Genomic DNA, 123,015 nt, shown 5'->3' on the forward strand with positions numbered 1-123,015 from the left:
TTGGGGATTGAGGGTGATTTAGCGATTTGGATCAGAAATTGACTAGCTGTAAGAAGACAGAGGGTTGATGGGAAATGTTCATCCTGGAGTTCAGTTACTAGTGGTGTACCGCAAGGATCTGTTTTGGGGCCACTGCTGTTTGTCATTTTTATTAATGACCTGGATGAGGGCGTAGAAGGATGGGTTAGTAAATTTGCGGATGACACTAAAGCTGGTGGAGTTGTGGACAGTGCAGAAGGATGTTGCAGGTTACAGAGGGACATAGATAAGCTGCGGAGCTGGGCTGAGAGGTGGCAAATGGAGTTTAACGTGGAAAAGTGTGAGGTGATTCACTTTGGAAGGAGTAACAGGAATACAGAGTACTGGACTAATGGTAAGATACTTGGTAGTGTGGATGAGCAGAGAGATCTCGGTGTCCATGTGCATAGATCCCTGAAAGTTGGCACCCAGGTTGATAGGGTTGTTAAGAAGGCGTACGGTGTGTTACCTTTCATTGGTCGAGGGATTGAGTTTCGGAGCCATGAGGTCATGTTGCAGCTGTACAAAACTCTGGTGTGGCCGCACTTGGAGTATTGCGTACAGTTCTGGTCGCTGTATTATAGGAAGGATGTGGAAGCATTGGAAAGGGTGCAGAGGAAATTTACCAGGATGTTGCCTGGTATGGTGGGAAGATCTTATGATGAAAGGCTGAGGGACTTGAGGCTGTTTTTGTTAGAGAGAAGAAAGTTAAGAGGTGACTTAATAGAGGCATATAAGATGATCAGAGGATTAGATAGAGTGGACAGTGAGAGCCTTTTTCCTCGGCTGGTGATAGCGAGCACAAGGGGGCATAGCTTTAAATTGAGGGGTGATAGATATAGGACAGATGTCAGAGGTAGGTTCTTTACTCAGAGAGTAGTAAGGACATGGAATGCCCTGCCTGCAACAGTAGTGGACTCGCCAACATTAAGGGCATTTAAATGGTCATTGGATAAACATATGGATGATATTGGAATAGTGTACGTTAGATGGGCTTTAGATTGCTTTCACAGGTCGGCGCAACATCGCGGGCCGAAGGGCCTGTACTGCGCTGTAATGTTCTATGTTCTATGTTCTAAGTGAACCCTCTCAACTCCGGAATCAACCTAGTGAATCTCCTCTGCAGCCCCTCCAGTCCCAGTATATCCTTTCTCAAGCAAGGAGACCAAAACTGTACACAGCAATCCAGGTGTGGCCTCACCAGCACCTTATACAGCTGCAACATAATCTCGCTGTTTTTAAACTCCATCCCTCTAGCAATGAAGGACAAAATTCCATTTGCCTTCTTAATTACCTGCTGCACCTGCAAACCAACTCCTTGAGGTTCCTGCACAAGGACACCCAGGTCCCTCTACACAGCAGCATGCTGCAATTTTTTACCATTTAACTAATAGTCCATTTTGCTGTTATTCCTACCAAAATGGATGACCTCACATTTACCAACATTGTACACTATCTACCAGACCCTCACCCACTCACTTAGATTATCTATATCCCTTTGCAGACTTTCAGCGTCCTCTGCACACTTTGCTCTTCCACCCATCTTAGTGTCATCTGCGAATTTTGACATACTACACTTGGTCTCCAACTCCAAATCATCTATGTAAATTGGAAACAATTGCGGTCCCAACACTGATCCCTGAGGCACACCACTAGTCACTGATCGCCAACCAGAAAAACACCCATTTACCCCCACTCTTTGTTTTCTGTTAGTTAACCAATCCTCTATCCATGCTGATACATTACCCATAACATTGTGCACCTTTACCTTATGTCGCAGTCTTTGGTGCCGCACCTTGTCAAATGCCTTCTGGAAATCCAGATACACCACATCCACAGGTTCCCCATTGTCCACTGCATATGTAATGTTCTCAAAGAATTCCACCAAATTAGTCAAACATGACCTGCCCTTCATGAACCCATGCTGCGTCTTACCAATGGGACAATTTATATCCAGATGTCTCGCTATTTCTTCCTTGATGATAGATTCAAGCATTTTCCCTACTACAGAAGTTACTACAGAAGAATCTACAGATAATGCTGGAAAGTCTTAAACAATTGGCTGAATTGTCTGACAAAGATTTATATTGATGTATTGACATTAAATGAAATTACTTTTATACTAATGTAAGGCGGAGAATTAGATTAAGAAAATGTATAACTGTTTTGATTTTTACTGATAACTTCAGAGCTTATTCGAGCGGTCCAGGTACTGTGTGTCTGAGACCATTGTTAATAATTTCTCCCATTAGTTTTTAGGAAAGTTTTATCTTTATACTGTGACATTGGTTTCCTGAGAATATCTGCCACCTCGTTGGATGACCCCTCTAACAGCAGGGCAAAGACTTTTGTTGAAACAGTGAAAATTATTGGGGTCTGCTGGATACATAGAACATAGAACATAGAACATTACAGCGCAGAACAGGCCCTTCGGCCCACGATGTTGCACCGACCAGTTAAAAAAAAAACTGTGACCCTCCAACCTAAACCAATTTCTTTTCGTCCATGAACCTATCTACGGATCTCTTAAACGCCCCCAAACTAGGCGCATTTACTACTGATGCTGGCAGGGCATTCCAATCCCTCACCACCCTCTGGGTAAAGAACCTACCCCTGACATCGGTTCTATAACTACCCCCCCTCAATTTAAAGCCATGCCCCCTCGTGCTGGATTTCTCCATCAGAGGAAAAAGGCTATCACTATCCACCCTATCTAAACCTCTAATCATCTTATATGTTTCAATAAGATCCCCTCTTAGCCGCCGCCTTTCCAGCGAAAACAATCCCAAATCCCTCAGCCTCTCCTCATAGGATCTCCCCTCCATACCAGGCAACATCCTGGTAAACCTCCTCTGCACCCTCTCCAAAGCCTCCACATCCTTCCTGTAATGTGGGGACCAGAACTGCACACAGTACTCCAAGTGCGGCCGCACCAGAGTTGTGTACAGTTGCAACATAACGCTACGACTCCTAAATTCAATCCCCCTACCAATAAACGCCAAGACACCATATGCCTTCTTAACAACCTTATCTACTTGATTCCCAACTTTCAGGGATCTATGCACACATACACCTAGATCCCTCTGCTCCTCCACACTATTCAAAGTCCTCCCGTTAGCCCTATACTCAACACATCTGTTATTCCTACCAAAGTGAATTACCTCACACTTCTCCGCATTAAACTCCATCCGCCACCTCTCGGCCCAACTTTGCAACCTGTCTAAGTCTTCCTGCAAACTACGACACCCTTCCTCACTGTCTACCACACCACCGACTTTGGTGTCATCAGCAAATTTGCTAATCCACCCAACTATACCCTCATCCAGATCATTAATAAATATTACAAACAGCAGTGGCCCCAAAACAGATCCCTGAGGTACACCACTTGTAACCGCACTCCATGATGAATATTTACTATCAACCACCACCCTCTGTTTCCTATCCGCTAGCCAATTCCTGATCCAATATCCTAGATCACCCCCAATCCCATACATCTGCATTTTCTGCAGAAGCCTACCATGGTGAACCTTATCAAACGCCTTACTAAAATCCATATATACCACGTCCACTGCCTTGCCCCCATCCACCTCCTTGGTCACTTTCTCAAAAAACTCAATTAGGTTAGTAAGGCACGACCTACCTGCCACAAAACCATGCTGACTATCACCTATCAATTCATTACTCTCCAAATAACTATAAATCCTATCCCTTATAATTTTTTCCAACATCTTGCCGACAACAGAAGTGAGACTCACCGGTCTATAATTCCCGGGGAAGTCTCTGTTCCCCTTCTTAAACAATGGGACAACATTCGCTAACCTCCAATCTTCTGGTACTGCGTTGGACCGTACCTCTCATGGCTGTGTTGTCGTTTTTGTGAGTTTGTGGCAACTCCCCTCTCCTGAGGATGTTTAGCACCATTAATTGGGCACTGAGTATGCCCAAAGTCCAACTAGGGCATTTCCATTTTAAAAGAGCACTGCAACTGGCACAGTTATGGCGCGGGGATCTGGGGCCAGAAGTTGTCTGGATATTCGGGTCCTGATCCTGCTTTGAAAATCTGGTCTGGTGTTTTAAATAAAAGGTTTACTTAAATAAAAGGTTTACTACACCGGTCAGGCAGGGAGGAAATGGCCGAGTGAGGGAACCGTGGTTCACAAAAGAGGTGGAATGTCTTGTGAAAAGGAAGAGGGAAGCTTATGTAGGGATGAGGAAACAAGGTTCAGATGGCTCGACTGAGGGTTACAAGTTAGCAAGGAACGAGCTGAAAAAGGGGCTGAGGAGAGCTAGGAGGGGACATGAGAAGTCCTTGGCGGGTCGGATCAAGGAAAACCCCAAGGCTTTTTACTCTTATGTGAGGAATAAAAGAATGACCAGGGTGAGGTTAGGGCCGGTCAAGGACAGTGGTGGGAACTTGTGTATGGAATCAGTAGAGATAGGCGAGGTGATGAATGAATACTTTTCTTCAGTGTTCACCAAGGAGAGGGGCCATGTTTTTCAGGAAGAGAAGGTGTTACAGGCTAATAGGCTGGAGGAAATAGATGTTCGGAGGGAGGATGTATTGGCAGTTTTGAATAAACTGAAGGTCGATAAGTCCCCTGGGCCTGATGAAATGTATCCTAGGATTCTTTGGGAGGCGAGGGATGAGATTGCAGAGCCTTTGGCTTTGATCTTTGGGTCCTCGCTGTCCACGGGGATGGTGCCAGAGGACTGGAGAGTGGCAAATGTTGTTCCTCTGTTTAAGAAAGGGAATAGAAATGACCCTGGTAATTATAGACCGGTTAGTCTGACTTCGGTGGTTGGTAAATTGATGGAAAAGGTCCTTAGGGATGGGATTTACGACCATTTAGAAAGATGCGGATTAATCCGGGATAGTCAGCACGGATTTGTGAAGGGCAAATCGTGCCTCACAAATTTGATAGAATTTTTTGAGGAGGTAACTAGGTGTGTTGATGAAGGTAGGGCGGTTGATGTCATATACATGGATTTTAGTAAGGCGTTTGATAAGGTCCCCCATGGTCGGCTTATGATGAAAGTAAGGAGGTGTGGGATAGAGGGAAAGTTGGCCGATTGGATAGGTAACTGGCTGTCTGATCGAAGACAGAGGGTGGTGGTAGATGGAAAATTTTCGGACTGGAGGCAGGTTGCTAGCGGAGTGCCGCAGGGATCGGTGCTTGGTCCTCTGCTCTTTGTGATTTTTATTAATGACTTAGAGGAGGGGGCTGAAGGGTGGATCAGTAAATTTGCTGATGACACCAAGATTGGTGGAGTAGTGGATGAGGTGGAGGGCTGTTGTAGGCTGCAAAGAGACATAGATAGGATGCAAAGCTGGGCTGAAAAATGGCAAATGGAGTTTAACCCTGATAAATGTGAGGTGATTCATTTTGGTAGGACTAATTTAAATGTGGATTACAGGGTCAAAGGTAGGGTTCTGGAGACTGTGGAGGAACAGAGAGATCTTGGGGTCCATATCCACAGATCTCTAAAGGTTGCCACTCAAGTGGATAGAGCTGTGAAGAAGGCATATAGTGTGTTAGCTTTTATTAACAGGGGGTTGGAGTTTAAGAGCCGTGGGGTTATGCTGCAACTGTACAGGACCTTGGTGAGACCGCATTTGGAATATTGCGTGCAGTTCTGGTCACCTCACTATAAGAAGGATGTGGAAGCGCTGGAAAGAGTGCAGAGGAGATTTACCAGGATGCTGCCTGCTTTGGAGTGTCGGTCTTATGAGGAAAGGTTGAGGGAGCTGGGGCTGTTCTCTCTGGAGCGGAGGAGATTGAGGGGAGACTTATAAAATGATGAAGGGGATAGATCGAGTGAACGTTCAAAGACTATTTCCTCGGGTGGATGGAGCTATTACGAGGGGGCATAACTATAGGGTTCATGGTGGGAGATATAGGAAGGATATCAGAGGTAGGTTCTTCACGCAGAGAGTGGTTGGGGTGTGGAATGGACTGCCTGCAGTGATAGTGGAGTCAGACACTTTAGGAACATTTAAGCGGTTATTGGATAGGCACATGGAGCACACCAGGATGGTAGGGAGTGGGATAGCTTGATCTTGGTTTCAGATGAAGGTCGGCACAACATCGTGGGCCGAAGGGCCTGTTCTGTGCTGTACTGTTCTATGTTCTATGTTCTAAATCCCCCACTGTCTCTGAGATTTTCCTCTTTCCCACGCTCTCTCTTTTGAAACCATTTGTCTTCTCTCAACCGTGGTTAAAAGGGGCATTTTTGGGAGTGTTCTCCACAAAATGGGCCAAATGGCCTCGTTCTGTGCTGCATGGTTCTATGGTATTCTATGGTAACTTTTCTGAACATACGAATCAGGAGCATGTCAGCCCAGCGGTAAGATCATGACTGACCCGATTGTAAACTCAACCTCACCTTCCTGCTGACCCCTGATAACCTTTCATCCCCTCGTTAATCAAGAATCTATCCAGTTCTGCCTTGAAAGTACTAAAAGGCTCTGCTTCCACTCCCTTTGAGGAAGAGAGTTCCAGAGACTCACCCCCTTCTGAGAGAACCAATTTCTCTTAATTTCCTTCTTAAATGGGCGACCCCTTATCTTTAAACTGTGACCCTAGTCCTAGATTCTCTGACAAGAGGAAACACTCTCTCCACATCCACCCCATCAATACTCATCAGGATCATAAAGTTTTCGATCAAGTTGCCTCTTACTCTTTTAAACTCTGGTGGATATAAATCTAAGCTCTCCAACCTTTCCTCATTAAAGGAGGTGTACGAGGCCCATCGAGTCAGCACTGACAACAATCCCACCCAGGCCCTATCCCCATAACCACACATATTTACCCTGCTAATCCCTATAACCTATGCATCCTGGGACACTAAGGGGCAAGTTAGCATGGCCAATGCACATGACCCACACATCTTTGGACTATGGGAGGAAACTGAAGCAAACCCACGCAGACACAGGGAGAACGTATAAATTCTACACAGACAGTGACCCAAGCCAGGAATCGAACCCGGGTCCATGGAGCCTTGAGGCAGCAGTGCTAACCACTGTGCCACCGTGCCTCCCCGGTGGAAGGCACGGTGGAAGGCAAATGCAATGTTAGCATTCATCTTGAGAGGACTAGAATACAAAAGCAGGGATGTACTGCTGAGGCTTTCAGACCACATTTGGAGTATTGTGAGCGATTCGGGCCCCGTATCTAAGGAAGAATGTGCTGGCCTTGCAGAGGGTCCACAGGAGGCTCCACAAGAATGATCCCTGGAATGAAGAGCTTGACATACGAGGAACATTTGAAGACCCTGGATCTGTACTCGATGGAATTTAAAAGAATGAAGGGGTATCTCATTGAAACTTACAGAATACTGAAAGGCCGGGATAGAGTCGATGTCGGGAAGATCTTTCCATTAGTAGGTGAGACTAGGGTCTGAGGGCACAGCCTCAGAGTGATAGGACGACCCTTTAGAACCGAGATGGGGAGGAATTTCTTCAGCCAGAGGCTGGTGAATCTGTGGAATTCATTGCCACGGAGGGCTGTGGAGGCCAGGTCATGGAGTCATAGAGTCACAGATGTTTTCAGCATGGAAACAGGCCCTTCGGCCCAACTTGTCCATGCCGTTCCTTTTTTTAACCCCTAAACTAATCCCAATTGCCCATGTTTGGCCCATATCCCTCTATACCCATCTTACCCATATAACTGTCTAAATGTTTTTTAAAAGACAAAATCGTACCCACCTCTACTACTACCTCTGGCAGCTTGTTCCAGACACTCACCACCCTCTGTGTGAAAAAAGTGTATTTAAGACAGATTCTTGATAGGTTCTTGATCGGTAAGGGGAATCAATGGTTACGGGGAAAAGGTGGGAGGATGGGGTTGAGAAACTTATCAGCCATGATTGAATGGTGAAGCAGACTCGATGGGCTGAATGGCCTAATTCTGCTCCTATATCTTAATGTCTTATGACCAAAAGCTTGGACAAAGAGGTAAGTTTTAAGGAGGGACTTGAAGGGAGAGAGCGAGGTGGAAAAGCTGAAAGATTTAGTGAGGGAATTCTGGCGCTAAGGGCCTAGGCATTTGAAGGTGTGGCTGCCAATGATGGAGCGATTTAAATTGGCAATGTGCAAAGGGGCGTCATCAGATAGGCACAGAGATCTTGGAGGGTTGTAATCTGTGTTGAATCTATTTCAACAAATGATATACTTGAAAAAATATCCATCTGTAATTTTAAGGGTCTGGAATCGAAGATAAAGTGAAGACAGCTACTTGTTAATTGACCGGAATTATTAACCTTCAGGCTGGCACAGTAGCACAGTGGTTAGCACTGCTGCCTCACAACCCCAGGGACCCGAGTTTGATTCCTGGCTTGGATTACTGTCTGTGTGGAGTCTGCATGTTCTCCCCATGTCTGCGTGTGTTTCCTCCGGGTTCTCCAGTTTCCTCCCACAATCCAAAGATGTGCAGGTTAGGGGGGATTGGCCATGCAAAATTGCCCCTCAGTGTCCTAAGATGTCCAGGTTGCCTGCTGCCATCAGACTTTTGAACAGACCTACCTTGCAATAAGTTGATCTTTCTCTACACCCTAGCTATGACTGTAACACTACATTCTGCGCTCTCCCCTTTCCTTCCCTATGAACTGTATGCTTTGTCTGTATATGCGCAAGAAACAATACTTTTCACTGTATGTTAATACATGTGACAATAATAAATCAAATCAAATCAGATCAAATCAAAAAGGTTAGATGGATCAGCCATGTCAATGTGTGGGGTTACAGGGTTAAGGTAGGGTAGAGGGCCTGAGTCAGTGCATACTCGATGGGCTGAATGGCCTCTTCTGTACAGTAGGGATTCTATGATTCGATGTGTGTTTATTCAGATTAGTTGAGCAATGTCACAGCTCAGTTTGCTCCTGTCCTCACGCAGCAACGGGGTCTCTGAATAGTGATCAGGAGCAACATCTCCAACTGCTTTGCTCCCTCTCAAACCTGGAAGTATTGACCTCACTTGCCAACTGTCCCCAACCTGGCTCACTGTACCTCAACACAAAACAAGCTGAGGATTGTTAGGTTTGTGCAATGCATTCCAAAGCTTACCCAGTACTTGTAGTACGATGGGAAAAGAGAGAGAGAGCGACAGAATAAATGAAATACAGATAGAAAGAAACATAGAGAGAGAGAGAGAGAGAAATGTAGAGAGAAAGAGACAGAGAAGGATACAGAGAAAAAGAGAGAACACGTGATAGACAGAGAAACATACAAATAAAGACAAAGCGGCTGGTAAAACTCAGCAGGACTGGCAGCATCTGTGGAGAGAGTAACAGAGACAAGCTAAATATGACTCTTCTTTGAAGATCTTCGGAATTCCAGCTGCAATTCTCCCAACCTGCTCTGCTAAATGTTTAGTGCAACGGGCCGAGAGATTGTCTCATCGGCCGATTCGCGGGATTTGCGCGAACGTTCGCACCCTACTTGCATCACCCAGCGCCGGATTTCCAGCGGCACCTGCTTCACGCCGGAAATCAGCAGGGAGGGGCAAATACCATTTACATGGTCATTGTAAAATAATTTAAATACCATTATCGGGCCCAGGACTGATGTCTCCGGGCCCGCTAGTCTCTCTCACCCCGCCAGAGTGTTTCACTCCAGCGGGGTTTACAGTAGCTCCCCACTTTCGGGGAGCTAGCGGCCCCACCCCGCTGGAGTGAAGGGGGAGACATTGGCACCCTGGCAATGCCAGCCTGTGCCCCCAGCACTGCCCAAGGGCCAAAGTGCCAATGCCCTGGGGGCACATTGACACTGCCCATTGGGCATGAGGCAGTGCCAAGGGGGTGGGGTATATGGGTGTAGGGACTAAAGGTGGGGCATGATAGGGACGGGGCCAGATGGGAGCAGGGCCTAGGGGGCTATCGGTGGGTGTGGGGGGTCCTGTTGCCACTCTGCATAGGGGTCGGTGGGGGAAGCAGGGAGGCCAGTGATTGGGTGGACTGTGGGGCGGTCAGCCGGGAGGGGGGCGAGGTAAGCCTGCGTGTGGGGTCGTTACTGTTGGGGGGCTGATCGGAGGGGGGGTTGTTGGAGATCGCGGCAGGCCAGAGTCGGGGCAGAGTCTGGGAATGGACGAGGGGGGCCAGCGATTGGGCGGAGAGCCAGCATTGTGGGGGTTGTGGGGCTGATCAGCAATCAGGAGGCCATCAGTGCAGGGACACTGTGCATGCGCCGATCTCGGCACTGATAGATCGGTGTGTGCGCAATGGCCCGCTCAGTGTGCTGATTTCAGCCTCTCCAGTGGGGATAGGCCCCGCCCCCTGAAATTTGATGATATTCACACTGGGGCCTCTGCAGTGCACAGACCGTGAGAGATTTTTCTCTGAACTCCCACTGAAAAAACCAGCGTGAATTACTCCAGTTCTTGCACGGATTTGACACTTAGAATTTTTTGGGAGAATTCTGTAGTACTTTGCTTTCATGTCAGGGAAACAGACAAGCAGGCACTGAAAAAGACAGAGTGATAGGCAAAGAAAGCGAGGCAGAGATAGAGAAAGTGAGAGAGATGGACAGAGAGAGACAGAGTGAGAGACAGACAGAGAAACCCAGAGAAAAAGAGACAGATAAACAATAGAAAGGGAAAGGCACACAGAGCGGGATGCAGAAAGAGCGCAAGAGAGAATGCATTGAAAGTGTTCACAATTTGCTTTTATTGGTAAATAACTGCAAGCAAAGGTCACAAAGCACATCACAACTGGGAGTTTTACACTGACATTAATTGATCATTCCCATTGCCACAACATGAATGAAATAGCACCAAAGTGTGGTGTTCCCCAGCACAATCAACGGAAAACTATCGGTGTGTTTATAACAAGGTCTGGGCCACGTGGCACCAAAAAGAAACTTCCCATCAGACTGAGAAACCATCAGGAAGAATGTACAGCACATTCTGCATTGCTGTGGTTACAGGAAATGTTACTGAAGTAGAGATGCATACGATAAAAGTATAGATGTGAACATATGCATACACACACATTGGTGTACATATGTTCACGTGTGCAGATATTTTTGTTATGTGTGTATTAAAGGAGTGTGCGTGTGTGTAGGTGTGTGTGTGTGTGTGTCTGTGCACGTGTGTGCACATGAGTGTGTGTGTGCATATGAGTGAGTGAGTGAGTATGTGTGTGTGTGTGTGCATTTGAGTGTGTGTATGCACCTGAGTATGTGCGCATAAGTGTATGTGTGTGTGTATGCACATCTGAGTGAGTGTGTGAGAGTATGCACATGTGAGTGAGTGAGTGTGTGTGTGCATGTGTGTGCGCGTGTGTGTGTGCACATGAGTATATGTGTGTGTGAATGTATGCACACATGAGTGTGTGTGTGTGTGTGCATGTCCGTGCATGTGCATCTGCATATGTGTGTGTGCATCTAAAACAACCTAAGAGAAAGGTATAAACTGGGAATTGTGCACTGACTCTAGTTAATGCTCAGTAAGGTCTTTGAGGGCTACACCCAGGACTTATCCTAAACAAAGTTACTCTCCTAGTCAGCCTCAGCAGGCCCCACTAACTATAGCGGGATCCTCACCAACGATAGTGGGGTCCTCACCACTCAGATATATTTCTAAACTGGCCATGGGGTCACAAAAGGGGCACATTTTCAAATAGAAATTCATTCTGTCCCTGGCCTCCAGCTCATCCCTAGAATCTTCCTGCCTGGTTTCTGGAGTTGGCAGTGAAAGTTAATCCAAAGTTTTGCTGTAAAGAATAAAAGTTGGGTAACGAAGGCAGAGATTGAAAAGAAACTTGATGAGGTTGTGACCTATCTTGTGTTGGTTCCTCTCCCTCGTTCAATGACCAAGTGAACCCTCACGTTTCTTAGGCTAGAGCAGTGGGGTAAAGGGTATCAGGGCTGGGCAGTAGGGGGGGGGGGGGTGGTGGGGGGGATGTTGTATGAGACCCGTATCCCATTCCAATACCTCTGGCAAATCAGATCTCTTGGTCTCAACTGTAAGGCAGCTAAGCTTTAGAATGCAGAACGGGGAACTTGGAGAATAATGAAAACCAGGACTGACATACAGGCTGGTATCTAATGGAGGAACGTGAATATGGGGAATAACAGCTACTGGGGAGTGAGTTCGGGGGTAGGTCCAATTGAGATGTTTATGAGTGGAATCTGAATGATCGTTTCAGATGGTCGTAAGGACACGGGTTCAGGTGGTTTAAAGCTGGACTCATGACAAGAGATCGATAGATAGATAAGCCACAGATTGGAAATTTGTTTTTAGACTGTAATATTGGCCATGAGCCAATTATTGCTGCTGCTTTTATTCCCACTGTGACAGGGATGATAGTCATCACTGATAACGTGGGTGCAGATGTGCCGATACAGGATTCAGTGTAAGCTGTGTCTGATTACTTGATGAAATGAGGGTTCCTGTATCCTGTACACAATAAGCAGGTGAAGGGAGTATTGTGATGAACCAACTCCCCCAGAGTTTTGGAGGGTCTGCTGAACTGACTAAGGTATGGCTCTCAGACCCTGCAGGACTTAGAGGGTGCCCTTGACTGATGAGGAAGAATCTGATTGGTTTCCGGTGGCCCCAGTATCAGAATTGCAGTGACTTTACTCTTTAGCTTCGGCTAGTTTGTTGTTCATCTCCTGCTGACTCTTTGCTCCTTCCTCTGGCTTGGGGGCAGGAGCATTGTCCACCATCTTTTTCTTCACGGCCCGTCCAGATGTGATTTGCTTCTCTTTGACCTTTTTGGGCGCTTTATGGCTTGATGGTTTTTTTGGTTTGGTGCTCTGGACGCTTGTCTTCTCTGGCTGGAGGGAAGAAGAAGAAGATTGATTTACTCATCCATGCCACACGCAACTGAAGTGGCAGTAATACAGCACAGAAGGAGACCATTCTGCCCATCCTGCACCTACTGGCCCTTTGAAGGGTATATCCAACGAGACCCACTTCACTCTCACTTCCCCCAAAACCCAGCATATATTTCCTTTTAGTTACAGAAAAACATAGAAACTAGAAGCAGGCTGATCATCAAATTCAATATCCTGATCCCCCTTCCCCCATATCCCTTGATCCCTTTAGCCCCAAGAGCTATATCTAATTTATTCTTGAAATCAGACAATGTTTTGACCTCAACTACAGTCTGTGGTAGTGAATTCCATACATTCACCACCCTCTGGGTGAAGAAATTTCTCCTCACCTCAGTTCTAAAACATTTACCCCTTATCCTTAAACTACGACCCCTAGTTCTGGACTCCCCCACCATTGGGAATATTCTTTCTGAATCGACCCTGTCTAACACTGTTAGAATTTTATAAGTTTCTATGAGATCCCCCTTTCACTCTTCTAAACTCCAGTGAATACAATCCTAATCAACTTAGTCTCTCCTCATATGACAGACCTGCCATCCCAGGAATCAGCCTGGTAAACCTTTGCTGTACTCCCTCTATAGCAAGGACATCCTTCCTCAGATAAGGACACCAAAGCTGCACACAATACTCCAGGTATGGCCTCACCAACGCCCTATACAATTGCAGCAAAACATCCATATCCCTATACTCAAATCCTCTCGCTATGAAGGCCAACATACAATTTGCCTTCTTTACTGCCTGCTGTACCGTGCGCTTACTTTCAGTGGCTGATGCACGAGGACTTCAAAGTCTCGCTGAGTATCTACTTCTCTCAATTTACACCCATTCAAGTAATAATCTGTCTTCCTATTATTGCTACCAAAGTGGGTAACCTCACATTTATCCACATTATGCTGCATCTGCCATGCAGATACCCACACACTCAGCCTGTCCAAATCACACTGAAGCATCACTGCATCCTCCTCACAGCTCACCCTCCCACCCAACTTTGTATCATCTACAGAATTGGAGATAATACATTCAGTTCCCTCTTCCAAATCATTATATATAATGTGAACAGTTGGGGTGCTAGCACAGATCCCTGCGGAACCCCACTAGTCACTGACTGCCAATCATAAAAAGACCATTTATGCCAACTCTTTGCTTCCTATCTGCTAACCAGCTTTCTATCCATCTCAAGACATTACCTGCAATCCCAGGTGCTTTAACTTTACATAGTAGTCTGTTATGTGAGACCTTGTTGAAAGTCTTCTGAAAGTCTCAATAAACCACATCCACTGGTTCTCCTCGGTCAACTCTACCAGTTACATCCTTAAAGAATTCTAATAGATTCGTCAAGCATGATTTCCCTTTTGTAAATCCATGCTATTTATCCTTCTATGTTTTTGAAACTTTTAAAGCAATTATGTTAACAATATAATTTCTTTTTCAAACCTTTTGAAGTCACTGGGTTGGAATCTATGGAAACCTCCCCCTCCTTCCCCACTCTCCCACCTTCACTGTTTTTGGTGGGGGGTTCCATGAAAATATGTTGGTTGGCTAACACAAGCTGTCCCCTGTAATATTCCAGGTGCATGAGGGTAGCAATTGGCAGCATGCCCACCATGTTTAAATGAATAAAAATCAATTAGGCTCCTTGGTAAGTCTATTGACCAGGATAATACCCTGCCCAAACCATAATCGAGTTGGCATAGGTAAGTGGGTGAGAGTGGGCCAGTGGGTGAGAGTGGGCCAGTGGGTGAGAGTGGGTAAGTGAGTGAGAGTGGGTAAGTGAGTGAGAGTGGGCCAGTGGGTGAGAGTGGGCCAGTGGGTGAGAGTGGGTAAGTGGGTGAGAGTGGATAGGTGGGTGGGAGAGTGTAAGTGGGTGAGAGTGGATAGGTGGGTGGGAGTGGGCTGATGGGTGGCAGAGGCTTAGTGGGTGGAAGTGGGCAGGTGGGTAGGAGAGGGTGGGTGGGTAGGAGTGGGTGGGTGGGTCCTGAATGAAAAACTGCGAGAAAGAAGATGGGGCAGGGTGGGGTGGGGGAGTGGTTGTGGAAAGGTCATTTGTGGATGCTCTGTGTGCATCAGGGGCTCATCTCACTCAAGGGAAAACTAGAACCAGGCTAAAGGGACGATCCTTTCAAACAGAGATGAGGAGGAATTTCTTCAGCCAGAGAGTGGTGAATGTGTGGAACTCTTTGCCGCAGAAGGCTGTGAAGGCCAGGTCATTGAGTGTCTTTAAGACAGAGATGGATAGGTTCTTGATTAATAAGGGGATCAGGGGTTATGGGGAAAAGGCAGGAGACTGGGGATGAGAAAAATATCAGCCATGATTGAATGGCCGAGCAGACTCAATGGGCCGAGCAGTCCAATTCTGCTCCTATGTCTTATGGTCTAAGATTCCAATCCACTTCCTTTTAACCACCTGTCCTCCAAAACCACTACAAACCCTCCTCCAATCTGAAAAACAATCATTTATCACTGCTCCGTTCCCTGACACTCCGCCAATTTCTTGTTCAAGTGCTAACTTTGTCTTTTATTCCATGAACTAGAATTTCATTCACAAGTCTGTTGTGGGCCACTATAACAAAAGCCTTTAAAAAAATCTAGATACACCACATCAACATTGCCTTTATCAACCTTCTCTGTTACCACCTCAAAAATCTCCAGCAAATTAGCTCAACATAATTTTCCCTCAATGAATCCATGCTGGCTTTCCTTAGTAATTCTGCACTTGTCTTAAGTGACTATTGATTTTGTCCTGAACTGTAGTATTTAGAAGTCCCTTGCACCACTTTCTGAACCAGAGTTTGACATTCACAATTCTCCAGTCCCCTGTGTCTAAGGAAGACTAGAAGATTATCACCCATGCCTCTGAAATTTCCATTCTCACCTCCCTCAGTATCTTTGGATGCATCTCATCTGATCCTGGTATCTCAGCAATTTTAAGCAAAATAATTTGTTTCCATCTCATTACTGGTTCCTTCGCTAATTATCTTGTATCTGTGAGCTGCAGTTATCAACCCTTCAGCCATTGCAGCAGTCTGTCCCGATCAAAACCCTTCATCATTTCAAACACATTTCTGAAACCTCCCTTTAACATTTTCTTCTCTAAGGAGAAGAATTCTCTCATTTCTTTAAAGAGTTAGGTTTATAATTTAACTTCTGGAATTTAGAAGAATGAGGGGGGATCTAATTGAAACGTATGAAATTCTAACAGGGCTGGAGAGGCAGGGATGTTGTTTCCTCTGGCTGGGGGGAACGGGAGGAGGGTCTGGAACAAGGGTTCACAGTCTCAGGGTATGGGGGAGGCCACTTAGGACTGAGATGAGGAGAAATCTCTTCACTCAGAGGGTGGTGAACCTATGGAATTCCTTTCCACTCTAAGCTGTGGAGGCCGAGTCACTGAATATACTTAAAAAGGAAATAGATAGGTTTCTAGACTCTATAGGTGTCAATGGGTATGGGGAGGGAGCAGGGGTATGATGTTGAGATAGAGGATCAGCCATAATCACATTGGCAGAGCAAGCTTAAAGGGCTGGATGGCTTACTCATGCTCCTATTTTCAATGTTTCTGTGTCTGAGTTTCTGTGTGTGAGAGAAATCCCTGCATGAATGAGAATGTGTGTGTGTATATATGTGTGTGTGTGCGTGTGTGTGTGCATGTCTGAGAGAATGTGTCTGTGTGACAGCATGAGTGTGTGTGAGAGAATGTGCCTGTGTTCCTGCACGCTTGACAATGTGGTGTGTTTGTGTGAGTATGTGCATGTGTGTACCTGTGAGTGAGTATGTGTGTATGATTGTGTGTGAAAGAATAGCTATGTGTATGTGAGAGAGCATAAGTGTGTGTGACTGACTTTGTGTGAGTGTGTGTCCATATGTGGCAGTGAGTGTATATGTGTCGATATGTGCGAGCGAGTGTGTATGTTGATATGTTTTCATGTGTGCGTTTGTGTGTCTGTGTGTATGTGAACATATGTGTCTACATATGCATGAGTGTGTGTGTCGATATATATGTATGTGTGTGTGTCTATGTGTGTGTGTGTGTCTATGTGTGTGTGTGTGTCTATGTGTGTGTGTGTGTCTATGTGTGTGCGTGTGTGTGTGTGTGTGTTGATAAGTGTGTGTCTATGTGTGTGTGTTGCATTACAATAACTTACATCTAATTGGCACCTTTTCAAAGTGGAGGAAACATGCCAAGGTGCTCTGAAGAGGCAAAAGGAAACAGCTGATTAGAGGGAATGGGAGGGCTGAGTAAAAGCTTAAAGAAGCTGATTTCAGGACTTTAAAGAGTATTACTGAAAAAGACACGCCCTGTCAAAGTTTTCCATCTTACACTCATCAGGGCAGATGCAAGAATGTTAAATATCAAAGGGAGCAAACAATTTATACGGCATGAGAAAAAGGTGTTGATTGGTTGGCAAGTTGACCCTGATTGGTTGAGGTATTGCCATGGAGAATGCACCAGGGAACTATTGTTCCCCACGTTATTGTTTAATTCAAATAAGGCACAATGCCTGGACATGTTCCTTTTGCCTGCAGAGGACTGCTCCATGCAGAAGAATATGGCGAGAATTCTCCGACCTCACCTGCAGCTGGAATTCTCCGGTCTGGCTGCAGTGATTGGAGCTTTGGCCAAACACCAAATTTTCCATTCTTGCTGGCAGCGGTAACAAGATGACCGAAATTGGAGAATTAGAACATAGAACAGTACAGCACAGAACAGGCCCTTCGGCCCACGATGTTGTGCCGAGCTTTATCTGAAACCAAGATCAAGCTATCCCACTCCCTATCATCCTGGTGTGCTCCTTGTGCCTATCCAATAACCGCTTAAATGTTCCTAAAGTGTCTGACTCCACTATCACTGCAGGCAGTCCATTCCACACCCCAACCACTCTCTGCGTAAAGAACCTACCTCTGATATCCTTCCTATATCTCCCACCATGAACCCTATAGTTATGCCCCCTTGTAATAGCTCCATCCACCCGAGGAAATAGTCTTTGAACGTTCACTCTATCTATCTCCTTCATCATTTTATAAACCTCTATTAAATCTCCCCTCAGCCTCCTCCGCTCCAGAGAGAACAGCCCTAGCTCCCTCAACCTTTCCTCATAAGACCTACCCTCCAAACCAGGCAGCATCCTGGTAAATCTCCTCTGCACTCTTTCCAGCGCTTCCACATCCTTCTTATAGTGAGGTGACCAGAACTCCACACAATATTCCAAATGTGGTCTCACCAAGGTCCTTTACAGTTGCAGCATAACCCCACGGCTCTTAATTCCAGCCTTTATGTAGCTTCTCCCACCACGGTAGACAACCTGTGGCCCGGGGACACATACGGTCATCCTGGTTCTGAGTGAGGCCCATGAGGTATTGTGTTGATCATTGTCCGCATGCAGTGTTTGCCACATGCGGCTGATTTCCGTCCGCTTAGTGTTTTTTTCCTTCCGGTGTGACTGAAGTGATTCACATGTAAAGCATGGGCAAGTGAAGTGAGGTGTGTGCTGATTGCTCACAACATCGGAGGTGATGGCCCAGTGGTATTATTGCTAGACTATTAATCCAGAAACTCAGCTAATGCCTGGGGGGGGGACCCGGGTTCGAATCCCGCCACGGCAGCTGGTGGAATTTGAATTCAATTTTAAAAATTCTGAAATTAAGAATCTACTGTTGACCATGAAACCATTGCCAATTGTTGGAAAAACCCATCTGGTTCAGTAATGTCCCTTTCGGGAAGGAAATCTGCCGTCCTTACTTGGTTTGGTCTACATGTGACTCCAGAGCCACAGCAATGTGGTTGACTCTCAACTGCCCTCAGGCAGCCAGGGATGGGCAATAAATGCTGACCAGCCAGCAACGCCCATGTCCCACAAATGAATGAAGAAAGAGGGAGAGCACGGCTCGCACAGTTAATGTGCCAATATTCCTTTTGTTTTTACTTTTTGAAGTCGATGACAGTTCTATTAATACATAAATGAGCATTTTCTATAACTGGTTATAAAATATTCGGCGTGTATAAAAAGTATTTGATGTATGTGGGCGGCACGGTAGCACAGTGGTTAGCACTGCTGCTTCACAGCTCCAGGGACCTGGGTTCGATTCCCGGCTCGGGTCACTGTCTGTGTGGAGTTTGCACGTTCTCCTCGTATCTGCGTGGGTTTCCTCCGGGTGCTCCGGTTTCCTCCCACAGTCCAACGATGTGCGGGTCAGGTTGATTGGCCATGCTAAAATTGCCCCTTAGTGTCCGAGATGCGTAGTTAGAGGGATTAGCGGGTAAAATACGTAAGGATATGGGGATAGGGCCTGGGTGGGATTGTGGTCGGTGCAGACTCGATGGGCCGAATGGCCTCTTTCTGCACTGTATGGTTTCTATGGTTCTATTTAATCTTATTCATGGGGGTCATGGTTAGTGAACAAGCCCAATTTCAATCTTGTGGCCCACTGAGCTGGAGGAGGGCCACTCATGCAGCCCACTCACTCGCCTAGGTTGCTCATCACTGTCTTAGCAAGTGTAAGTGAAATAGTGCATGAGTAATAATTACACTAACAACAAATTGAAGATAATCAGTTAGATGCACAATGTTTAAGTTTAAGTATTATTGTCACAAGTAGGCTTACATTAACACTGCAATGAAGTTACTGTGAAAATTCCGTAGTTGCCACACTCCGGCGCCTGTTCGGGTACACTGAGGGAGAATTTAGCACAGCCAATGCACCCTAACCGGCACGTCTTTCGGAATGTGGGAGGAAACTGGAGCATCCGGAGAAAACCCACGCAGACACGAGGAGAATGTCAGACTCCGCACAGTGACCCAAGCCGGGAATCGAACCTGGGTCCCTGGCGCTGTGAGGCAGCAGTGCTAACCACTGTGCTACCGTGCCGCCCATATGTGAATGCTGAATGACCCGGTTTGAATTGCCAGATTGAGCTGCCTGGTTTTGCACTCCCCTCATCCCACCAGGTTGCAGGAACCGCCTATTTCACAGCTGCATCTCTGTGGAGTCTTTGCATTCACCAAACCCCTGATTGGATTCAGGCACAGAGCTGCAATAAGCATCTGCTACGTTGCAACATGTCCCCACTCGGAACTGTTATCAGCGTTAAATTTTTTTTTGAATTAAATCTGTCCTCCAGTCTCAGTGAGAAGAGCAGGCGTAGGTCATTCAGCCTGTTCAGCTAGTCATTTCCACTTGACCAAATCCCCACCTTTAGCAGATTTTTGAGGGAGAGATTTCTGGATCTCCGCTATCCTTTGTGTGAAGTAAGCAGGCTCCCTGACTCACCCAGCTCCTAACTTAAAGTTATACTTGCTTTTCAAAGAACAAAGAACAAAGAACAATACAGCACAAGAAACAGGCCCTTCGGCCCTCCAAGCCTGTGCCGCTCCTTGGTCCAACTAGACCAATCGTTTGTATCCCTCCATTCCCAGGCTGCTCATGTGACTATCCAGGTAAGTCTTAAACGATGTCAGCGTGCCTGCCTCCACCACCCTACTTGGCAGCGCATTCCAGGCCCCCACCACCCCCTGTGTAAAAAACATCCCTCTAATATCTGAGTTATACTTCGCCCCTCTCACCTTGAGCCTGTGACCCCTCGTGAACGTCACTTCTGATCTGGGAAAAAGCTTCCCACCGTTCACCCTATCTATACCCTTCATAATCTTGTACACCTCTATTAGATCTCCCCTCATTCTCCGTCTTTCCAGGGTGAACAACCCCAGTTTACCCAATCTCTCCTCATAGCTAAGACCCTCCATACCAGGCAACATCCTGGTAAACCTTCTCTGCACTCTCTCTAACACCTCCACGTCCTTCTGGTAGTGCGGCGACCAGAACTGGACGCAGTACTCCAAATGTGGCCTAACCAGCGTTTTATACAGCTGCATCATCAGACTCCAGCTTTTATACTCTATACCCCGTCCTATAAAGGCAAGCATACCATATGCCTTCTTCAACACCTTCTCCACCTGTGTTGCCACCTTGAAGGATTTGTGGACTTGCACACCTAGGTCCCTCTGTGTTTCTATACTCCTGATGACTCTGCCATTTATTGTATAACTCCTCCCTACATTATTTCTTCCAAAATGCATCACTTCGCATTTATCCGGATTAAACTCCATCTGCCACCTCTCCGCCCAATTTTCCAGCCTATCTATATCCTGCTGTATTGCCCGACAATGCTCTTCGCTATCCGCAAGTCCTGGACTATTCCCAAGTCCTGGACTATTCCCATCAAATACTTTAATCAAAAACAGAAAATGCTGGAAAATCTCAGTCTGACAGCATCTGTGGGGGGAGAGAATCGAGCCAACATTTCGAGTCTAGATGACCCTTCGTCAGATTAAATACTTTAATCATCTTTTTTCATTTATTCTTCCGTGGGGCATGGGTGCCACTGCCAAGCCACATGTTGCCCATCCCTAGTTGCTCGGTGGCTTGCTCAGCCATTACAGAGGACAAGTTAAGAGTCAACCATATTGCTGTGGGTCTGGAGTCACATGTAGGCCAGACCGGGTAAGAATAACAGATTTTTTTACCTCAAGAAGACTGGTGCACCAGAAGAGTTTTTACAACAATCAGTGATAGTTCCATGGTCACCATTACTGAGACATAGAGCAGGATTTTATGGCCTCGCTCATCCCGAATCCCTAAAATCCTGCCCAAGGACAATGGACCTTCCCATTGTCCGCTCCTCACCTGCCCCGATTCCCGTGGTGGTAAAATTCCAGCCTAGCTTTCAATTCCAGATTTTATTAATTGAATTTAGATTTCATCAGCTGCTTTGGTGGGATTTGAACCCGTATCCCCAGAGCATTAGCCTGGACCTCTGGATTACTAGGATAGCAACATTACCACGAGAGCACCATCTCCCCCTATGCTGGTAATAATCTTGGAAGAGTGTGGAGAGGCGATGGGATCTCGGTCTTACCTTGGCAGGTTCCTTATAGGCTTCACTGTAGAGGCTGCGCATTTTCCTGCGCTCAGGGATCTTGGTGTCTGCTGTCCCTGGTCTGATAATTTCTGCCCGCTTGCTGAACTGCCCCCTAAAGGTGGTGTTGTAACTGGTTTCATGAGCGACTTTAGTCTCTGGTGGGTGGTACAGCTGCTTTGCTTTAACAATCTTAATCGGTTTGACATCGGCTGTCCAGGGCCTGAACTCGTTCCTGTGGCAACAGACAATTAAAGTTAAAGCTTATTTATTAGTCACAAGTGGGCTTACATTCACTCTGTAATGAAGTTACTGTGAAAATCAAAAGAGAAAATACTGGAAAATCTCAGCAGGTCTGGCAGCATCTGTAAGGAGAGAAAAGAGCTGACGTTTCGAGTCCAGATGACCCTTTGTCAAAGCTTATTTACTGTGAAAATCCCCCAGTCACCACACTCCGGTACCTGTTCGGGTACGCTGAGGGAGAATTTAGCATGGCCAATGCACCTAACCTGCACGTCTTTCGGACTGTGAGAGGAAACTGGAGCACCCGGAGGAAACCCACGCAGACACTGGTAGAACGTGCAGATTCCGCACGGACAGTGATCCAAGCCGGGAATTGAATCCAGGTCCCTAGCGCTGTGAGGCAGCAGTGCTAACCATTGTGCCACTGTGCCGCAGTCATCTGAATTGAAGGTATTCAGTTCAAAGTGAGGGACTAATATATGAGCATTGAGAAATAGGAGCTGGAGGAAGCCCATTCAGCCTATCCGATCCTGCACCGTCCTTCAACAAGATCATGGCTCATTCTTCATCTCAGCTCTACCTTCCTGTGCCAACCCAATGTCCCTTAATCACTTAGTGCCCAAAAATCTATTGATCTTTTCTTGAATATATTCAATGCCTGAGCATTCACGGCTCTCATGGATAAAGAACTCCACTAACTCACGACCCTTTGAGTGAAGAAACTTCTTATCATCTCCTAAGTGGCCGATTGTGACTCCATATTCGAGATTACCCAGCCAGGGGAAGCATTTTCTCATCACCAGCCTGATCAAGCTCCTAAAACATACATAGAAACTAAAAACCAGAAGCAAGAGAAGGCCATTCGGCCCTTTGAGCCTGCTCCGTCATTCATTATGATCATGGCTGATCACCAAAATCAATATCCTGATTCCCCCCTCCTTTTCCCCATATCACTTGATTCCTATAGCCCCAAGAGCTAAATCTAATTTCTTCTTGAAATCGGAACATGTTTTGGCCTCAACTACTTTCTGTGGTAGTGAATTCCATATATTCACCACCCTCTGGGTGAAGAAATTTCTCCTCACCTCAGTCCTAAAAGATTTACCCCTTATCCTCAAACTATGACCCCTAGTTCTGGACACAACTCAGCTATGATACAACCAGAAAGAATGCTTTCTATGGTGAATCTGTAAAAGTTAGTGAGAGTCATAGCTGACACGCCAAATTTCCTTAGTCTTCTGAGAAAGTAGGGACGTTGGTGAGCTTTCTTAACTATAGTCTCGGCATGGGAGACCAGGACAGGTTGTTGGTGATCTGGACACCTTAAATCTTGTTAGTCCCCCTACCACCAGCACATGTTCCTTCCTGGAAACAGCTACCATTGAACATAGAAATACAGAACTTAGGAGCACCTTTAGAAAGCGTATATTTTGGACATGACCTTATACCAAGGCTCTGTCTGTCCTTTAAGATGGATGCAAAACATCACATGACCACTATTTCAAATCTAGATACATTCTAAAAAACTTTCACAGATTTGATGCTTTCCCTTTTGTAAACCATGTTGACTTTGAAATACTGTGTGTGTTTTTGGTCACCATCGGGAACATTCTTTCTGAACCTAGCCTGTCTAATCCTGTTAGAATTTTATACTTTTCTATGAGATCCCCCCCTGTTACTCTTCCAAACTCCAGTGAATATAATCCTAACTGAATTAATCTCTCCTTATGTTACAGACCTGCCATCCCAGGAATCAGCCTGGTAACCCTTCGCTGTACTTCCTCTATAGAAAGGACATCCTTCCTCAGATAAGGATTCCTCCTAAAGATTCCTCCTTATGAATTTTATATTAGATCACATTCTTCAAAATTCTAAAGAAATATATGCCTAGTTTACTCAACATTCCCTCAGAGGACATAGCAAGGCAGAACATAAAGCCTGCGCTGCCATTCAATATAATCATTGGCCATCATGGAGTGACTCCACTTACTCCATTCTTGTTCTTCATATACCTGGATTTACCTCAGAGACAAAGAGTCTGTCTGCACCAGTCTTCAACGATGGAGCAACACAACCAGCCGGAGGAGAGGATTTCAAAGATTCACAAGCCTTTGAGTGAAGAAATTTCTCATCTCAGTCCTAAATCGGCCCCTTATCCTGAGACTATGCCCCTGTATTTCAGATTCTCCAACCAGTGGAAACAATCTCTCGGTATCTACCCACTGAACCTCCTTCAGAATTTTTTATGTTTGATTGAGATTGCTTCTCATCCTTCTAAACTCCCTAGTTATGAACCCAATTTACTCATAGAATCCCTATAGTGCGGAAGGAGACCATTTGGCCCATCAAGTCTGCACCAACCACAATCCCACCCCGGCCCCATCCCCGTAACTCCACATATTTAACCCGCTAATTCCTCTAACCTATGCATCCAGGGACACTAAGGGGCAATTTAGCTTGGCCAATCAACCTAACGGAGGAAACCCACGCAAATGCGGGGAGAATGTGCAAACTCCACAAGACCGTGACCCAAGCTAGGAATTGAACCCAGGGATCCCTGGTGTTGTGAGGCAGCAGTGCTAACCCTCAATCTCCCATTATAGGACAACCACCTCATGCAAGGGACCAACTTAGTGAACCTTCACTGCCCTGCCTCCAGTGTAAGTATATCCTTGCTTTAATATGGTGACCAAAAACACACACAGTATTTCAAAGTCAACATGGTTTACAAAAGGGAAAGCATCAAATCTGTGAAAGTTTTTTAGAATGTATCTAGTTTTGAAATAGTGGTCATGTGATGTTTTGCATCCATCTTAAAGGACAGACAGAGCCTTGGTATAAGGTCATGTCCAAAATATACGCTTTCTAAAGGTGCTCCTAAGTTCTGTATTTCTATGTTCAATGGTAGCTGTTTCCAGGAAGGAACATATGCTGGTGGTAGGGGGACTAACAAGTTTTTAGGTGTCCAGATCACCAACAACCTGTCCTGGTCTCCCATGCCGAGACTATAGTTAAGAAAGCTCACCAACGTCCCTACTTTCTCAGAAGACTAAGGAAATTTGGCATGTCAGCTATGACTCTCACTAACTTTTACAGATTCACCATAGAAAGCATTCTTTCTGGTTGTATCATAGCTTGGTCTGGCTCCTGCTCTGCCTAAGGCCGCAAGAAACTACAAAGGGTCGTGAATGAAGCCTAGTCCATCACGCAAACCAGCCTTCCACCCATTGACTCTGTCTACACTTCCTGCTGCCTTGGAAAGGCAGCCAGCAGAATTAAGGGCTCCACATAATTAAGGGCTTCCTGGACATTCTCTCATCCACCTTCTTCCGTCGGGAAAAAGATATAAAAGTCTGAGGTCACGTACCAACCGACTCAAGAACAGCTTCTTCCCTGCTGCTATCAGACTTTTGAATGGACCTACCTCACACTGAGTTGATCTTTCTCTACACCCCTAGCTATGACTATAACACTACATTCTGCACTCTCTCCTTTCCTTCTCTATGAATGGTATGCTTTGTCTGTACAGCACGCAAGAAACAATACTTTTCACTGTATACTAAAACATGTGATAAATCAAATCAAAGTTTCCTTTTTCAAACACCATTTGAGGAAGTCATTATTGTTAACAACACTCGAGAGAGGATATGGGTTTGGGAGGGGAAAGAGAAAGTCAGAGGCCACCCCAAATCTGACCATCCTTTTCCACAACAATAACTTGCATTTATATAGACAGAGCAAGAGAGATAGGCAGGTAGTGCAGGAATCTCCTGCGACCATTCCCCTGCAAAACAGATATACCGCTTTGGATACTGTTGAGGGGAATTACCTCTCCAGGGAAAGCAGCAGCAGCCAAACTCGTTGCACCACTGTTGGTTCTGCTGCAGAGTGGAGAGGTAAAAAGTGTGCCAGTGCGATAGTTATAAGGGATTCAATTGTAAGGGGAATAGACAAGCGTTTCTGTGGCCATAAACGAGACTCCAGGATGGTATGTTGCCTCCCTGGTGCTTGGGTCAAGGATGTCTTGGAGCGGCTGTAGGACATTCTGAAGGGGGAGGGCGAACAGCCAGTGGTCGTAGTACACATTGGTACAAACGACATAGGTAAAAAAAGGGATGAGGTCCTAAAAGCAGAATACAGGGAGCTAGGAAGAAAGTTAAGGAATCGGACCTCAAAGGTAGTGATCTCAGGATTACTACCAGTGCCACGTGCTAGTCAGAGTAGAAATGACAGGATATATCGGATAAATACGTGGCTGAAGAAATGGTGTCAGGGAGAGGGTTTCAGATTCCTGGGGCATTGGGACCGGTTCTGGGGGAGTGGGACCTGACAAATTGGACGGGTTACATCTGGGCAGGACTGGGACTGATGTCTGAGAGGGAGTGTTTGCTAGAGCGGTTGGGGAAGGTTTAAACTAATATGCCAAGGGATAGGAACCTATTTAAGGAGTCAGAGAAGGAGGGAGCAAGGACAAAATGTGGGGAGAAGGTTCCAATTACATCAAAAATCAGGAAAAAGTGAAAAGGAAGAAGAACTCAGGAGATGTTATGAGTGGAAGTGTTAGAATTCAAAAAGAAGGTACAAAAGCTAGCATAAGGGCACTTTATCTGGATGCTCGTAGCATTCGAAACAAGGTAAATGAGTTGACGGCACAAATCATTGCGAATGAGTCTGATTTGGTGGCCATTACAGAGACATGGTTGCAGGATGGTCACGACTGGGAGTTAAATATCCAGGGGAATCAGACTGTTCGGAGGGACCGACAGGAAGGTAAGGGAGGTGGTGTAGCTCTGATATTTAAGGACAACATCAGGGCGGTAGTGAGAGATGATATAGGTTCTAAGGAAAAAAAGATTGATTCCATTTGGGTAGAAATTAAAAATAGTAAGGAGAAAAAGTCACTGATAGGCATAGTCTATCGGCCAACAAAGAAATAACTGATGCATGTAAAACTGGTACAGCAATTATTATGGGGGATTTTAATCTACATATCAATTGGTCAAACCAGGTCGGTCAAGGCAGCCTTGAGGAGGATAGAATGTAACCGCAATAGCTTCCTTGAACAGTATGTAATGGCACCTACAAGGGAACAAGCTATCCTAGATCTGGTCCTGTGTAATGAGACGGGAATAATTAACAATTTTGCAGCTAGGGATCCTCTCAGAAGAAGCGATCACAGTATGGTTGAATTTAAATACAGATGGGGCGTGAGAAGGTAAAATCCAATACCAGTGTCTTGTGCTTAAACAAAGGAGACTATAATGGGATGAAGGAGGAGTTGGTTAAGGTAGACAGGGAGCAAAAACTTTATAGTGGGACAATTGAGGAACAGTGGAGGATGTTCAAAGCGATCTTTCACAGTGCTCAGCAAAAGTATATACTAGTGATAAGGAAGGTCTGTAGAAAAAGAGATAATCAGCCATGGATATCTAGGGAAATAAAGGAGGATATCAAATTGAAAGAAAATGCATATAAAAGTGGCAAAGATTATTGGGAAACTAGAGGATTGGGAAATCTTTAAAGGTCAACAGAAAGCCACGAAAAAAGCTATAAAGAAAAGTAACATTGATTATAAGAATAAACTAGCTCAGAATATAAAAAAGATAGCAAAAGTTTCGACAAATATATAAAATGAAAAAGAGTGGCTAAAGTAAACATTGGTCCTTTAGAGGATGAGAATGGGGATGTAATAACTGGAAATCGGAAAATGGCTGAGGCATTGAACAGGTATTTTGTGTCGATCTGCACAGTGGAAGACTCAAATAACATGCCAAAGATTGATGACAAGAAGGCTATGGCAGGTGAGGACCTAGAAACTATCATTATCACTAAAGAGGTAGTGTTGGGTAAGCTAGTGGGTCTAAAGATCGATAAGTCTCCTGGCCCTGATGGAATGCATCCCAGGGTGCTAAAAGAGGTGGCGGGGGAAATAGCAAATGCACTCGTGGTAATTTACCAAAATTCACTGGACTCTGGGGTGGTTCCCACAGATTGGAAAACAGCAAATGTGACGCCACTGTTTAAAAAAGGAGGTAGACAAAAGGCGGGAACCATAGGCCGGTTAACTTAACTTCTGTTGTAGGGAAAATGCTTAAATCTATCATCAAGGGAGAAATAGCGAGACATCTGGATATAAATTGTCTCATTGGAAAGACACAGCATGGGTTCATGAAGGGCAGGTCATGTTTGATAATTTGGTGGAATTCTTTGAGAACACTACATGCGCAGTGGACAATGGGGAACCTGTGGATGTGGTGCATCTGGATTTCCAGAAGGCATTTGACAAGGTGCCGCACCAAAGGCTGCTGCATGAGATAAAGGTGCACGGTGTTACAGGTAATGTATTAGCATGGATAGAGGATTGGTTAACTAACAGAAAACAAAGAGTGGGGGTAAATGGGTGTTTTTCTGCTTGGCGATCAGTGACTAGTGGTGTGCCTCAGGGATCAGTGTTGGGACCACACTTGTTTACAATTTACAGAGATGATTTGGAGTTGGGGACCAAGTGTAGTGTGTTAAAATTCGCAGATGACACCAAGATGAGCGGCAGAGCAAAGTGTGTAGAGGACGCTGCAAGTCTGTAAAGGGATATCGATAATCTAAGTGAGTGGGCGAGAGTCTGGCAGATGGAGTACAATGTTGGTAAATGTGAAGTCATCCATTTTAGTAGGAATAACAGAAAAATGTTCTATTATTTAAATGGTAAAAAATTGCAGCATGCTGCTGTGCAGAGGGACCTGGGTGTCCTTGTGCAAGAATCACAAGGAGTTGGTTTGCAGGTGCAGCAGGTAATTAAGAAGACAAATGGAATTTTGTCCTTCATTGCTAGAGGGATGGAGTTTAAAAACAGCGAGGTTATGTTGCAGCTGTGTAAGGTGCTGGTGAGGCCACACCTGGAGTACTGTGTACAGTTTTGGTCTCCTTACTTGAGAAAGGATATACTGGCACTGGAGGGGGTGCAGAGGAGATTCACTAGGTTGATTCCAGAGTTGAGAGGGTTGGCTTATGAGGAGAGACTGAGTAGACTGGGGCTATACACACTGGAATTCAGAAGAATGAGGGGAGGTCTGATAAAAATATATAAGATTATGAAGTGAATAGATAAGATAGAAGCAGGAGGGTGAAACTAGAACTAGGGGGCATGGCCTCAAAATAAGGGGAAGCAGATTTAGGACTCAGTTGAGGAGGAACGTCTTCACATAAAGGGTTGTGAATCTGTGGAATTCCCCGCCCAGTGAAGCAGTTGAGGCTACCTCATTGAATGTTTTTAAGACAAGCATAGATAGATTTTTGAACAGTAAAGGAACTAAGGGTTATGGAGAGCGGGCGGGTAAATGGAGTTGAGTCCACGAAAAGATCAGCCATGATCTTATTGAACGGCGGAGCAGGCTCGAGGGGCCAGATGGCCTACTCCTGCTCTTAGTTCTTATGTTCTTATAGATCCTCTCATGCAGTAAAAGGCCCCAGGCGCTTCACAGGAGCATTATTAAACAAAATTTGACACTGGGTCACATAAGGAAATATGAATGTGAGTAATCGAATGCTTCAACAAGAGGTTCCATCAAAGATGTAGGTGGCGATCTTACTGACTCATCGCGCCAGTCCATCAGCATGGCGAGCTGGTAAGATCACGAGCGAGGTGAATAACCAGGTTCACATCCGGTTTCTAGTCTTTCACGGTCTTACCAGCCCTGGATTGCCAGCGTGATTAGCCTTGTACCCGGGGAAGGGCGCGAGGCTGATTTCAATATTTAAATATTCATTTTAATGTGATTAGTGAGCTCAGGGTGGAATCATCCAGGTTCACTTGCCTTAACGGCCACACCAGTGGAGGTTCTCACCAGCGAGGATCTTGTATGGTCCCCATCAATGGTGGCAAGATGTGATGTGCTTGCCGGTGGGACCAGAGGCCATTGAGGCCCCCTGGGTGGTCTGGGGCAAGTGGCAGTGCTCCTTAGGCAGTGCCAACCTGACACTGCCAGCCTGGGACCCTGGCAGTGCCAACCAGGCATCCTGGCACTTAGGTCTGACCAGGCAGTGCTAAGGGATGGGGCCTAAGGGGAGGGGTGGAGCCTGAAGGGGTAAGGGCCAAAGGCATGGTGTGGGAGTGCTGCACATTCTGCAATCAGGGATCGGGTGCGGTGATTGGCCAGGGCACGAGAGGGCAATCAGCCGGGGAGAGGGGGGTATCAGGACGACAATTAGCTGGGCTGGGGACATGGGGGGGGTCAATTGCCTGTGGGGGAGGGGTTATCGGGGCAGTGATTGGACAGGGGTATCAGGATGATATCCGCAGGGGATTGGGGGGGGAGGGCGCGATATCCATCTGTGTGGGGGAGTGACAGATCTTTAGTGTTCTGTGTACACTTGTACACAGAATACTGAGAGATCTGCGCATGCGCAATAGCACCCTCTAGCTGTGAGCAGCCAGGTGTCTGGCGAGAATAGACTCTGTCCACTCCCCCAACTGGCGTGAATCACACTTTGCCACTTTTCTTGCACTAATTGATGTAAGATCACATTTGAAACCTTGCTGAAAAAAACCGGGCGCGATTCTCTCCCATTTTCATGCTCATTCGGCATTTAGAATTTGTTGGCAAGATCGCCCTGTAGTTTTTAAAGAGCATCTTAAAGAAGGACAGGAAGTTGGGGATGAAGAGAGGAGACTGGAGGTGTGGGAAGCGTTTGTTTTGCAATGTTGAATGGGTTTGGTGGCCCAGCTGGTCGTTTGTTGCCCACCTAATTTGTATGTTTGTATAGCCCAACATGACGATGAAGTGCAGGTGACTGCAAAGTCTAAGGTCTCTGGCAATGCCTGATGGCAGTTCCTGGTGATGGTGTCACAAAGAACAACAAAGAACAAAGAACAGTACAGCACAGGAAACAGGCCCTTCGGCCCTCCAAGCCTGTGCCGCTCCTTGGTCCAACTAGACCAATCGTTTGTATCCCTCCATTCCCAGGCTGCTCATGTGACTATCCAGGTAAGTCTTAAACGATGTCAGCGTGCCTGCCTCCACCACCCTACTTGGCAGCGCATTCCAGGCCCCCACCACCCTCTGTGTAAAAAACGTCCCTCTGATGTCTGAGTTATACTTCGCCCCTCTCAGCTTGAGCCCGTGACCCCTCGTGATCGTCACCTCCGACCTGGGAAAAAGCTTCCCACTGTTCACCCTATCTATACCCTTCATAATCTTGTATACCTCTATTAGATTTCCCCTCATTCTCCGTCTTTCCAAGGAGAACAACCCCAGTCTACCCAATCTCTCCTCATAGCTAAGACCGTCCATACCAGGCAACATCCTGGTAAACCTTCTCTGCACTCTCTCCAATGCCTCCACGTCCTTCTGGTAGTGCGGCGACCAGAACTGGACGCAGTACTCCAAATGTGGCCTAACCAGCGTTCTATACAGCTGCATCATCAGACTCCAGCTTTTATACTCTATACCCCGTCCTATAAAGGCAAGCATACCATATGCCTTCTTCACCACCTTCTCCACCTGTGTTGCCACCTTCAAGGATTTGTGGACTTGCACACCTAGGTCCCTCTGTGTTTCTATACTCCTGATGACTCTGCCATTTATTGTACAACTCCTCCCTACATTATTTCTTCCAAAATGCATCACTTCGCATTTATCCGGATTAAACTCCATCTGCCACCTCTCCGCCCAATTTTCCAGCCTATCTATATCCTGCTGTATTGCCCGACAATGCTCTTCGCTATCCGCAATTCCAGCCATCTTCGTGTCATCCGCAAACTTGCTGATTACACCAGTTACACCTTCTTCCAAATCATTTATATATATCACAAATAGCAGAGGTCCCAGTACAGAGCCCTGCGGAACACCACTGGTCACAGACCTCCAGCCGGAAAAAGACCCTTCGACCACTACCCTCTGTCTCCTATGGCCAAGCCAGTTCTCCACCCATCTAGCCACTTCTCCTTGTATCCCATGAGCCTTAACCTTCTTAACCAACCTGCCATGTGGGACTTTGTCAAATGCCTTACTGAAATCCATATAGACGACATCCACGGCCCTTCCTTCATCAACCGTTTTTGTCACTTCCTCGAAAAACTCCACCAAATTTGTAAGGCACGACCTCCCTCTTACAAAACCATGCTGTCTGTCACTAATGAGATTGTTTCGTTCTAAATGCACATACATCCTGTCTCTAAGAATCCTCTCCAACAACTTCCCTACCACGGACGTCAAGCTCACCGGCCTATAATTTCCTGGGTTATCCCTGCTACCCTTCTTAAACAACGGGACCACATTCGCTATCCTCCAATCCTCAGGGACCTCACCCGTGTCCAAAGAAGCGACAAAGATTTCCGTCAGAGGCCCAGCAATTTCATCTCTCGTCTCCCTGAGCAGTCGAGGATAGATGCCATCAGGCCCTGGGGCTTTGTCAGTTTTAATGTTCCCTAAAAAACCTAACACTTCCTCTCTTGTAATGGAGATTTTCTCTAACGGGTCAAAACCTCCCTCCGAGACACTCCCGGTTAACACGCACACTGCTCGAGTACAGCTACGGCACGGACACTTACCCGACAATGTGCAAAACCCGTCTAGATGTGCCCTCCCACAAAATAATAAGGATAAAGCCAACCCGGCAATTACTTCCTAATCAACCTCCTCCGGAATCATCACCTGCAGTGTCATTACACAGCATTGACTCAGCAAGCAGCTGCCCATCCAATCTCAGCTCAGAATATACCAGGACCACTCCAGAGACAAACCACAGTCTTGGTCCAGACACGGACACAACAGCTGGGAGTAGCCAAAAACATAGAAACATGGAAACACAGAAACTAGAAGCAGGAGTAGGACATTCGGCCCTTCGAGCCTGCTCCGTCATTCATTTTGATTATGGCTGAACATCGAATTCAATATCCTGATCCCCCCCTTCCCCCCATACCCCTTGATCCCTTTAGCCCTAAGAGCTATATCTAATTTCTTCTTGAAATCACACAATATTTTGGCCTCAATTTCACTATCACATTCTGTGATAGTGAATTCCACACATTCAATGCCCTCTGGGTGAAGAAATTTCTCCTCACCTCAGTTCTAAAAGGTTTACCCCTTATCCTCAAACTCTGATCCCTAGTTCTGGACTCCCCACCATCGGGAACGAATCTACCCTGTATAAGTTGTTATGAGACAGCTGAGAACAGCTGGATTAGAAGCAGGAGTAGGCCACTCAGCCCCTTGAACCTGTTCTGCCATTCAATAAGATCATGGCTGATCTGATTGTGACCTCAACTCCACATTCCCACCGACCCCGCAATAACCTTTCACCCCCTCGTTAATCAGGAATCGTCTAGCTCTGCCTCTGCTGCCTTTTGAGTAAGAGAGTTCCAAAACTCATGACCCCCAGAGAGAAAACAAATTCTCCTCACCTCTGTTTCAAATGAGTGCTCCCTTATTTCCAAACAGTGATCCCGGTTCGAGAATCTCACACAAGAGGAAAAATCCACCCTGTTAAGATCCCTCAGAATCTTATAGGTGGGATTCTCCCGAAACAATTCTCAGTGTCAAATTTGCATAAGAACTGGAGTCTTAAATACACTTTTTTCACACAGAGGGTGGGGAGTGTCTGGAACGAGCTGTCAGAGGTAGTAGTAGAGGCGGGTACAATTTTGTCTTTTAAAAAGCATTTAGACAGTTACATAGGTAGGATGAGTATAGAGGGATATGGGCCAAACGGGGGCAATTGGGACTAGCATATTGGTTAAAAAAAAGGGCGGCATGGACCAGTTGGGCCGAAGGGCCTGTTGCCATGCTGTATATCTCTATGGCTCTATGACATTACACTGCAATGAAGTTACTGTGAGACTTCCCTAGTCGCCACACTCCAGCGCCTGTTCGGGTACACTGAGGAAGAATTTAACATGGCCAATGCACCTAACTTGGCCACATCACGTAAGGATGACAGGTTTCCTTTTCAAGAGGACTTTCATGAACGAGTTGCGTCTTTGTAACAAACAGCTGCCACATCACTAAGGTGAGAAAGAACTGAAATATATTCCTCAAGCTGCTCTGTTCTCCAGTTTTTGCAAAGATATGGAAACGTTGCAGTTACGTCCAATTCACTGAAATGAACAGGATTGCCAAGCTGTAATAATCCAGGAAAATTCGATGTACTAAAAATAGACTTTCACCAATCAGCCATCAGAGAATCCCTACAATGTAGAAGGAGATCATTTGGTCTTTCGAGTTTGCACTCACCCTCCGAAGTGCATCGTAACCAGGCCATCTCCTCCAGCCTTTCCCCGTACCTCCACTCATTCACCATGGCCAGTCCACCTAACCTGCACACCTTTGCAGTGTGGGAGGAAACTGGAGGAAACCCACGCAGACACGGGGAGAACATGCAGACTCCACACAGACAGTCACCCAAGGCCGGAACTGAACCCAAATTCTTGGCACTGTGAGGCAGCAGTGCTGACCACTGTGCCACTCTGCTGCCGCGTTTGAGTCACCAACTTGCATTAGTGACTCCTTGCTTGTGAATAAACCAGAGGGTCAGTCGAATCTGCTCAACCAGGCCAGATCCTGAAGGTCATTTTGTGATTGGGACCAGATGCAGCCATCAGAATTTGATTTCTTTGTGCAGTTCTGACCTACTGCTACATCAATCCATTTGTTGCAGAGCTGTGTAGTCAAGTAATTTTAACCAGAATATTTGAAGGGCTGTTATTTAAAGAACCAGGAGGAAAGAATGTGGTATGGGATTAATTGGATAGCTTTGCCAAAGATTGGCACTAGTCTAATGGCCTCCTTCTGTAATAAGAACAAAGAACAAAGAACAGTACAGCACAAGAAACAGGCCCTTCGGCCCTCCAGGCCTGTGCCGTTCCTTGGTCCAACTAGACCAATCGTTTGTATCCCTCCATTCCCAGGCTGCTCATGTGACTATCCAGGTAAGTCTTAAACGATGTCAGCGTGCCTGCCTCCACCACCCTACTTGGCAGCACATTCCAGGCCCCCACCACCCTCTGTGTAAAAAACGTCCCTCTGATATCTGAGTTATACTTCGCCCCTCTCACCTTGAGCCCGTGACCCCTCGTGATCGTCACCTCCGACCTGGGAAAAAGCTTCCCATTGTTCACCCTATCTATACCCTTCATAATCTTATACACCTCTTTAGATCTCCCCTCATTCTCCGTCTTTCCAAGGAGAACAACCCCAGTCTACCCAATCTCTCCTCATAGCTAAGACCCTCCATACCAGGCAACATCCTGGTAAACCTTCTCTGCACTCTCTCTAACGCCTCCACGTCCTTCTGGTAGTGCGGCGACCAGAACTGGACGCAGTACTCCAAATGTGGCCGAACCAGCGTTCTATACAGCTGCATCATCAGACTCCAGCTTTTATACTCTATACCCCGTCCTATAAAGGCAAGCATACCATATGCCTTCTTCACCACCTTCTCCACCTGTGTTGCCACCTTCAAGGATTTGTGGACTTGCACACCTAGGTCCCTCTGTGTTTCTATACTCCTGATGACTCTGCCATTTATTGTATAACTCCTCCCTACATTATTTCTTCCAAAATGCATCACTTCGCATTTATCCGGATTAAACTCCATCTGCCACCTCTCCGCCCAATTTTCCAGCCTATCTACATCCTGCTGTATTGCCCGACAATGCTCTTCGCTATCCGCAAGTCCAGCCATCTTCGTGTCATCCGCAAACTTGCTGATTACACCAGTTACATCTTCTTCCAAATCATTTATATATATCACAAATACCAGAGGCCCCAGTACAGAGCCCTGCGGAACACCACTGGTCACAGACCTCCAGCTGGAAAAAGACCCTTCGACCACTACCCTCTGTCTCCTATGGCCAAGCCAGTTCTCCACCCATCTAGCCACTTCTCCTTGTATCCCATGAGCCTTGACCTTCTTAACCAACCTGCCATGTGGGACTTTGTCAAATGCCTTACTGAAATCCATATAGACGACATCCACGGCCCTTCCTTCATCAACCGTTTTTGTCACTTCCTCGAAAAACTCCACCAAATTTGTAAGGCATGACCTCCCTCTTACAAAACCATGCTGTCTGTCACTAATGAGATTGTTTCGTTCTAAATGCACATACATCCTGTCTCTAAGAATCCTCTCCAACAACTTCCCTACCACGGACGTCAAGCTCACCGGCCTATAATTTCCTGGGTTATCCCTGCTACCCTTCTTAAACAACGGGACCGATTTTCTCCCTGACAACTCTTTTGTTCCTAACGTATGAATAGAATGCCTTAGGATTCTCCTTAATCCTGCCTGCCAAGAACATCTCGTGACCTCTTTTTGCCCTTCTAACTCCCCGTTTGAGTTCTTTCCTACTCTCTCTGTATTCCTCCAGAGCGCCATCTGTTTTCAGTTGCCTGGACTTCACGTACGCCTCCCTTTTCATTTTAATCAGATCCTCAACTTCACTGGTTATCCACGGCTCTCGAATCCTACCTTTCCTATCTTTCCTTTTTACAGGCACATGCCTATCCTGCAGCCTTATCAATAGTTCCTTAAAAGACTCCCACATGCCAGACGCGGACTTACCCTCGAACATCCTCTCCCAATCAACATCCACCAATTCCTGCCTAATCCGGCTATAGTCAGCCTTCCCCACTCAATGTCTCACTCAAATATTCTACGTGGTTACACAGTTCGCATATTGCTGTGTATCAAGCCCATCATAGACAGAGATCACTGTAGGAGCTCCACAAGGTTGTCCAACCTCAACTACCTTCAATTGCTTCATCAATGACATCCCACCATCAGAAGTGGGGATCATTAATGATCACATAATGTTCAGCAAATTCACCACTCCTCAGATACTGAAGCAGTTCATATTCAAATACAGCAAGACTCAGACAATATGGCATGTGGCAATTAACACAAGTACCAGGCAAGACCATCTCCAACAAGAGAGAATCTAACCATTGCCCCTTGACAGTCAATGGCATTACCATGACTGAATCCCCCACTATCAACATTCTGGGTGGCTACCATTGACTAGAAACTGAGATAAAAGCAAAATACTGCAGATGCTGGAATCTGAAGCAAAAACAGAAAATGCTGGAAAGTCTCAGCCAGTCTGACAGCATCTGTGGGGAGAGAATAGAGCCAACGTTGCGAGTCTGAATGACCCTTCGTCTGAGCTATGATGGAATATTCTCCACTTGCCTGGATGGTGCAGCTCCAACAACACTCAAGAAGCTCAACACCATCCAGGACAAAGCAGCCCGATTGATTGGTTCACCAAGCACCACCGTAAACATTCACTCCCTTCTCTACCACTGACACACAGCAGTGTGTACCATCTAAAGAAACAGCAACTCACCAAGGCTCTTTAACAGCACCTTCCAAACCCAAAGCCACTACTATCTAGAAGGATAAGGGCAGCAGATGCATGCGAAAAACGTCACTTGCAGGGTCCACTCAAACCACACACCATTCTGACTTGGAAATATATCACCATTCCTTCACTAAGACTGGGTCAAAGTCCTGGAACTCCCTCCTTCACAGCACTGTAGGTTTACCTATACCACATGGGCGGCATGACGGCACAGGGCAGCACGGTGGCACAAGTGAGACCACATCAGAAGTCACTTTGGGTCATCTTATTTAAGAAAAAATGTAAATGCATTCAAAGCAGTTCAGAGAAGGTTAACCAGACTAATACACGGATTGGGTGGGTTGTCTTATGAGAAAAGTTTTGATAGGCTAGGCTTCTAACCTCTGGAGTTTAGAAGAGTAAGAGGCGACTTGATTGAAACAGATGCACCATAGAAAGCATTCTTTCTGGTTGTATCACAGCTTGGTATGACTGCTGATCTGCCCAAGGCCACAAGAAATTACAAAGGGTCGTGAATGAAGCCCAATCCATCACGCAAACCAGCCTCTCATCCATCGACTCTGTCTATACTCCTTGCTGCCTCGGAAAAGCAGCCAGCATAATTAAGGACCCCACGCACCCCAGACATTCTCTCTTCCACCTTCTTCCGTTAGGAAAAAGATACAAAAGTCTGAGGTCATGTACCAACCGATTCAAGAATAGCTTCTTCCCTGCTGCCATCAGACTTTTGAATGGACCGACCTCGCATTAAGTAGGTCTTCCCTACACCACTAGCAATAATACCACTCCAAGTGGTATTATCACTAGTGGTATAGGGAAAGACCAACTTGCTAGAATTGCTGGAACATTAAGCCAGAAGCTCAGCTAATGTTCTGGGGACCCGGGTTCGAATCCCATCACCGCAGGTGGTGGAATTTGAATTCAATAAAATAGATATCTGGAATTAAGAATCGACTGATGACCATGAAACCATTGCTGATTGTCGGAAAAACCTATCTGGTTCACTCATGTCCTTTAGGGAAGGAAATCAGGCATCCTTATCCGGTCTGGCCTACATGTGACTCCAGAGCCACAGCAATGTGGTTGACTCTCAAATACCCTCCAGGGCAATTAGGGATGGGCAATAAATGCTGGCCAGCCAGCGACGCCCATGTCCCATGAATGAATAAAAAAAAGAAAGAAACCCTAGCTACGACTGTTACATTTTACACTCGCTCTTTTCCTTCTCTATGAACGGTATGCTTTGTCTGTATATCAGACATGAAACGATACTTTTCACTGTATCCCAATACATGTGACGACAATAAATCAAATCAAATCAAAAAGGTTAGATGGATCAGCCATGCCGCTGGGTCAAAGTTCTACAAGTCTCTCCCTAACTGCATGGTGGGCGCACCTACTTCCACAGGGACAGGCGCAATTCAAAAAGCCGGTTCGCCACTAGGGTCAACTAAGGACGGACAACAAATGCTGGCCTCGCCAGCAAGGCCTACATCCTGTGAAAGGGGCAAGAGACCCAGCCCCACACCCAAAGTAAAACCTGCATTTATATAGTGCCACGGAGAGAACCAGAGCTTTCTTCAGCAGATCAGGTACATTCTGAAGTGTGGTCATTGCTTTAATGTAGGAAGTGCAGCGGCCAATTTGTACACATAAAAGATCCCACAAACAGCATGATGATAATGATCAGCGGGGTGGGGGGGGCAACACGGTGGCACTGTGGTTAGCACTGCTGCCTCACACCACCAGGGGCCCAGGTTCAATTCCCGGCTTGGGTCACTGTCTGTGTGGCGGCTGCACATTCTCCCCGTGTCTGCTTGGGTTTCCTCTGAGTGCTCCGGTTTCCTCCCACAGTCCGAAAGACGTGCTGGTTAGGTACATTGGCCATGCTAAACTCTCCCTCAGTGTACCCAAACAAACATCAGAGTGTGGCGACTAGGGGATTTTCACAGTAACTTCATTGCAGTGTTAATGTAAGCCAACTTGTGACTGATAAATAAACTTTTTTTTTCTATTTTGCTTTAGCTATGTTGTTTCAAGGACAAATATTTACCAGGATATCAGGGTAAATATCTCCTGCTCTTTTACAAACTAGTGGCTGGGGGAATCTTTGACATCCACCTGTGAGGGCAGCCAGGCCCTCAGTTTAACATCTCATTTGAAAGGAGGCAAATCCTGCATTGCAACACTCCCGCAGCACTGGCGCTCAAAGCTCCAGTGAAGTTACAACCTACTGGCTCCAATGTTACTGACTGAGCAAGCCCCTGATGCATCAGGATAATTGTCTCGACACTCCGCTCTGATATGTGCCTTGCTGTTCCCTCAGCTCCGATAGTGGGAGACCGGCAATGACTGCTGCCCATTGCCAATGACGCCCTCATCCCCAGAATGAATACAAAGAGAGAACCTCCAGTAGGATACACTCCAACCCCGGCTGAGTTAAAGTTTTAAAGTTTATTTATTGTTGTCACAAGTAGGCTTACATTAACACTGCAACGAAGTTGCTGTGAAAATCCCCCAGTCGCCACACTCTGGCACCTGTTCGGGTACACTGAGGGAGAATTTAGCATGGCCAATGTACCTAAGCAGCACAAGCACGGGTTGGTGGCACAGTGGTTGGCACTGCTGCCCCACAGCCCCAGGGGCCCAGGTTTGATTCGTGGCTTGGGTCACTGTCTGTGTGGAGTTTGCACGTTCTCCCTGTGTCTGCGTGGGTTTCCTTTGGTTTCCTCTCACAATCTGAAAGATGTACTGGTTAGATGCATTGGCCATGCTAAATTCTGCCTCAATGTACCCGAACAGGCGCCGGAGTGTGGCGACTCAGGGATTTTCACAGTAACTTCATTGCAGTGTTAATGTAAGCCTACTTGTGACTAATAAATAAATGAAAATTTGTCTTTTGGACTGTGGGAGGAAACCGGAGCACCCAGAGGAAACCAACGCAGACACAGGGAGAACGTGCAGACTCTGCACAGACAGTGACCCGAGCCAGGAATCGAACCCCAGTCCCTGGCGCTGTAAGGCAGCAGTGCTAACCACTGTGCCACTGCTGCCCATAGTTAGTTGGGAGGTGCTGACAGACTACCATTTGCAGCTCTTTTCTTTCTCTCTAAATGCTTGTCTTGTGCACGTTGGCACCAGTACCCAGTGCTAGTTGACCTTTGACGTAAGATTTGGGAGACATACATCCCCTCCCCTGTATGTCCACCCAGACATCTGATTGGAGAATCAAGGACTTTCTAATTATTCACAGAAGGCAAAATAACAACAAGTTGCTGGGCTGACTGAACAAGACCACTAATTAAACCCATGGGGTCTGATTGGATAATGAGCAGGTTGTATGAACCGCCTATTTCACAGCTGCATCTCTTTCACCAAATCCCTGATTGGATTCAGGCACAGAGCTGCAACAAGCATCTGTTACGTTGCAACATTTCCCCGCTCGGAACTGTTAGTAGTGTGAATTTTTTTTGGAATTAAATCTGTCCTCTAGTCTCAGTGAGAAGAGCGGGCCTAGGCCATTCAGCCCTTCAGCCAGTTCAGCTAGTCATTTCCACTTGACCAAACCCCCACCCACAGTGGTTAGCATTGCTGCCTCACAGCGCAAGGGACCTGGGTTTGATTCCCGGCTTGGGTTACTGTCTGTGCAGAGTCTGCATGTTCTCCCCGTGTCTGCGTGGGTTTCCTCTGGGTCTCCGGTTTCCTCCCACAGTCTGAAAGACGTGCTGGTTAGGGTGCATTGGCCATGCTAAATTCTCTCTCAGTGTACCCAAACAGGCGCGGAGTGTGGCGACTAGGGGATTTTCACAGTAACTTCATTGCAGTGTTAATGTAAGCTGACTTGTGACACTAATAAATAAACTTTTTAAACCTTAGTAGATTTTTGAGGGAGAGATTTCTGGATCTTCACTACCCTTTGTGTCAACCAATAATGCTCCCTGACTTACCGGATTCCTCATAGAAATCATAGAAATCATAGAAACCCTACAGTGCAGAAGGAGGCCATTCGGCCCATCGAGTCTGCACCGACCACAATCCCACCCAGGCCCTATCCCCACATATTTACCCACTAATCCCTCTAACCTACGCATCCCAGGACTCTAAGGGGCAATTTTTAACCTGGCCAATCAACCTAACCCGCACATCTTTGGAACTATTTTAAAGTGATCTGAACTCTTCCCATCAAATACTTTAGTCATCTTTTTTTTCATTTATTCTTTCATGGGATGTGGGTGTCACTGGCTGGGCCAGCATTTGTTGCCCATCCCTAATTTCCCATGAACTGAGTGTCTTGTTAGGCCATTTCAGAGGGCAGTTACAAGTCAACCACATTGCTATGGGTCTGGAGTCACATGTAGACCAGACTGGGTAAAGACAGCAGGTTGAATAGTCAGATACTGGTCTTGGTCAAGACTGGCCCTGGTCAAGAAAAAGAAGGAGGCACATGACGTGCATAGGCAGCTGGGATCAAGTGAGTCCCTTGAAGAGTATAGGGAGCGTAGGAATAGAGTTGAGAGAAATCAAGAGGGCAAAAAGGGGACACGAGATTGTTTTGGCAGATAAGGCAAAGGGGAATCCAAAGAGCTTCGACAAATACATAAAGGGCAAAAGAGTAACAAGGGAGAGAGTAGGGCCTCTTAAGGATCAACAAGGTAATCTATGTGCGGATCCACAAGAGATGGGTGAGATCCTAAATGAATATTTCTCATCAGTATTTACTGCTGAGAAAAGCATGGATGTTAGGGAACTTGGGGAAATAAACAGTGATGTCTTGAGGAGTGTACATATTACAGAGAAGGAGGTGCTGGAAGTCTTAAAGCGCATCAAGGTAGATAAATCCCCGGGACCTGATGAAGTGTATCCCAGGACGTTGTGGGAGGCTAGGGAGGAAATTGCGGGTCCCCTCGCCAAGATATTTGAATCATCTTTAGTCACCGGTGAGGTGCCTGAAGATTGGAGAGTGGCAAATGTTGTGCCTTTGTTTAAAAAGGGCTGCAGGGAAAAGCCTGGGAACTACAGGCCAGTGAGCCTCACATCTTTGGTGAGCAAATTGTTGGAAGGTATTTTGAGAGACAGGATCTACAGGCATTGTAATCCTGCCATACAGGACAGGCTGAGTGAGTGGGCGAGGATCTGGCAGATGGAGTATTACGTTAACAAATGCGAGGTTATTCACTTTGGAAGAAATAATAGCAAATTGGATTGCTTTCTAAATGGAAAGAAATTACAACATGCTGCTGTGCAGAGGGACCTGGGGGTCCTTGTGCATGAGACGCAAAAACCCAGTCTGCAGGTGCAACAGGTGATCAAGAAGGCAAATGGGATGTTGGCCTATATCGCAAGGCGGATAGAATATAAAAGCAGAGATGTCTTGCTGCATCTGTACAGGGCATTGGTGAGGCCGCAGCTGGAATACTGTGTGCAGTACTGGTCCCCTAATTTGCGGAAGGATGTATTGGCCTTGGAGGGAGTGCAGAGAAGGTTCACCAGGTTGATACCAGAGATGAGGGGTGTTGATTATGAGGAGAGACTGAGCAGATTGGGTTTGTATTCGTTGGAATTTAGAAGGCTGAGGGGGGATCTTATAGAGACCTATAAGATAATGAAGGGGCTGGATAGGGTAGAGATGGAGAGATTCTTTCCACTTAGAAAGGAAACTAGAACTGGAGGGCACAGCCTCAAAATAAAGGGGGGTCAGTTTAGGACAGAGTTGAGGAGGAACTTCTTCTCTCAGAGGGTGGTGAATCTCTGGAATTCTCTGCCCACTGAAGTGGTGGAGGCTACCTCGTTGAATATGTTTAAATCACGGATAGATGGATTCCTGATTGGTAAGGGAATTAAGGGTTATGGGGATCAGGCGGGTAAGTGGTACTGATCCACGTCAGATCAGCCATGATCTTATTGAATGGCGGGGCAGGCTCGAGGGGCTAGATGGCCTACTCCTGCTCCTATTTCTTATGTTCTTATGTTCTTATTTAGAGATGAAAGGACTGATTAGGGACAGTCAGCATGGCTTTGTGAGTGGAAAATCATGTCTCACAAATTTGATTGAGTTTTTTGAAGGGGTAACCAAGAAGGTAGATGAGGGCAGTGCAGTTGATGTTGTCTACATGGACTTTAGCAAGGCCTTTGACAAGGTACCGCATGGTAGGTTGTTGCATGAAGTTAAATCTCACGGGATCCAGAGTGAGGTTTATAAATGGATACAAAATTGGCTTCTTGACAGAAGCCAGAGAACAAAGAACAAAGAACAATACAGCACAGGAACAGGCCCTTCGGCCCTCCAAGCCCGTGCTGCTCCCTGGTCCAAACTAGACCATTCTTTTGTATCCCTCCATTCCCACTCCGTTCATATGGCTGTCTAGATAAGTCTTAAATGTTCCCAGTGTGTCCGCCTCCACCACCTTGCCTGGCAGCGCATTCCAGGCCCCCACCACACTCTGTGTAAAATATGTCCTTCTGATACCTGTGTTAAACCTCCCCCCCTTCACCTTGAACCTATGACCCCTCGTGAACGTCACCACTGACCTGGGGAAAAGCTTCCCACCGTTCACCCTATCTATGCCTTCCATAATTTTATACACCTCTATTAAGTCTCCCCTCATCCTCCGTCTTTCCAGGGAGAACAACCCCAGTTTACCCAATCTCTCCTCATAACTAAGCCCCTCCATACCAGGCAACATCTTGGTAAACCTCCTCTGTACTCTCTCCAAAGCCTCCACGTCCTTCTGGTAGTGTGGCGACCAGAACTGGACGCAGTATTCCAAATGCGGCCGAACCAACGTTCTATACATCTGCAACATGAGACCCCAACTTTTATACTCTATGCCCCATCCTATAAAGGCAAGCATGCCATATGCCTTCTTCACCACCTTCTCCACCTGTGACATCACCTTCAAGGATCTGTTGACTTGCACACCCAGGTCCCTCTGCGTATCTACACCCTTTATGGTTCTGCCATTTATCGTATAGCTCCTCCCTACATTATTTCTACCAAAATGCATCACTTCGCATTTATCAGGATTGAAGTCCATCTGCCATTTCTTTGCCCAAATTTCCAGCCTATCTATATCCTTCTGCAGCTTCTGACAATGCTCCTCACTATCTGCAAGTCCTGCCAATTTTGTGTCGTCCGCAAACTTACTGATCACCCCAGTTACACCTTCTTCCAGATCATTTATATAAATCACAAACAGCAGAGGTCCCAATACAGAGCCCTGCGGAACACCACTAGTCACAGGCCTCCAGCCAGAAAAAGACCCTTCCACTACCACCCTCTGTCTTCTGTGACCAAGCCAGTTCTCCACCCATCTAGTCACCTCCCCCTTTATCCCATGAGATCCAAACTTTTTCACCAGCCTACCATGAGGGACTTTGTCAAACGCTTTACTAAAGTCCATATAGACGACATCTACGGCCCTTCCCTCGTCAACCATTCTGGTCACTTCTTCAAAAAACTCCACCAGGTTAGTGAGGCATGACCTCCCTCTCACAAAACCATGCTGACTATCGTTAATGAGTTTATTCCTTTCTAAATGCGCATACGCCCTATTTCTAAGAATCTTCTCCAACAACTTCCCCACCACAGACGTCAAGCTCACCAACCTATAATTACCTGAGTTATCCTTCCTACCCTTCTTAAATAACGGGACCACATTAGCTATCCTCCAATCCTCTGGGACCTCACCTGCGTCCAGTGACGAGACAAAGATTTGCGTCAGAGGCCCAACGATTTCATCGCTGGTGGTTGTGGGTGGTTGTAGGGAATTGTTTTTCAAACTGGAGGCCTGTGACCAGCAGTGTGCCTCAGGGATCAGTGCTGGGTCCACTGTTATTTGTCATTTATATTAATGATTTGGATGAGAATATAGGAGGCATGGTTAATAAGTTTGCAGATGACGCTAAAGATTGGTGGCATAGTGGACAGTAAAGAAAGTTATCTCCAATTGCAATGGGATCTTGATCAATTGGGCCAGTGGGCTGACGAATGGCAGATGGAGTTTAATTTAGACAAATGCGAGGTGATGCATTTTGGTTGATTGAACCAAGGCAGGACTTACTCAGTCAATGGTAGGGCGTTGGGGAGAGTTACAGAACAAAGAGATCTAGGGGTACATGTTCATAGTTCCTTGAAAGTGGAGTCACAGGTGGACAGAGTGGTGAAGAAGGCATTCGGCATGCTTGGTTTCATCGGTCAGAACATTAAATACAGGAGTTGGAATGTTTTGTTGAAGTTGTACAAGACATTGGTAAGGCCACACTTGGAATACTGTGTGTAGTTGTGGTCACCCTATTATAGAAAGGATATTATTAAACTAGAAAGATTGCAGAAAAGATTTACTAGGATGCTAACGGGACTTGATGGATTGAGTTATAAGGAGAGGCTGGATAGACTGGGACTTTTTTCTCTGGAGCGTAGGAGGCTGAGGGGTGATCTTATAGAAGTCTATAAAATAATGAGGGGCACAGATCAGCTAAATAGTCAATATCTTTTCCCAAAGGTAAGGGAGTCTAAACCCAGAGGGCATAGGTTTAAGGAGAGCGGGGAGAGATACAAAAGTGTCCAGAGGGGCAATTTTTTTCACACAGAGGGTGGTGAGTGTCTGGAACAAACTGCCAGAGGTAGTAGTAGAGGCGGGTACAATTTTGTCTTTTAAAAAGCATTTAGATAATTACATGGGTAAGATGGGTTTAGAGGGATATGGACCAAATGCGGGCAATTGGGATTAGTTTAGGGGTTTTAAAAAAAAAGGGCAGCATGGACAAGTTGAGCCGAAGGGCCTGTTTCCATGCTGTAAACCTCTATGACTCTATACTCTTTCCTGGGGTCGAAAAGTCAAGCATGGGGGGGCATAGGTTTAAGGTGCGTGGGGAAAAGTTTAGAGGAGATGTGCAAGGCAAATTTTTTACACAGAGGGTGGTGAATGTCTGGAACGCACTGCCCGGGGAGGTGGTGGGAGCGGGTACGATAGCGGCATTTAAGGGGCATCTAGACGAATACATGAATAGGATGGGACTGGAAGGATATGAACTCCGTAAGTGCATACGGTTTTAGTTTAGGTAGACATCATGATCAGCGCAGGCTTGGAGGGCCGAAGGGCCTGTTCTTGTGCTGTACTGTTCTTTATTCGATTTCCTTCACATTAGTGGCATTAGTGAACCAGATGGGTTTCTACAATGACTTACTGAGACTAACTTTCAGTTTCAGATTTATTTTTTTAAGATCCCACCAGCTGGCTTAATGGGATTTGAATTCAAGTCCCCAGAGCTTTAAGATAAAAGCAAAATACTGCAGATGCTGGAATCTGAAACAATTACAGAAAATGCTGGAAGATCTCAGCAGGTCTGTCAGCATCTGTGAAGAGAGAATAGAGCCAATCATGCTGACTTGAAACATTGGTTCTATTCTCTCTCCACAGACGCTGTCAGACCTGCTGAGATTTTCCAACATTTTCTCTTTGTGTCCCTAAAGCATTAGCCTGGGTTTCTCAGCTTATGACATTGCCATTATGTCACTGTCTCCACTTACACACATCAATCTTCTTTCTATATCCTGTAGCGGGCAGCACGGTGGCACAGTGGTTAGCACTGCTGCCTCACAGCGCCAGAGACCTGGGTTCAATTCTGGCCTCAGGTCACTGTCTGTGTGGAGTTTGCCCATTGTCTGTGTGGGTTTCCTTCGGGTGTTCTGGTTTCCTCTCACACTCTAAAGATGTGCAGGTTAGGTTGATTGGCCATGCTAAATTGACCCTTGTGTCAGGAGGATTAGCAGGGTAAATATGTGGGGTTACAGGAATAGGGCCTGGGTGGGATTGTGGCTGGTGCAGACTCAATGGGCCAAATGGCCTCCATCGGCACTGTAGGGATTGTATGATTTAGTTGAATACAAACCTAGACTGTGAAACCTATACTCAGTGTAATTCTTTTAGTCCCAGTAACAGTCTGGTGAATCTGTACCCTGGAAGGGTAATAATACATCCTTCTTAAGGTACTGTGATCAGCACAGAATGGGGTCTAATCAGTGCTTTATAAAACTCTGGCATAACTTAAATCTCTTTGTGTTCCAGCCCTCGGGGAAATAAACATGACCACTTTATAAAATCTCAGGGTAGAAATGTCAATTACTAGGGGAGATAGGTTAAAGGTGAAAGGGGGAAAGTTTAAAGGAGATGAGAGAGGCAAGTTTTTTTACACAGAGTGGGGTAAGTGCCTGGAATGCGCTCCAGAGGAGGTGGTAGAAGCAGATACAAGAGCAACGTTTAAGAGGTATATTGACAGATACATGATAAGATCAGGAATAGAGGGATAGGGGCCATGTAGAGGCAAAGGGCGGAATTTTACGAGTGTTTCTAAGTGTCCAGCTGTCATTAAAATGGAAAACTTCCTGATCTGGTTTTTGGGTGGGTTTTCATGCCCAATCTTACGGACTTAGTCATTGAAAAAATGGTGTGGACTGTCTCCAGCTGCTGCAGACAATGGGCGAGGCTTAGTTCACCAGCCACCCTGTAGAGGGAGCTACTGCGCATGAGCAGAGCTCTGATGCTGCATATGTGCAATTTCAGCAGCAGAGGTTTGACAGAGAAAGAGAGAGAGAGAACACTGTCAGGCCCCTGCTGCTGGACCCAGCCTGAACCAACTCCCCCCCCCCCCACTCAATCACGGGGCTTGAGCCCAATCACGAGCCCCACAATGCACGGATATCTATCCCCCACCGCCCCCCAGACCGATCGTGCCCCCCCCCGATCCAATCACATTTGCAGAGTGCGCAGCAGCCCCCCTCACTCCCCATTCATACTGCCCCCTTCATGCCCCAACCCTTCACACTCGACCTCGTTCACACTCGGCCCCCTTCACACTCAGCCCTCTCCCCATGACATTACAATCACTGAATCCCTTTTTTTTACTCATTCGTGGGACAGGGTGTCGCTGGCTGGCCAACATTTATTGCCCATCCCTTGTTGCCCTTGAACCGAATGGCTTGCCATTTCAGGGGACAGTTGAGAGTCAACCACATTGCTGCGGCTTTGGAGTCACATCTAGGCCAAACCAGGTAAGGACGGCAGATTTCCTTCCCTAAAGGACATTAGTGAACCAGATGGGTTTTTCCGACAATCGACAATGGTTTCATGGTCATCACTAGATTCTTAATTCCAGATATTTTTTGTTGAAATCAAATCCTATCATCTGCCATGGTGGGATTCGAACCCAGGTCAGCTGAGTTTCTGGATTAATAGTCTAGCGATAATACCACTAGGCCATCACTTCCCTGATTATCAATATCCTAGATGTTACCATTGACCAGAAACTGAACAGAACTAGCAATATAAAAACTGTGGCTATATCAGTAGCTGGGAATTCTGCGGTAAATAACTCACATCCTGACTCCCCAGAGCCTGTCCACCATCTACAAGGCACAAGTCAGAAGTGAGATGGAATGCTCCCCACTGGATGAGTGCAGCTCAAGAAGCTCGATATCATCCAGGACAAAGCAACACGTTTGATTGGCACCCCATCCACCAACTTAAACATTCACTCCCTCTGCTACTGACACATGGTAGCAGCGGTGTGTACCATCTACAAGATGCACTGCAGCAACTCACCAAGGCTCCATCGAAAGCACCTTCCAAGTCCGCAACCAATACCACCTTGAAGGAAAAGAGGCAGCAGATACATGGGAACACCACCACTTGCAAGTTCCCTTCCAAGCCACTCATCATCCTGACTTGGAAATATATCACCGTTCTTTCACTGTTGCTGGGTCAAAATCCTGGAACTCGCTCCACAACAGCACTGTGGGTGTACCTACCCCACATGGACTGCAGCGGTTCAAGAAGGCGGCTCACCACCACCTTCTCAAGGGGCAATTGGGAATTGGCAACAAATACTGGCCTAGCCAGCAACACACACATCCCGTGAAAACGGGAAAGAATAAATGTCTTTGGATTCGATAGTTTGGGATCTTATTAATTAAAGTTTTAAGTTTGTGTCACAATTGGCTTACATTAACAGTGCAATGAAGTTATTGTGAAAACCCCCTAGTCACTACACTCCGCCTGTTCGGGTACACTGAGGAAGAATTTAGCATGGCCAATGCACCTAACCAGCACATCTTTCAGACTGTGGGAGGAAACCGGAGCACCCGGAGGAAACCCACGCAGACACGGGGAGAATGTGCAGACTCCACAGATACAGTGGCCCAAGCCTGAAATTGAACTTGGGCACTGATGCTGTGAGGCAGCAATGCTAACAACTGTGCCACCATGCCGCCTCATTAGGTAGTGGTCAAAACCAGGGACCATGAATTCCAGATAGTCACCAATAAATTCAATAGGAATTTAGAGTAAATATTTTTACCCAGAGAGTGGTGAGAGTGTGAAATTTACCATAGGGAACAGTTGAAATGAATAGTGTAGATACACATAAAGGAGAGCTAGATAGGAACCTGAGGGGGAAAGGAATAACGGAATGTGGTAATAGAGTGAGATGAACAACAAAGAACAATACAGCACAGGAACAGGCCCTTCAGCCCTCCAAGTCTGCGCCGCTCATGTGCCCAACTAGACCATTCATTTGTATCCCTCTATTCCCAGTCTGTTCATGTGGCTATCTAGATAAGTCTTAAACGATCCCAGCGTGTCCGCCTCAATCACCTTGCTTGGCAGTGCATTCCAGGCCCCCACCACCCTCTGTGTAAAATATGTCCCCCTGACATCTGTGTTGAACCTTGCCCCCCTCACCTTGAACCCGTGACCCCTTGTGTTCGTCACCTCCGACCTGGGAAAAAGCTTCCCACTGTTCACCCTATCTATGCCCATTATAATTTTATACAACTCTATTAGGTCGCCCCTGATCCTCCGTCTTTCCAGGGAGAACAACCCCAGTTTACCCAATCTCTCCTCATAGCTAAGACCCTCCATACCAGGCAACATCCTGGTAAACCTTTTTTGCACTCTCTCCAAAGCCTCCACGTCCGTCTGGTAGTGTGGCGACCAGAACTGGACGCAGTATTCCAAATGTGGCCTAACCAACGTTCTATACAGCTGCAACATCATATGCCAACTTTTATATTCTATGCCCCCTCCAATAAAGGCAAGCATGCCATATGCCTTCTTGACCACCCTCTCCACCTGTGTTGCCACCTTTAAGAATCTGTGGACTTGTACACCTAGGTCCCTCTGTGTGTCTATACTCCTGATGGTTCTGCCATTTATTGTATAGCTCCCCCATACATTAGATCTACCGAAATGCATCACTTCGCATTTATCTGGATTAAATTCCATCTGCCATTTCTCCGCCCAATGTTCCAGCCTATCTATCCTGCTGTATTCTCTAACAATGTTCATCACTATCCACAACTCCAGCAATCTTCGCGTCGTCCGCAAACTTACTGATCACACCAGCTACATCTTCCACCAAATCATTTATATATATCACAAACAGCAGAGGTCCCAGTACAGAGCCCTGCGGAACACCTCTAGTCACAGACCTCCAACCGGAAAAAGACCCCTCCAATGTTACCCTCTGTCTTCTATGGCTAAGCCAGTTCTCCACCCATCTAGCTAGCTCACCTTTTATCCTGTGAGATTTAACCTTTTGCACCAGCCTGCCATGAGGGACCTTGTCAAACGCTTTACTAAAATCCTTGTAGACGACATCCACGGCCCTTACTTGGATAGGAAGGAGGATAGCCCTTTCTGATGGATCGGTAAGATTTGTCAAACAACATTTTAAAAAATGTACTGGTGTCACAAGCAGGCTTGCATTAATGCTGCAATGAAGTTAATGTAAGAATCCCCTAGTCGCCGCACTCCGGCGCCTGTTCGGGTACACTGAGGGAGAATTTAGCACGGTCAGTGCACCTAACCAGCACGTCTTTTGGACTGTGAGAGGAAACCAGAGCACCCGGAGGAAATCCACACAGACACGGGGAGAGTGTGCAGACTCTTTACAGACAGTGAGCCAATTCGGGACTCGAACCCGGGTCCCTGGCGCTGTGAGGCAGCAGTGCTAACCACTGTGCCACTGTGCTACCCGTTGCAGCCTGAACAATGTTGTGGTATGGTCCAATCAAACTAGAAACATTGTCAACATAAGCAGCCAGACTTTGCAGGATCTTACGGTAGCACAGCGGTTAGCACAGCTGCTTCACAGTACCAGGGACCTGGGTTCGATTTCTGGCTTGGGTCACTATCTGTGTGGAGTTTGCACATTGTCTGCGAGGGTTTCCTATCGGTGCCCCAGTTTCCACTCACACTCTGAAAGACGCGCTGGTTAGGTGCATTGACCCGAACAGGTGCTGGAGTGTGACGACTAGGGGAATTTCACAGTAACTTCATTACAGTGTTAATGTAAGCCTTACTTGTGACTAATAAATAAACTTTAATCTTATTATTGATGTCAATAAATGTCACTTAATATACTTGTCACAAAGAACATGTTTACCGATGGGCAGGCTATTACAATGATCTTGCCCATGTTATGGAGGAGGATAACCTCAATGGACATGACAAAGTAATATACAGCTGGTGTAAAGAAGCAAGTCTGTGCAGAGAAAGGTCCCAGGGGCAGTAATGTGTGAAATACTGGATCCTGGCTGGAACTTTCACGTCCCACCATCGCTACAAGTGAGGATGGAGAATTTGGTGCTCAGCCACTGCAGTGGGACTGGAGAATCCTGCCAGCGTGAATGGTCGGGAAATTCTGGCCCATCTGTTTTAGTGGTGTTTGTTACGGTATAAATATCAATCAGGGCGGCACGGTAGCACAGTGGTTAGCACTGCTGCTTCACAGCTCCAGGGACCTGGGTTCGATTCCCGGCTTGGGTCACTGTCTGTGTGCAGTTTGCACATTCTCCTCGTGTCTGCATGGGTTTCCTCCAGGTGCTCCGGTTTCCTCCCACAGTCCAAAGATGTGCGGGTTAGGTTGATTGGCCAAGCTAAAATTGCCCTTAGTGTCCTGGGATACGTAGGCTAGAGGGATTAGTGGGTAAATATGTCGGGATATGGTGGTAGGGCCTGGGTGGGATTGTGGTCAGTGCAGACTCGATGGGCCAAATGGCCTCTTTCTGTGCTGTAGGGATTCTAAGATTCCAAGGAAACCAGGTCGAGCTTGCGTGCTGTTCTTCAGAATTAGGTCCAGCTGTTACAGGGGACAGATCCTCAGCTAAAAGGGGGAAACATCTGCGCAGTTAGGGGAAAGAGGGGGGGAGTGGAGCTAACTGTATTGCTCTTCCAAAGAGCTAGCATGGATGTGATGGGTCAAATGGCCTCTTTCTGTGGTTCTCAGTGTTGGCTTGATGGATGTTTGAAAAGTGCCCCCATTTCCTCTTTCATTACTGAGCTATTAGTCTGAATGGTAAACACAAAGGGATAATCGAGGCCTTGGTGACAGATGGTCGTTTGCAAATGACATTTTATGCTGCTTGTATTGGCTTAAGAGAGACTGATTGTGTGCTCGTGTCAACTAGCTGGGCCTCGCGTAAGAAATATGTGTCTGGCTGCTAAAACTATCAGCTGCGGCTGACTGCATGCCTCCCTCGTTTCTCAATCCAATGGTTGTGAATTCAGAGAACAGACCACAATATTCTAGGCTCACTGTAGCACTGGGGGAGTGCTGCATTGTCAGAGGTGCTGGGCGAGATTCTTCAGCCTCCCAGCCACGTGTTTCCCATCAGCGCGAGGTGGCTGGGAGGCTGAAGAATCTCGCCTAACACCACTGACAATGCAGCACTCCCCCAGTGCTACAGTCAGCCTGGAATATTGTGGTTCGGTCTCTGAACTCACAAGCATTGGATTGAGAAGATGGGCCAGATCCCGGGTCCCTGGTGCTGTGAGGTAGCAGTGCTAATCACCGTGCCACGGGTTATTAGTAGGAATTGAATCGTAGGAAAAACCGAGGGGAGTTGGAAAATACTCCACTGCTTATTAAGAAGGAACAAATCAAAATAATTTTCTGTTTACACATGGGTGGCCAGAGGAGAAATTAGTGCGATATGTATTAACCCCTTCCTGTCCAAAACCAAACACTTCATCATTTTGAACTCCTCTGCTGGATTTCCCTTTAACCTTTCTCTGCTCGAGGGAGAGAAAGGTCTCGCTCTAATGTGAAGGTTATTTACCCTTATTCTGAACTGTCCAATCAAAGGAATACCTCTCCGAATCTAACCTTCTGATATCTTTGCCATAAACACCTCAGTTAGATCGTCCCACAACCTGTTCAAAGGAATAGAAATCAAGGTTATCAAATGTGTCCTCATTATTTAACTGAAGGCAGGTGCATGGCGTTGGGATCGGCCATTGTCTAACGGAGTAGCGAACAGACTCAAGGGGCTGAATGGCCTCCTCTTGTTGCTATGACCCTATGTCTGAAGGCCTTGATGTCCTTCCCAAAGTGTGGTGGCACAGAACTTGTAGAACTTGTCACAGAACAGCTTGTCTGGACTTGCAGAATCTCACTGGCTGTCCTGTCTGGAGACAATACACATCTCTTTAACCTGTGCTTAATGCTCCCTCCATTCACATTGTTTGTATCTTTAAGACTTGATTATCTGTAAAGACTGCATTCCAATCATTATTCTGTAAATTGAGTTTGTGTCTCTGTATGCCCTGTTTGTGAGCATTCCTCCACTCCATCTGATGAAGGGACAGCCTGTTCCAAAAGCTCGTGGCATTTGCTACCAAATAAACCTGTTGGACTTTAACCTGGTGTTGTTAGACTTCTTACTGTGGGCACAGAACTGGACAGAGTGCTCCAGCTGAGACCTAGCTAGTGATTTATTAAAGGTTTCTCAATGTAAGGAAATCTCACCATGGCTTGTTCTGTTACCTGTAAGAGGTGCTGGTCCCTCTCTCCTCTTTGATCTGCCTGTTCAGAGCATCCGCCACTTTGCCTTTTGCCAGATCAGGACCCACCACTGGCAGTGCCACCGGCGTCGCCGCTGAACCCGATGGCTCCTCTCTGCTGGGCACCGGCGTCTGGCTCCCCCTGTCCCCCTTGGGTATCCAGGGATGGTGGTCGCTCCTCTTGGGGATGGGCCAGGCCTTGAAATCCTTCTTGTACTGTGTCTCTTTCTCAAAGGGTGTGTCTGTCGGCGTGTACTCCTGCTTGGGTTTACAGCTGGGCTCCGGACGCACCTTCCACGGGCGATAGTCCTGCCTCATGACCGACTCCCGCCGTGACCCTGGCTTGGTGCTTGCTGCTGCCGACGCAGCTTCGGTCGCTGCTTCAGATGCCTGAGTGCCGCAGGATTTAAAAAGACATCGTGACATGGATGATCTCATGTGTAAGGCATCATTAATACAACAACAACCTCGCATTTCTATAGTTCTTTTGGTTTACCACATTGCTATTAAGGCTGGAATGGTTAAATTAAATGGGCAATTTTTAACAATTCTTTATCCTTTCATGCGATATGGACATCACTGGCAAGGCCAGCAATAGTTGCCCATCCCTTGAACTGAATGGGTCATTTCGAAGGGCAGTTAAAAGTCAACCACATTGCTGTGGATATGGAGTCACATGTAGGCCAGACCGGGTAAGGATGGCAGATTTCCTTCCCTAAAGGACATTAGTGAACCAGATGGGTTTTTACAACAATCGATGATAGTTTCGTTGTCGCCTACCGAGACAGGCTTTCAATTCCAGATTTATTAATTAAATTTAAGTTTCACCAGTTCGCATGAGTTTGAACCCATGTCCCCAGACATGGAAACATAGAAAATAGGAGCAGGATTTGGCCATTTGGCCCTTCGAGCCTGATCCGCCGCCATTCATTATGATCATGACTGATCATCCAACTCAATATGGGCGGCACGGTAGCACAGTGGTTAGCACTGCTGCTTCACAGTGCCAGGGACCTGGGTTCGATTCCCAGCTTGGGACGCTGTCTGTGTGGAGTTTGCACATTCTCCTCGTGTTTGCGTGGGTTTCCTCCGGGTGCTCCGGTTTCCTCCCACAGTCCAAAGATGTGTGGGTTAGGTTGATTGGCCATGCTAAAATTGCCCCTTAGTGTCCTGAGATGCGTAGGTTAGAGGGGTTAGTGGGTAAAATATGTAGGGATATTTGTAGGGCCTGGGTGGGATTGTGGTTGGTGCAGACTTGATGGGCCGAATGGCCTCTTTCTGTACTGTAGGGATTCTATGAATATCCTGATCCCACCTTCCCCCCATTTCTTTTGATCCTGTTAGCCCCAAGAGTTATATCTAACTCCTTGAACACAAACAATATTTTAGCCTCAGCTGCTTTCTGTGGTAATGAATTCCACAGGTTCACCACTCTCTGGGTGAAGCGATTTCTACTCATCTCAGTCCTGAAAGGTTTACCCCATATCCTTAGATTATGACCACTTGTTCTGGACACCCCACCATCAGGAACATCCTTCCTGCATCTATCCTGTCTGATCCTGTTAAAATTTTATAGGTTTTACGATACCACCCCCCCCCAGACTTCTGCACTCCAGAGAATACAATCCTAACAGAGTCAATCTCTCCTCATATGTCAGTCCCACCATCCCAGGAATCAGCCTGGTAAACCTTCTCTGCACTTCCTCTTTACCAAGAACATGGGCAGCATGGTGGCACAGTGGTTAGCACTGCTGCCTCACAGCGCCGGGGACCTGGATTCAATTCTGGCCTCGGGTGACTGTGTGGAGTTTGCACGTTCTCCCTGCATCTGCGTGGGTTTCCTCCGGGTGCTCCGGTTTCCTCTCACAGTCCAAAGATGTGCGGGTCAGGTTGATTGGCCATGCTAAAATTGCCCCTTAGTGTCAGGAGGGTTAACAGGGTAAATATGTGGGGTTACAGGGATAGGACCTGGGTGTGATTGTTGTCACTTCTGATTATGCGCTGAATGGACTCCTTCTGCACTGTAGGGATTGTATGATTCTATCCTACTGCTGATAAGGCAACAAAAACTGCACACAATATTCCAGGTATTAGTCAGGGCCTATGCTGCTAATCCGGTGACATTAGTTGAGTCACCAAAGCCCTGATTGCTTTACCTCAACTATAAAATATGATTGAATGGAAGTGTTTAAGTATTTTCACAGTAACTTCATTGCAGTGTTAATGTAAGCCTACTTGTGACACTAATAAATAAAATTTAAACTTTATTGTTGAAAAAAGCCATTTTGTCAAAGTTTGTCATCTTGCACTCATCAGGACGATGGTACGAGTACCGATGTCAGGAGAAACAGTGCCCTTATACTGTTTGAGAAGGAAATGCTGATTGGTTGGCAAGTGGACTCTGATTGGTGTAGGCATTGCCAGTACACACAAATGAGTTACACAGCAAGCCTGAGTGACAATCTTAAATTGAGTGTAGCATAATTTAGGATTATTTGGCAAATGTCCAATTGCAGAATCACATCTAATGTTGGACATTGTTTTGCGTTTTGCAAGCACGGGCTGGTTGGGTACTTCCTGTACTTTGCAAACAGTGGCAGGGACATGCTGTTTGATATGATCTGTCAGTCCTTGGGATATACGACCTACGTACCGAACATCGTGCCGGCACTGAAACTCATACACCACATTGCTCATTTGTGTGATAGGCAGAATGTGTGCTGGAAGCTACATCTATTAGGACACAGGCCCTGTTCTTTACTGACAGAAAGAACATATTGCGCCTATTTCAGCTAAACAAAATAAGTGACAGCCATTTGCTGGTTCATTCCTCAGGACAATGCCTTAATCAATCAGAGCCAAGCTGCCTGATATAAATTTTCAAACAATGCTTGGCAGTTAACTGTTGGTCACCACCAACTGGTGCATTCACCATTGCAATGCCTCTACCAATCAAAGTACACTTGCCAGCCAATCAGCACTCTTTTCTCATAGAGTATAAAGTTGTTGCTTCCCCTGACATTGGTATCCATGCGACTGTGCTGATGAGTGCAGGACCAAAAACTTTGACAAAATTTCTTTTTCAGCCACATTCGAGTGCTGCACTACCTAACAACTATTTGTAGTGTTTAAAATGATTAAAAGAGTTGATAGGATAGATAGAGAGAAATCTTTGCCTCTAGTGGGGGTGAATCGAGATCAAGTGGGTATATAATTACAGTGACACCATGATCCCAGATGATGCTAGGAAGCACTCTTTCACATAAAGAGTTGTAGAAATTTGGAACTAAGTCCCCTTAGAAGCTACTGAGACTGTAAGCAAGTCAACACAGAGGTTGATAAACTTTTCTTAGGTCAGGGATCTGGGCTCACAGAATCAAAGCAGAGAAATGGAGTTAAGATAATCATCATCTGATATCCAAGGGGCTGAATGGCCTAGCCCTGTACTATGTCCTTTCAAATGACAAATAGTTCCGAGGTTCAGTTCTGTAAGATTCTATGGAAACATAGATAGAGTCAAAGAGATATACAGCACTCAAACAGGCCCTTCGGCCTACTCATCCATGATGACCAGGTTTCCTAAACTGAACTAGTCCCATATTAAACCTAACACCAGACTGGAATATAATTTAAGGGTTCAGGCAATCTACTCAGCAAGTGATCAATTCGCAGAGTGAGTTAGAAGCTGGAATCTGATTGAGGGATTTGACTGACTTACATGTTAGATAATGAATATTGGAAGTGAGGTTAAGGCAAGAAATTATAGAATAGAATCATAGAATCCCTACAGTGCGCAAGGAGGCCATTTGGCCCATCGAGTTGGTACCAACAACAATCCCATTTAGGCCCTATCCTCGTAACCCCACATATTAACCCGCTAATTCCTCTAACCTACACATCCCGGGACACTAAGGGGCAATTTGGCATGGCCAATGCACCTAACCCACACATCTTTGGAGTATGGGGGGAAACTGGAGCACCCGGAGAAAACCCAGGCAGACACGGGGAGAATGTGCAAACTCCACATAGACAGTGACCCAAATTGGGAATTGAACCAAAGTCCCTGGAGTTGTGAGGCAGCAGTGCTAACCACTGTGCCACCGTGCACCCATTTTTTACTAAAATACTTTTTCTGCAGTTTTCTACTCATGTCTCCAAATTACTCCCTCTCCATCACAAATAGGTTATCCAGATGGATAGAATATATTTCCTTCATCATTTACCTTCAATTGTATTTGTTTTAAGCCTGCCAAAAGATCAAAGAGTTCTGGACTGGGTGGGTATCGAAAGTCCAGTCCTTGGTAAACTGTACTAATACAGTTCAGTGCTGGCAAGGGAGAAAACATATAAACTATTTGATAAGAATTAACTGCCATCCTTCCTGTAATCCTTGGCAATTGTTTCGGAGAAGCCTGTAAGTTAATTATTTCATGTCTGCATGGTGGAGTATTCGATACATCTCACTGGAAACCAGGTTATGGATGAAATGCAATACATGAAACAGAATTGTAGAGCTCGGCAAATCAAGATTGATGATTAAATTTATCAATTATCTCCATTTCCAATCTTCTATAGGCCAGAGGGATGCGTGAGGAGATTCAATAACCCCCAAAAGGGTTCATCTCCCCCGCCATATGTGTACAAGATTCTGAGGGACATGGGCAGAGTGGATAGGGAGCAGCTTTGTTGAAGGGTCAGCCAAGAGAGGACATAGGGGTTCAAGGTGAAGGGCAGGGGATTTCGGGGAGGTGTGAGGAAAAACCTTTTTACCGAGAGGGTGGTGAGGGTTTGGAATGCGCTGCCTGGGAGGGTGAACAAAGAACAATACAGCACAGGAACAGGCCCTTCGGCCCTCCAAGCCCGTGCCGCTCCCTGGTCCAAACTAGACCATTCTTTTGTATCCCTCCATTCCCACTCCGTTCATATGGCTATCTAGACAAGTCTTAAACGTTCCCAGTGTGTCCGCCTCCACGACCTTGCCTGGCAGCGCATTCCAGGCCCCCACCACACTCTGTGTAAAATATGTCCTTCTGATATCTGTGTTAAACCTCCCCCCCTTCACCTTGAACCTATGACCCCTCATGAACGTCACCACCGACCTGGGGAAAAGCTTCCCACCGTTCACCCTATCTATGCCTTTCATAATTTTATACACCTCTATTAAGTCTCCCCTCATCCTCCGTCTTTCCAGGGAGAACAACCCCAGTTTACCCAATCTCTCCTCATAACTAAGCCCCTCCATACCAGGCAACATCCTGGTAAACCTCCTCTGTACTCTCTCCAAAGCCTCCACGTCCTTCTGGTAGTGTGGCGACCAGAACTGGACGCAGTATTCCAAATGCGGCCGAACCAACGTTCTATACATCTGCAACATCAGACCCCAACTTTTATACTCTATGCCCCGTCCTATAAAGGCAAGCATGCCATATGCCTTCTTCACCACCTTCTCCACCTGTGACGTCACCTTCAATGATCTGTTGACTTGCACACCCAGGTCCCTCTGCGTATCTACACCCTTTATGGTTCTGCCATTTATCGTATAGCTCCTCCCTACATTATTTCTACCAAAATGCATCACTTCGCATTTATCAGGATTGAACTCCATCTGCCATTTCTTTGCCCAAATTTCCAGCTTATCTATATCCTTCTGTAGGTAGGGTAGAAGCGGGTTGCCTCACATCCTTTAAAAAGTACCTGGATGTACTTTTGGTACTCCATAACATTCAGGGCGATGGGCCAAGTGCTGGCAGATGGGATTAGGTGGGTGGTCAGGTGTTTCTCACGTGTCGGTGCAGACTCATAGGGCTGAAGGGCCTCTCTGTATGATTCTATTGTATGGAATTGGACTAAAAACATTGGGAAGTTGGGATGACCGTTCTTGCTCTTTCCAATCACATCCTGCAGGTATTTCCACTCTTTATTCCATTGGTAGGTCTCAGCAAATAGCCGCCGTTAAGACTAGTTTTAATATTGTTAGACCAGATTTAATCATATCTCTCTCCTTTCAAGTTTTAGTTCATTTTCTATTCTGTCTGGAGCTGTGTCCTTTCACCCATTCCCCACTAAGCTCTAAGAATTTAGAAGAAAATTCTGCGCTTTTCCCTGTTCATTTTCAATGCTTGGCTGTTTGTTAAATTTTCTGTCTAGATTCCTTTTTGTTTGCTTTGGTTCTGTCTTCACAGAGGAGGACACAAATAAGATACCAGAAATGTTGGGGAACACTGGGCTTAGTGAGACAAAGGAACTGATGGAAGTCAGTATTAGTAGGGAAATGATGTTGGGGAAATTGATCAATAATTCACCAGGGCCTAATAATCTACATCCCAGTGTATTTAAGGAAGAGGCCCTGGAAATAATGAATGCATTGGTGGCTACCTTCCAAGATTTTATCGACTCTGGAATGGTTCCTACAGATTTGAGGGTAGCTAATGTAGCTACACTATTTAGAAAGGGAGGTAGAGAGAAAACTGGGAACTATAGACCAGTTAGTCTGGCATCGATAGTGGGGGAAATGCGAGAGACCATTATGGACAATTTGATAGCAGAGCACTTGGAAAACAGGGGCAAGATCAGACAAGAGTCAGCATGGATTTATAAATGGGAAATCATGCTTGATAAATCTGTTGCAATTCTTCGAGGATGTAACTAATAGAGTTGATGAGGGAGACCCAGTGGATGTAGTTTATTTGGACTTTCAGAAGGCTTTTGACAAAGCCCCACATAAGAGATTAACATGTAAAACTAAAGCGCATGGGATTGGGGGTTGTGTATTGAGATGGATTGAAAACTGGTTGGCAGATGGGAAATAAAGAAAAGGAATAAACAGGTCTTTTTCCAAGTGGCAGGCAGTGACTAATGGAGTACTGCAAGGATCAGTGCTGGAACCCCAGCTATTCACAATATATAGTAATGATTTAGATGAGGGAACTAAATCTTCAAATATGCAAATAGAAAAAAGTTGGGTGGGAGCGTGAGCTGTGAGGAGGATGCAGAGATGCTTCAGTGTGATTTGGACAGGCTGCAGATGCATAGCAGATGCAGTATAATGTGGATGAATGTGACATTATCCACTTTGGTAGCATAAACAGGAAGGAAGATTATTATCTGAATGGCTATAGGGGAATGTGCAACTGGGTGCCCTTGTACACCAGTCACTGAAGGTAAGCATGCAGGTGCAGCAGGCAGCAAAAAAGGCAAATGGTATATTGGCCTTCATTGTGAGAGGATTAGAGTACAGATGCAGAGATGTCTTTCTGCAATTGTACAGGGCCTTCATGAAGCAACACCTGGAATATTGTGTGCAGTTTTGGTTGCCTTATCTGAGGAAGGATGTTCTTGCTATGGAGGGAGTGCAGCAAAGTTTTACCAGACTGATTTCTGGGATGACAGGGCTGACATTCAAAGAGAGATTGAGTTGGTTAAGATTATATTCATTGGAGACGAGAAGAACGTTAGATGTGTCCAGGAGGGGTTTTTGATATAGTATGTTGACAATCCAACCAGGGAGGGGGCCATACTAGACTTAGTACTGGGCAATGAGCCAGGCCAAGTGATTGATGTATCAATGGGGGAACATTTTGGTCTTAGCGACCATAATTCCATAAGATTTTGGATAGTCATGGATAAGGACAAGAGTGGCCCTCGGGTGAGGGTGCTTAATTGGGTGAGGGCCAATTACATCAAAAGTAGACAGGAACTGGGTGGGGAATGTGGATTAGGAGCAGTTATTTGAGGGCAAATCCATACCTGTCATGTGGGAGGTTTTTAAAGGCCAGTTGATTGAAGTGCGGGACAGGCATGTCCCCAGAAAAATGAAGAATAAAAATGGCAGGATTCGGGAACCATGGATAACAAGGGAAATTGTAAGGTTAGTCAAAAGGAAAAAGAAAGGATACAATAGGTCTGGGCACCTAAAAACTGACAAAGCCCTTGAGGAGTATAGTGAAAGTAGGAAGGAACCTAAACGTGGAATTAGGAGGGCTAAAAGGGGCCATGAAATGTCTTTAGCAAAGAGGGTCAAGGAGAGTCCCAAGACTCAAGTCCCATGCATATATTAGGAGCAAGAGGGTAGCAAGAGAAAGAGTAGGTCCACTCAAGGACAATGAAGGGAAGTTATGCGTGGAGCCACAGGAAGTGGGTGAGACCCTTAATGAATACTTTGTATCGGTATTCACCAAGGAGAAGACATGATGGATGTTGAGGTCAGGGATTGGTGTGTGAATGCTCTAGAAAATGTCAATATATTGAAGGAGGATATGTTGAGTATCCTAAATTGCATTAAGGTAGACAAGTCCCCGGGGCCGGATGGGACCTATCCCAGGTTACTGTGGGAGGCAAGGGGAGAAATAGCCAGGGCCTTAACAGATATCCTCACATCCTCTTTGACCACAGGTGAGGTTCCAGAGGACTGGAGAATAGCCAATGTTGTTCCCTTGTTTAAGAAAGGAAGTAGGGATATTCCAGGAAATTCTAAGCCGGTGAGTGGGGAAGCTTTTGGAGAAGATATTGAGGGACAGGATATCTGCACATTTGGAAGAAAATGGACTAGTTAGTGACAGGCAGCCTGGTTTTGTACGGGGAAGGTCATGTCTCACCAACTTGATTGAGTTTTGTGAAGAGGTGACAAAGATAATTGATGAGGGAAAGGCTGTGGATGTAGTTTATATGGACTTTAGTAAGGCGTTTGACAAGGTCCCACATGGCAGACTGGTACAAAAACTAAAATCACATGGGATTTGGGGTGGGCTGGCTAGATGGATACAGAACTGGCTTGGTTATAGAAGACAGAGAGTAGCAGTGGAAGGGTATTTTTCAGAATGGAGATCTGTAGTTAGTGATGTTCCGCAGGGATCAGTGCTGGGACCTCTGATGTTTGTAGTCTGTATAAATGTTCTGGAGGAAAATGTGGGTGGTCTGATTAGTAAGTTTGCGGATGACATGAAGATTGGCGGAGTTGCTGATAGTGCCGGGATTGTCAGAGGATACAACAGGATATAGATAGATTGGAGACTTGGGCACAGAAATGGCAGATGGAGTTTAATCCTGACAAATGCGAGGTGATACATTTTAGAGGATCAAATTTAGGTGTGAATTGTTCTGTAAATGGCAGAACCCTTAGGAATATTAACATACAGAGGGATCTGGGCATGCAGGTTCACAGTTCCCTAAAAATGGCAACACAGGTGGCCAAGGTGATTAAAAAGGCATATAGAACATAGAACATTACAGCGCAGTACAGGCCATTCGGCCCTCGATGTTGCGCCGACCAGTGAAACCAATCTAAAGCCCCTCTAATCTACACTATTCCAATATCACCCATATGTTTATCCAATAACCATTTGAATGCTCTTAATGTTGAATATGGCAAGCTTGTCTTCATCAGCCAGGGCATTGAATACAGGAGTTGGGAAACCATGTTGCAGAAATATAAAACCTTGGTCATAGAACATAGAACATTACAGCGCAGAACAGGCCCTTCGGCCCACGATGTTGCACCGACCAGTTAAAAAAAAAACTGTGACCCTCCAACCTAAACCAATTTCTTTTCGTCCATGAACCTATCTACGGATCTCTTAAACGCCCCCAAACTAGGCGCATTTACAACTGATGCTGGCAGGGCATTCCAATCCCTCACCACCCTCTGGGTAAAGAACCTACCCCTGACATCGGTTCTATAACTACCCCCCCTCAATTTAAAGCCATGCCCCCTCGTGCTGGATTTCTCCATCAGAGGAAAAAGGCTATCACTATCCACCCTATCTAAACCTCTAATCATCTTATATGTTTCAATAAGATCCCCTCTTAGCCGCCGCCTTTCCAGCGAAAACAATCCCAAATCCCTCAGCCTCTCCTCATAGGATCTCCCCTCCATACCAGGCAACATCCTGGTAAACCTCCTCTGCACCCTCTCCAAAGCCTCCACATCCTTCCTGTAATGTGGGGACCAGAACTGCACACAGTACTCCAGGTGCGGCCGCACCAGAGTTGTGTACAGTTGCAACATAACGCTACGACTCCTAAATTCGATCCCCCTACCAATAAACGCCAAGACACCATATGCCTTCTTAACAACCTTATCTACTTGATTCCCAACTTTCAGGGATCTATGCACACATACACCTAGATCCCTCTGCTCCTCCACACTATTCAAAGTCCTCCCGTTAGCCCTATACTCAACACATCTGTTATTCCTACCAAAGTGAATTACCTCACACTTCTCCGCATTAAACTCCATCCGCCACCTCTCGGCCCAACTTTGCAACCTGTCAAGTCTTCCTGCAAACTACGACACCCTTCCTCACTGTCTACCACACCACCGACTTTGGTGTCATCAGCAAATTTGCTAATCCACCCAACTATACCCTCATCCAGATCATTAATAAATATTACAAACAGCAGTGGCCCCAAAACAGATCCCTGAGGTACACCACTTGTAACCGCACTCCATGATGAATATTTACTATCAACCACCACCCTCTGTTTCCTATCCGCTAGCCAATTCCTGATCCAATTTCCTAGATCACCCCCAATCCCATACATCTGCATTTTCTGCAGAAGCCTACCATGGTGAACCTTATCAAACGCCTTACTAAAATCCATATATACCACGTCCACTGCCTTGCCCCCATCCACCTCCTTGGTCACTTTCTCAAAAAACTCAATAAGGTAAGTAAGGCACGACCTACCTGCCACAAAACCATGCTGACTATCACCTATCAATTCATTACTCTCCAAATAACTATAAATCCTATCCCTTATAATTTTTTCCAACATCTTGCCGACAACAGAAGTGAGACTCACTGGTCTATAATTCCCGGGGAAGTCTCTGTTCCCCTTCTTAAACAATGGGACAACATTCGCTAACCTCCAATCTTCTGGTACTATACCAGAGGCCAACGACGACCTGAAGATCAGAGCCAGAGGCTCTGCAATCACTTCTCTTGCCTCCCAGAGAATCCTTGGATAAATCCCATCCGGACCAGGGGATTTATCTATTTTCAGACCCTCCAGAATATCCTGCACATCCTCCTTATCAACTGTAATACTGTCTATTCTACTCCCCTGCAACCCAGTGTCCTCCTCAGCTATATTCATGTCCCCTTGCGTGAACACCGAAGAGAAATATTGGTTCAATGCTTCACCAATCTCCTCCGGTTCCACACATAACTTCCCTCTGCCATCTATAACTGGCCCTAAACTTGCCCTAACCAACCTTCTGTTCTTGACATACCTATAGAACGCCTTAGGATTCTCTTTAACCCTATCCGCCAAAGTCTTCTCATGTCCCCTTTTAGCCCTTCTAAGTTCGCTCTTCAACTCCCTCTTAGCCAATCTAAAGCTTTCTAGTGCACTACCCGAGTGCTCACGTCTCATCCGAACATAAGCCTCCTTTTTCTTTTTAACCAACAAAGAAACTTTTTTGGTGCACCACGGTTCCCTAGCCCTACCAATTCCTCCTTGCCTGACAGGGACATACCTATCACAGACTCGCAGTAGCTGCTCCTTGAAAAAACTCCACATGTCGGACGTTCCCAGTCCCTGTAATCTCCTAGTCCAACCTATGTTTCCTAATTCTCTCCTAATAGCCTCATAATTACCCTTCCCCCAGCTAAAACCACTGGCCCGAGGTTCATGCCTATCCCTTTCCATCACTAAGGTGAACGTAACCGAATTGTGGTCACTATCACCAAAATGCACACCAACTTCCAAGTCTAGCACCTGGTCTGGCTCATTTCCCAGCACCAGATCCAATATAGCCTCACCTCTAGTTGGCCTGTCTACATACTGAGTCAAAAAACCTTCCTGCACGCTTTGAACAAAAACTGACCCCTCTCACGAGCTAGAGCTATAACAATTCCAGTCAATATTAGTCAAGTTAAAATCCCCCATAACAATTGCCCTATTACTTTCACTCCTAAGCAGGATTGACTCCGCAATCCTTTCCTCAACCTCTCTAGAACTTTTAGGAGGTCTATAAAAGACTCCCAACAGGGTGACCTCTCCTCTCCTATTTCTAATCTCCGCCCATACTACCTCAACAGATAAGTCCTCATCAAACCTCCTCTCTGACACTGTGATACAATCTCTGACCAATAATGCTACCCCTCCCCCTCTTCTACCTCCTTCCCTACTTCGACTAAAACATTTGAACCCCGGGACCTGCAGCATCCATTCCTGCCCCTGCTCTATCCATGTCTCTGAAATAGCCACAACATCGAAGTCCCAGGTACTGATCCACGCTGCAAGTTCACCCACTTTATTGCGAATACTCCTGGCATTGAAGTATACACATTTCAAACCCTGCTCCACCCCACCTCTGCAATGCCGTGCATTGCAGTCCCCATCCATGCATCCCTCACTTTCAGCCCCACTACTCAGGATCCCTCCCCCCCCCCGAATCAGTTTAAACCTCCCTGCATGGCCTTAGCAAATTTACCCCCCAGGATATTGGTCCCCTTCTGATTAAGGTGCAGACCATCCTTCTCATAGAGGTCACACCTTCCCCAGTACGAGCCCCAATTGCTTAAGTACCTGAACCCCTCCCTCCTGCACCATCCCCTCAGCCATGAATTCAAACCCTCCCTCTCCCTATTCCTCTCTAAACTATCCCGTGGTACAGGCAAGAGTCCAGAGATAACCACTCTGTCAGTCTTGGCCTTTAGTTTCCACCCCAACTCCATAAATCCCAGCCTAATATCCCCTTCCCCTATCCTCCCTATGTCGTGTGTCCCCACATGTACAATAACTTGTGGTTTATCTCCCTCCCCCCTAAGAGTCCTGAATACCCTGTCAGACACATCCCGGACCCCAGCCCCTGGTAGGCAACACACCAACCCTGAGTCCCTACCTTTAGTTCCGACCCTCCTATCTGTCCCCTTAATTATGGAGTCCCCAATCACAAGGCCCAGTCTTTTACAGCCCCTAACCACCTGAGCTTTCTCACTCGGCTCACCCCCAGAGATCTGCTCTCTATGCTCAGTTGATTCCTCCTCAACTGTAGCCTCCAGCACCGAAAACCTATTATGGAGGGGAACTGCCCCAGGGGATTGTCTTCCCGATTGCTTCTTACCCCTCCTCCTGGCATTGACCCAAGCCTCATTTCTAGGAGTTACTATTTCTCTATAACTCCTATCAACTTCCACCTCCGCCTCCCGAATTATGCGGAGTTCCTCTAACTCCCCCTCCATCTCCTTTACACGCTCCTCCAGAAGCTGCAATCTAATGCACTTCTTACAACTAAAATCTCCTGAAACACTACTGGATTTCCTCACCACATACATCCCACAGGAGATGCAGCATACTGCCTGAACTGCCATCCCTGAAGCCATTACCAGCAAGAAAAAAAGAAAACAAAAAACTTCCCCACACTTATAATTAGGTTAGAGGAGGATGGAAGGGCAGGCAGCATTTGGAGTATTGCATGCAGTTCTGGTCAACACACTACCAGAAGGATGTGGAAGCTTTGGAGGGAGTGCAAAGAAGGTTCACCAGGATGTTGTCTGGTCTTGAGAGTGTTGGCTATGAGGTTGAATAAACTAGGATTGTTTTCACTGGAAAGGTGGAGGCTGAGGTAGACCTGATAGAGGTTGACAAAATTATGAGAGGCACAGACAGGGTGGATAGTCAGAGAATTTTTCCAAGGTGGAAGTGTCAATTACAAGGGGGCACAGGTTCAAAGTGAGAGGGGGGAAGTTTAAGGGAGATGTGTGGGGAAAGTTTTTCACACAGTGAGTGGTGGGTGCCTGGAACGTTTTGCAAAAGGAGGTGGTGGAAGCAGGAACATTAGCAACATTTAAGAGGTATCGGGATGGGTACATGAATAGGGAGGGAATAGAGGGATAGGGACAGAGAAAGGGCAAAAGGTTTTTTTTAGTTTATTTAGGGCACCATGATCGACATAGGGCCGAAGGGCCTGTTCCTGTGCTGTACTGTTCTTTGTTCTTTGAATGAGGGAGGGTCTCTTTGAAATCCATAACATTCTAACAGGACTCAACAGGGTAGATACAGGAAGAATGTTCCTAATGGCGGGGGAGCCCAGTACCAGGGATCATAGTCTCAGGATAAGGGGTAAACCATCTAGGACTGAGGTGAGGAGAAATTTCTTCACCCAGAGAGTGATGAACCTGTGGAATTCTCTTACACAGAAAGCAGTTGAGGTCAAAGCATTGTTCTCAAGAAGCAGTTAGATATAACTCTAAGGGCTAAAGATATCAGAGGATATGGGGTGAACATTTGACCAGGTTACTGAGTCAGATGATCAGCCATGATCATAATGAATGGTGGAGCAGGTTCGAAAGGCTGAATGGTCTACTCCTGCTTCTAGTTTCTATGTTTTTATGTTTCTGAAGCTTTTGTGTATGTCCCTAACCAGCACCCTTACATATAGTGCCTTAGGACCCCAGGCACCCTGGACATACTCTCTTCCACCTTTGCTACTGCTCTGCCCAAGACCGCAAGAAACTACAAAAGGTCGTGAATGTAGCCCAATCCATCACGCAAACCAGCCTCCCATCCATTGACTCTGTCTACACTTTCGCTGCCTCGGCAAAGCAGCCAGCATAATTAAGGACCCCACGCATCCCGGACATTCTCTCTTCCACTTTCTTCCGTTGGGAAAAAGATACAAAAGTCTGAGGTCACGTACCAACCGACTCAAAAATAGCTTCTTCCCTGCTGCTGTCAGACTTTTGAATAGGCTTGCCTCGCATTAAGTTGATCTTTCTCTACATCCTAGCTATGACTCTTGTACTTTATTCTGCCCCCTGTCCTTTCCTTCTCCCCTCGGTACTCTTTGAACAGTATGCTTTGTCTGTATAGCGCACAAAAAACAATACTTTTCACTGTATCCCAGTACATGTTTTTTTCCCCATATTGGCCCTGGGGTTTTTCACTCTGGGTTTTCGCCTCTCCCTGGAGATCACATGGTCTGGAATGGGGGGGTGGGGGTGAGTTAATAGGTTGTAATGAACAAAGCATCGTAGCTGTGAGGGACAGCTCGGTGGATAGGATACTAGGATGTAGATAGGCTGGAAAATTGGGCGGGGATCCTGGATTCAGGATTCAATCCTGGACCGGGGAGCGGTGCGGGCTTGGAGGGCCGAAGGGCCTGTTCCTGTGCTGTATTGTTCTTTGTTCTTTGTTCTATGTGACAATAATAAATCAAATCAACTTCATAACCTCAGGGTGTCCCAAAGCACTTTGCAATAAATGAAATACTTTACAAGTTTAGTCATTCCTCTAATGTGGGAAACACAGCAGACAATTTGTGCATAGCAAACTCTCATATACAGCAATGTGATAATGACCAGATAACCTGTTTTTAGTTAAATGCAAAATACTGTAGATGCTGGGATCTGAAACAAGAACAGAAAATGCAGGAAAATCTCAGCAGGTCTGACAGCGTCTGTGGAGAGAGAATAGAGCCAACGTTTCGAGTCTGGATGGCCCTTTGTCAGAGTATATTTGGTAATACCGAACCTTCTATATCACAAATTCAATTACAGTACAGGAAAGCCCTGAGTGAGGAAAGTTCATTCAGCTAATCAAAGCCTATTCTTTCACAGGACCTAAATTTCCATCGCTACCCTCAATTTCTAATAGAATAGAATCTCTTCAGTTCTGAAGAAGGCCATTCAGCTCATCGAGTCTGCACCATCCACCTCCTAGTCCAGGGAGTCATAGAATCGTAGAATCCTGCAGTGCAGAAGGTGGCCATTCAGCCCATTGAGTTTGCACCGACTTCAATTCAATACAGGGCCTATCCCCATAACTCCGTGCATTTACCCTAGCGGGTCCCCCTGATGCTAAGGGGCAATTTTAGCATGGCTAATCCACCTAAGCCACATATCTTTGGACTGTGGAGGAAACCAGAGCACCCGGAGGAAGCCCACGCAGACACACGGAGAATGTACAAACTCCACAGAGTCAGTGCCCCAAGCCGTGAATCAAAGCCGGGTCCCTGGTGCTGTGAGGGAGTAGTTCTAACCACTGTGCCACCGCGCTGTCAAGGATCAAAGGGTGGGTTGGGGGGGGGGGAGGGGCATGGACAGGAAAGTGGGGGCGAGTCCACAATCAGATCAGCCATCAGCTTATTGAATGGCGGAGCAGGCTCGAATGGCCAAATGGCCTACTCCTGCTCCCAAGTCTAATGTTCCTGTTTCCAATATGAAAGTATCCAGGCAGTTGAAGCAAATCTCCGCAGCCTAACACCAACTTTCCCTGCAGTAAGTGGCAGCTAGTGCAGTGAGGTTGGTGGACAAGAAGGTGAACCGAATGTCATTTGACTTTACAGAAGCTTAGAACCTTCACCGCAACACTTTGTCAACTGAAAATGAACAACCTAACACCACCACTGAAACAGAAGACAAAGTATTGTCATCTGACAGCGTTAAGCTCCCAACCATTGCTCAGTGCAGCTCTCTAATCCATGGGTGATGGGTACAGGTCCACTTCAGAGACCTGAGCACATCTATAGGCTGACACTCACTGCGGAATTGTTGTTTTGCTTAAGGTGGGGCGGCCCAGTGTCTCTGTGTCAAGTGGTTAGCACTGCTGCCTCACAACACCAGGGTTCGATTCCCGGCTTGGGTCACTATCTGTGCAGAGTCTTTCAGCAGTCTGAAAGATGTGCTGTCTAAGTTTTAAGTTTTTTTATCATTGTCACAAGTAGGTTTACATTAACACTGCAATGAAGTTACTATGAAAATCCCCTACTCGCCACACTCTGGCGCCTGTTTGGGTACACTGAGGGAGAATTTAGCATGGCCAATGCACCTAACCTAATCTTTCAGACTGTAGGAGGAAACCGGAAAACTCAGAGGAAACCCACGCAGACACGGGGAGAACGTGCAGACTCCACATAGACAGTGGCCCAAGCTGAGAATTGATCCCAGGTCCCTGGTGCAGTGAGACAACAGTGCTAACCACTGGTTAGGTGAATTGGCCATGCTAAATTATCCCTCAGTGTACCCAAGCAGGTGCCGGAGTGTGTTGACTAGGGGATTTCACAGTGACTTCATTGCAGTGTTAATGTAAGCCTACTTGTGACTCTAATAAATAAACTTTAAAAGATGCTGTCCTTCAGATACAGTTGGGGTCCTACCTGCCACCTCAGGTGGAAGTCTATGGTCCCATGACGATATTTGGAAAAGAACACGGGAATTCTCCCTTGTGTTCTTGCCAATGTTTATCTCTCTAACCTGACGTTAAACTGGAGGAGATCAGGTTTACCTAGGGTCGGATATCTGACACAGTGATGATGAATGGCTTGAGAGGATTGGCGGAGAAATAAGGCTCTGAGTCATTAGCATACCTGTGAAAGGTGGCCTGATACCTCAGTGTGATATGAAGAGGAGGGGGTTCAGGGATACAAGAATATTGCCAGGGCTAGAAAAATGTAGCTATGAGGAGAGATTGGATAGCATCATAGAATCCCTAGAGTGCAGAAAGAGGCCATTCAGCCCATCGAGTCCGCACCAACAACAATCCCACCCAGGCCCTATCCCCATAACCCCACCTATTTACCCTGTTAATCCCCCTGACACTAAGGATTGGTTTAGCATGGCCAATCAACCCAACCTGCACATCTTTGGAGTATGGGCGGAAACTGGAGCACCCGGGGAAAACCCACACAGACACGGGGAGAATGTGCAGACTCCACACAGACAGTGACCCAGGCCAGGAATCGAACCCAGGTCACTAGCGCTGTGAGGCAGCAGTGTTAACCATTGTGCCACCATGTTACTGAGTGGTTTATTTTCCATGGAACAAAGAAGGCTGAGGGGTGACTTGACTGAGATGCACAACATTATGAGAAGAGATAGAGTGGACAGGATAAAATTCTTTCCCTTGACGGTGAATTCTAGAACCAGGGAACAAAAGGTGTAGGAAGAACTTTTTTTATGCAGAGGGTGGTGGGTGACTGGAATTCACTGCCTGAGTTGGTAGTGGAGGCAGAGACCCGAAACTCTTTTAAAAAGTACCTGGATCTGCACCTTAAGTGCTGTAAGATACAGGGCTATGGGCCGGGTGCAGGAAGATGGGGTTAGAAAGTGCAGTGGATGTCCTCCGGCTGGCATGGACACGATGGGCGGAATACCCTCCTTCCGTGCTGTAACTTTTCTGTGGATCAATGATATATCCTTGGGGGGGCCTCCAAAGATAAAGGTGCAGATTCAAAGATGAGCCATTGGTCTGGCTATAAGTGGGTAAGTTAAGAGCAAAATCAAGTGAGACAAATTCCAGTCAGCTGGACAGCAGTGAAGAGGCAACAGAGGATGGTGCTGTGGAAGCATTGCAGATGGGTCAACAATAAGGAAGAGTGAACTGTACATAGGGCAGGATTTTTCAGATGCGGGGTTTTCCTACCCCACTATCTGAAGTGTGGGTGAGGAACTCACTCCCTTCAATCTCGGCAGCCCCACGCCATCGAGCACCGGAGGGATGCTAATTGGTTAGGGGAGGGGCTCCTGCCCCTCACTCAGGTGGAAGTTAGACCTCAGAGAGCTGTGGCCAATCTGATTAGCTGGAGCCTCTGTAGTCACAGCAACATCAGTGATGGTAGCAGTCCAGGACTGGACCTGCAAACAGTCCCCAGATTCCAGGATCAGGTCAGAACAGAGTGACTCAGCACAGAATCACTCGACACAGAATCACTCGACACAGAGTGAATTAATGGTTTTGTTTCCACCATTCAGCAGCTGAGATTTTTCATCACACCATTAGAATCTTAGCGACTTTGGCAATCCCCTGCAAAGTATCGGTTTTGTGTTTTTCTGAGTGGGAGGTGCTCATGCCTTTCTGTCAGGTGATTGTGGATGTGACTCCCACCCCAGAGACTCTAGCACAAAGTCTCCACTGAGGGAATGCTGCACTATCAGTATGTTGGATGAGACATTGAACCCAAGTTCTGTCTGCCCTCTCAGTCAAATGTAAAAGGTCCCCTGGTACTATTTTAAAATAGGAAAAGGGGAGTTCTCCTGGATGTCCTGGCCAATATTTACTTTTCAACCAACATCACAAAAGATCTGCCCATTGCTTCACTGCTGCATTTCTGTGTGTCAATTATATTGCCACAATGGCTACACTTGGAAGAGAGCTTTACTGGTGAGAAAACTCTTCAGGACATCCTGTGATTGTGAAAGGCGCATTACAAATGCAAATTCTTCCCTTCATAGTCTTAAGAACTTTGACTAGTTTTCCATAAAGAGCCTCTTACTGTGCCCACCTCAGTCCAACACCGGCATCTCTACATCATAGTTTCCCATAGTCTTGTTTTCTGCATGAACAAGTCTTTCCTGTAACTTACACTCCGATCTGGAAGCACCTGGTTTGCTTGCCTAAACATAGAAACATAGAAAATAGGAGCAGAAGGAGGCCATTCGGCCCTTTGAGGGCCGCAAAGGGCAGCAAAGAAACAGAATGTTGACATTTCTCATTATAAGCTGGATTGAATGTCACCCCATGTGACACTCTGCAGAGTGTCACTGCAGAGAGGATGGTGGCGGGGGGGGAGGGGGGGGGGCTCTGTCAGCTGGGCCTGTGCTTTCATAAAATCATAGAATCCCTGGAGTGCAGGAGAGACCATTCAGCCCATCGAATCTGCACCGACTCTCTGACAGATTATCTTACCCAGGCCCTCTCTCCTGCCCTATCCCCCTAATCCCACACATTTACTATGCTAATCCACCTAATCTATACATCTTTGGGCACTAAGGGGCAATTTGGCATGGCTAATCCACCTAACCGACGTGTCTTTCGGACTGTGGGAGGAAACCAGGACACTTGGAGGAAACCCACACAGACATGGGGAGAACGTGCAAGCTCCACACAAAGGCATTGGATGGGTCTGGGAGGCATCAGAGCTCAGTAAGATTCAGCATTGTTTGAGAATACAATGACAGTTCTGGATTGGTCCTGAGGCCAGGTTTGAAATTGCCACTCCCTCCCCATCTGTTCAGAATGGAATAGTTGAATCTAATGCATTCCCATAGGGATAAAATTCCCTATGTCCGCATCCGTGTATCATGCATGCTTTAGAAAAACAATCCAAGTAATTTGGACTCCGCCCCCAGTAGGGGTGCCAACCACAACTTGGCTGGTCGCACCCTTGTTTCTGGCTCAGAAGACTGTGAATTCAAGTCCTACCCCAGAACCTGAGCACAGAAATCTCAGCTGATACTGGTGGAGTAAGAGGTGTTCTATTTTGGATGCTGTATTAAACCTCACTTACTCCCTCAGGAGGCTTGTAAAAGATTCCATGGCACTATATCAAAGAGGAGCGAGGAAGTTTCCCCGATGTACTCATAAGTATCTATCCTTCACTCAACATCACTAAAAATACATTGCTATTCATGGGAGCTTGCTGTGCGCAAGTTGGCTGCTGCCTTTCCTACAATACAACAATAACACTTTAGATCTGTTTCATTGGCTCCAAAGCACATTCTGTGGTTATAAAAGGTGCTATATAAATGCAAATCTTTCAATTTCCTGTTCAGGAATGTATTTCTTTTCTAGAAATCCTCCTCACATTCATCACTTGAAATTGTCTCCTCAAATAGTACCAGATCAATAATGCACCAATATTCAACCTGGGTCTCGGCCTGCTCACCTCCTTTACAAAACACAACCCCAGCTGATTAGAAAAAAGATTTGGAGCGAGATTTTCCATCCGTGCTCACCCCAAGGCCAGAAAATCCTGCCCAAGGTCAATGGACCTTTGCATAGTCCATGTTCCGTCTGCTACAGTTCCCATGGTGGGCGGGATGGGGACATTCCACCTAAGGTGTCTCTTGCAATTTCAGGAAATTAGACATCACTTTACGGCCACTTCTGAAATGTTGTATTGTAGAAATGAAAAAAAAAATTCATGAGTTGTGGGGCGTTGCTGGCTCGTCCAGCATTTTGTGCCCATCCCTAGGTGCCCTTGAGAAGGTGGTGGTGAGCAGCCTTCTTGAATCACTGCAGTCCCTGAGGTATAGGTACACCCACAGGGAGGGAGTTCCAGGATTTTGTGCCAGTGACAGTGAAGGAACAGCGATATATTTCCAAGTCAGAATGGTGAATGACTTGGAGGGGAAATTGTAGGTGATGGTGTTCCTATGTATCTGCTGCTCTTGTCCTTTTCATAGAATCCCTACAATGCAGAAGGAGGCCATTCAACCCATCGAGTCTGCACCGACTCTCTGACAGAGCGTCTTATCCAAGCCCTCTCTCCCACCCTATCCCCATAAAAACCATACATTCGCTAACCTGGTGTTGTGAGACTTCTTACTGTACCTCCCCTGTAGCCAGTGAGGATACAAAGATTTCTCTCAAGGCCCCAGCAATTTCCTCCCTTGCCTCTCTCAGTATTTTGGCTGTAAATTGGGAGAGGGGAGTGTGCAGTGGGACCTGGGTGTCCTTGTGCCCCAGTCACTGAAGGTAAGCATGCAGGTGTAGTAGGCGGTAAAGAAAGCAAATGGTATGTTAGCCTTCATTGCGAGAGGTTTCGAGTACAGGACTTGGTGGATGAGGAATCTGGGAAAGGGTGTGTAGATAGTTTGAGTTATGTTGAGATCAAAAAGGAGGAGGTATTGGGGTTCTTGAGAAACATTAAGGTAGACAAGTCCCCAGAGCCTGATGGGAAATACCCCAAAATACTGAGAGAGGCAAGGGAGGAAATTGCTGGGGCCTTGAGAGAAATCTTTGTATCCTCACTGGCTACAGGGGAGGTACAGTAAGAAGTCTCACAACACCAGGTTAAAGTCCAGCAGGTTTATTTGGCAGCACTAGCTTTTGGAGTCTCAGGCTCCTTCATCAGGTGAGTGAGGACTTGTGTTCACAAACAGGGCATATAAAAACACAAATTCAATTTACAAGATAATGGTTGGAATGCGAGTCTTTACAGGTAATCAAGTCTTAAAGGTACAGACAATGTGAGTTGAGAGAGGGCCAAGCACAGGTTAAAGAGGTGTGTATTGTCTCCAGCCAGGACAGTTAGTGAGATTTTGCATGCCCAGGTAAGTCATAGGGGTTACAGATAGTGTGACATGAACCCAAGATCCCGGTTGAGGCCGTCCTCATGTGTGCGGAACTTGGCTATCAGTTTCTGCTCAGCGATTCTGCATTGTCGTGTGTCGTAAGCTTGAGACTCCGAAAGCTCGTGCTGGCAAATAAACCTGTTGGACTTTAACCTGGTGTTGTGAGACTTCTTACTGTGCTTACCCCAGTAAGCCGGCATCTCCACATACAGGGGAGGTCCCAGAGGATTGGAGAATAGCCAATGTTGTTCTTTTGTTTAAGAAGGGTAGCAAGAATAATTCAGGTAATTACAGGCCAGTGAGCCTTATGTCTGTGGTCGGGAAATTATTGGAGAGGATTCTTCGAGACAGGGTTTACTCCCACTTGGAAATAAGTGGACGTATTAGCAAGAGGCAACATGGTTTTGTGAAGGGGTGGTCGTGTCTCACAAACTTGATTGAGTTTTTTGAGGAAGTGCCAAAGATGATTGATGAGGGTAAGACAGTGGATGTTGTGTACATGAACTTCAGTAAGGCCTTTTGACAAAGCCCCTCATGGCAGACTGGTGCAGAAGGTGAAGTTGTATGGGATCAGAGGTGAACTGGCAAGGTGGATACAGAACTGGCTCGGTCATAGAAAGAAGCCTCACAACACCAGGTTAAAGTCCAACAGGTTTATTTGGTAGCAAATGGTATTTGCTACCAAATAAACCTGTTGGACTTTAACCTGGTGTTGTGAGACTTCTTACTGTGTTCACCCCAGTCCAATGCCGGCATCTCCACATCATGACTACCGTCGGTCATAGAAGACAGAGGGTAGCAGTGGAAGGGTGCATTTCTGAATGGAGGGCTGTGACAAGTGGTGTTCCTCAGGGAACAGTGCTGGGACCTTTGCAGTTTGTAATATATATAAATGATTTGGAGGAAAATGTAACTGGATTGATTCGTAAGTTTGCGGATGACACAAAGGTTGGTGGATTTGCAGATAGCGATGAGGACCATCAGAGGATACAGCAGGATATAGATCAGTTGGACGCTTGGGTGGCGAGATGGCAGATCAAGTTTAATTCGGACAAATGTGAGGTAATGCATTTTGGAAGGTCTAATACAGATAGGAAATATTCAGTAAATGGCAGAACCCTTAAGAGTATTGATAGGCAGGGGAATCTGGGTGTACAGATACACAGGTCACTGAAAGTGGCAACGCAGGTGGAAAAGGTAGTCAAGAAGGCATACGGCATGCTTGCCTTCATTGGCTGGGGTATTGAGTTTAAAAATTGGCAAGTCATGTTGCAGCTTTATAGGACCTTAGTTAGGCCACACTTGGAATATAGTGTTCAATTCTGGTCACCACACTACCAGAAAGATGTGGAAGTTTTGGAGAGGGTACAGAAAAGATTTACCAGGATGTTGCCTGGTACGGAGAGCATTAGCTATGAGGAGAGGTTGGAGAAACTTGGTTTGTTCTCACTGGAACGATAGAGGTTGAGGGGCGAACTGATTGAAGTCTACAAGATTATGAGGGGTATGGACAGAATGGATAGTCAGAAGCTTTTTCCCAGGTGGGAAGAGTCAATTACTAGGGGGCATAGGTTTAAGGTGGCGAGCAGCAAGGTATAAAGGAGATGTACGAGGCAAGTATTTTACACAGAGGGCAGTGGGTGCCTGGAACTCAGATACGATAAGACTTATCTAGACAGCTATATGAACTTAAGACTTATCTAGACAGCTATATGAACGGAGTGGGAATGGAGGGATACAAAAGAGTGATCTAGTTTGGACCAGGGAGCGGCGCGGGCTAATTGTTCCTGGTTTCTCGTTTCAAGGCTTCATTCTACGATCATCTTGCTGGTGCCAGTACAGAGTGAGACTGCGGATAGTTGGGAACCTGTCTCGGGGGCAGGGGATTCATATGGTGTTCGTGGAAGTGGAAATGACTAGGGTTGGGAAGCATTTTCCGATCGGGGCCATTGTGATCTCCTGGACTCGTTTCGATCGCCTCAGGGGGTCGGAGAGGAATTTCCCAGATTTTTTTTTCCCCATATTGGCCCTGGGGTTTTTCACTCTGGGTTTTCGCCTCTCCCTGGAGATCACATGGTCTGGAATGGGGGGGTGGGGGTAAGTTAATAGGTTGTAATGAACAAAGCATCGTAGCTGTGAGGGACAGCTCGGTGGATAGGATATTGGTATGTAGATAGGCTGGAAAATTGGGTGGGGATCCTGGATTCAGGATTCAATCCTGGACCGGGGAGCGGCGCGGGCTTGGAGGGCCGAAGGGCCTGTTCCTGTGCTGTATTGTTCTTTGTTCTTTGTTCTTTAAAGGGGCATCTGGACAAATACATGAATAGGATGGGAATAGAGGGATATGGTCCCCGGAAGGGTAGGGGGTTTTAGTTCAGTCAGGTGCAGGCTTAGAGGGCCGAAGGGCCTGTTCCTGTGCTGTAATTTCCTTTGTTCTTTGTTCTTTACAGGAACAGGGATGTCTTGTTGCAATTTTACAGGGCCTTGGTGAGGCCACACCTAGAGTATTGTGTGCAGTTTTGGTCTCCTTTTCTGAGGAAGGAGGGAGTGCAACGAAGGTTTTCCGGGCTGATTCCGGGAATGGCGGGACTGATGTATGAGGAGAGATTAACTAGGTTAGGATTGTTTTCACTGGAGTTCAGACGAATGACAGGGATCTCATAGAGACTTATAAAATTCTAACAGGACTAGACAGGGTAGATGCAGGGAGGATGTTCCTGATGGTGGGGGAGTGCAGAACCAGGGGTCACAGTCTGAGGATTCGGGGTTGACCATTTAGGACAGAAGTGAGGAGACATTTCTTCACCCAAAGAGTAGAATTCATTACCACAGGAAGTAGTTGATGCCAAAACATTGAATGTATTCAAGAGGCAGCTGGATAAAGCACTTGGGGTGAATGGGATCAAGGGTTATGGGGAAAAAGCAGGATTAGGCTATTGAATTGGATGATCAGCCATGATAGTAATGAATGGCGGAGCAGGCTCAAAGGGCCAAATGGCCTCCTCCTGCTCCTATTTTCTATGTTTCCATGGCTAATCCACCTAACCTACAGATCCTTGGATTGTGGGAGGAAACTGGATCACCCGGAGGAAAGCCACACGGGCAGTGGGAGAATGTGCAAACTCTACACAGTCACCCAAGGCTGGAATTGAACGCAGGTCCCGGCGCTGTGAGGCAGCAGTGCTAACCACCGTGCCACAGTGCTGCCACTGTTTGCTAGAAGTCACAGGTTTGGAAGGTGCGGCAAAGGAGCATTGACAGGTTTCTAGGTGATTTGTGCACTGCAACCTTCTACAAACAGCAATGTGATAATGATCAGATCACTTGTTCTGGTGATATTAGATGAGAATAAGTATTGGTCATGTTACTGGCAGAACTTCTCTCCTCTCCTTCAAAGTAATGTCACCGGATCTTTTAAGTCCAACTGAGAGGGCAGGCAAAGCCCCAGTTTAACATCTCATCTGAAAGACAGCACCTCCAACAGTGCAGCCCTCCCTCTGTACTGCACTGGAACAACAGCTTAGATTTTTATGCTTAAGATGTTGGAGTGGGCCTCAGACCTGCTGACTCAGAGGTGAGAGAGGCACTCACCCAACCACAGCTGACAACTATTGATTTGGAACAAAATTATACAATTTTTTTTTTCTGCTGTAAAGGGATACAGGTTGGACATTGCCAACTCTGACTGCAATCTAAACGATAATGCTTAAAGCAAGTTGTTTTTTTAATCATAATACTTGCTGCTTCAATAAATAGTCACCCAGTCCTAATGAGGGAGAATGACAAAGATCAAATGATCCCATTAGGATTGTATGAATGTCAATAATAAACCAGGTATTGGAGTGATAATCTCACTGAAAAGATGCTTGTCTTCACTGCAGTGCAGCTGACAGCTTCCCTGTGTTATCCGGCTCTGTAATGTCTCTGCATTGAGGCGTTGCACATCAGGTGGCATGACGCAGTTTGAGAGGGTCTTGGTCAAACAAGGGATGCGGGATCTTGATCTGAAATAAAATGAAGTGTCCATGGGCTTCAGACAATAAAGTATTCCCAGCCCAGCTAGTGTGCTGGGTGTGAGAGGGGGAGGGGGCGTTCAGCAATGTTGGAACAGTAACAGGGTGTGTACTGGATTCTGTCTACGTGTCTATGTGTGTGCCTGTGTCTGTTTTTTTCTGTCTCTCTCTCATATTGGGGCGGACACTCTGCAAAGTCACTGGCTTCTTGAAAAACAATTTTGGAAGAAAACCCAGACTACAGAATCAGAATCTTTAATCTTTGTACTGGGCAGCATCATACTGCATTCCCACACAAATTCAATGAAGATGATTCGGTGTGTAAATCAAGTTTGGAAGAGGATTTTAGTCAAGCTTCACTATTAACTTATTTTGAAACTAATTTACATCAGATTAATTTAGTGATATGTATGTAGTTGAAAAAGATGGACAAAATGTTTAGAATTATTTTTATCTATCTATCTATCTACTTGTCTGTCTGTTTGTCTATCCATGTATCTATCTGTTCATCTATCTATCTGTCTGGCTGTCTGTTCATCTATCTATCTGTTTGTCTGTCTGTCTGTCTATCTGTCTGTCTGTTTATCCATCTATCTGTTCATCTATTTATCTGTTTGTCTGTTTGTCTGTCTGTTTGTCTGGATATCTATCTATCTATCTATCTATCTATCTATCTATCTATCTATCTATCTATCTATCTATCCATCCATCCATCCATCCATCCATCTATCTATCTATCTATCTATCTATCTATCTATCTATCTATCTTCATATATTATTCATGTTTACATTTGCCCAGTTTTTATTTCTGTTTCGATCCGGCGACCCTCCTCCACCGGCTGCGCGGTTTGCATTTAATGAATATTAAAAAGCCCATTTTAATGGAGGGAAGGGGGTCACTGGGTCGCACATCCAGAATGTGAAGAACGCCAGGCTGGAGTAAGCAGCGAGGAAGTACTTGAAAGGACGCAACAACAAGGGAGGGAGGGAGGAGTGGAGAGCAGTGGGAACCACATCTGCTGCCTGGAGACTATGTACCTTGAGACTGGGGGGCACACCAAGGGTATTCTCAGGGACTTTACATTGTGTTGCCAAGGGTTACACAGAGTGCCGGAGCACACAATCTGAGTCTGGGATTAATCCCGTGTAAAATCTAATGCTGACTTTAACCCTGCAAGAGTCCAGGCAAAGATAGCAACTGCAGCTCAGAGTATAACCACACGGACTCACCATTAAAGGTTGCATTTTTAATATATAAATGTTTTTTTTGAAAGGAAGATCATTTAGAAATAGTACCTCGGTAGTCTTGGCAACAGAATCCTGGTCGCCCCCAGAAGGTTGCGCGTCGATGCCCGGGGCTCGGAATTGGTGGTGGGGAGTCGCCCCATCGGTGACCTCGGAATATTTGGTGAAAACCAGAGGCACAGCAATGTCAGCCTTGTCCAGCTGGTTCCAGAAGCGAGCGATGCAGCACGCCCGGCTGATGCACGGCCAAGCCATCTCTGTCCAAGGTGCTGATACTCCCTGTTCCCTGTCCACGGTGCTGAAACCCTCCCTCTCGCTCTCCAAGGTGCTGGAACCCTCCCTGCGCTCTCCAAGGTGCTGAAACCCTCCCTCGCGCTCTCCAGCCGAGCTGATCTGCTGAAACCCACCAAAAACACCTCCGCCCCAACGTCCTGCAATTGTTATATAGACAATATATTATTGACTTTGCTTAATCTCTTTGCCGCGAATCGTTTTCCATCTACAGCACTGCTCTGATACCGAGAGGAAATCGCTCAAAGGATGGGCTGGGCACTCTCGCTCGCAGAGGTAGAAAGAGACATGTCCACTCGCAAGGACCCCACCCTCTCTGCTTCCAACATCCTCGATCTCAAGCTGTTCGACGGGGAATTGGAGCCAAAGAAAACCTTTTCCCTCCCCGCCGCCAGCACAAGCTGTGTGGCTGCAGAGATGGAAAGAGGGGGGAAGGGACGGGAGGAAGAGAGAGAGAGAGAGAGACAAGCCCTTTAACTGTTTGCTGCCCAGATTGCCGTCAAGTCATCACAACAGCACAGGATCTCATAATAAAATGAAGCCTCCTCCTTTAACAGGAAGAATAATTGGATTTACACAGAACAAGCTGCTGGAAACATACAGTCAGCGTCTGAAAGCAGCTGGCAACCTTTATTGTTAATAGGATAGAGATACAGCATTGAAAGCCTAATTTTTATTCACGCACACCTTCTGTGCACTTCCAGCATATTCTGTTTTTTATCACTGGTATTTTATGGAATCACAGAACCATACAACATAGAACAAAGCCACTCGGCCCCTGGAGCCTCTGCTGGCTCTTTAAAAGCGTTATCCCATCAATCCCACTCACACAGATTTCTCCCCTATAGTGTTGCAAAATTTTCCTTTTCAAGTTATGATTTATATTTTTATTTATTAGTGTCACAAGTCGGCTTACATTAACACTGCAATGAAGTTACTGTGAAAATCCCCTAGTCATCACACTCTGGCACCTGTTTGGGTGCACTGAGGGATAACTTAGCATGGCCAATGCACCTAACCAGCATGTCTTTCAGACTGTGGGAGAAAACTGGAGTACCCAGAGGAAACCCATGCAGACACGGGGATAAAGTGCAGACAATGCACAGACAGTGACTCAAGCCAGGAATCAAACTTAGGGCCCTGGCGCTGTGAAGCAGCAATGCTAACCATTGTGCCACTGTGCACATGCAACTCGCTTTTGTAATTTATGATTGACTCTCCTTCTATCATCCTTTCTGGCCATGAATTTCAGATCATCACAACTTCTGGCATAGAAAATCTCCTCGCCTCTCTTCTGGTTCATTTACCAGTTATCTTCAATCAGTGTCCACTAGTTACAGAACCTCATAGAATCATATAATCATACAGTACAAAAAGGCCCTTCAGCACCAACACGAGACACACCTAATCCCATTTACTAGCAGTTGGTCCATAACCTTGAATGTTATGATGTGCCAAATGCTCATCGGGTACCTTTTAAAGGATGTGAGGCAACCCGCCGCTACCACCCTCCCAGGCAGCACATTCCAAATCATCACCACCATCTGGGAAAAGGGTTTATCCTCACATCTTCCCTACGCTCCTGCCCCTCACCTTGAACCTATGTCCCCTCATGACTGACCCTTCAACTAAAGGGAACAGCTGCTCCTTATCCATCCTGTCCAAGCCCCTCATAATCTTGTAGACCTCGATCAGGTCACCTTCAGCCTTCTCTGCTCCAATGAAAACAAGGAGAAGAAGGACAAGAGCAGCAGATAAATGGGAACACCACCATCCTGACTTGGAAATATATCACTGTTCCTTCGCAGTCGCTGGGTCAAAATCCTGGAATTTCCTCCCTAACGGCATTGTGGATCAACCCACAGAACATGGACTGCAGCGATTCAAGAAGGCAGCTCACCACCACCTTCTCAAGGGCAACTAGGGATGGGCAATAAATGCTGACCAGCCAACGATGTCCATGTCCCACAAATGAATATTTTTTAAAAAGTCTATTCAACCTCTCTTCATAACTTAAACCTCCTGCAACTGGAAACAATATTTCCCAAATTAATTCTATTACAACATGTCACAATTTTGATCACTTCTATTCAATTTCCCCTTCGCCTTCTCTGTTCCAAGGAGAAGAACACCAGCTATTCCAATCTATGGAAATATGGAACTCAGAACCATAAGAAATCATGAAGGAGAATAGCATGAGAACATGTAAGCAGGTAAATACATGAGAAAGAAATTAATTATTGGCTTTGTTCTTAAGATTAGATTCTCCTAAGGTCAATGAAATTGAGACAACTGAATTATATCCGAACAGGCAGAAACTAACTTAACACACAGGCATGGTCAAATTTCCACATTCGGGTCTTTATGCCTTAATGCATCAGTTGTTAATTACACTTACATGTCTTGTGTGGAATTTTACACTGGAACTCAGAAAGCCACTTTGGTGCAGTGTCCTCTAAAGGGGACCTTGGACATTTATGAACAGAGCAAGAAGCTGTTTACTGTCTTAACTAATCAGATATGTAGATCCTTACTGAGACACACTGGATCCTACTTTACCATTTTGATTCTAAGTTCTGGGCGGACTTGAAACTGGGAGTGTTTCAGATCATGTATTTACCTGCTTACATGTTCTTATGCTATTCTCCTTAATGATTTCTTATGGTTCTGAGTTCCATATTTCCATAGATTGGAATAGCTGGTGTTCTTCTCCTTGGAACAGAGAAGGCGAAGGGGAAATTGAATAGAAGTGTTCAAAATTGTGACATGTTGTAATAGAATTAATTTGGGAAATATTGTTTCCAGTTGCAGGAGGTTTAAGTTATGAAGAGAGGTTGAATAGACTTTTTTTAAAATATTCATTTGTGGGACATGGGCGTCGCTGGCTGGTCATTTTGACCCATTCTCAGGCGCCCCCATATGCACTCTGCCTGAAAAAATATTAGCGATTCTGAATCGCGCTGCACAAGCCTGTGGGTGGGGCTTAATCTACCCGAAACCCTGCAGTTCCGATCGGGCCTCCAACAGCGCATGCGCAGAAAAAAAATGATAGAATGCTGCTCCCCTGCCATGTCCCTCCCAGGCCAGATAATGCCTCCCCCTGACCCCCACAGACATTGCCCCATCTGCCCAACATTACTGACCCCTGTATCCCCCCCACCCCCTCCACCACCTAGACCAATCATAGGCCCCTCCCCTCCTTCCCCTCCACTGATCACAGGCCGAGTGGCAATGGACCCACCTTCCCCCCCCCTCACCGATCTCATGCAGAGAGCCGTCAGATGTTAGGCACTTACCCTCACTGATGGAACACCCGAATCGGACTTATATGGAGCATGTCTGTTTCACGCCAATTCCGGATGGGCAAACGTAGTGGTAAAGGTGGAAGTGCTGGTAAAGTTGGGCGTGCAGCCCATTAAATCAATTTAAATGCATGCAAATGCATTCAACTAGCGGTCGCACCCGTTTCAGGCAAGGTCCCGATCACGGCCATTTTTGGGCCTTGGTAAAAGTGAAGGCTGGCACATATCGTGCTACTTGCCTTATGCCCAACTTTACCAAGTTTTTGCACCCAAAAATGGGCACAACGTGATGGTAAAATCGGGCCCTGAGTCTAAACTAGGAACTGTAAGTTGGAATACTTATTTCAATATTAAAACATGTACAAAAAAGAAAATAAACAGAGGGAAATAAATATTGGACAATGAGAGAGATAGGAAAAAGAGACGGAAAGAAAAAGTAAAGAAATATATTTTATGTAAGTTATTATTTTTAAAAATGTCAATAATAATTAAAATCCAAAGGAATGGAACATGACACCAGTAGTAGTTAATTTCCATTGCCAGAGTGTACTTGACAGTAATTATGACGAACCATAGCATCAGTGATTTACACTGGAATAGACATGCCCTATCTTTTTCTGGTGTGTTTACATACAAACAAAGAGTTGGAGGAGGCCCTTCAGCCCCTTGAGCCTGCGCTGCCATTTAATAAGATCATGACTGATCAGATGGTAACCTCAAAAGCTTTGACAAAGGGTCGTCTGGACTCAAAACATCAACTCTTTCCTCTCCTTACAGATGCTGCCAGACCTGCTGAGATTTTCCAGCATTTTCTCTTTTGGTTTCAGATTCCAGCATCCGCAGTCATTTGCTTTTATCCAGATGGTAACCTCAAATCTGCATCCCGCTTACCCCTGATAGCCCCTTGCTTACCAAGAATCTATGAACCTCTGTCTTAAAACTATTCAAAGACTCTGCTTCCACTACCTTTTCAGGAAGACAGTTTCAAAGACTCATGACCCTCTGAGAGAAAAGATCTAACTTCATCACCATTTTAAATGAGCAAGCCCTTATTTTTAAACAGTGGCCCCAAGTTTTAGATTCCCCCCACAAAAGGAAACATCCTCTCCACATCCACCAAGATCCCCTTGGAGCTTAAAGGCTTTGATCAAGTCAGCTCTTACTGTTCTGAATGTCAGTGGATACAAACCCAGCCTCTCCAACCTTTCCTCATAAGCCAACCCACCCAATCCAGGTATTAATCTGGTGAACCTTCTTTGTAAGAGGTCTCACAACACCAGGTTAAAGTCCAACAGGTTTATTTGGTAGCAAAAACCACTAGCTTTCGGAGCGCTGCTCCTTCATCAGGTGAAGTGGGCCCACTCACAAAGAACAAAGAACACTCGCCTGATGAAGGAGCAGCGCTCCGAAAGCTAGTGGCTTTTGCTACCAAATAAAGCTGTTGGACTTTAACCTGGTGTTGTCAGACTTCTTACTGTGTTTACTCCAGCCCAACGCCGGCATCTCCACATCATGGCGAACCTTCTTTGAACAGTTTCTAATGTATTTACATCCTCCTGAAGTAAGGTGACCAAGACTGTACACAGTACTCTGAATGTGGTCTCACTAGACCTCTGTAAAACTGAAGCATATCTTCCTACATTTAGATTCAATTCCCCTTGCAATAAATGATAACATTATATTAGCTTTCCTAATTACTTACTGCACCTGTATACTAGACATTTGATTTGATTTGATTTGATTTATTATTGTCACATGAATTAACATACAGTGAAAAGCATTGTTTCTTGCACGCTATACAGCCAAAGCATACCGTTTATAGAGAAGGAAACGAGAGAGTGCAGAATGTAGTGTTACAGTTATAGCTCGGGTGTAGAAAAAGATCAACTTAATGCAAGGTAGGTCCATTCAAAAGTCTGACAGCAGCAGGGAAGAAGCTATTCTTGAATCGGTTGGTACATGACCTTAGACTTTTGTACCTTTTTCCCGAAGGAAGAAGGTGGAAGAGAGAATGTCCGGGGTGCATGGGGTCCTTAATTATGCTGGCTGCTTTGCCGAGGCAGCAGGAAGTGTAGACAGAGTCAATGGACGGGAGGCTGGTTTGCATGATGGATTGGGCTACATTCACAACCTTCTGTAGTTCCTTGCGGTCTTGGGCAGAGCAGGAGCCATACCAAGCTGTGATACAACCAGAAAAATTGCTTTCTATGATGCATCTGTAAAAGTTGGTGAAAGTCGTAGCGGACATGCCAAATTTCCTTAGTCTTCTGAGATGTTGGTAGGCTTTCTTAACTATAGTATTGGTATGGGCGGACCAGGACAAGTTGTTGGTGATCTGGACACCTAAAAATTTGAAGCTCTCGACCTTTTCTACTACGTCTCCATTGATGTAGACAGGGGCATGTTCTCCACTATGCTTCCTGAAGTCGATGACAATCTCCTTTGTTTTGTTGACATTGAGGGAGAGATTATTGTTGCCGCACCAGTTCACCAGATTCTCTATCTCATTCCTGTATTCTGTCTCGTCATTGTTTGAGATCTGACCCACTGTGGTGTGTCGTCAGCAAACTTGAAAATCGAATTGCAGGGGAATTTGGCCACACAGTCATAGGTGTATAAGGAGTATAATAGGGGGTTGAGAACACAACCTTGTGGGTGTTGAGGATGATCGTGGAGGAGGTGTTGTTGCCTATCCTTACTTATTATGATCTGTGAGTTAGGAAGTTCAGGATCCAGTCACAGAGGGAGGTGCCGAGGCCCAGGCCACAGAGTTTGAAGATGAGTCTCATGGGAATTTTAGTGTTGAAGGCTGAGCTGTAGTCAATAAATGGGAGTCTGACTTAGGTGTCCTTGCTAACTAGGTGTTCCAGGGTTGAGTGCAGGGCCAGGGAGATGGCGTTTGCTGTGGACCTGCTGCGATGGTAGGCAAACTGTAGTGGATCCAGGTAGTTCAGGGGCTGGGATTGATTCATGCCATGACTAACCTTTCGAAGCACTTCATAATGATGGATGTCAGAGCCACCGGCCCATTGTCATAAAGGCATGCTGCTTGGTTTTTCTTAGGTACCGGGATGATGACCGTCTTCTTGAAGCAGATTGGGACCTCAGATTGTTGTAAAGAGAGGTTGAAGATGTCTAGTGAATACCCCCGCCAGCTGATCCATGCAGGGTCTGAGTGCACATCCGGATACCCCATCCGGGCCAGTCGCTTTCCGTGGGTTGACCTTCAAGAAAGCTGCTCTGACATCTGCAATGGTGACCCCAGATACAGGTTCATCCAGGGCTTCCAGGGTGGAGGGCAAGCTTTCACTGACCTCTTGCTCAAAACAGGTGTAGAATGCATTGAGCTAATCAGAGAGGGGTGCGTTGGAGCCGGCAATTTTACATGCCTTCATATTGTAGCCAGTTATGTCTGGCAGACCTTGTCATAGTCAGCGGGGGTCGGTGTAGCTAGCCTGGGACTCTAGCTTGGTCCGGTACTGTCTTTTGGCATCTTTGATGGATCTCCTTAGATCGTATCTGGCTTTCTTGTATAAGTCAGTGTTGCCTGACTTGAACACTTCAGACCTGGACTTCAGCAAGCAGTGGATATCCCTGTTCATCCATGGTTTCCGGTTGGGGAACGCGCGGATTTGCTTCTTTGGCTCACAGTCTTCTACACACTTACTAATGAAGTCAGTTACTGTAGTGGCGTACTCATTCAGGCTGGTCGCAGAGTTTTTAAATACTGACCAATCCACTGACTCCAAGCAGCCCCGTAGGAGAACATCCGATTCCTCAGACCAACATTGCACGACTCTCTTTGCTGGATTGTCCTGCATCAGTTTTTGCTTGTAAGCCGGGAGCATTTGTAATTTAGACACCGAGGGGGGGCGATTCTCCCATCCTGCTGCGCTAATTTATTAGCGTGGCAGGTCGGGAGAATTGCGCGTCAGCCGATTCACGGGATTCGCACATGTGTTTCCGCCACGCGCGCATCTCCGAGTGCCGGATATCCGGCGCTGTCTGAGCCGCACTGGAAACTGGCGGGAACAAAAGTTAAGTCATTTGCATATGTTTTTAACTTTATTTTAATGTGATTAGCAGCCCCAGGACTGAATTCTCCGAGCCCACTAGCATCTCCCACCCCATCAGGAGTATTCCACTCCAGCGGGGTTCAGACTAGCTCCCCACTTTTGGGGAACTAGTGGGATGATCCTGCTGGACTGAAGGGGGGCAATTGGGGCCCCAAGGGGCTTGGGCAGCAAGGGGGTGGTGCCCCCAGGGCATGGGCACAATGGCAGTGCCAGCCTGTGCCCCTGGCACTGTCCAAGGGGCAAAGTTTCTATGCCCAGGGGACACCTTGGCACTGCCTATTAGACATTGGGCAGTGCCAAGGGAGTGGGGCCTAGGGGATGGGACCTAGGGGGTTGGGCCAGCTGGGGTGGGGCCTCGGGGGCGATCAGCAAGGGTGGGGGTTCCCACTGCCATTCTGCACGGTGATCGGTCGGGGCTGGAGGGAGGCCAGCGATCGGGGTGGCCTGGGAAGGTGTGGTCTGCTGAGGGTGTGCCGGGAGTGCTCTGCCTAGCAAGGGATGATCTGCTGGGGGTGGGGGGGGGATCATGACTGCTGGGGCATGGGGAACTGGAAATCAGGATACTCCAGGACGGGGGTGGGGGGGGGGCGGGGGAAAGTGGGGATTGGGGCTGGCCCGGGAATGCTCGTGGGGGCCTCTATCGGGCTGTGAAGGTGTTGGGAGGAGCTACACTGTGGGGGTCCCGGACTGGCCAGTGATTGAGCTGGTCAGCAAACTGTAGGCTGACAGATAGGGGCCACTGCGCATGCACAGAGGCCCGGAACAGTTAGCCTCCGACGTGAATAGGCCCTGCCCCCGGAGCTTTTAATGATTGTGACCACTACATTGCACAGAGTGTGGGAGATTCGAGTTTGAAATTGCACTGAAAACACTGGCGTAATTTGTGCCAGTTTTTCCACGAATTCAAGACTTAGAACTTTTTTGGGAGAATTGTGGCCTAGATTCTTCTGCATCTCAGAGCTTTGCAATCTCTCACCATTTAGACATTAGGCTTCTCTTTTATTTTTCCTGCCAAAATAGACAATTTTATATTTTCCCAATGTATACTCCATTTGCCAGATTTTTACTCACTCACTTAACCTATCTAAATGTTTTTTGTAGCCTCCTTAAGTCAAAGAACAAAGAACAGTACAGCACAGGAAAGGCCCTTTGGCCCTCCAAGCTTGCACTGCCCATACTGCCTGACTGAACTAAAACCCCCTATCCTTCCAGGGACCATATCCCTCTATTCCCATTCTGTTCATGTATTTGTCAAGACGCCCCTTAAAAGTTACTATCGTATCTGCTTCCACCACCTCCCCCGGCAGCGAATTCCCAGCACCCACCACCCTTTGTGTAAAAGACTTGCCCCGTACATCTCCTTTAAACCTTCCCCCTCATGCCTTCAACCAAAGTCCTTAAATCCTCTTCACAACTTATTTTCCTACCTAGTTTTGTGTCATCAGCACATTTGACAGCCATCCGATCCATCCTTTCATCCAACTCATTGATATAAATTGTAAATAGTTGAGGTGCTAGCACTGATCCCTGTGGCAAACCACTCGTTACGTCTTGCTAACTTGAAAAATACCCATTATGCCTACTCTCTGCTTCCTGTTAGCCAGCCAATCTTCTATCCATGCCAATACCCTCTATACAATGAGCATTTATTTTCTGCAATAACCTTTAATGTGGCAACTTGTCAAATACTTTCTGGAAATCTAAATACAGTACATTCACTGGTTCCCCTTTATCCACAATACATGTTACATCCTCAAAGAACTCCAATAGATTGGTCAAACATGATTTCACATACACAAAATTTATTCGAGTGCCCTGCTATAACTTCTTTAATAATAGAACATAGAACATAGAACAGTACAGCACAGAACAGGCCCTTCGGCCCACGATGTTGTGCCGAGCTTTATCTGAAACCAAGATCAAGCTATCCCACTCCCTATCATCCTGGTGTGCTCCATGTGCCTATCCAATAACCGCTTAAATGTTTCTAAAGTGTCTGACTCCACTATCACTGCAGGCAGTCCATTCCACACCCCAACCACTCTCTGCGTAAAGAACCTACCTCTGATATCCGTCCTGTATCTCCCACCACGAACCCTATAGTTATGCCCCCTTGTAATAGCTCCATCCACCCGAGGAAATAGTCTTTGAACGTTCACTCTATCTATCCCCTTCATCATTTTATACACCTCTATTAAGTCTCCCCTCAGCCTCCTCCGCTCCAGAGAGAACAGCCCTAGCTCCCTCAACCTTTCCTCATATGACCTACCCTCCAAACCAGGCAGCATCCTGGTAAATCTCCTCTGCACTCTTTCCAGCGCTTCCACATCCTTCTTATAGTGAGGTGACCAGAACTGCACACAATATTCCAAATGTGGTCTCACCAAGGTCCTGTACAGTTGCAGCATAACCCCACGGCTCTTAAACTCCAACCCCCTGTTAATAAAAGCTAACACACTATAGGCCTTCTTCACAGCTCTATCCACTTGACTGGCAACCTTTAGAGATCTGTGGATATGGACCCCAAGATCTCTCTGTTCCTCCACAGTCTTCAGAACCCTACCTTTGACCCTGTAATCCACATTTAAATTTGTCCTACCAAAATGAATCACCTCACATTTATCAGGGTTAAACTCCATTTGCCATTTTTCAGCCCAGCTTTACATCCTATCTATGTCTCTTTGCAGCCTACAACAGCCCTCCACCTCATCCACTACTCCACCAATCTTGGTGTCATCAGCAAATTTACTGATCCACCCTTCAGCCCCCTCCTCTAAGTCATTAATAAAAATCACAAAGAGCAGAGGACCAAGCACTGATCCCTGCGGCACACCGCTAGCAACCTGCCTCCAATCCGAAAATTTTCCATCGACCACCACCCTCTGTCTTCGGTCAGACAGCCAGTTACCTATCCAATCGGCCAACTTTCCCTCTATCCCACACCTCCTCACTTTCATCATAAGCCGACCATGGGGGACCTTATCAAACGCCTTACTAAAATCCATGTATATGACATCAACTGCCCTACCTTCATCAACACACTTAGTTACCTCCTCAAAAAATTCTATCAAATTTGTGAGGCACGACTTGCCCTTCACGAATCCGTGCTGACTATCTCGGATTAATCCGCATCTTTCTAAATGGTCGTAAATCCCATCCCTAAGGACCCTTTCCATCAATTTACCAACCACCGAAGTAAGACTAACCGGTCTATAATTACCAGGGTCATTTCTATTCCCTTTCTTAAACAGAGGAACAACATTCGCCATTCTCCAGTCCTCTGGCACCATCCCCGTGGACAGCGAGGACCCCAAATAGTAATAGAGATGTGGAGGAAGACATTGCTAAGCAGATTATGGATATGTGTGGGGGTCACAGGGTAATTGTCATGGGGGACTTTAACTTTCCAAGTATTGATTGGAACCTTTGTAGGTCAAATAGTTTGGATGGGGCAGTTTTTGTGCAGTGTGTGCGGGAAGTTTCTAACATTTTCCCTGTGACAGATGTTAGGCTAACTGGCCTGTAGTTTTTGTCTCCCTCCATTTTTGAATGGAGAGAGACATTTGTTATCTTCCATTCTAATGGGTGCCTCACAAAAGGTCGCTGCAGAAGATTGGGGTACACGGAGTTAGGGGTAAGGTGTTGGCGTGGATTGGGGATTGGCTATCTAACAGGAAGCAGAGAGTTGGGATAAATGGGTGCTTTTCTGGTTGGCAGTTGGTGACCAGTGGCGTGCCGCAGGGATCGGTGCTGGGGCCTCAATTGTTTACCATTTACATAGATGATCTGGAGGAGGGGACTGAATCTAGGGTATTCAAGTTTGCTGATGACACGAAGGTGAGTGGGAAAGCAAATTGCGTGGAGGACGCGGAAAGTCTGCAGAGAGATTTGGATAGGCAGAGCGAGTGGGCGAGGATCTGGCAGATGGAATATAATGTTAGCAAATGTGAGGTTATCCACTTTGGAAGAAATAATAGTAAATTGGAATATTATTTAAATGGAGAAAAATTACATCGTGCGACTGTGCAGAGGGACCTGGGGGTCCTTGTGCACGAATTGCAAAAACTCAGTCTGCAGATGCAGCAGGTGATCAAGAAGGCGAATGGAATGTTGGCCTTTATCGCGAGGGGGATAGAATATAAAAGCAGGGAGGTCTTGCTGCAACTGTACAAGGCACTGGTGAGGCCGCAACTGGAGTACTGTGTGCAGTTTTGGTCCCCTTATTTGCGAAAGGATATATTGGCCTTGGAGGGAGTGCAGAGAAGGTTCACCAGGTTGATACCGGAGATGAGGGGTGTAGCTTATGAGGAGAGATTAAACAGATTGGGTCTGTACTCGTTGGAGTTTAGAAGGATGAGGGGTGATCTTATAGAGACATATAAGATAATGAAGGGGCTGGATAGGGTAGAGGTGGAGAGATTCTTTCCACTTAGAAGGGAAACCAGAACTAGAGGGCACAGCCTCAAAATAAGGGGGGGCCGGTTCAGAACAGAGTTGAGGGGGAACTTCTTCTCTCAGAGGGTAGTGAATCTCTGGAATTCTCTGCCCATTGAAGTGGTGGAGGCTTCCTCGTTGAATATGTTTAAATCACGGGTAGATAGTTTTCTGATCGATAAGGGAATTAGGGGATATGGGGAGCAGGCGGGTAAGTGGAACTGATTCGCTTCAGATCAGCCATGATCTTGTTGAATGGCAGGGCAGGCTCGAAGGGCCAGATGGCCTACTCCTGCTCCTATTTCTTATGTTCTTATGTTCTTATGTTCCCTGAATCTAGGGAGTTTAGGAAAATTAAAACCAATGCATCAACTGTCTCATGAGTCATTACTTTGGACTTGGGCACTTGCCAACCCCCAGCTTCAATGATTTACTCAATACCACTTCCCTGGTAATTGTACTTTTCCTGAGTTCTTCACTCCTTTCCATTTCCTGATTTATTGCTGTTCTGGGATGTCATGAAAAGTGATGCAAAATACCTGTTCAATTCATGCACCATCTCCTTGTTTCTCATTATCAATTCTCCAGACTCATTTTCCATAGGACCAACATTCACTTTGTTAACTCATTTCTTATTTAAATATATATAGAAACTCTTACTATCTGTTTTTGTAAGTTGGGCTAACTTTCTGTCATACTCTAATTCTTCCCGCCTTAGTAATCCTTTTAGTAATCATTTGCTGTTCCCTATATTCTGTCCAATTCTCTGATATACCACCTGTCCGCACAATTATATGGTTTTTCTTTAAGTTTGATACAATCTTTAACCTTTCTAGTTAACCATGGATGACATGTCAATCCTGTGGACTTCTTATTATTTTTGGAATATTTCTATTCTGTGTATTCTGAAATATTCCCTTGAATGTTTGCCACTGAATCTCTGGTGACCTCTCCTGTAACATAATTTGCCAATTCACTTTAGCCAGCTCTGTCCTCACAATGGCCCTTATTTAAATTTAAAAACATAGTCTGGGACCCACTCCTCTCTCCCTCACCTGAGTGCAAAATTCAGTCATATTATGTCTCCTGCTAACTAGGGATGCCTTCACAATGAGATCATTAATTTATCCAATCTCATTCTTGAGTTTTGATTAACGATGGGGTGAAAGGTTATCGGGAGTAGGCAAGAATGTAGGGTTGAGGTTACAATCAGATCAGTCATGATCTGGTCGAATGGCGTAGCAGGCTCGAGGGGCCAAGTGGTCTACTCCTGCTCCTAATATGCATTTTCATATGTACGCATGTTTGTTTTGCACAATACTAGGTCTAGCATAGCCTGCTAGAAAGACGGAGGATGAGGGGTGACCTAATAGAGGTCTATAAAAGTATGAAAGGCATAGATAGGGTGAACGGTGGGAAGCTTTTTCCCACGTCGGTGGTGACGTTCACGAGGGGTCATAGGTTCAAGGTGAGGGGGGGGAGGTTTAACACGGATATCAGAAGGACGTATTTTACACAGAGGGTGGTGGGGGCCTGAAATGCGCTGCCGGGCAAGGTGGTGGAGGCGGACACACTGGGAACATTTAAGATGTATCTAGATAGCCACATGAACGGAGTGGGAATGGAGGGATACAAAAGAATGGTCTAGTTTGGACCAGGGAGCGGCGCGGGCTTGGAGGGCCAAAGGGCCTGTTCCTGTGCTGCATTGTTCTTTGTTCTTTGATTTTTGCTCTCTGGTTGGCTGCAGGATATGCTGTTTTAAGGAACTATCCTGACAACATTCAATTAAGTCCACATCTTGGCTATCAGTTATGCTGCTGCAGTATCAACAGGGATCCCGGCTATAGACAAAGTGGCACCGATAAATAGAAGGGACTGCTGAAACAAATCTTGCACAAGAAACATGACACAAATATGTTTCTTAAAGGCACAGTATCGTCACATTTAAAAATCTATTTTAATCTCATTCATCTTCCTCTACTTACACGAGGTTGTTATATAAAAAATCCACTTCGATTTACATTTTAGAGTTGGGCATTGATGTAATATTATTTTACAGTAATCAGTTCTTTGGTGTAAATCTCACAGCAGAATCACTGATGAGATGCAAACAGGGATACAAATTGTATTTTTAAAAAAATACATGTTGGGATTGTATAAAATTTAAATGTGATTTTTTTTTCAGAGGAGTTCATTGATTGTTTAAATCACCATGACTGGTTGAATCTTTGGTTACTCCTTGAATATATTTTTGCCGTGCAGGTGGAAAATGTTACTTTTTAAAATTTTCTTTTGTCAGCCTGGAACCCTCTACCCTCCTCCAATTACACCATCTTCCCCCTCAATCAAGTGGCCTGGGCTTTATGCACAAGCCAAGCAAGTGAGAGTCAGAAGGCTATTTGTACATGTGGGGCATCACAACTGATCCCAGTCTGGTTCTCACCTCTCAATCAAACACGCACATTCTTTCCAATGATCAGGAAGAGGGTGGGGGCTTATTCCCCTCAGCCCATTCAAAGGGCAAGAAGGTCCATCGACCTCAAACATTGAGCTGATCGAAGTTATTGCAACCAGGAATCAAATCAAACCTTTAGAATTGACAATGGCTCAGTGGATCAGTCTCACCTTTGAGTCAGAAGGTTGCGGATTCGAATCCCACTTTACGAATCTGAGCACAAAATCTAGGCTGACATGTCTGTGCAGTACTGAAAGAGCGCTGCGCTTTTGGAGGGTTAGATGTTAAACCAAAGCCATCTCTGTTTTCTGAATTGGATGTGGAAGCTCCCATAGCATTACTTGGAGGCATTAATTGCCTGTCCACCATCTACAAGGCACAAGTCAGGGGTGTGATGGAATACTCCCCACTTGCCTGGATGGGTGCAGCTCCAACAACACTCAAGAAGCTCGACACCATCCAGGACAAAGCAGCCCACTTGATTGGCACCACATCTACAAACATTCACTCCCTCCACCATTGGCATTGTGGGTCCAACCCACAGCACGTGGACTGCACGTTTCAAGAAGGGAGCTCACCACCACCTTCTCAAGGGCAAGTAGGGGTGGGTAATAAATGCTGGCCAGCCAGCGATGCCCATGTTCCACGATTGAATAGAAAAAAATCAACATCACAAGATTATCTGGTCATTATCGCATTGTTGGAAGTGGGAGTTTGCTGTGCACAAATTAGCTGTCTGTTTCCTATATTACAACTGTGAGGTTTCGAATAAAGTACTTCCTTTGTTGTAAAAGATTTGTGATTTCCTGAGGCCAGGAAAATAGATAAATAGATAAAGAAAACTATTTGCGTTTATACCATATAAGTGCAAATCTTTTCCTTTCTCCTTCTTCCTATGGATTTGCGCTGTTGCAACTAGACCTTCGGGAAAGAAGGTATTTAAAGATTTAAATGTTTGAGGAAAGGAGGCTAAGATGAGATTGAGTATGTGAGTTGAGTGTTTTTAGATTCTCAGTAAGTCACAATGAATTCAGCTCATGTTTGTTTAGCGGAAATGACTGGTCTTGAGGAAGAATATTGCATGAATGAAACATCACTCCAGTAATCAATTATTCAAGCAGATTGATCCCTATATATACAGCTACTCTTAAAGAGGCAGTGCACTGATTTTCTTGATCAAAATCTTTGGAATCTCATAGCCACTGCATACATTTGTAAAATTACAAGAGTTGATTTTCTGGGCCTGAATCATTGGTGGAAAGTCAAGTCCACCGGCAGAAGATTGCAGACAGCACCCACACGCCATTGACCAGAATGTGTTGTTGTGGGTGAGAAATGAAATGACTGAGGGAGTGCTGCATGGTCAAAGGCGCAATTAATAAATTAATGTTTTTCCCTCAATCAACATCATCCAAACATTATTTTCAATTCATTTACACGATAAAGCCATTGCTGCCTCGGCCAACGTTCATTTCCCATCCCTAATTGCCCTTGAGAAGGTGGTAGTGAGCTGACTACTTGAGTACAACTGAATGACTTGCTTGGCCATATTGGAGGATGGTTAAGAGTCAGCCAGGTGGCTGTGGATACAGAGTCGCAAATAGGCCAGACTGGGTAAGGACCACAGATTTCCTTCCCAAAAGGCAACAGCAAACCCAAAGGCATTTTAATAACAATCCAGTAGTTTCATTGTCACCATTATTCACTTTTATTCTAGATTTAATTTCATTAAATTAAGGCTGGGGGGAAGGGGGGGAACTCATTAGGGGGAAAAAAAGAACAGCATTTATTGCCCACCCATAGTTGGGTGGGCAGACGACACAAAGATAAGTGGAAAAGTGAATCGTGTGGAGGACGGAGAAGATCCGCAGAGAGATTTGGACAGGCTGAGTGAGTGGGCGAGGATATGGCAAATGGAGTATAACGTTGATAAATGCGAGGTTATACACTTTGGAGGAAATAATAACAAATGGGATTACTATCTCAATGGAAACAAATTAAAACATGCTACCGTGCAAAGGGACCTGGGGGTCCTTGTGCATGAGACGCAAAAGCCCAGTCTGCAGGTACTTAGTAAGGAAGTTAAAACTAGAGGACACAGCCTCAAAATAAAGGGGGGTCGGTTTAAGACAGAGTTGAGGAGGAACTTCTTCTCCCAGAGGGTGGTGAATCTCTGGAATTCTCTGCCCACTGAGGTGGTGGAGGCTACCTCGCTGAATATGTTTAAAGCGCGGATGGATGGATTCCTGATCGGTAAGGGAATTAAGGGTTATGGGGATCAGGCGGGTAAGTGGTACTGATCCACGTCAGATCAGCCATGATCTTATTGAATGGCGGGGCAGGCTCGAGGGGCTAGATGGCCTACTCCTGCTCCTATTTCTTATGTTCTTATGTTCTTATGTTCTTACAACAGGTGATCAAGAAGGCAAATGGGATGTTGGCCTATATCGCAAGGGGGATAGAATATAAAAGCAGGGAGGTCTTGATGCACCTGTACAGGGCATTGGTGAGGCCGCAGCTGGAATACTGTGTGCAGTATTGGTCCCCTTATATGAGGAAGGATATATTGGCATTGGAGGGAGTGCAGAGAAGGTTCACCAGGTTGATACCGGAGATGAGGGGTTTGGATTATGAGGAGAGGCTGAGGAGATTGGGTTTGTACTCGTTGGAGTTTAGAAGGATGAGGGGGGATCTTATGGAGACTTATAAGATAATGCGGGGGCTGGATAGGGTGGAGGCGGAGAGATTCTTTCCACTTAGTAAGGAAGTTAAAACTAGAGGATACAGCCTCAAAATAAAGGGGGGTGGGTTTAAGACAGAGTTGAGGAGGAACTTCTTCTCCCAGAGGGTGGTGAATCTCTGGAATTCTCTGCCCACTGAGGTGGTGGAGGCTACCTCGCTGAATATGTTTAAAGCGCGGATGGATGGATTCCTGATCGGTAAGGGAATTAAGGGTTATGGGGATCAGGCGGGTAAGTGGTACTGATCCACGTCAGATCAGCCATGATCTTATTGAATGGCGGGGCAGGCTCGAGGGGCTAGATGGCCTACTCCTGCTCCTATTTCTTATGTTCTTATGTTCTTATAGTTGTCCTCAGGTTGGAGGCAACCCCCCTCCTCCCCCACCCCCACTTTCCCACCCCTCCACATCCCACCCAAGAGCAAAGCTTACTCAATTTTGGTATCTCCCACACCCCCCATGATTTATCATCTGCCCACCAGCCTAAAAATTGAGGCTGGGTGGGAAATGGTCCTGATGTGGACTGGTGGGTCTTGGGTGGGGCAAGGCCGAGCTTCCCCTTCAGGCTTGCCACCCCCACCCCGACATAAAATCCCGACCAGCAGCATCGCGGCAGGAATTCTATCTGTGCTATTTTACGCTCCCTCTGCCTTGTAAACCTCTGGTCTCTGGCCATTATCCGGTCATTATTACATTGCTGTTTGTGCGAGCTTGCTATGTGTGAATTTCCTGCATTGCTACAATGACTACACATTGGTTGGAAAGTTTTCTGGACCTCATAGGGGTTGAACAAAATGTATTCCACGGAGGTTCCACCCTGGACATGCAGGAGGGGGTTTAGCACCCGTCAGTGATTTTAAGCTCTATCAAATTCAATGCCTTGTGCATCCTGCGGGTGGGGGGAGGGGTCTTTCCAATGTCATGCCTCATATTGAATAGCTTTTAAATTCCCTGGGTCTAGGTAAGTGGGATGTGTCCCTACAGGGAGACACTACGCTCTACATATCAGGCAAACATAAAGCCTACTTAAGTGGATTCTCAGTCCTCTGGTTTAGGGGCTCTTAAAGCTCATTGTGTTTTAGTCAGACTGCACCCAGGAGAATTCCAATTACCCTCATCACTCAGACTCAACTGTCACCCCTAGCAACGTGTGGCAACCATTAGCTCACAAAAAAAATAATTCCCTGTTAATTATTTGTTTTCCATCTGGTACAGACTGGAGTGGGGGAGGGGGAGAAAGGGGACTGTAGTTTTCCGCTTCCCAAAGCAGCTGCTTCTTATTTTTTCTCACTAGTGTGCCCACGTGTATCTTTGTTCGCCTGCATGTGTGTGTTTGAGTGTGTGTGTTTGAGTGTGTGTGTGTTTGAGTGTGTGTGTGTTTGAGTGTGTGTGTGTTTGAGTGTGTGTGTTTGAGTGTGTGTGTGTTTGAGTGTGTGGCTATTTGAGTGTGTGTGTGTTTGAGTGTGTGCGTTTGAGTGTGTGTGTGTTTGAGTGTGTGTGTTTGAGTGTGTGTGTGTTTGAGTGTGTGTGTGTTTGAGTGTGTGGCTATTTGAGTGTGTGTGTGTTTGAGTGTGTGTGTTTGAGTATGTGCGTTTGAGTGTGTGTGTGTTTGAGTGTGTGTGTGTTTGAGTGTGTGTGTGTTTGAGTGTGTGGCTATTTGAGTGTGTGTGTGTTTGAGTGTGTGTGTGTTTGAGTGTGTGGCTATTTGAGTGTGTGTGTGTTTGAGTGTGTGTGTTTGAGTGTGTGTGTGTTTGAGTGTGTGTGTGTTTGAGTGTGTGTGTGGCTATTTGAGTGTGTGTGTGTTTGAGTGTGTGCGTTTGAGTGTGTGTGTGTTTGAGTGTGTGTGTGTTTGAGTGTGTGTGTGTTTGAGTGTATGGCTATTTGAGTGTGTGTGTGTTTGAGTGTGTGTGTGTTTGAGTGTGTGGCTATTTGAGTGTGTGTGTGTTTGAGTGTGTGCGTTTGAGTGTGTGTGCGTTTGAGTGTGTGTGTGTTTGAGTGTGTGTGTGTTTGAGTGTGTGGCTATTTGAGTGTGTGTGTGTTTGAGTGTGTGCGTTTGAGTGTGTGTGTGTTTGAGTGTGTGTGTGTTTGAGTGTGTGTGTGCTTGAGTGTGTGGCTATTTGAGTGTGTGTGTGTTTGAGTGTGTGTGTTTGAGTGTGTGCGTTTGAGTGTGTGTGTGTTTGAGTGTGTGTGTGTTTGAGTGCGTGGGTGTTTGAATGTGTGTGTGTTTGAGTGTGTGTGTGTTTGAGTGTGTGGCTATTTGAGTGTGTGTGTGTTTGAGTGTGTGGCTATTTGAGTGTGTGGGTGTTTGAATGTGTAGGTGTTTGAGTGTGTGTGGGTGTTTGTGAGTGTGTGCATGAGTGTGTGTTTGTGTGCATTTGTGCCATTGTGTGAATGTGCTATTGTGTGCGTGAGTGTGTTTGTGTGTGTATATGAGAGAGTGTGAGTGAGCGAATGAGTGAGTGTGTGTGCATTTGTGTTTGTGTTGTGTGTGTATTTTTTGTTTTGTGCCTTGTATATGTGTTGTGTGTGTGAAGGTGTGAGTTGTGTATTTGTGTGTGTGTATATGTGTTGTGTGTGAATGTGTTAGTTGTGTATTTGTGTGTGTGTATATGTGTTGTGTGTGAATGTGTTAGTTGTGTATTTATGTGTGTGTATATGTGTTGTGTGTGAATGTGTTTGTTATGTACTTGTGTGTGTATATATGTGCTGTGTGTGTGAATGTGTGAATTGTGTATTTCTGTGGGTGTATATGTATTGTGTGTGTGAATATGTGAGTTGTGTATTTGTGTGTGTGGATATGTGTTTTGTGTATGTGTATATGCAAATTGTGTATTTGTGTGTGTATATATGTTGTGTGTGTATATGTGTTGTGTGTGTGTATATGTCATAAAATCATAGAGTCATAGAGGTTTACAGCATAGAAACAGGCCTTTCGGCCAACTTGTCCATGCTGCCCTTTTTTTTAAACCCCTAAGCAAGTCCCAATTGCCCGCATTTGGCCCATATCCCTCTAGAGGCGGCACAGTGGTTAGCACTGCTGCCTCACAGTGCCAGGGTCCCAGGTTCAATTCCAGGCTCAGGTCACTGTCTGTGTGGCGTGTGCACATTCTCCCCATGTCTGTGTGGGTTTCCTCCGGGTGCTCTGGTTTCCTCCCACGCTCTAAAGATGTGTGGGTTAGGTTGATTGGCCAAGATAAATTGACCATTAGTGTCAGGGGGATTAGCAGAGTAAATGCATGGGGTTACAGGAATAGGGATTGGGTGGGATTGTGGTCAGTATAGACTCGATGGGCTGAATGGCCTCCTTTGTACTGTAGGGACTCTATGACTCTATACCCATCTTACCCATGTAACTGTCTAAATGCTTTTTAAAAGACAGAATTGTACCCGCCTCTACTTCTACCTCTGGCAGCTTGTTCCAGGCACTCTGCCCTCTGTGTGAAAAAATTGCCCCTCTAGACACTTTTGCATCTCTCCCCTCTCAGCTTAAACCTATGCCCTCTAGTTTTAGGCTCCCCTACCTTTGGGAAAAGATATTGACTATCTAGCTGATCTAGGCCCCTTGTTATTTTATAGACCTCTATAAGATTGCCCTTCAGCCTCCTACGCTCCAGAGAAAAAAGTCCCAGTCTATCCAGCCTCTCCTTATAACTCAAACCACCAAGTCCGGGTAGCATCCTAGTAAATTTTTTCTGCACTTTTTCTAGTTTAATAATATCCTTTCTCTGATAGGGTGACCAGAACTGTACACGGTAATCCAAGTGTGGCCTTACCAATGTCTTGTACAACTTCAACAAGATGTCCCAACTCCTGTATTCAATGTTCTGACCAAGGAAACCAAGCACGCTGAATGCCTTCTTCACCACTCTGTGACTCCACTTTCAAGGAGTGTTGTGTGTGTGTATATGTGTTGTGTTTGAATGTGTGAGTTGTGTATTTGTGTGTGTGTATATGTGTTGTGTGTGTAAATGTGTGAGCTGTGTATTTGTGTGTGTGTATATGTAGGTTGGTTGTCTCTTGTTATCTGTCTCTGTGCATTTTCTGTCCCTGTCTCGCTCTGTCCAACTCCCTCTCTATGTCTTTCCCTCTACCTCTCTCATTCTCTCTATCCATCTCTCTATGTCTCTCTGTACATCTATCTCTGCTATCAGACAGAATCTGATGCCATGTTACGTAAGGAGATATTTCGACATACAACCAAAGCTTGATCAAAGTTCAGGGATGAGAGCGAGGTGAAAAGCAGAAGGGGTTTAGGGAGAGATTTCCCAAATGTAGTAAGCACAAAGCACAATCCAAATGGTGGAGCGATTAAAATTGGGGATTTTCAAGGGGTCAGAATTGGGGGAGTGCAGAGAACTCAAACTCTCAGAGTTGTGGGACTGGAGGAGTTTTCAGCTATGAGGAGGGGTGAAGTCACAGAGACTTTTGAACATGAGAATGAGGATTTGAAGACCAAGGAATTGCTGGACTGGAAGTTTTAAAGTTTATTTATTAGTGTCACAATAGGCTTACATTAACACAGCAATGAAGTTACTGTGAAATTCCCCTAGTCTCCACACTCTGGCACCTGTTTGGGTACACTGAGAGAGAATTTAGCATGGCCAATACACCTAACCAGTGCGTCTTTTGGACTGTGGGAGGAAACCCACGCAGACACAGGGAGAACATGCAGACTCCACACAGTGACCCATGCCGGGAATCGAACCCGGGTCCCCAGCACTGTGAGGCAGCAGTGCTAACCACTGTGGCACTATGTTACCCTAATAGAACATAGAACATAGAACATTACAGCGCAGTACAGGCTCTTCGGCCCTCGATGTTGCGCCGACCAGTGGAACCAATCTAAAGCCCCTCTAATCTACACTATTCCAATATCATCCATATGTTTATCCAATAACCATTTGAATGCTCTTAATGTTGACGAGTCCACTATTGCTGCAGGCAGGGCATTCCACGCCCTTACTACCCTCTGAGTAAAGAACCTACCTCTAACATCTGTCCTATATCTCTCACCCCTCAATTTAAAGCTATGTCCCCTCGTGCTAGCCAACACCATCCGAGGAAAAAGGCTCTCACTATCCACCCTATCTAATCCTCTGATCATCTTGTCTGCCTCTATTAAGTCACCTCTCAACCTTCTTCTCTCTAACGAAAACAACCTCAAGCCCCTCAGCATTTCCTCATATGATTTTCCCACCATACCAGGCAACATCCTGGTAAATCTCCTCTGCACCCTTTCCAACACTTCCACATCTTTCCTATAATGCGGCGACCAGAACTGTACGCAATACTCCAAATGCGGCCGCACCAGAGTTTTGTACAGTTGCAGCATGACCTCCTGGCTCCGAAACTCAATCCCTCTACCAATAAAAGCTAACACACCGTATGCCTTCTTAACAACCCTATCAACCTGGGTGCCAACTTTCAGGGATCTATGCACATGGACACCCAGATCCCTCTGTTCATCCACACTACCAAGTATCTTACCATTAGCCTAGTACTCTGTATTCCTGCTACTCCTTCCAAAGTGAATCACCTCACACTTTTCCGCACTAAACTCCATTTGCCACCTCTCAGCCCAGCTCTGCAGCTTATCTATGTCCTTCTGTAACCTGCCACTTCCCTCCGCACTGTCTACAACTCCACCGACTTTAGTGTCATCTGCAAATTTACTAATCCATCCTTCCACACCCTCATCCAGGTCATTAATAAAAATGACAAACAGCAGTGGCCCCAAAACAGATCCTTGCAGTACACCACTAGTAACTGAACTCCAGGATGAATATTTCCCATCAACCACCACCCTCTGTTTTCTTACAACTAGCCAATTCCTGATCCAAACCACTAAATCACCCTCAATCCCATGTGTCCGTATTTTCTGCAAAAGCTTACCATGGGGAACCTTATCAAACGCTTTGCTGAAATCCATATACACCACATCAACCGCTTTACCCTCATCCACCTCTTTGGTCACCTTCTCAAAGAACTCAATAAGGTTTGTGAGACACGACCTAATGAAGACCAATGGATGTGGGCAAACACTTTCTCAAACCACCTGCGCTGTTTGTTTGTTTATATAGTTGGATTTTTCTTCACAATCTCTCAGACAGAAACAACAGTCTCCTGGCTGCTGTGAGCTCCAGTCAAATCTAGTGTGAAATGGGGGCTTTTTCTGATGGAGGCCTGAGACTGTGCAAAGAGAAGTGAAGAAAGCAATGAACCTTGGGTTACAACAATCCCCTTGAATCTTCCTCTCACAACCTACAAAATGAAAGCACTCTGACACAGAGTCTGTGGCTGCTTCTGTTCACATCATTCCTGAATTCACCTTCCTTCCTATCCTTTTGTTATTGCAACACCATGAGTGCATCAGGAACAGAAGCAGGTCAGTTATTTGGCACTTTGAAACTGCAACCCCCACGCCCCCATTCAATACAATCATGGCTGACCTATCTCAACTCTACCTTCCAACCGTATCCCCAAATTCCAGATTCCCACAGTGCCCAGCAGTCTCTCTTCGATTTTGATCTGATTTGATTTATTATTGTCACATGTATTAGTATACAGTGAAAAATATTGTTCCTTGCGTGCTATACAGACAAAGCATACCATTCATAGAGAAGGAAAGGAGAGAGTGCAGTATGTAGTGTTACAGTCATAGCTGGGGTGTAGAGAAAGATCAACCTAATGCGAGGCAGGTCCATTCAAAAGTCTGACGGCAGCAGGGAAGAAGCTGTTCTTGAGTCGGTTGGTACGTGACCTCAAACTTTTGTATCTTTTTCTGATGGAAGAGAGAATGTCCGGGGTGCATGGGGTCCTTAATTATGCTGGCTGCTTTTCCGAGGCAGTGGGAAGTGTAGACAGAGTCAATGGATGGGAGGCTGAGTTGAGTGATGGACTGCACTTCATTTGTGACCTTTTGTAGTTTCTTGCGGTCTTGGGCAGAGCAGGAGCCATACCAAGCTGTGATACATCCAGAAAGAATGCTTTCTATGGTGCATCTGTAAAAGTTGGTGAGAGTCGTACATACCAAATTTCCATCGTCTTCTGAGAAAGTAGGGGCGTTGGTGGGCTTCCTTAACTATAGTGTCGGCATAGGGGGACCAGGACAGCTTTTTGGTTATCTGGACACCTAAAAACTTGAAGCTCTCGACCATTTCTACTTTGTTCCCTTTGATCTCTCCATCCCTGAGGTTAAAATACTCAACATTAGAGTGCCCATAGCTCTCTCAGGTAGAGAATTCTAAAATTCACAGCCCTCAGGGTGAAGAAATTTCTCCCCATCTCACTACTAAATGGTTGACATCTTATCCTGTGTGTGTTGATTTATTGTATTTCTATAGGTGGCACGGTGTCACAGTGGTTAGCACAGATGGCTCATAGTGCCAGGGACCTGGGTTCGATTCTGGCCTCAGGTGACTGTCTGCGTGGAGTTTGCACATTCTTCCCATGTCTGCGTGGGGTTTCCTCCGGGTGCTCCAGTTTCCTCCCACAATCCATAGATGTCCAGTTTACGGGGATTAGCCATGCTAAATTGCCCCTTCATGTCCAAAGATGTGTCGGTTAAGCCATGGTAAATGTGCAGGTTTACGGAGATGGGGGGGGGGAGGTGGTGCGTAAGGTGCTCTGTCGGAGAGTCAGTGCAGACTTGATGGGCCAAATGGCCTCCTTCTGCGCTGCACGGATTCTATGATGATTCTATGTAGATCTAACACTGCACACCCTGAAACTACACTGGGTGGGAGGCGGCGGGCAGACACAGTTTCTCTCCTCTTCCCCTGCTGGGAGATTAGCAGATCCTCAGGATAGGGTTACTAACTCCAGCTGAACATAATCCTGGAGGTTTCATCATTCCGCCCTCGGACCCCACCATTTATTGATTGACATGTCCATCTTCATGGAGAACCACCTCCCTAAAGCAATCGGAAAGTCAGCATAGAAACCCATAGAAACCATAGAATCCCTACAGTGCAGAATGAGGCCATTCAGCCCATCGAGTCTGCACCGACAACAATCCCATACAGGCCCTATCCCTGTAACCCCATATATTTACCCCGCTAATCCCTCTAACCTACGCATCCCGGGACATTAAGGGGCAATTTAGCATGGCCAATGCACCTAACCTGCAGATCTTTGCCAGTGTTGTGTATTGATGGTATTTCTCGTATTTGCTCACTAGCAGCTTTGCCGTGGAACTGCGGTACTTTGAGGGAGCGGTCACGTGACGTCATTGGCTGCTTGCGGGGGAAGGCGGGCAGTGTTACACAGCAGCCTGTAGCGCTGACATCTTTGCAATAAAACTCTTTGTTTGCTTGAACCTCTGAGGCTTGCAGACTTCATTTCAAAACCACCACTAACAGGCTCTTCATTAACCACGGTGCCACTGTGGTCAGCACAGTGGCACAGTGGTTAGCACTGCTGCCTCACAGCGTCAGGGACCCAGGTTCGATTCCAGCCTCGGCACTGTCTGTGTGGAGTTTGCACATTCTCCCCGTGTCTGCGTGGGTTTCCTCCGGGTGCTCCGGTTTCCTCCCACAGTCCAAAGATGTGCGGGTTAGGTGGATTGGCCGTGCTAAATTGCCCCTTAGTGTCAGGGGGATCAGCAGAGTAATATTTGAGAAGAAATATGTTTACAGAGAATATTCCACTAGGTGGCAGGGTTAGCAATAGTAGTAGCAGGGTTACAGGAATAGGGCCAGGGTGGGATTGTGGTTGGTACAGACTTGATGGGCCAAATGGCCCCCTTCTGTACTGTAGGGATTCTATGATTCTATGATTACTCGATTGGAGTCATTTATTTAAGGCCCAGGAGGTGGCCATTTGACCCATCGAGTCTCTGCCGGCTCCCTATGGGGAATACCAGTCACTCCCACTTCCCCCCTCAGTTCCCATGGCCCTCCGAGTTTATTTCCATTAAGTGTCCATTCAATTTCCTACTTCCACTTCCCCCATCCTGTCGGAAAGTCTGTTATCCACAGGTAATATTTTCCTAATGAGTAAACAAATGAAAATGTTTTTAAAAGACCATTTTTATTTAGTGACTCGATGGGTCTTCTCCGGGTTCGGGTCCCAGCTGCGTCATGAAGTTGAGCCTTTAATGCCTGGAGACTCCAGGGCAATCCTGGAGGAGTTGGCAACTCCAGCCCTTGGGAAATGGCAGACACTTGCCGTAACTAGGGTGGCGCCAAGTCTCTGCAGTTGCCCTGCACATTCTGACAATCTCTCACCTGTAACTCCAGTGGGAGACTGGGAAAATGACAATGGATTGGCCCTGGAATTACACAGTGGGATACCGTTGCATGAATACATAATGCATTAAATCATTACATTAAAGTAACATCACGCCACACGAGTACCAGGCAATGAACATCACCAGCAAGAGAGACGCTAACCATCACTTCTTGACATTCAATGGCATTATCATCGCTGAATCCCCCACTGTAAACATCCTGAGGGTTACCATTGACCAGAATCTGGACTGGACTCAGCCATATAAATAGTGTGGCTACAAGAGCAGGTCAGAGTCCAGGAATCCTATGGTGAGTAACTTACCTCCCGCTTCCCCAAAGCCTATCCACCAATACAAGGCACAAGTCAGGAGTGTGATGCAATACTCCCCACTTGCCTGGATGGGTGTAGCTTCAACAACACTCAAGAAGCTTGACACCATCCAGGATAAAGCAGCCCCGTTTGACTTAAACATTCATTCTCTCCACCACCAATGCACAGTGGCAGCAGTGTGTACCATCTACAAGACACACTACAACAACTCGCCAAGGCTCCTTAGACAGCACCTTCCAAACCTGCAACATCTATCACCTAAAAAGACATGGGCAGCAGATACCTGGGAACACCATCAGATGAAGGTTCCCCTCCAAGCCACTCACCATCCTGATTTGGAAATATCTCGCTGTTCCTTCACTGTCGCTGGGTCAAAATCCTGGAACTCCCTTCCTAACAGCATTGTGGGTGTACCTACAGCACATGGACTGCAGCGGCTCAAGAGGACAGTTCACCACCACCTTCTCAAGGACAATTAGAAATGGGCAATAAATGCTGGCCGATCCAACGATACCCATAATCCCATGAAAGAATTTAAAAAATCAGAACACTAACCCCAGAATTCCATGAAAGGCAAAAATCCACAAAGCAGAATTGATGATGTAGGAATATGATGAATATGATGAAGAATCTAGAAGAGATTGAATAGAATTAAGAATGTTTGGTACGGTAGGATTACCAAGGCCTTTTCAAATCTCGAGGTGGAGATGTCGGCGTTGGACTGGGTGGGCACAGTAAGAAGTCTCACAACACCAGGTTAAAGTCCAACAGGTTTACTTGGAATCTCGAGCTTTTGGAGCGCTGCTCCTTCATCAGGTGACTGGAGGTAGGCTTCACAAACATGGCATAGATAGCTAAAGACACAATTGGAAGATAATTACAGATTGGAATGTGAAGAATGTTTGGAATGCGAGTCTTTACAGGTAATCAAGTCTTTACAGGTACAGGTACTCAGGACAAATGTAAGGTAATGCATTTTGGAAGGTCTAATACAGATAGGAAGTATACAGTAAATGTAATACAGAACCCTTAAGAGTATTGATAGGCAAAGGGGTCTGGGTGTACAGGTACACAAGTCACCGAAAGTGGCAACGCAGGTGGAGAAGGTAGTCAAGAAGGCATACGGCACGCTCGCCTTCATTGGCCGGGGCATTGAGTTTAAAAATTGGCAAGTCATGTTGCAGCTTTATAGAACCTTAGTTATATAGTGTTCAATTCTGGTAGCCACACTACCAGAATGATGTGGAGGCTTTAAAGAGGATACAGAAAAGATTTACCAATATGTTGCCTGGCATGGAGGGCATTAGCTATGAGGAGAGATTGGAGAAACTTGGTTTGTTCTCACTGGAACTATGGAGGTTGAGGGGCGACCTGATAGAAGTCTACAAGATTATGACAGGCATGGACAGAATGGATAGTCAGAAGCTTTTTCCCAGGGTGAAAGAGTCAATTACTAGGGGGCACAGGTTTAAGGTGCGAGGGGCAAGGTTTAAAGGAGATGTACGAGGCAGGCTTTTTACACAGAGGGTGATGGGTGCCTGGAACTCGCTGCCGGGGGAGGTAGTGGAAGCGGATACGATGGTGACTTTTAAGGGGCGTCTTGACAAATACATGGATAGGATGGGAATGGAGGGATATGGTCCCTGGAAGGGTAGGGGTTTTTAGTTAAGTTGGACACCATGGTCGGTGCAGGCTTGGAGGGCCGAAGGGCCTGTTCCTGTGCTGTAATTTTCTTTGTTCTTTGTTCTTGCAAACAGCGTGAGTGGAGAGAGGGATAATCACAGATTAAAGAGATGTGTATTGTCTCAAGCTGGGACAGTTAGTGAGATTTTGCAAGCCCAGGCAATATTGTGGGGGTTACAGATAGTGTGACATGAACCCAAGATCCCGGTTGAGGCCGTCCTCATGTGTGCGGAACTTGGCTATCAGTTTCTGCTCAGCGATTCTGCGCTGTCGTGTGCCTTGAAGGCCACCTTGGAGAACGCTTACCCGAAGATCGGAGGCTGAATGCCCGTGACTGCTGAAGTGTTCCCCAGCTGGAAGGGAACACTCCTGCCTGGTGATTGTTGCGCGGTGTCCATTCATCCGTTGTCATAGCGTCTGCGTGGTTTTCAAATCTCATAAAGACCTCACCCACTTTCTTAGTTTTCAAACACTAACCGTGCCAGCTATGGTTCAGTTGGCAGCAGTGTGTACCAACTACCGAATGCACTGCAGTATTTATCACTCAATTAACATCACACAAGCAGCTGTTTGTGAGAGCTTGCTTTGCAACAAAGGCTACACTTCGAACAAGCACTTTCTCAGCCAGTAAGCACCGTGACACATTAGTGCTCAGGAAAGGCGCTAAATGAATGCAAGTGTTCCTTTCTCTAACATCCTCACATCACATCCTGGCCGTCTCATCCCCCATTTCGATGGCTCCACCATTGGTGGCCGTGCCTTCTCCTGCCTAAGTTCTGGAATTCCCACTCGAAACCTCGCTACCTGGTTTTCCTTCTGTTAAGAAGCTTCTCCAAGCCGGTCTCTTTGACAAGCCTTTGGTCATCTGACATAGTCGACGTGCTTTTCAGCCCCCCCCCCCCCCCCCCCCCCGGGGGCGTGTTTCTAGGCAGTGGGAGGCGGCTCGCTGTTCGTTGGCGGTGGAATCTTCTGGACCCACCGCCATCAATGGGGAACCTGTGGCTGGGAGGGTGGGGGGAAGACGGGGTCATGTCGCAGGGCTGGAAAATCCTGCCGCCAGTCAACGGCCCAAAAGTCCCTTCCATTGGTCAGAATTTTCCGACACCTTCTGCCAACTGAATTTTGAATGACCCGCGGTTTGTTTTCCAGCCCCGTATTCATTGGACCAATAAATTCTGCCCAATATCTGCCATGTGGCTCGGTGTCATCCTTTGTTTAATCTTCCTGTGAGATGCCCTGGGATGTTTTATTACATCAAAGGCGCTGTATAAATGCAAGTTCCTGTTGTTATGGCTTCTTTCTGGTGCTAATTTGACCACGGAAGTTTGCATGCAAATGTAATTCCTTCCTTTCTTACAGAGCACACACCATTCATTTATCATCCTCCCTCTCAGCCTTCTCCGCAGTATTTCAAGCGCTCCCCGGTCCCTCAGGCTTTGTGGGCTGGCACCTCATGCTTCTAATCCACCCCGGACATCTGAGTGTTGAATTATTCAACTGCATCTGTCGCAGCCCGCTTAGCGTTTGGCTTGTGGCTTTATAATAGGGTATTTGTTTTGCTGTCTGGGTCGAACAGGATTTCCCCACCCCGTACAACACTTTCTGCTAATGTCGGAGCAACACTTCAGCCTGCAATACTCCCCACTTGCCTGGATGGGTGCAGCTCCAACAACACTCAAGAAGCTGGGTCCAAATTCATGGTTCCCTGCTTTAGGTAAGATGCCAAAAATGATACAGTACCATCGTGAAACTTGACTCTGTCTACACTTCCCGCTGCCTCGGCAAAGCAGCCAGCATAATTAAGGACCCCACGCACCCCGGACATTCTCTCTTCCACCTTCTTCCATCGGGAAAAAGTTACAAAAGTCTGAGGTCACGGACAAACCGACTCAAGAACAGCTTCTTCCCTGCTGCTGTCAGTCCTTTGAATGGCCCTGCCTCGCATTAAGTTGATCTTTCTCTACACCCTAGCTATGACTGTAACACTACATTCTGCACTCTCTCCTTTCCTTCTCTATGAACGGTATGTTTTGTCTGTATAGCGCGCAAGATACAATACTTTTCACTGTATGTTAATACATGTGACAATAATAAATCAAATCAAAATCAAATCAAAAATGATGCAGTACCAATGTGAAACTGTGTTCCTGTTGTGACGCGTGCCGTAATAAAACCATAACTAACTCCCAAACTTCAGAAACTAAAGAAAAAGTGATATTTCTACAGTGGAAAAATATTCTGCATATCCATGCCAGCATATGCAAAGAATATTAATCATGTTTCTGGTGTGCTGCACTCACTGACCTTTGAAGAGTTGCATTTCTGTAGCGCCTATCAGGCTGTTCCATTGCATCTTACAACCAGTGTTGTACTTTTGAAATGGAAAGGTAGCCATTGTTGTAGTAATTGGTGACCATGCCTTCAGCTGCTCATGTCCCAAACTCCGGAATTCGCTCCCTAAACCTCTCTGCCTCTCCTTCTTCGTTTAGGACTGGAATGAGGTGGAATTTCTTCATTCAAAAGGTTGTGAAGGTTTCCTCCGAGTGCTCCGGTTTCCTCCCACAGTCCAACGATGTGCAGGTTAGGTGGATTGGCCATGCTGAATTGCCACTTAGTGTCCCCTTATGTTAGGGGAATTAGCCACGGTAAATGTGTAGGGTTACAGGGACAGGGTGGGGGAAGGGGCTTGGGTAACATACTTGGTCAGAGAGTCGGTGCAGAGTCGATGGGCCAAATGGCCTCCTTCTGCACAGTAGGGATTCTATGTCATAGAGTCATAGAGGTTTATAGCATGGAAACAGGTCCTTCAGCCCAACCTGTCCATGCCGCCACTTTTTTTTAATCACCAAGCTAGTCCCAATTGTCCGCATTTGGCCCATATCCCTCTATACCCATCTTACCCATGTAATTGTCTAAACGCTTTTTAAAAGACAAAATTGTACCCACCTCTACTACTACCTCTGGCAACTTGTTCCAGACACTCACCGCCCTCTGTGTGAAAGAATTGCCCCTCTGGACACTTTTGTATCTCTCCCCTCTCACCTTAAACCTATGCCCTCAAGTTTTAGACACCCCCTCATTCGGGAAAAGATGTTGACTATCTACCTGATCTATGATTCTATGAACCTTTGTAGTTCTTCACCCCCCCCCAGAGGGTTGTGGATGCTGCATTGTTGAAGACATTTAAGATTGGGGTAGGCAGACTTTTGGACCAGGATGTTATGGTCCTTCCTGCTTGGGGGGATATTATCGCTGAAGTCAGTGGCAATGTAAATAACAGGAGCCAGGCCGGGACGGTGCTGTATAATCATGGCCTTGGTTTCTCAGGGAATTATCCCTGAAGAAATGGCAGAAATGCGGAGTTAAAGTCCAAGGTTGTATTGAATGGCGGAGCACGTCAATGGGCCATGTGGGTTACTCCTACCCCCCCTCTTCTGGTGTTCAAAGCGCTCCTTAAAATCTAACCTTTTTAGCTAAGCTGCTGAAAAATAGAGCAGAATCCTTGCAGTGCAGAAGGAGACCATTCGGCCCATCGTGTCTGCACTGACGACCATCCCATCCAGGCCCTATCCCCGTAACTCCACATATTTCCTTTACCAATTCCCCTGACACTAAGGGGAAGTTTAGCACACCCAATCAACCTATCCCACACACATCTTTCGGACTGTGGGAGGAAACGGGAGCACCCGGAGGAAACCCACGCAGACATGGGTAGAATGTGCAAACTGCATACAGAAAGTGACCCAAAGCCAGAATTGAACCGGAGTCCCTGGAGCTGTGAGGCAGCAGTGCTAACCACTGTGCCACCGAGTTGCCCCAAATTTTGCTTGAAGCACCTTGGTACATTTGACGACATTCAGGGTTCTATATTAATGCAGGCTGTTGTTGTCGGTCAAGATGGCAGCCATTGGGTGCACAGCAGGCTCCCACCTGATAATGGTTAAACAAACTATGTTCTCTTTTTCCACCAAGTGATAAACATTACACAGGACAGCTGGGATCGAACTTCCCCTGCCCTCCTCTGAGATAGTGTGGGTTAGGTTGATTGGTCATGATAAATTGCCCCTTCGCATCAGTGGGACTGGAAGGGTAGTTGTGTGGGGTTGCGGGGATAGGACCTGGAGTGGGACTGTTGTCGGTGGAAGCTTGATAGGCCAAATGGCCTCCTTCTGCACTGTAGGGATTCCATAATTTATGATTTTAGTTCAGCTCTCCCACTGCACTAACACTGGAGTGGCCGCCTGGATTAACACCAGCCTCTGTGCGCGAGTCGCTGGAGTGGAACCCATGACCTTCCAGCTCAGAAGTAAACATTCTTTTCTTGATTCCTCTCTCTACTGTGTGTGTGTGTGTCTGTGTGTATGCGTGTGTGTCTGTGTGTATGTGAGTGTGTGTGTCTGTTTGTGTGTGTGTGAGTGTATGTGTGTGTCTGTGTCTGCATCTGCATGTGTGTGTGTGTCTGTGTGTGGTGTGTCTGTGTGTGGTGTGTGTGTGTGTGTCTGTGTGTATGTGTCTGTATCTGCATGTGTGTGTCTGTGTGTCTGTGTGTATGTGTGTGTGTGTGTTCGTGTGTGTGTGTGTGTGTGTGTCTGTGTGTGTGTGTTCCTGTGTGTATGTGTGTGTGTGTGTGTCTGTGTGTGTGTGTGTGTGTGAGTTAGTGTGTGTGTGTGTGTGTCTGTCTGTGTGTGTGTGTGTGTGTGTGAGTGTGAGTGTCTGTGTGTGTGTGTGTGTGTGTGTGAGTGTGTGAGTGTCTGTGTGTGTGTGTGTCTGTGTGTGTGTGTGTGTGTGTGTGTGAGTGTGTGGTGGAGGGGTGGTGAGTGAGGGAGAGAATCAATAAAGACGCCAGAGAGGTCAATGGGTTGAATGAGCTGCTTGCTAGAACACCGCTTGATGAGGTACAGAGACAATAATGAATGCACAAATGGTGACGATGATAAGACCCAGAGGAGGCTATTAAAAACAGGGCAGTGATCCTGTCCAGGAAATATACCGCCGTTCCTTCACTGTCACTGGGTCACAGAATCCTGGAACCCCCTTCCTAACAGCACTGTGGGTGTACCTACACCACATAGACTGCAGCGGTTCAAGAAGGCGGCTCACCACCACCTTCTCAAGGGGCAATTAGTGATGGGCAACAAATGCCGGCCTCGCCAGTGACACCCACATCCTTTGAAAGAATAAAAAATCAGTTCACTGGCAAAATAAACAAAAGGATAAAAAGATTTGCATTTATATGAAGGATGCACCTTTCACAACCTTGGGACTGCTCCAAACACTTTACACCCACAGTGGCACAGTGGTTAGCACTGCTGCCTCTGAGCGCTGGGGACCCGCGTTTGATTCCCAGCTTGGGTCACTGTCTGTGTGGAGTTTGCACATTCTCCCCGTGTCTGCGTGGGTTTCCTCCGGGTGCTCTGGTTTCCTCCCACACTCCAAAGATGTGCAGGTTTGGTTGACTGTCATGCAAAATTGACCCTTAGGGCCCGATTTCACCATTTTCATTCTAAGTGCCGAATCTGGGCGTAATGCAGACCTGACTTAGAAATCCGCTTTCAGGCGCCCCCCATACGCGCTCAGCCATCTCCAGTCCGATTCACGCTGTGGGCGGGGCTTAGCATTGCCGGAACGATCGGAGCTCTGAACTGCGCATGCGCAGTCAGAAAAAAATTGGAAAAAGCGCACCTGTGTCGGATCGCTCCCGAGCCGCAGAAAGCAGAGAAAGCGGCCTGGGAGTGACAAGTGGGAGCGAGGGTATATCTCGGGGTGGGGGGGATGCAGATGGATCTCTAGTGAGGGGGGCAGATGGATCTCTGGTGGGGGTGTGGGGGGATGCAGGGGGGTTCGCTGCCACTCTGCGGGCGATCAGTGGGGGAGGAGGGGGCAGGGGTGGAGATCGGTCTGGGTAGCGGGAGTGGTGGATAAAGGGGACAGTGATGTGTGTGTGTCCCCCTTATTCACCCCCCCCCCACTACCCAGACCAATCGCCACCCCTGCCCCCCACCCCCCACGGATCACCCGCAGAGTGGCAGTGGACCCCCCTGCACCCCCCGCACCCCCACCAGAGATCCGACTGCCCCCACACCAGAGATCCATCTACCCCCCCCACCAGAGATCCATCTGCCCCCCCTCCCCGAGATACATCTTACCCGCCTCCCCGAGATACATCCTACCCGCCTCCCTCCTCCCCCCCCCCCCATGAAGACAATGATCTGGCCTCACTCCCTCCCCCACCGCCCCCCCCCCCCCAAGACAACAATCCGCCTCACTCCCTCCCCCTCCCCCAAGACAACGATCCGGCCTCACTCCCTCCCCCCTCTCCAAAGACAATGATCCGGCCTCACTCCCTCCCCCCCCCTCCAAAGACAACGATCTGGCCTCACTCCCTCCGCCGCCCCCCCCCCCCCCCACAGAGAATGATCTGGCCTCACTCCCCCCTCCCCCCCCGACAACGAACTTGCCTCATTTCCCTCCCCCCCCACCCCCTCCAAGAGAATGGTCTGGATTCACTCCCCCTTCCCTTCCCTCCAGAGGAACATCTGACCGGCCTCCCCCCCCCCCCCCACCCAACCAGACAACGATCAGCCCTCCCTCGCCACCCTGCCAGAGATACATCTAACCCGCCTCCTCCTCCTCCCCCCACCCCAACCAGACAACAATCTGACCTCACTCCCCTCCTCCCCCCTCCAACCAGAGAATATTCTGACCCGCCTCCCTCCTCCGCCCCCCACCACTGATCTGAGCCAGAGAGCTGTTGGAAACACTGAACGCTCTCTTCAGAGGCCGGAGCACCCGACTCAGACTTTTATTCAGCAGGTCCCTAAAAGCGCGGTTCCGGATCGGCAAATGCGGTGGTAAAGGGGGAAATGATGATAGAGTTGGGCGGGCAGTTCATTAATTCAATTTAAATGCATGCAAATACATTTAAATCATTGTTGCGCCCAATTTGGGCGTGGAACGGATCCCCGCCATTCGCAGGTCTCGGTAAAGTGGCAATCTGCATGGACACGGGTGCAGATCGCGATAAAGGCCTCACACCCAACTTTACCGCGATTTCGTGCCCGAAAACGGGCGCAAATCGTTGGTAAAAGTGGGCCCTTAGTGTCAGGGGGACTAGCTAGGGTAAATACTTGGGGTTACAGAGATAGGGTCTGGGTGGGATTGTTGTCGGTGCAGACTCGATGGGCCGAATGGCCTCCTTCTGCACTGTAGATATTCTGTGAATTTAACATTAAATAGAAAAGCTCTGGAGATGGGCACAAACATGAGGAGTGTTCGTTAGATCAGATCATCTGATCAGTGGAGAAGGTTCCAATTTATAAATGAAACAACTAGCTCCCTCTGATGGCTCAGCTAAATAATGCAACTAAATCAAAAAGAAACACATTCCACAACCTCAGGACATCCCAAAAAACTTTACAGCCAATCAACAGGTTGGGCCTATACCCATTTGAACTTAAAAGAATGAGAGGTGAATCTTATTGAAATGTATAAGATCCCGAGGGGACTCAGTTGGGTGGTGACCAGGGGGATGTTTCCGGGGGGGGGAAACTAGAACTCGGAGACAAAGGGTGGGATTTCCGTCAGCGGAGGCAGCTCGCCATTGGCTACCAGCGGGATCTTCCAGTCCTGCCACATCTGCAGCATTTTACGTGGCTCACCCGTCCTGCCACTGGGTGCCCGCTGTGGGATCGGGGGGGTGGGGGGGGCAGTCGCCTTCAGCAGGAACGGAAAATCCCACCAGTGGGAAGGGCTGGAAAATGCCACCCATAGTTTAAAAATAAGAGGCCTCCCATTTAAGACAGCGGTGAGTGAAGTAACCCGGTATCCCTTCACCTTTATTTACAAACTTGTCTCCACTCCTGAGAGTGCTTCTGGTATAAAGTCAGAATCCGGAGTGTTAGTAGCCCTGGTACTCCTCATCATATACACAAGTGAGACTCCCTAATTGGGCAGGCAATCATTACCTCAACCAGGGAGCTCATACTCCAAGAGACCCACCTCATAGGCCTCATTGAGCTAATTATACCCCTCCCCCCTTAAATCCGAAGGAACCTCGTTGGTTCACATCCCTCATGGGTCTTTTGCGACGTTTCAGCACCGGGTCTGGTTCCTCCAACCCAGCGTCCAATGTGGGCGGGGTGTATCGAACAGGCGCTTGTCTCTTACGACGTGAATACCAGAGTTCTGGTTCACTCTTCCTCGGGAGGCAAAGTATTGCCACGGCAGTGTCCATTTTGAACTCTGAAGCCCTAACTACGAGTGACAGAGAGCCAGAGGAGGCTGGTCTGGGAGGAATCTCCTGAGTATAGTTGGCTCCTGGACGAACTGTGATTTCAAACCTGCACCTGGTCCAGATGTTTTTTCTGGATGGTCTCATCCAAGCGTATTTTGTAGGACACCGGCCCTGTCCTAGAGTCAACTGATCCTGGTAATACTTTGCCGAAACATTTTCACCAGCCTCCGATTGTCTTTCTCGGCTCCTTTTGTTGTGGCCTCTGCATTGGGCTTCTAGCTGTCTTTTCACCTGCCTCCACCCTCCCCACCCCCCCGCCCACCACCACCCCCCCACCACCCCCCCACCACCCCCCCACCATGGCTTGGAAAGATCAAACTCAATCTGGTGCGGAGTACGTTTCCCAGAGTGGCATGGGGGCGGGGGGGGGGGCTTGTCCTTTAATCAAATAACCAATGGGAGAGCTCGCTATCCATTGAGGTTGCCAGCTATTTTTTTTAACACAGCTTTTGAAGTCTGGATTGCTCTCTCCGCGAGGCCATTCAAAGATGGATGGTATGATGCTGTCCTGATATGTCAAATCCCATTCAACTTCATGAACCTGGTGGACTTCTGGCTGGCAAAGGCTGGCCCATTGTCAGAGACCAGCACCTCTGGGATCCCATGTGTCAAAAAGCATTTGCGGCGTTTCTCTACTGTTATTGTTGGGGTCGCTGAATTCACCCCATGGATGTCCATCCACTTGGAGTGGGCGACCACTATGACTAGAAACATCGAGCCCATGAATGGGTCCGCATAATCCACGTGCAGCCGAGTCCACAGTCTACCCGACCATTCCCACTGGAATCGGGGAGCTGGTGGTTCCAACTTCTGTCCTTCCTGGCACCAACCCACAAATGCCGCAATGTCAGCATCCATTCCGGGTCACCAAACATAGCTCCTGGCCAGCATTCTTCATCTTGGATACTCCTGGGTGTCCATGATGTAGTTCAGCCATTTTGGCACGGTGGCTCTGACTCAGAACTACCACTCATGCCCCTTATAGCAGTATTCTGTCTTCTACCGTCAGCTGCTCTCAATAAGGGTGGAATTGAGGCTGCACCGGCCTTTCTGTTTCCCGTCGGCACTAATTGTTTAACTTTCACAAGGACCGGGTCCTTTTGCTTCCAAAGACGGATATCATGTGCAGCCACTGGGAGGGTATCCAGAAAACTCATGGTCATTACGGCCTCTTCTACTTGTGGTACCATCGGTGGGGTGTCTGCTAAAGGCAGCTGACTCAAGGCATCTGCATTTGCCATGCAGCCTCCCAGCAGTGTTCCAAGTGATATCCAAGTGATATTCCAAAGGCGGCACGGTAGCACAGTGGTTAGCACTGCTGCTTCACAGCTCCAGGGACCTGGGTTCGATTCCTGGCTTGGGTCACTGTCTGTGTGGAGTCTGCACATTCTCCTCGTGTCTGCGTGGTCCCCTCCGGGTGCTCCAGTTTCCTCCCACAGTCCAAAGATGTGCGGGTTAGGTTGATTGGCCATGCTCAAATTGCCCCTTAGTGTCCTGGGATGTGTAGGTTAGAGGGATTAGTGGGTAAAATATGTAGGGATATGGGGGTAGGGCCTGGGTGGGATTGTGGTGCAGACTCGATGGGCCGAATGGCCTCTTTCTGTACTGTAGGATTTCTATGATTTCTATGATAGTTATAGGTGGCCAATAATAAAGCCCACCGTTGACTGGGGGCCAATGCTATCAGTGGCACCGCTTTGACCTCTCTTTATAGTCCCAGTAGCAGCTTGTGATCGGTGACATTCACAAATTTCCGCCTATAAAGGTATTGATGAAATTTTTTCACTCCAAATATTACCGTCAGCCCTTCTTTTTCAATCTGGGTGCACTTTCCTTCTACTATAGCCAAGGTCCTGGAGACATCTGCTATTGGGTGTTCCTCTCTATTTGGCCATCTATGTGCTAATACCACCCCGATTCGGTACGCAGGTTAGTACTAACTCTTTCCCAGGATCATAATGTGCTAAGACATCTGACAATGAAAGCTGGATAAAAACAAATTCCTGTGGATGCTGGAATCTGAAACCAAAAGAGAAAATGCTGGAAAATCTCAGCAGGTCTGGCAGCATCTGTAAGGAGAGAAAAGAACTGATTTTTTGAGTGCTTTGACAAAGGGTCATCTGGACTCGAAACGTCAGCTCTTTTCTCTCCTTACAGATGCTGCCAGACCTGCTGAGATTTTCCAGCATTTTCTCTTTTGGTGACAATGAAAGCTGTTGCTTTATTCTTTTAAAAGCCAGGTCTTGATGGGTGGCCTGCTCCCAAACTTAATCCTTTTTTAGCAGTTGATATAGCTGAACCATGATGGAGGCAACAAGTTGGTATAAATTTTCCCTAGTTTGTCACCAGTCCTAGAAATGACCAAAACTCCTGGGTGGACGTGGGAGCCGGAAAGTCAGTAGACCTGGAAAATTGGTCCTTGGACTCAAGGTCGCTGGGATTCCTTTCTCAGGCTCTTCTTCCAGACCTCCCCTTTCTGTCAGGTGTTCTTGAAGAATTGTGTCCCTTTAATCAGGCGATTTCCTCCAAGAAGGTCTTCTACGTAGTGTTGGGAAGTTGGGTAGAGTGATTGTAGATTGGGAGGTAGGAAGTTAGAATTTGGTGTTTGTAAAATTGTAAAATGCTCGGGGGAGGGGAAGCATTGCGTGGTCCCATTAAAAGATGGTGCTTTTTCTCTGCTTAGAGATTTAAAATGCAAGTACACAGAGAGCCCAGACTGAAACATTAGTATCGAAAGGCTAAGCAGCCATTTTTACCAAGTCAATAGGCTCTTGAATTTAGCCAATCAATTTGATTCAGGCACTTAGATACCAAAAACCTGTTAAATTTAAATCTGATGGCTTTGACAACCTCAGACCAATCCTAATGTGGGAAATATTGATATATCATCATGGGTATAAAAGAAGGGGGTAGTGGGACAAAGGGTGGAGAACAACTGCCACCTGCCAGAGCTATCAGCTGTCGAGAGAGAGAGATAATCACTGGCTCTCATAGCTTCATCTATATCTTCGAGAAAGCACCATCTAGATAATAAAGAAAGAAGTTCCAGACAGAAGAATCAACAGGGAAGGCCCAGAATATTCCAGAAGGTACAAAACCAGGCTGTAATTTAGAGAGTGACTAAATTCTCTTTTTGTTAATGAGTGGAAATTGTATTTATTGAAACAGCATTCCATTAGAATCTTGTTTTATTTGGGAATAGTTAATAATTAGAAGGGATTTATTTGGTTTGTTAATAGTCTAGTTAATTTGTTAGTTAGACAAATAAATTGTTATGTGTTGATCTTAGAGAGAGTGTCAGGGATTTATTTTGTATTTAACACTCGGAGGTGCTGAAGAGCAGGTCACACAAACTTTTTACAGATTATGGGGCAAGGTACTCCTCTTTGGAGGGTTTCGATGTCAGTTCTCAGGAGGGAGGGGATCAACTTCCGCTTTATAACAGTAGGGGCCTGGTGCAAGATATCTTTTAACGTGGGAATGCCATTGAACATTAGCAGACACATGGTCCTTGACCAAGGGTAGGTCCAGTTCCAGTGGCAAGGGGGCCTCGACGATTGGGGAGCTCCTTACTGCTGCAGTCTCCATCCACCATCGCAGCCACTGATACCACACCAACATCTTCTGCCTGATCCACCATTGACCATTTTTTGGATTGCGATTTGTCTGGCTCCTCCCCTCCAACCTCATCGTCATGGGTGACCCCACCAGAAGTTTAAGACTCCCAGTGGCATTGCTCTCTGGATCAGCTTAAATTCTTTTTTAAAGTTTATTTATTAGTGTCACAAGTAGGCTTACATTAACATTGCAATGAAGTTACTGTGAACATTCCCTGGTTGCCACACTTCGACGCCTGTTCAGGTACACTGAGGGAGAATTTATCATGGCCAATGCACCCTAACCAGCACATCTTTTGGACTGTGGGAGGAAACCGAAACACCCGGAGGAAACCCATGCAGACACGGGGAGAATGTGTAGACTCCACACAGACAGTGGCCCAAGCCGGGAACCAAACCCGACTTCCTAGTGCTGTGAGGCAGCAGTGCTAACCACTGTGCCACCGTGCTGCCCCCAAGGGAATACTCAAGCCTTTTCCACCAGGGCAAGGTGATCAATGTAATGTATTGGTCAATTAACCTGTCAGCAAGCTCAATTCCGACCCAGGTATCTTGTTATGGGGAACAAGTGGGGGGATAGGGAGAAGATGATGGGGTCTCACGCCTTGTCTTTTACATCCTGAAAACACAGTCAGACATCGGGGCAACCCAAATACACCCCCCCCCCCCCCCCCCCGCCCCCACCCTCCATGGCTTCCATGCACGTCTCAATAAGAGAGTGGTAACATAGGTTTAGCCCCAATGCAAGGGGCAAAGGTTACAGAGCTCAATAGGCAGCCCTGATCCAACAAGTGTTATTACACTGGCACCCGCCCACCGCCCTGCACCCCTGGGATGTCAGCACACAGGGCCACTCAGTGTATGCATGCATCCTCAGTCCTCAAACTTGATGGAGGGGTGGCGGTTCTGTGGGCCACTAAGGCTACCCAAGGTATCGCCGTTCCTTCACTGTGGCTGGGTCAAAATCCTGGAATTCCCTCCCTAACATCATTGTGGTTGTACCTACACCACATGGACAGCAGCGCTTTGGGAAGATGGCTCACCAGCACCTTCTTGCGTGGTAGGGATGGGCAATAAATGCTGGCC

General features: G+C 46.5%; 1 protein-coding gene across 1 annotated transcript; it reads right to left on the reverse strand.

Moving 5' to 3' along the window:
- Positions 1–12,592: 12,592 nt before the first annotated feature.
- LOC144500108 (microtubule-associated protein 6 homolog) lies at positions 12,593–81,732 on the reverse strand. Its single transcript, XM_078222884.1, has 4 exons — positions 81,529–81,732; positions 54,184–54,590; positions 21,762–21,996; positions 12,593–12,793 (listed from the first exon to the last, which is right to left on the reverse strand). The coding sequence occupies exons 1-4, from the start codon at positions 81,730–81,732 to the stop codon at positions 12,593–12,595; spliced, it is 1,047 nt and encodes a 348-aa protein (XP_078079010.1).
- Positions 81,733–123,015: the final 41,283 nt, after the last annotated feature.

The sequence above is a fragment of the Mustelus asterias genome, chromosome 10 (assembly GCF_964213995.1).
Source record: "Mustelus asterias chromosome 10, sMusAst1.hap1.1, whole genome shotgun sequence".
Classification (NCBI taxonomy): Eukaryota; Metazoa; Chordata; class Chondrichthyes; order Carcharhiniformes; family Triakidae; genus Mustelus; species Mustelus asterias.

Coding starts and splice junctions, on each gene's coding strand:
- LOC144500108 (XM_078222884.1), bottom strand. CDS start 81,732: ATGGCTTGGCCGTGCATCAGCCGGGCGTGCTGCATCGCTCGCTTCTGG. Junction 54,591..81,528: donor CTGTTGCCAAGACTACCGAG/GTACTATTTCTA, acceptor TGCGGCACTCAG/GCATCTGAAGCAGCGACCGA. Junction 12,794..21,761: donor CCTATAAGGAACCTGCCAAG/GTAAGACCGAGA, acceptor TCTTCCCTCCAG/CCAGAGAAGACAAGCGTCCA.